The sequence below is a fragment of the Prunus mume genome, linkage group LG2 (assembly GCF_029339155.1).
Source record: "Prunus mume cultivar Tortuosa linkage group LG2, ASM2933915v1, whole genome shotgun sequence".
Taxonomy (NCBI): Eukaryota; Viridiplantae; Streptophyta; class Magnoliopsida; order Rosales; family Rosaceae; genus Prunus; species Prunus mume.
Window position 1 is genome coordinate 7,990,462 of NC_142699.1, and position 133,960 is coordinate 8,124,421.

Here is a 133,960-nt window from a genome sequence, read left to right on the forward strand (position 1 = left end):
CTGAGTTACTTGTTTTATGTGTCATCTTCAGGACATGAGTTCAAGAATGCATAAACATGAAATGGATGGGGACAGGGAGATCCATTGGTTGACTAGTTGTACCCATCTTTCCATATTTTCATTCAATTTCAATGGTAACATGTTTTGTTAGATCTCCATAGTCGGATCTGTATATGGGATTCAACCTTCCTAAGTAGCATCTCCAGGTTCACCTAAAACAAACACTTAATAGTGAGTTTGATGGGATACTGTTGGACTACTCGGCCTGCAACAGTAGTGGGCATGGCAACCGCAGACATGTGACTTTGGCCGGGATCAGTGACAGTTGATTTTACCTAAACAAATGAAAGAAAACCAAGGTCAAGAAACACAAGTTTTATTATGTAAATCTGTACATAAATTTGATTGTCAATAACCTCTATAGCTGTAGCCACAGAAATGCAATCAAAAGTTAATAATAACAACTATGCAATGTGTAGAATGACGACACACTTCAAACATAAATTAGAGGGTACCAGTACCCAACAACATCACTTGAAGAACTAAAATAAAATACCTGGGCTCTTTGCAGCATTGAGAGATACTTCTCCCAGAGAGAGCGCATCTTGTGTTACAGATAAATTTTTGGCTCAGCTCAGCAGAAGAAGTTGGAAGTGGATTTGATGTTGCTTGTGAAGGCTACGTACATAAGGTCAGAGCAATCTTAGAAGAAACCAGAAAGACTAAACAAAATCTTGTTTTAAAAAAGAAAAAGAAAATCAGCTAGTGTGGCTGATGAGCAGGAAACATTGGTTAATGAGGACCAATATGAATAGAATTTCAGTTTACCAGAAAATATCTTACTTGCAAAATGTTCCCAGTCCATAGAGACAAAGACAAACAGTTCTGCCATTCACAAACATGATCAATGAAAAGGGTTTTAATAACTGGATTTGGACAAAAATCAGTTAGTGTAGACATCGAGCAGGATCATTGGTCAATGAGGACAAATACTTAGGAAAAATAAATTTATGTCACCAGAACACATCTTACTTCCAAATTGTTTTCAAATGGTAGAGGCAAAGGAACATTTTCCTGTGGTTCACAAACATGATCAACGAAAAGAGTCTTAATGACTGGATTTGGATGAGGGTCTTTACACTGTTTATGCTGCCAATTCAAGCTGTCAAGTTAAACACACAAGTCAGTCTCCCTCCCAATTAAAAAAAAAACAGAAAGTGACTAAATCTTTTACTAAATATGAGAATAACAAGTACTCTCTCTCTCACACAAACGCGCACACACATATGTATGAACATATGCAATCACAAAATAGAAAGGAAGACCAAAACTAGAGAGGAAGCATTACCTTTGGTTAATGCTTGGATACTTCAGTTTGCCACGGAAAACTGGTTTTGCCTCAATTATTTGCCTGAGTTCTTTCATCATAGTCTTCCTCATAGACATTATATCTCCACACATAGAGAGTGCCTTATGATCCCTGTTGGATTGAACCCATACTCATGTGATGCATTTCTTTGAACAGCTCCTCATTATCTTCGGCGATAACTTTGAGATCCTTCATGAGGATATCTAACGCCTTGGCGCGACAATTGCTGTCAAGAATGAACCAAAAACATGCAGAACATGGTATTTTTTATAGAGATTGTTTATGTATAGATTATAAGAAGCTTTAAAAAAATGATGTTCTCACTTGTCAATGGCCTCAAGGAAATTTTGCTTTCTGATATGGAAATAGATCTTCGTCGAGTAGCAATTGTCATCGAATTTCATGAAACCAGAGAGGTACCTCTCTGCCTCATCCCATTTCCCACTAAGAACGGTGTCCTCAAAGTAGTTCATGTCAAAGTAAAATCCACTTTGACTCTCTCAAGCCTGTACATCAATTCCCAAAATGAATGATATTGATTCACAAACAAGAATGTCTTATTAATAAACAGAGATAAAGAAACTTACATGTGGGCAGCTTCTTGATAACCTCCCTCATCACAAAACTGTAAGATTAAGAAAACAAGATCTTTCTTGAGATTATACATCCCAAGGATTAAACTCAGAGCCAAGCAACAGATGACAATTCTTTCCTCTCTCTTTTTTTTCTCGCAAACCAAACAAAATATTGAGATTGCATCAAATCCAAAATTAAACCCAAGCAGAGGAAAGAGTAATTTAGATGTCACACATTCAAAACCATTTCCATCTATTTGTAAAAGGCTAACAAGAAACCAAGATTACGAAAAAAAAGAATTAAGAAATTAAAAATATAAAAAGCAGGGGTTTTTTCAGAAGCGCACCTCAAAGCTCAAGAACACAAGAAATTATATTACGTTTAATTAACTGATAAGTAGAGAATATAAGTACGCTGACTTATATAAACTCATGCTGGCTGTGGTACAGCATGACAATGACTTGTTGATAAGCACGTGGACTTATATAAGTACATTTTGAGGCTCAGCTTTTTCCAAGCTATTGTCCGAAAATGGTGGGTCCCGACTTTGGTGCGATTAGAAAGGTGGCCGTAGGCAATTTTACACGCGTTTGTCATGCCGGAGTGCATTATCATTTTTATGTGTTTTTTCTGTAATTTTTTTGTAATTTTCCTGTAGACTTTTTTGTTTCTGTGCATCTCCAAGAGAGTTGTCAAATCCCAAACATAAAATTTAAATTTGATGATTAATGTGGTAATTTGACATCTTACATAGCTTTACACTCCACCCGATATGTCAAATTAAATTATTATTTTATTACATTTTGGTGTTGATTTATTTTTAATTAAAAATAAATAAAATAATAAAATATTCATTTGACATCTTGCTTTTGGGATGTCAAAAATAACATCTCAACCTCCAGCATTCATTCCACATTAACTTTGACACATCGATTGGAGTGATGTGAGATGTTATTTCTAGCCATTAATGTCTATGTGATACTTTTGACACATCGGTTGGAGATGCTCTTATAAGGCAGAATATGTCACTTTAAATTCCTTTTGTCCTTTTCATTTGTTTACAAGAAATAATAATAATACACTATGGGGGAATTCCTTTTTTTTCTTGGGTATTATCTTTCATGACTACAAGCAAAATTTGCTTTCAATGTGCAAATGACCTTTTTTTATTATTATTATTTAGGCTAATGTTACCTCTCTTCTCTAGAAAGTTTTGATTTTGTCTAGGCTAGGCCCAAGAAGATAGTTGCTCTAGTTTCTTGGGCTTTGTTTCTCCATATCATATTTCAACTTTATTCAAGAGTTTTAAGGGTTTTATATATGACCCTTAGGTGAGATCCTATCTTTTAAACGTTGAATCAAATTGGTTAATCTAATCCAACAGTTAAGAGATATGACCTCACCTAAGAGCCATATATATAAGGTCCTCACTCTAGAATGACTCCAACTTTACCTTTCTAATCATGAGTGCAAATAGTGTTTTTCTTCAAAATTACAGTTTGGGCCAGACAAAACCATGTTGATCATTATTAAGTTTTTTTAGTTTCTTGGGCTTTGGCCCTTCATGTAAACCAAAAAAGAAATTTAGTTTTTTTTTCTTTTTAATAGGGAGTGCAAATAACCTTTCTCTAAAGAAATTATGAGAAATTATAGAATAGTACAGTCATACAGCCATGTAATATAGCTTTTATACGTGTTATAATGTGGGTGAACGACATGGTTGATATTTCCCCTTTTTTTAAGAATAATATTAATAAATATCTACTTATATTACAACACGTGGACAAGCTATACCATGTGACCTTACTACTTGTATTTAAATGAAATTTTCGTACATTACTAATTTAGAAGTTATGTATGGCAGGTTCATGATTTGATGGCAACGTATTCATTGTGGAACAACTCAACCATGCATGTACAAGCACAACACATACTCATGCTTTCATTTGGCAATTGCCATCCGCTATTTATCCGGCTTTTCATTGAAAACTATATACAAAATTAAACTACCATAATTCATTGAATTCTAAAGTCACAAATAGTCTGGCAAATTACAAACTAATGTACTAATTAAGACAAAAATTTATGGTCCTAGGCCTGTGTCCAAAATAAAAATCAAATGACCGACCAAACTAAATATTTAGCCTCCTAATTATATGAACCCACGTGTAACAAGCATGAAATGGCCCGGTCCACAAAGTAACACTATAAGGGGCAGAGGCTCTTGCCCTGCTGGAGAAGCTACCGGAGCTGCTGGAAGTGGTCGAGGCAGAACTGGCATAACTGCTGGAAGTGGCGGAGGAGGGAGTACTAGATCGGCAGGGCCACGGCCACCACTGGCATTGGGAATTCGATATCGAATTTTTCCACTCAGCAGTGGATTGGCCTCTAAACATCTCCTTACATCCATCATTTCCGAGGTTCTTGCCATGACGGGTTCTCCATATTCCTGAAGCCCTTCGTAGGTCCTATACATCCAATCCCAAAGCCAAATATATTAGATAATCAATTGAGATGGTACAAATAGCAGCGACCGGTTCTTATACCTGAAATTCTCCAGGTTCATGATCTCGGTCCCCCGCTCAATCAGGTTTGGATTGTAGAGGAGGAAAGTGCTGAGTTCTTCATGGAGGATGGTGTGAGCCTCATCACGGTTGTTCCTGCGTGCGCAGCAAAAGTATGTAAATAAAATTAACATTTTATATAATTATTAATTAATTAATTAAAAATAAAAGGTGAATTAGTAAGTTAATTACTCGTCTACTGCTTCCAAAAACTTGTGCCAACGAAGCACAAAAACGACGTTGGTCGAGTACATGTTGTCATGCACTGTGGTGAAGCCGTTGAAGTATTCCTCTGCCTCATCAAATGCTCCATGAATGAAGCATTCTTCAAAATAAGGCAGGCAGAAGAACAATCCAGACTCCCGCTCCAGGCTACATGTGTATAAAATAATTCATGCAATTAGTAAATTATTAGCCAAATATTGAGATCATGAATGTAGATTAAAAAAAGGAAAGACCAACCCTCAATAACAAGGGCATTGACAATCATCTAACAACAGTCTCTCACACATAGATGACTGCTGTCTATGACATTAGGCTTAAGGAAAAATAAACATGGGAAAGGAAAACTCACGTGCGAGCTGCTTCTCCAAGGTTATGGCGGTCAAGGTATTGGAGGACGGAGTAAATCGCCTCTCCATGTGAATTATTAGCAGCCATATCTTCAGTAGCCTTTGCTTTGGTTCATAAACATAAAAAGAAGTCAAGGATCAGAACATATCATTATAAAAATGAGCCAAAAAATGTAAAATGATATCATTCACAACCAAAAAAATTGTAAAATCACATCATCCACAACAACAAAAAATTAAAATCATATCATCCGCACAAAAAAAAAAGTGAAATAATCTCATCCACACCAAATTGTAACATAAAATCTACATGCAAGCTAGAATTAAAATCAAAGCGAGTAGGGTTTGTGGAGCTAATGCTCTAGTGCCGAAGCATTTTATACGACACTCGCGATAAGAACTCTACTCTCACCAACCACATTTTGAAATTAATTAAGACGAATCGGATTGGTAAATCCTCAAAAAAAGTAAAAAATCTATCTTTCTAAGGGAAGAGTGTGAATAAATTTGGTGAAAATATAGCAAATTTAGGCGGACATTGTAATAAATGGGAAGGAAATAAGAAATAGGGCCCATCTTTCTACATGAAAGAGAACAGAGTTTCTTAATTAAAACAAGAAGAAGAAAAAAGGAGAGTAGGGAATTGGCTCTCACTTCTCAAATTCTCTGAAAATGATATATGCTTCTCTTCACTCTTGAGCTGAAGCTAGGACTCTCTCACTCACTGCATGAAATGGGTTGGTGAGAGAGAAGGGCTCAATTTATAGAGGGGCTAAGGGTATCATAACCAACATATTGTTTGGGTTATGCACGTGCGGGATTATTTGGTCATTTTCCTTTTCAGACATAATCTGTGGGCTGTCCACCACCAGGCTCAGCAGGGGCGTTTGCAAAACGCGCTCTGGAAAAGTGAAAATGATGCAACACATGCGTTCTCATTTTTTTTATCATGCACTCTCCCAATATAACCGATGGATTAAAATATCAAATCCGTACGATATTATAATAGTCAAATATGTAGAACATAGTGGAGTCGTCAAATCCGTACGATATCAAATGCGTTCTCTTTTTTTTTATCATGCACTCTCCCAACAATTGGAGTCGTCACATAACCTTTTGCTTGATAAATTTATATATTATAAACTAGTTGAACTTTACTGAATAAATTAATTTAAAATATCTTAAGAAAATTCTTGCAATTGATATTTTCAAAAATATGCAACACATATTTAATGACTCGAATATATACATTTGAATATTATCGTTAGGTCTCGCGTGAAGTTCACGATCGAGAAGCGCGTGAAAGGACATAGTACAACAATAAGTCGTTTAGTTTCTAATATTAGTTCATTACAACATTTCAAAGATTCAAAATCTACAAGTATCAATAATTAATCCTTTTCGAGGTTACTAATACGTCATACAATTATTCAAGGAAACAAATAACAAGTCAGTTGAAGTTGGCAAACCAATTCAAATATGAAGTCAGCCAACTGAGCCAATAAAGAGCTTCGTTGCCTTCAATTTATTTTAACAAATTTCTAAAGCTAAAACCTACCCAAATTTACCAATATATAAATATCTTTCTTCAATTTCCTTTTGTCAAATTCATTTTTTAAATTAGATGATACTATAATGGTAGCTTATAGCCCCTACTAAAACAATTTCTTTCAACAACAAATGAATTTCAATGTATTGGAATAAACTTAACCAAGTTTCGTTCTCTTCATCAAATTCAACTTTACATGCATTCTAAGTAATTCGCCTCATCTTTGGTTACAAATTATGGATTAACGGTGAGTTCTTGTATACATAACAAATTATTTTATGCATAATATACCCACACTCAAAAAAAGGAAAAAGAAATGCATAGAGTCCATGTTAGTTGTGTGAGTCTAACCACAGTGTAACATTAACTCCTTTTTTAACTCTTTCTAAGGTGTGAATGCTGCTAATGTAAAGAATTTGAGTTGGCGAGAAGTGTGAACGTGTCATACGGCATTCTGGGGTGCTTTGGCGCGTCAGGGCCATTGGATTTAACAGTTGAAAATGCTCTTAGGTTAGATTTACCTACCATAAACGTAAAACCATGTCACCAAATTAGGTTCAAATTAGTTGTAAATTGCAAGTTGTGCCACTAAACAAATTAGGAAATATGTAAAAATTTCCCAAATTGTTTAATGAGAAATTAATTTTTCCATACCACCAAACTCATTACCATTTATGTAAAAAGTTGTATGGGAAGAAAAATGGGGGACGAACCCAACTTTATCTCGATTGCATTTGACTTGTATAAAAGGAGGAAAGGAAATTTTCCTTTTGGAAAATAGACTTTCTTTTTTAGTCTATTGTGTTAGAGAATGGATAAGACTATGGATTGGGGTATTTTATTGACACTCCCTATCTCTTGAAACCACCTACTTAAAATTTGTATCCCAAATTCAAGTTTTGCCATCTCTTACTAAAGTCGTCTCCACTTGTAATATTTCATCCAAAAGCCGAAAATCTCAACAACCCCAGCCCGGCCACCCTGAAACCCAACCATCCTCCATCACCTGCTTGAGTCACGTGTGGGTGATGCCGGCAATGTAGGTGATGAGGGATCAGTGGCTATCGATTGGCGGTTGGGGCTCAGTTCTTCTTCTTTCTTTTTCTTTTTTTTCTTTTTTCTTTTTTCTTTTCAATTTTTTAGGTTTTTTATTTTATTTTATTATTGAATGATAAAATTGAAAGTTAGGGAAATTTTTTTGAACTAAAACAATTAAAATTAAAGTCAATTGGTGGTGTACTTTCTTTCAAAAAGCAAAATAAATAAATAAAGAAGGTGTAGTGGCTAATCAATATGATATATCATATGTGAGAGCACTAATTCGAAGTAGATGCATTTTCGTTTTGAGTGAAACATAGCTAAAATCATTGTCAAATTACACTTTTATCATTCCACACATGACTTCTCTCGGAAAAAAACAAAATCATTCCACACGCAACTAGTACATAGCAAATAACTTTATACTCAACTACTAACTTTTTCATACAAACGATATTCTATTTTAATCTAATCTACATTATATGAGGAGGAGAATTCAAACTCAGGTGCAAGTGGGAAGCACATTCGCTCTATCCAATTTGGCTAAGCCCATATCTGCGACTCAATTACAAACTTAATTTCAGCAAAATAGTTATTTCAAATATTGAAATTTTACATACTAAAGTAGAACCGGATCCAAATTAACAATCACAAATGTAACTTGTTCTATTTTCTTTCTTCCACTTTCCAACTACAAAAAAGTATTTTTTGCCTTGAATATTCCTCTCCAAAATCTATTGTTTAGTTTTCTTTTTCGGATTAGATGTCAATGGTAGACTATATAATTATGGTTTTATAAGTAAAAACTCAGCTGGCTGAGCTGCTTGCTTTGGTGGGGCTAATGGTAGAAAGCCACTAGATATAGTTTGAGTTTGAAGATAAATTATAAGGAGTTTCTTTAATTAGTATGGAGAAGAAAAAAAGAAGTGATAAATTTGAATCCAGATTATTGGTGCGCGCTTGCAATATATTAACGTGGAATCAACTATGTTCTATTGGCTTTTTCTTAAGATAAATGTATGCATCTTAAGTTTTTTAATAGTTTAATTTAGTTTTATAGATTTAAATACTTTAGTTTTGTGCTGCATTGCATTAATTTATTTTTAAATTTAATTTTTTCGTTAAGTTTTTATTTATGTATAGAGATACATATCTGAGGGTAAATCTCATTACGTTCTCCCCGACTAAAGGTATCTTTTTATTTTTATGAATTAAATTCATTCATACCGTCGAGTTTTTAAGGTAAGTTTCGCCTACCTAACTTTTGAATTCTGGATCCGCCACTGATTAGAGATATGGAGAGAATATTTTCCTTTTGAATGAAACGTAGTGAAACTAATCTTAAATTTATACTTTTATCCTTTCGTATCACTAGTACATACGTGCATGTAACTTTACGTCAAACCAATTTGACGAAAATAACTTTGGACTCAATCACAAATTTAACTAAATTATAAGACTATAAAAGTATTTAAAATAAAAAATAAAAAAAAATGTAATTGGGTATTTATTTTTGGGAGTTTCACTAAAATACCCAAAATGGGGGTTAAAATTATAAAAAAACTCAAGCACTATTTAAACATATAAACACACCCAAAACCCATCATTACACACACTCAAAACTCATTTATAAACACACCCAAAAAGTTGACTTTGGGATTGATTTTGGGTGTGTTTCTATGTTTAAATAGTTCTTGGGTTTTTTTATAAATACATGTCTAGAATTGAGTTTATTTATAAATTTGTATTTATTTTTCCTCTACTTCCAACAAAAACCAAAAAAACATTTTTCACGAATACTATATGTTCTTTTGTAGGAAGAATAGTTTTTATCACTGAGCAAAAGTTCTTCAATCAATGAAATTGTACTTGGTTTGGAAATAGAAATGAAAATTAACTAAGAAGCTTCCAAAAATATCTCAAATTCCGGCACAAATAAAAACCTTATTAATTAAACCACATAAGTTCAGAAAACAAAACAAAGAAAAAAAACATTTTTTTTTTTAGAAACAAAGCGTTCATTAAACAAAGGGATTAAAAAAAAAAACATGAACCCTAAACCCTCCTATTCCTTGGACAGCAGCAGGGAAGATTCCCATTCATCCTCAAATTCCCATTTCCCTGCGGCCCTGATCCAGCTGATGCTGATGACTGAGCTGCTTGAGCTGGTGGAATCACTGGTAGAAAACCACGAAAATTGGGAGACCCCACCTGGTACCGAAGCTTCCCGGCTAGCCGCGGATTGGCCTTCAAGTATTTCTTAATATGTTCCCATGCTGCCCTTCTCTCTAGTTCTGGGTCTCCAGGCAGCCCTTCGAATGACCTACACATCAAAACTCATCATATATATACGTAAAATCGAAAATTTAATAATGTCTATACAGTGTTGCAACATGTTTACTTTGTGACATTAGGACTCTGGATCTCATATTCGGACAAACGTTTGACTGTAAGGCTGAATTTGCTAGTATATTTTGAAATGGATTCCCAATGACTATATGCAAGGAATTATCTGAAATTTATTTATTTTTTAAAATTTGAAATTCATAAGTATCTAATTATATGATCAAATTGTATTGTAAAAGAATATATTTGTACGTACGTGTGTATTAATAATTGAAATTGAGTATTTTTATACCTGAATTTTTCAAGATCAAATAGCTCAGTCATCTGAGCGATTATATTAGGATTATACCGCTCGAAATCCTTAAACTCTTCGAGAATGGACTTTGCATCATCATATCGCTTACTGCGCATAAACATAGTACATAATAAGAACATGAACACAACAATGTTTCTAAGGTTAGAAACTTAGTTAATAATGAAGATTAATTATCAGAGAGATTAGTTGATTACTTATCCATGGCCTCCAAGAACTTGTGCCACCGGATCTCGTGGATGATGCGAGTTGAGCAGTGGTCGTCGTGCACGGTTGTGAAACTGCTCACATACTCCTCCGCTTTCTGAAATGCTCCTCGGATGAAGCAGTCCTCAAAGTAGTTCAGGTTAAAGAACAATCCTGATTCCCTCTCCACCCTACATATATATAGGGTACAAATTTATATCATATGAGAGAAAAAAAAATACAAGCAAGAAAATTGAAAGGACAAAGGTAGTCGTGCTTCCACATGTCAACATTGAAGTTTTAGTTATTAACGTGTGTGTGAGATCTACATAAGTTAATGAATAACAATTAATCATCTCATGCACGTACACAATTGTTGTTCTTGACAATTAGGGGAAATTAAATTAGGAAAAGAAAACCCACATGCGTGCAGATTCATGTAAATTAGCTCTCTCGAGAAATTGTATTATGGAGAGAATATAGTCACGATGGGTACCAGCCATTTGCGAAATATTTGTGATAGGCCTGTCAAAATGAGCCAAAAATCAGTAAATCATATTAGCAAACACAAACACATATAGAAAGAAAAAAATCTGAAATATAAGATAATATTTGTCTGAGTAGCTAGAATTGAAGCAAAACAAATAGGATTTTGAGAAGGCGACATCATGGAAAACCCAAAACAGATTTGATATGCTGGAAACAATGGCTGGTCTAGAAAGGTATTGTTATTAAAAAGATGTAGCAAGAAATGGAGCTCAAATTCTATATGAAGATAGTAACTTTCTTAATCAAATGAGAAATTTACAGAAATATTGCACCCAAAAAGAATGAAAAAACAAAAGGGTAATTTGCTCTTACTTGAAAACTCCCTTCGGCCAAGATTGCTCTAACACTGCATCAAATGGCTTGGGAGAAGAAGCATCCAATTTATAGGAGAAGCAGCATCCAATTTATCATGGCCCCAACAGAGGAGGGACTATTTGGTCATTGTCATGACCTCCCGAGGGATACAGCCATGTGGGTCCCACGCCAGTGCATGACAAGGCTATTCACATTTCCATGTGGGGGCGTTACGCTCTTCCAAATAGGAAAACGTGTTATGCTATGATGGAGGCATCCTTATTGTATTTTCATGCACTCTCACTTGATAACCAATGGATTACATGTTTAATCTGATGCATATTCTAATTTTTTATAGTGGAATTATGCATTTTTTTTTGTTTTATCAATGCATATTTCGAATTTGAGATATATTACTAAACTAGTAACTCATTTTATATGTTAATTCAGCAGTAAAAAGTGGACTAAAATATTACAATATTTTTATCATCGAATGTGTAGAATGTAAGTGGGAAAAAAAAAACAATTGAAGGAATCGTGTGGCACTGTGCTTAGTGAAAAACTATTAGGCCACTGTTACTAGAGAAGATTTAAAAGACATAAGAAAATTTGCACTTGATATTTTTAAAGTGTGATGTGTACGTTTAGCTATTAAAATATTTGAAGTGAATTATTGTTGTTAGGTCTCGCGTGAAGTTCATGATTAAGAAGTGCATGAAGGAATAACAATCTATAAAAATAAAACATAAATACTTTTAAGTCTATCATTTATTGATATCAGTTCATCCAAATGATGATTTATTCAAAAGAGTTCAGAATCTATGAAAGTGAGTAATGGAATCAAGATTACTAATCACGTATTTAATAATAACAAAGTTATATAATTAAACTTTTATCACAAAACACGTGGCAATTCGGTTTGTTAATTTTTTAAGCAAACTAGTCAAGTTATGAGTAAGATAATTGGGTCAAGATTTGTTATGAATTTTAGGCCGAGTTAACCTAAAAATTATATTTAGAAAAAAATCCGATGGGCTGAGCAAAAACTCCAGGTGGATCTACTATTCTCTTAGTTCCTAAATCAATATAATTTTCTTTTTCTTTAGTTTAAATTTTGTTAGTCCTTTAATTTTTAAAAAAAATTCTTTTGTGCCTACAAGAATTACTATTTCAAAAGCAAATCAAACGAAAATATGAAACTAAAAATAATTTATCAATTTTAAATAAATAGGTATGTACCTCATTATAAAAATTGATGTAGTTTTAAAAAAAGAAGAGTAAATATGAAATATAAAATAATAGATTAGGAAAAACACAATCAATAGAGTCCATGAGAGCCTTGGTGAGTCTAACTGCAGTGGAACACTTCCTCTGCTCTTTTGGTAATTTGGTAAAACATGGTAACATTTAATTCCTGTGGTTGTGTTCAAAGAATTTGAGTTGCTGTGAGGCCATGTCATCATATATGGAAGGCCATGACAACGCAGATGGGGCCCACTTTGGCACGTGAAAGCTTTTGGCCTTTTTTTGTTTTCTGTCCTTGACACATCAGAATTTCATGTACAATCCTTTTAGGCTTGGATTACCATAAATACACAATCCTTGACTAAATTGGGTTTAAATTAGTTGCAAATTACATGCTGTGCCACTAAAACACAACATGAAGCAATATCTAGGCAATTTTAACTTACATGGTAAGAAATCCACCATCACATCCAATGGTCAAAAAGCAATAAACCATTTCCAAAATTGAAATCTGGACGTTAATTAATTGTAATTCACCTGCTAATCAAAGCCACCAAGACCAAGCGAATGTGAATATATGCAAAAGTTTATCATGGGCGGCTTGCAATATTTAATTTAATTTTTTATTTTATTAAATTTATGTGGGGTATCCTATAAAAGTTGTTCGAAGTAAAAGTTAAGCTTTATTCGGATGGAGTAATTTCAAATATAGGAATTTAGATGACATTATGAGATTAAATTGTTTGTTTATACCAAAACAAATGGATTCCAAGTACACTATATCTGGTTATTTTATTTACATCCGATATATTGTTTTGTAGTTCTTTTATAGCAAACCATTTGTTTCAAATGCCTCCGTCCAAATGGAGCCTTGTATACATTGAATTTGGAAAAATAAAAGTTATTTGCATTGAACATGTACCAAGTTGGTGGATATAATATTGTAAGGGAAGTATCACTTTAATTATTTGTAAGGTCGGATAGTCAAGATAGGATATGACAAGGACTTCGGAAGAATTTAAACATTTACTGCAGTTGAAAATGCATTTTATTAAAAGCACAACCAATTTTTTAAGAGATTAGAAGGGATTTCAGCTCATCCTCATCCTATGCCAAAGCTTAGTTCATCTGATATATATATTGTTTGAGGAACATGAGTTTATGTAATTCTTTAAGACCAAAACTTAATGTCCTAATAATCTTCTATAGAAACATGAGTTAACTTGTCAACTGATTTAGTTAAGCAATATATAGTACATTGATTGAATCTCCCTTTAATTTAGTATTTCTCTCCACGTTATATTAAGTTCAACTTATTGTAATTGTTTTCCCCCCAAAAGAGTAGAGATTCAATTGAAAAACAGGGTACAAACCCATAATACAACAGTAAGAACACAGCCCCTGAATGAGGTTCTTGTATAGAGACTAAAACAACATAGCCAACTAAGCACAAGTATTACAAGATAGTTAGAAAACAAATATACAACTTGAAACCCAACTAACAAGGAATTACAAATAAGGATGACCTAAATCCCTGCAAACACCAGTGCTTTAAGAAGATCAAGATAGAGAACAATCTCTCTAACTTCATGGGACAAGAAACACCCCAAGAGTGGAGGGCATAACTGCTTAACTTCCATTAGGACATTCTAAAGAATATCACAGCATCTCTTAATCCCCACTTGACCCCAAGCACAATAAAAGTAGATCCACCAAATCAGCAGCTCCACCTCCAACATAGAGAGATCTACACGAGATCTACCACAAAAGGAGCAGATCTAGCAAGATCTTCCAATAACCAGCCCCAAAAGACTAGGACACAAACCCTAAAGAAAAAGAGAAGAAACAAAACCTTGCAAACCAAGGATTAGACAAAACCCAACAAAAGTTGGGCGGGAAAACCTCTCCACAACATAACGGGGGGGAGAGAGGCCCGAATTATTAACCTAAGAGAGTGGTTTCAGGGGAGATCCCCTGGAACCAAAGAGATTTTCGGATCTGGAGCAGTTTTGAGTTAGGTAAAGAAGAAGAGTCTTTTTGTGTTTGTTTATCTATGTAATAGTTTGGTTCAACTGATTGTAATTCTAACTCTTTTACTTATTTTCTTCTTGTCACATGAACTAACCTTATGAAATATTTTTTAATTTAAAAAAAAAAAGAAAAAGAGAGGAATTTGGTAGTAGTAATGGTGGAGCATTCTCTTCAATCTTCACCACTACCCTCCTCTCTCTTCCTCCTCATTGAACCCTTCATTAACCACTGAGGTCGGTGAGGCTATGCGAAGTTTTGAGAGAAACAAATCTACGGCTCATCACTAATAATATTAATATTGTCTCCAACTTAACCACCTACAAAGCCCAGTAAGTGAGAGATTTTATTTAAAATGCCTTGATGCTATTAGTAATGAAACTATTCATTATATATTGTGTTTTATTTAGTCAAATTTTCGATGATGATAATCTCAAAATTAACTAAGGTACCAAAAAAAAAGTCATTTTGGTGTAAAGTATGCATAGAAAATTAAATAATTTAACAAAAATTACGAGTCGGGTGTACAAAGAAATTGGGTGTTCAAAAAAATTTATCCAGTCCAAAATAATTATAGTCTGTTTTAGAGACGTGTCACACTCAGTCCAAGCTCAAAAACATAAAACATTAAAGTGAGTGCGGGGCCAGAGTGTTTATAAAATACGAGTCACTGTCACTGTCATACGTTTGGACCACAAATTAGACTTCTTTTTTGTCCTTACGTCAGATAGAGTCATGCATGCACTGACCCAACCCACCTTTTTTCTCTGCCTACCCACCTTAGAGTGCGTGATATCTACGCACACCCCTTTGTGAAGGTGAATATATAAAAATAAATTTGTTTTTCTTTTTTATTTACTGCGTTTGGTTTCGATGCCATCACGACTGAATCTCACTTTTAAAATTTGCATTTAGTATATAAATTCATACATGGGGCAGGACCGGCTATGAGATTTTTAAGGTTTATGGCAAAAAGTTTAGGCCTTCGACAAAATTTTATTTATTTTTTGTATATAAGAAATGATTGAAGACAAAAAAAAAAGTACTAAAAAAACCATGCACTCGCCTAGAAAAGAAATTAAAAAACATACTCAATGTTGGGATCGAACCTGAGTTGGGTGTGCATTAAAAACTACCTTACCACCGCTGGAGTGAACTTAAGATAATATTGATGTGTTTATCTATATAACTAGTTACCAAAATATGACCACATAAAAAAAAATAAAAAAATTTGGGGCCTTGACTCCGAGCAGGGGCTGTATATGGGGCCATTACAAATTTATACATGACCTTTTGAGACACTACATTTTGGGTATCCAAATTTTGTTGCTGAAAATGTATTATATATTTTCTTTACCATATGAATTTCTGATATATTTCTTTAATTTATAAATAAAAGAAAAATAGGCATTATAGAAAAGAATGTCAAACCATCCTAAAATGAGATTCACATCACCTTTAATGACCTTAGGGGATTGGTGAGGGCGTCTAATACAATCCAAAAAGGCTTTAGAGTCTAAGAATTCTCTTTAGTATGATGGAATAGAAACCATCTTGCACAGTTCAAACTCATTTTCAATTTTGACTAGAAAAAGACCATTGAAAATACCACGGCAACTACACATTATAAGTCGAAGGCACAAATCATATTACTTAAGTCGAAGATATGGGAACGATCCTTGAACTGTGGGCTTCAGCTGAGTACAAATTTTTAAAAATTTGTGCTACATTTTAGAGTATCCATCTAATTTAGTGGGAATTAGCCCACCGTGTTTAGTTAAAATTGGTCCGCTCCACTCAAGTAACTTTAAATAAAAAAAGTTAGTCAACCATTCATACAAAATAGATGAGAAAAAAAGAATTTTGCTCACTCTCATGAAAATTTCTAATTTTACCCCTACGTCTCACATATATTTACAATCAATAACCTAAATAGAACATCAAGGCTACTCTAGCTACAAATAAGAAAATATCCTATTATCTATGACTAAAACCAATAGTTCAGATTTTAGAAAGTATTCAAATGATGCCACTTCGACGTTGGTAGCTTCAATGATTTATATTCTAAGTGGTTTGTATCTACAGGCACATTATAGATATTAAATACATCACTATTTTCTTTATAACTTTAAGCTATTAAAAATTAACACTCGACAAAGTTAAATATGTAAAAGAAAAAACATATTTATGCACGGGATGCACACAAGTATTTCCTCGAAAATTTCAAAAATTTTAAAAACATTCAAGTTTTAGGCATTTGAATTTTCCCCAGGCTCTTTGACCTTTTTGTAAGAATGAGTTTTGAACATTACACGAGAGAGTTGCGATCATTATCCGAAGAGAACGAATGATAATTTTTTATTACTAAAAGTGTAATCATGTGGTACGTTCAATGTATCGGTATACTATTTTATCAACGGCTGGATTTTAGTTTCTTAATTTAATAATTAAAAATGCGATACACCAATGCATTGTATGTGCCGTAGAAGGAGAAAAACAAAAAAAGGTAAAAAAGTTTTTATAGAAATTTATCTTGAAACCTTAGCTTGTAAGTAAAAGGAAGAGAGTGACCAAGACTCTCCCAAACCGGGCGCTGGATACTAAAACACCTCAACCGTCACCGTCCTCTTTTGACAAAGCTGAAACAGCTGTCAGGACTAAAGCTTTCCTGGGTGGGGCCCACAGACACTTGTCTCACATGGACAAAGCTTGCCGATCTGCTATCGTACTTATCATTGATAAGCAGAAGTACTTATACCTCGTAGGTACCGCCTCGTTGTATATAATATCTCTCTGCCCTCCCCTTCAGTCCCATTAACATTTCTCAGCAGCAGCATAGTAGCATAGGGAAGAGAGCTCTCTGAGATATATATATATATATATATATAGAGAGAGAGAGAGAGAGAGAGAGAGAGCGTGAGAGTGAGTTTCAGTCCTCTGTTTCTTCAGTGGCTCTGTTCTTCTCTGTTTTGCAGGTAATCTTCTGGGTTTTTCTTTTTTTCACTTTTACCTCTGAAAAAGAGGTCAGCTTTTGCTTCTTTATGCCTTCTATTTCATCCCACCTTCTTCTTTATGCCCTCTTGAATTTTACTGGGTTGTGGCTACTTTACTGTTTTTGATTTCTGAGAACCCTAATTTTCTCTGACATGGGTTGAAAGCTCTTGCTTTCAGCCTTCCATTTTTGCCAAACCATGAATGTTCTTGAGCCTCGATGACAAATAATTCTGGGTTGTCGTCAGGGACGATTTCTTGTATCCGATTTGTTCACAGAAAAGAGTTTTGTTTTATTAACAAAAAATATTGGTGTATTTTGTGGTTTGGTGCATCTCAGACAATTTTGATTGGTGTGAAGCCCTGTCTCTTTCAATGAAATATCAATTCCATGGAGAATTTTGACTCTTTTTGACTGTTTTTCTCAATATTTTCCAGGTGATGTGATTTTTTCTTCTTCTTGTTTTGGGTTGATAAATTGTAACATTTTCCATTAAAACAAACAGGCCCTTCTGTTGCCTGCATGTTCTTTCTTTGTATTTTGGGGAAATTCTTGCTTTTTTTTTTTGGTGTTGTTATTGGTGATATCGTCTTATTTGCAGGTTGAGGATAAGGAGAAGTAATTATAATGACGTCGTCTCTCAGTAGGGACCTCATCTTCTTGATCTTGCAGTTACTTGAAGAGGAAAAGTTCAAAGACACTCTTCATAAGTAATTACTAATCCCAACTTCCATGTCTTTATTTTGGATATGTTATGCAGCTATTATTGATTTATTTACAATTTCTGTTTTTGGAAATCCTCAATCAGGCTTGAGCAAGAATCAGGATTGTTCTTTAATCTGAAGTATTTTGAGGAATTAGTACTTGGTGGGAACTGGGATGAGGTCGAGCGGTATCTTTTGGGGTTCACTAAAGTGGATGACAACCGGTATTCGATGAAGGTCTTCTTCGAAATTCGTAAGCAGAAGTATCTCGAGGCATTAGATAAGTAAGCATTTGATTCATAAAAATTTACCCTTTTTATAAACAGCTCCATATCTTTTTTTTTCATAACGTTGTATATAGTTTAATCAAATTTTGAAACTAACCAGACAGGATAGAGCCAAAGCAGTAGATATCCTCGTGAAGGATCTGAAGGTTTTCGCGGGTTTTAATGAAGATTTGTTCAAGGAAATCACTCAGCTCCTGACATTAGACAATTTTAGGTATATGTTCTAAACCAATTTTGTGAGCTTCAAAATTGCTTGTGGACTCGTAGTGTTGTTCTCAACTGGCATTGTGAAATTGATTTGCGTTATGCAGGGAAAATGCTCAACTAGCTAGCTATAGAGATACAAAGACAGCAAGAGCAATTATGGTCATTGAACTTAAGAAGCTTATTGAGGCCAATCCTCTTTTCCGTGAAAAAATACAGTTTCCTAACTTAAGAACTTCAAGGTTGCGGATGCTCATTAACCAAAGGTAAACTAGTAATATACCATAAGAATAAAAAGAAAATTTGTGTTCCTTTCAAGTGAGTGAATTTTTTTTTTTTTCGTGTAACTTGTCTTATGGAATTTCGTTTGTGTGTGGCCAGAAAAATAAAAAGGTTCTCATATGTTAGAAGTTTTGCAATTTTTTTCTATAATGCTCTTCTATATTTTGCAAATGAACTGATTTTAGAATGAATATGGCAGCTTGAATTGGCAGCACTCCCTTTGTTCAAATCCTAGACAGAATCCTGATATAAGAACCCTATTTGTGGATCACTCTTGTAAAAATTCCAATGATTCATTCGCTCAATTAACAGCAAACAATCAGCTGATGGGTTCTGTACAAAGAGTTGATGGTTTTCTTCCTATGGGTTCTGTACAAACAGCAAACAGTCAGCTGATGGGTTCTGTAAATGGGGTACTGCCCATAGATTACTTGTTTCTTAATTTTTCTTCAGAGTGCTGCTGGAATGTTTAAACGTTAACTTATTTATGCTTATTGTTTGAATATTTCCTATCAGTCCTTCCAACCCCCACCAGCGCCAGTTCATCCTCCGTTATCCGCATGGATGTCTATTCCTTCGACTGTAAATCATCCAGCAGCTTCTGGAGGAGGTATTGGTTTTGGTAGTCTAACAAATCCAGGTAGTTTTTTAGTTTTTATTTCTGAGTAATTTTCTCTAAGGCTTTGAATCATGAATAAGCTTGTATTTTCATTTCTGATAATATTCTATTGCCTGGTCTAGCTTCATCAGTGAGGGGTCCTGGGGATTCTGATGATTTTTTCAGAACGCGATTCTCTGGGGTTTCGGACAGGGTAAGCTTACGTCCGACCACATGATGAGCACACAACTTGAATTTGGACCATATTTATTTATACCCTCTGTAGGTTATGTTGCCAGGGATTAATCCAGGTCAAAGTAGTACTACATTTAACGCAACAGAATTCCCCAAGACGGTTGCTCGGACTCTGAATCAGGGGTCAGCTCCCACAAGCATGGACTTCCATCCTGTTCAGCATACGCTGCTTCTAGGTTGGTTGAGCTTTCCTTTAAGGACATATTTGGAATATGAGATGATTATTTTTTAGAATACATGTATCTGTTTAAGCCGTAAGCTTATAAGTATTTCCTGCACCAGTTGGAACTAATGTGGGGGATATAAGCTTGTGGGAAGTTAGTTCAAGGGAGAAGTTGGTATCAAGAAATTTTCAGGTATGGGATATCGGAGCAAGTTCAATGATGCTAAAGGTATGTTCCCTTATCACAAGAGATATTAGAGAGCAAATTCACATTTTATTTCACTGGGATCATCTTAACTTAATTGATTTCTAATGAAACTCAGGCTACTCTGATCAAGGATCCATGTGTCTCAGTTAAGCGTATACTTTGGAGCCCTGATGGTTCTCTATTTGGTAAGTTTGAATATATAGGACGACAGCTTTTTTCTGAAAACAGGTTTAATATAATTGTTCTTTCAAACAGGAGTTGCATATTCTAAACATATAATGCAATTATACACTTATTTGGGTGGGAATGAGATTCGCCAGCATTTGGAGGTAGGTTCTGCTATCTTCTACCTTTTCAGAATATTTAAGTTTGCTGTTTTCTTTTCTAATAAGTTTTTCATTTTCTAGATTGATGCCCATGTTGGTAGCATTAATGATCTGGCGTTCTGTAACCCGACCAAGCAACTCTCTGTCATTACTTGTGGTGATGATAAGGCCATTAAGGTTGGTTAGAAAAGTGGTTAGATAGTTGGTCGTGGAAAACATGATATCTTATACACCAATTTTGTGATTTATAGGTGTGGGATGCATCAAATGGGTCAAAGTTGTATAGTTTTGAAGGTCATGATGCTCCGGTCCATTCTGTGTGCCCTCACAACAAGGAGAATGTCCATGTGAGGACTTCACTTCGTAATTGTTTTTGGTTGATTAGTACTCTTTCATCTGCCTTCTATGAATGATTTACTCTATGTCTTTTTCATCTGTCTCAGTTTGTCTTTTCAACATCAGTAGATGGAAAAATAAGAGCATGGTTGTATGACAATCTGGGATCTAGGGTGGATTATGATGCTCCTGGCCGCTCATGCACAACAATGGTCTACAGTGCAGATGGTAAAAGGTTGGTCCATAGCCATTCTAATGTTTTTGCTACCTATGCTTATATTTTGGGAAACATTAAAGTTCGATCTTTACATTAAACGCAATGCAGGCTCTTTTCATGTGGGACAAGCAAAGATGGAGAATCTCATGTTGTTGAATGGAATGAAAATGAAGGTGTAATAAAGAGGAATTACGTAGGATTTCAAAAACATTCTGTGGGTGTTGTTCAGTTTGATACAACCAAGAATAAGTTTTTGGCTGTTGGAGATGACTATGCAATCAAAGTTTGGGATATGGATAATGCCAATCTTTTGACTAATATTGATGCTGAAGGAGGCCTACCAGTAAGCTTCCTTTGAAATGTTCAGCATACTTCTGTTCTAAAAGTGGTGGCTCTACTTATACATTATTATTATTTTTCCATTTTAAGGCAAGTCCTTGCATTCGCTTCAACAAGGAGGGCTCTTTATTGGCTGTTTCTGCAAATGACAATAGAGTCAAAATTTTAGCTACGATGGATGGTCTCCGTCTGATGCGCACTTATGAAAGTCACTCACTTATTTCCTTGAGAAATGCATCTGAGACTGTAACAAAGGTCAGCTTATCAAATTTCTATTAATTCCCTGAATAGAAGATTCTTTTTTCTTTCCTGAAGCTGTGTGCAAGAAGCAATCTTCCAAGTATTGCAACTGCATTTAATGGTTCTGGCCAAATCATGTTTTCCTTGTGCAATTTTGTACCATGCACGAAGTTTATGCTTCATCCTGCTCCTATATGTCATAAAAGTACTTCTAGTCTAATGAATTTAGCATGCTTGACAGAATGGTAGCACCAGAAACCTGGATGATGTGAAACCAAGATTAACTGAAGAAGTCAATACAAGGATATGGAAGCTCACTGAGATCAGTGAAACTGCTCAGCTTCGGTCATTGAGGCTCTCAGCTATGATGAAATCAGACAAGGTTTGATTTCTTATCTAATATTTAGCATCAGGGACTCTCAAGTTTGTTCATTCATTTCAGAAATAAGTAGGTATTCGTTTACTGGGACATTCCTGTGTCTCATTGATTATGCACTTCTGCTTCTGCACACTTTGGCCTTTTTTTCTTCTCAAAATTTATTGTTTACTGATTTTTCCAGAAAAAAAGGAAAAAGGTTTTTGTTATCTCTGTTTCTTGTAAAAGAAAAAGTAAGTTCCTCATTTGCTTCTTCTGTTACTATTACAGATCTCAAGGCTGACATACAGTAATTCAGGTAGTGCCATTTTGGCATTGGGATCCAATGCCATCCATCTACTGTGGAGGTGGCCACGGGGTGACCATAATTCGAGTATCAAGGTACAAATTCTCAATATTTGCTCTGATCCGGTTGCAAATAGTTAAAATTGATGATTATACCACCTTCATATTCAATCTGATTTTTTTCTTCTTTAATTCAATTCTAAAATGAGGATTATGGCTGTGCAATTTTTATTGTCTAGGCGACAACCAAGGTTACCCCACAGTTAGTGCAACCGACTTCGGGCATTCTAATGACCAATGATCTTACTGGTGCTAAACCTGAATATGCACTACCCAGCTTTGCTTTGTCCAAGAATGATTCTTATGTCATGTCAACCTCTGGAGGGAAGATATCTTTGTTTAACATGATGACATTCAAGGTAAGTTTAATATATCAACATGATTCAGTTTCTTGTGTTTTTACACATGTTACCTTTAGAAATGTGTTTTTTCCCCCAAAAATTGGTTGGGGCTCTTGGCAAATTTTTTACACATCAATGTACGAGTTTATTTTCTCAACTACAGACAATGACAACTTTCATGTGTCCACCCCCTGTGGCAACAAGTCTTGCTTTCCACCCAGACGACAATAATATAATTGCTGTTGGCATGGATGATTCCACCATTCACATATACAATGCCCGTGTAGACGAGGTATGGTGGTTTCGTAGCACAGTGCACATAGAATTGCAATTGCGCTTACTCGATATATATATCTAGGTGATCACTTTGTTCCTGGTGTTAGGTTAAGAACAAGCTTAAGGGTCACTCCAAAAGAGTCACGGGTCTTGCCTTCTCCCATGTTCTGCATACACTTGTTTCTCTTGGAGCGGATGCTCAGGTTAGTATTCCATCCTCAACAAGTTGGAAATATAATCCTACATCTTTCTAAGTAGTCCCTCTCAGTGTGCTTTTCAAGTTAATATCAGAGAGAATTGCAAAACAGGCACTTTCCTACTGATGCCTAGACATTAAAAACATTAAACAAAGAGGATCATTATGAATAATTCTGATATATCATAATTTTCAATTTTGTTTTTTTTCCCCAGCTTATTGTGTGGAACTCTGATAAGTGGGAAAGGCAGAAGAACTGTTTCTTGCAAATTCCGGCTGGGAGGACACCTGCAACGATGTTTGAAACTCAGCTTCAGTATCACAAAGATCAGATACACTTCCTTGTTATACATGAGACTCAACTTGCAGTATATGAAACGTCGAAACTTGAATGTGAAAAGCAGGTAATTTCATTTCAGCACACACTTTTTTCAGTGGATCACTTAGCTCTGGAACAATTTTCTTTTGTCCCCTGAATTTTTTTTAATCACATCATGGTATTGAGAAGCACTTCACTTATCACCAACAAATAGAACAAATGACTGCTAAAACGCTTTGGCTTTCTAATAATTGACGAGAGCAGTCTCAGTATTATGATTTGCTGCACTGTGATATGTGACATGTTTTCTATTTCGTGTTTCAGTGGGTTGTAGGAGAATCTGCAGCGCCAATCTCGCATGCAGCATTCTCTTGTGATAGCCAGTTAGTGTATGCCAGCTTTCGGGATGCAACTGTGTGCGTGTTTAATGCATCAAATCTGCAAGTGCAATGCCAGATTAATCCCACTGCTTATCTTCCACCCGATTTCAGGTGATTGGTATTTTCCTTGATATCTTAAAAGAGCATAAACCATACTACAATAACAAGTTCTGCATCTCATCCCTATACTAAGTTGAACAAACTGTTACGGCTGTGAATGTCGATGGTCATTTCATTCTTAATTTCTGTTCTATTTTTCCTTTCTTCTGCTGCAGTTCTGCATCATACCCTCTAGTTGTAGCTGCACATCCACAAGAGCCAAACCAGTTTGCTGTAGGGCTAACTGATGGTGCAGTTGTGATCGTTGAACCCCTTGAATCTGAAGACAAATGGGGTGTGCCTCCACCTGTTGACAATGGGTTACAAAGTGTCTTCCATACTACATCTCCAGTCAATGCTTCCAGTTTGGATCAACCCTAGACTTGATAAGGCCTAGTTAGGACTTTTGAGACTCCATATTTTAATAAAGCCTTAGGAGTTTAATTTAGTTTTCTTCTTTTTTCTTTTCTTTTGGCCATTTCTACAGGCCTAGTTGGATCTTTTAAATTTCTGGGGCAAGTCCCATATACTTGTGATTTGTTCCCAGTAGTAATTGTCTCAGACTCTTTTGCTTTGCAATGAAATATTTAGCTTATTGCTGAAGATGGGACTGAAACCTTGGTCAAGATTTTAAATTGGGGTGGGCTTGGTTTTTCTCTATATCGACAAAATATCGATGTCGGAAAAACTTACAATGGGAGCTTAGACTTGTGGACTACAAAACTTACTTAAGAATATGGAGAAAGTATATGGAAGTTTGAATAAAATCTTGGAAAATGTTTTCTCTGATAAAAAACTCTTGAATGAAATTTTGATATCTTAAAAAAAAGGAGTCCTAATTTTCCAATTCATTTGACTGAATTTTAAATTTCAAAGCTGGTCTAAAACTGGTAAACGACAGGATACTTGCTAAGTTGAAACTCTGGGGACCTAACTTAAAATCTACGCAGAATGCAGGGCTAAAAACGTAATTAACCCAAAATACAAAGCCCAAATTTAAAACCGACAAGTCAATGAAAGCTCGCCTTAGCCTGACAGCTTTTCCTTGATAAAACAACGACAGTTCAATCATCGCTGTTAGATCGGATTTCACAAGCATGGTCTTGTTTTTTCTATAGATCTGACGGCCTAAAGTTGTTCTGTGATACTTATCTGCTGTGACTATATCTTTTGTGTTACTCCTTCCAGAACCAGGTCCTAGTGGCTACGGTAGCGTCTCTCTCCCAATTACAATATCCTCAAAACCCTAGCTTAAGCCCTCAATTTCCCAAACCCTAGATTTTCTCTCTTTAAATTCTCTCTCAATTAGGGTTTACTCTTTGTAAAAATAATATTTTTGGGAATGGAGATGCAGAGCCTCTGCTCCAACAGCCTTGTCTTGGATGGTTTTCTCTGCTCTGTAGTGCAGGCTATGGTAGCTGAGGCAGCCATTGTTGCTGCCAAGTCTATTGCTTTGTCCTTCTGGATGGTATGTGCTCTCTTACTTTATAATTAATTTTGCATCAACATGTTTTTCTAAAATGTTTTTAATATTTTTTTCCTGGTTGTAAGTTCTCAATTTTAAGTTTTTACTTGGTTTTGTTTGGTCTAGTGCATTGGGGTTTCTCTGAGTATTTGGGGTTTTGTTTTTTTTGTTATTTTGTACTTGAAGAACTTGGTTTTCTTCCATATGTGGCTTAGGCTTGTCTGGATTTTTGGGGGTTTTTTGTGCTTTTATGTTTGCGATGATTCTTTCACTCCCTAAGCTTTTCATAGTTTTTACTCTATTTAGGACTATAAGAATTTTATGAGATTTTGTTTTCAATTTTTCAGATATATCTTTCCCAAATCTTAGTTTTTTGTCATATCTTTATAAGAGCTTTGATGGTGTGGGGTTTTAATTACTGTATTTATAATTTGCTGAAAATTTTCCTGGTGATTCAAACTTGAACTGGCTTAGTACCAAAGTTATAAAAATTAAAAAAAAAACAAAAAAAAACTTGTGTTGGGCTAAAAGTTTTTTCCCCCCAAAGTGAATAGGGAGGCTATATAAACTTGAAAGAAGAGAAGAGATTGGGAAGAGGATAGGGTTTTTAAATTTAAATATGCCCTTTGTATAGAGTTTGACTTTGAATTGCCTGTGTAGCAAACCTTGTTAAATTTTGAATCATTCTTACCTGGAAATATGACAGAATATATTTTATTTTGGGGGTTGAATTATATGATGGTCTGATCGATGCATACCCCTTGATTATCTCGGATTATCTGTGATATAATTGATATGCTAAGTAACTGCTTGTTCTCATTATCACTTTTACTTTGAAATATATCCTCGAGATGAGACAGAGTGTTGTTTAGGTAGGCCCATACCAAAGAGAAGTTGAAGAATTAGGCAAATGAGAGGGTGATGTTTTTTATTGTTTTTAGTTTCATTTTTGTTGCTGGAACATTTAAGTTTGCTTCGTTTTTCATGCTGTTGTGGATTCAAATATGAAATCCTTGTTATTGGCTGGAGGCATTCTCCATCTCTTTGCTGAAAATGTAGTCATTGATTATAGTTCCAACAATTGATAAAAAGTTCCCTTTTAAGACTGAGTAAATGAAGCTTAGTGACCATTCAAGCTAAACTTTTTCTGACCTCTGTGTTTGTGTGGCCTGAGTTATCATGCAGCTACATGATTTTATACTAGTTTCACCTTGTTGCTCTTTTAGCCTCTGCCTTTAACTTTTTCTACATACTTGCTAAGCAAAATATTTAATTCTTCCTTTTATCTTCGTTCACCATGAGTTTATGGTTTTTCAGATGGGATCTATTCCCAACACAACCACTGTTTTTCCCAAAGAACCTGAGGAACTCACAGGGTTAGTGTTGTGACTTCTTTTTTCGTCAATTAATGTTGTCTTTCTTTGATGGGGAAGTCAGTGAAGCCAATTATTTTGTCTGCAGATTTCCTATCACTGAGCTTTTTGCAGTGGAAAAACCTGGTCCTGAGAACAAAGATGCAAGTGAAACTGAGGACGACGACGATGATGATGATGATGATGCTGCTGGTGGTGATGACCAGGATGATGATGGAGGTGATGCAGATGATGCCTCTGGGGAAGAGAATGAGGGTAAAGCAAATCCAGAAGACGAGCCTGAGGCCAATGGTGATGGTGTGAGTGAAGAGGATGGTGATGATGATGATGATGACGACGATGATGACGATGATGATGACGGCGATGATGGGGAGGAAGACACTGAGGACGATGAAGAGGATGAGGAAGATGAGGAGGAGGAAGAGATACCTCAGCCACCTGCTAAGAGGAGGAAATGAAGTTTTTCATTGTTTCTTTTAACTTTGCTGCCTTTTCTGGTTACCGGGAATTTGGGTTTGTAGGAGTTGAGTAATTTAGGTGGCATGTCCACATATGGTAGAAATGTTCACTGTACTTGTTCTCTAAGCTATCAAAATTCTTAGTTCTACACCTTTAATATATATCTCCCTCTCTCTTTCTCTGTGCGGATGGAAATGACAATGCCCATTTGTGGGATACTTTTAACATTTGGTTGCTAAATCACAAAGCTCCATCTGATTGATAGATGGTCAAATACGTAACATGGGATTCGGATCCTCTTCTTGGGTTTCCTCTAGTTTTTATTAAAACTCATCCAAAATCTAAAAACGTTAGTGCATTGTTCCCTTCAGTCTTCTTCTCCATTTTAACTGCAAAGAACTGGACATTTTTCTCTCAAAAGCAACTCTTCTTCCGTTTGAAAACTTGTTTTTGTCTCCTCAAATGTAGGCACAACGTCATATATGGGCATAAAAGCAGTATTTCATTTATTTATTTATTTTTGTTTTTTTTTAAATATTGGATTCAATCATTCATTAAAAAGAATCCCAAAAATATAAACGGACAAACTTAGCACCATATATACAGAAGAAGTGAGGGAGAAGGAGAAGAAGATTTCGAAGATGAGCTAACAGACTTGCGCACATCTATATATCTTAGGAAAAACTAAACAAATTTAAAGCCACTTCGTTTATGTCTTTTTTTTTCAGCAACTTTAATAATCTTCATATAAGAGTTTCTTCTCTTTGCACTTAAAATACTCTGTTCGTCCCCTTAAAAAAGAATTCTGCTTGGTTGTTCATTTTCGTTCAAATTAGGTTTATAAATAATTTTTTTATATTCCAAATCATAGGTGTGGTCATTAAAAAGTAAGGACCAGAATAGTGATTTAAGATGAAGAGGAGTGGCATAGCTTTGAGAGAGAGAGAGAGAGAGAGAGAGAGAGAGAGAGTAAAATTGTGTTTTCTGCAGCTAATGCATAGAAGAGTGAAGAGAAAATACGTAGATGGGTCACGTTTTTAGCCTTTGAATGAAACTTAACTGATGTGGCATGCTTAGAATTAAAGCCAATTAGATCATAGCAGAGAATTCGGATCACATAATACGATAGATGGATTCTCTAAACAAAAATGTTGGCCAGATTAAGTCAAATTTGGGTCGGGTGTCTGTCAATATGTTAGACAATTTCCTTTTTCTAACAAATAATATGAAGGGGCATAATCCAAAAATATTGTCATCAAACAGTCAAACTGGGAGCTTGTAAATAATGTAAATAACTGAGCATTATTATGTATTATTGCAGCATGTAAATATCTGATTTTGTTACATTAGATTAGAAACGAAAGTCCCTAGTTGAATTCAAATCTCTTTTTTCAAAAGCTTCAAACTTTTTTCTAGGCCTCCTCTCATCAACAGCCACCACCAATAACAGAGGAGCTAGGCAATAGAAGGAAAGGAGGATCCCAAGCATATGAGAATTTCACAGAAGCACCAGCATCCAAGAGATTGCCCATGATGAGGAGGCACACGTCACCTTGCTTTTTCAGGATTGCTGGATCAACAGGCTCTGTAGTCTGGAACCCTCTGCAGCTCAAAACTATGGACGTTTGAGCACATGCGCAGTTGTTGGTCACAACCACGTTCCATTCTGGCTTGCCTCCTATCTCTCTCCCACTTCTGGCTGTGCCAATGTTAATGTTGTTCAAAGTGCAAGCACAAAACCCTGCAATTTTGATGAAGGAAATATGTGAAACCTTACTATAAGAAAAACTGTCTTTATATACATTCGTTGCATGGAAGAATTTTACTACAGAGAAATTGTCTTAAATTTACGGTAACATTGTTATATACGTTGGTTGCATATGCAAGAATTTTATTATAGATGAGTTGTCTCAAATTTAAGTCATTTGAGATACACTTCGGGTGCCGAAGTAAATCAATGGATAAAAACACTACATTACTACTTTTACCTTTGCTAACGAGACTCAAAAGAAGAACCAGAACGAAGGACTTGGCAATGGCTTCCATGGTTAAGAAATATTTCAGTGATGAGATCCTTGGTGGTGGATTATGTTCTTATTTATATTCACTGGATTATGAATTCTAACAGATGACTTTGGTAACGCCATAAATCCGCTCTGAAATTACGTCTTTCAATATTTGCTTTGTTCTAATGACATAAATATGGTGGTCAACACCTTAAAGAGATACATTGTATTTTTTTTTGGGGTGTTTTGTTATGCAACCAAAAACAGAGCATGTAAGAGCATCTCCAAGGGAGATGTCAAATACCAAACATTAAATTTAAATTTGATGGCTGATGTGGCAATTTGACATCTTACACAGCTTTACACTCCACCCGATATGTCAAATTAAATTATTACTTTATTACATTTTAGTGTTGATTCATTTTTAATTAATAAGAAAAGAAAAGAAAAAATAATAAAATATTCATTTGACATCTTGCTTTTGGGATGTCAAAAATAACATCTCAATCTCCAGCCTTATTCCACATCAGCTTTGACATATCGGTTGGAGTGATGTGAGATGTTATTTTTATTAAATGTCTATGTTGCACGTTTGACACATTAGTTGGAGATGCTCATATTTATTTATTTTAGTTGACCATAATATATTTTTGTTGTCACTCCAATTTTTTTATTTTTTTATAATTCACTCTTTTATTTGCAATTTCTTTTTATAAGAAAGTAGTGCATGAAATTGTTTTTTGAGTGTCAATAATAGTTCCCTATTTATTTTTCACTAATTTTATGATAATTAATCCTTCTAAGACCTTGAATAGTAATTAATTTGGTCATTTATAACCAAGGCCGGGCATGGCCCTGGGCCTTGAACAAGGGGCCCCAAATGTTTTAATATTTGTATATTAAAAGTCAGTCATTTTATTAATTAGCTAAATGGTCTGTAACACATCAATGCTCCACATAAAAATAGATTAATATTCTAAACGTAAAACTTGTAATTCAAGTGATTAAGAGCATTTACGTGAAATTTGGTGCTCGACTTATCTTTGCCCCTGTGCTGCTTGTATCAACAAGTTGACTTGTTAACTTTATCAACCATTCACAAGCATACTGGTAAACAACAATTTATGATCAATGAGGAGATGGTATGTTTACGTATAAGTAATGGGTATGGGAGGAAATTGAATGATTTCCATTCCTGACTTCCCCTGCGTTTACTTGCAATTCATGAATGAAAAAATAAGTGGGCCCTACCTCAAAATCCGTAATCACATTCCCTCAAAACTAGGTATCAGATCAACTATGGGAGACTAATCGATGCGATTCACATTCCTGTTTTATCTTAATAACTTCCAAAAATACCCTTACCACTTTATCATAATTCTAAAATTAATTTGGATTCTGATTCATGCAAATTAGTAAACAATAACAATGGGAATCAATCACATTCCTTTGCTAATTCCATATGTTTAGTAAACAGCTTAATGAAGAATGATTCTTCCCATACCGATTTAGTAGTTCCCCGATTCCTAAATTTTTTGATTCCTTACTTTTCTCCATTACTGATACGTAAACATGCCAATCTAATTCAATAAGAAAATGAACCCAATTGGTAGAAGAAGACCCACAATTTGCCGCAAGCTCTATAAGACCAAGGTTGCTTTGAAGGAAGACCACCCATTATATGGCAATCATATTTAATGTTGATTTGTGTGACATATCAAATTTAATATTAATGTGACAATTTGCATGATTTTGAGTGATACTATTTCCACTTCATGTCCTATATTTTTATTCATATTTTCTTCCCACTTATCATGTAAATTTGAAAAACACAATCCTATCTTTCCATTTACCATTATTTCTAAAAATGCTATTTAATTATTAATTCAAGTAAATTCTCTTTGGTTTGGGTTTTCTCATAATTAAAACATACAAATATATTTCCTAAAAAAACGTAAATTAAAAATCCTAAATAAGCGCCAAGTTTAATGCCTTTCTTCCTCTTATTTGTTCTTCTTCCTTTCTCTGCAAGCGTCTACCCCCATAATATTGGGGAGTTATATTTTCTTTATGCTTTATTCTTTTGATCCCTTGTAGATTTATTTTTCTTGTGTGTTTTGTCACTGTAAAGTTTTTTTTTTTTTTTCGGTGTCCATTTAACTGTAGAATATTTTTTTTTTTCGTTGAAATTATGTCCATTTGAACTATGTTTAAATAGTGTTTGAGTTTTTTTATAAATATATGTCTAGGATTGGGTTTATTTATAAATTTGTATATTTTTTTTAGGGGCTGGGTTCGTTTAATTTGAATTTGATTATAAGTTTAAATGATGCAAAATCAAAATTCCATAATAGGTACATGTGGGAACCCAGGCGTCAATATTTGCAGGATTGAACAGTAGGGATTGCCAAGAACTGTTAATCATATGGGAAAGACATCTCTTTGTTTAATTATGGAAAAAAATTTTAAAAAATTTCTTATGAAATTAAGTTTTTATTTTAGGTTTGAAGTTTTTTCCTAAGTCCTAAGAAGTCATTTTATAAAGGGGTAAATTTGTTTATAAAATTTTGAAGATAAGGTAGGTGGGAAAAATAGGAAAGCATGTGGAAATAGCAGCACTCATGATTTATTACTCAATCAATTACAAAGATATCAATTTGAGAATCATAAAAAAAGAATGTTACTACTTCCACCTCTTATCATATTTCCCCACCCACTATGTAAATTTAAAAATACAAAATTCTATTTTTCCACCCATCATTATTCCTAAAATACCCTTTAATTATTAATTCAAGCAAATTTTATTTTTTTCTCCTTCTTTCTTCTATTCTCCCCAGGACTCTTATTTGCTTTCTCATCACCATGAAGCAAGTTGGTTCCTTCATCTTCGGAAACTCTTGAGAGGTCTTTCATTTTTTCTAGATTGAAAAGTCTCTTTTTGTTCTTTAAAATTTCAGCGTTGTGTAGTTGAGTGAGTGGCTGCTGGGTTTTTGCGTATTTTTTTTTCCATACAAACTTGAACAACTCACCCGGTAATCCACCATGAAAGCAACATGTTTGAATGGGCTTGTGATTTGTTGTGCGTGGGGTTTCCTTTAAGTAAATTTAGGTTTTAGTCATTAAAAAAAATTTCATTTTTGAAAAAACTAAAGCTTTTAAATAAAAAAAAAAAAAAACTCTCAACTTTCAAACCAAAGACATGCAAATGTAAAGAATTCCTTAAGAAATCCAAAAATAAATAAGGGCAATTTTGTCCATTTTGGCTTTTATAAAAAATATCTCTCTCCTTTGGTCTTTTCAAAGTCTCCTTTTTTTTCAAATTCTTTTTTTTTTTCCATTTTTTTTTCCTTTCAGTCTTTTGAAGTCATTTTACAAATGGGTAAAATAAATGAGAAATAGGACATGTGATGGAAATAACATCACTCTAAAAAAAACCAACTGGCTCATCCACATGGTCATGAATAATATTTTTGATATAAACCTAAAAAATGGGCCTAAATTGATCCTACAGAACACGTGGATTTTCGTCTAAAAAAACACATGGATTTGCCAAATGAATGCTTGAGCTTTTGGATTAATATTTAATTTTCTATTCTTTGTAATTATTTTGGAATCAATCTCAAAACAAAATTATGAGTTGGGAAAGAATCGTATAACCCAAATGTTCAACGGACCAACAATACGTTTTTTTTTCTTCTTCTGATCTATAAATTGACTCAAGTATGCAGAACAAAAAATCAAAGCACAAATTCTCTCTCCTCAATCAATTACAGTTGATCTCAGAGGAAACTGGCTTGAATGAGAATTGTGTGTCCCAAGCATATTTGAAACTAATCTGAGAAAATGGTATAAGAGATGAGCCATTGTTGAGGAGACACTCATTCCCTGATTTGAGCAATGTCAAAGGGTTGACTTCGTCAGTCGTTTGAAATCCATTGCAGCCTAATTTCACATTCCCTTGAAGACATGGGCATGCATTCAGAACCTTCACCTCAAATTCTGGCTTTGCTTGCACCAAAACCCCAGTTTTGTCTTGGCTAATTTGCAGGTCATTTGTAGAGCACTTTTGGCTCATGCCTGTGATAAAAATAGATTGATAAATGATAATAAGAAATTATAAACCACAAAAGTTTAAGCGTACAAATATTATAAAATATTCAGTTTGGAGCGTCAGATGTTAAACTGAGAGTGCTAAACCGAAGAAAAAATACTTCATTGTTTCTTACCTTTGCTAAGAAGGATGAGCAGGAGAATAGCTGAAAATAGGTTGAGACTGGTACTTGCCATTGCACCTAGTTGCTGCCTCTCACTTTTGCCAAATTATGTGGTCTCGAACCCTCACACACACACACACACACATATATATATATATAATAACAAAATATTAACATGGTAAGAAATATTACAATTATTTTCTACTATTAGCTTAAACCAAATCAAGACCCATAAATAAAAAAAACTCTTTTTGTGGTGGTGCATTTGAAGAGTTTCTCCATAAAAACTATGATAAGAATTTACCATAATAAGTGAGAGAATAGAATTAAGTTTCCTATACCCACTTGAGGCGCAGGCTCCTATTAAATAAAAAATAAAAAATGATTTTTAATTTGATACTCGTTTACTTTCATGCCAGAGCAAAAAATACCCTTATTTTCTAGTTTCTATACAATAAAAAATTAAAGACCTTTATTAAATGATAGTTGACCATTAAGATCCCACATTGTATTTTTATTTTTTTATTTTAAGTAAAAAGGAGGAGGGAGGCTTTCTTACACACACATACTATCAAAGTGCCATGAGGGTGACAAATAAAGACCATTTTCCGCTCAACTAGACCCGTCGGCATCCCAATTTGTACTTGAAAACCATTTTTAATCCAAGGAAATTTGATTTTCAGTTTAGTACTAATTTTTACCCATGGAGCATGTTTTTAACCCTTGTTTTCAATTTTAACATTTAACTAAAAACAGTTTTCACAATTACCTGCATTAATATGTAAGAGAAAAATAATAAAGATACAAATTAAAATGTGCATTTTAGGAAAACGCGCAGAGGAATTTCATTGCAGTTGCTGCCATTATTTGATCACAAAAAATACAAAATTCAACTACCAGAATGTTGAAGAAAAAAAAAAAATCAATTCAATGTACAAGGACTTGTAAACATCATAATGGTGCATAGACACTTTGATTAGTAATGTTTGTAATTGGAGTAAGGCGCCAAGTCCCTCTCATTTTTCCATTGATGATTAATATAAAATCATCGTACTGTTGAGGTTCTCTTAAGAAAAAAAACATCAATGCACAATCTGATTAGGATTTTTATTTTCTTTTTGGGGGTTTGTTCAGGATTGGGGTTAGGATTTTTATTTTCTTTTTGGAAAGACCTTTAAGAAACTGAAATTAAGGGCTTCTGAAAAATTGCATTAAAAGGAGAGATGATAAAAACTTCCAAAAGCATGATTAATACATGATACCATGTGTTATTGTGATTTCCACCAGATAGAGAAATTGAAATCATTATCTACATTTCTGTTTGTGGGGTTTATCCCCCCTTGTTCATGAAAAAAAAAAAATATTATCTACATTGTTCATCATTGGTTGGACAATATCATGTTAGTTAAGTTAGGAATGAGGGGTTTTCTCACATATACATACTGTTAAGATGCCATGAGAATTCGAACATGAGACCAATGATATGCAACTCAATGCCAAGCATGTAGATTGACATATATAAATTGGTTTTTTTTTAAATATATGTTATAGTGTTAAGATTGATATTCTCTTTCTGATATTGAAACAAGTTTTAAGTTTGAATACGCGAATGCAAATTAATAATCTGATACTATAACATGTTTAAAAAAGAGAATATTACTCACTTGTATCACAAAATTGAGCGCTTCTTATTCATTATAAAGGACACTAAATCATCCAAGTCCAAAATTTCAAACAATAATTTTCCTTGAAGAACAGCCAACATGAGAGTAGATTGGCTTAAAAGGAAACGAATTATCCCAAGCATAGGTGAAACTAAAATTAGCATGAGTATCAATAGGTCCGCCATTATTGACAAGACACACGTTACCAAATTTGATCAACATGGTTTAGGGTTTAGAGAGGAGGATTCAAACTCGAGTGCATAATTAGGAACATCCATTCTAGCCAACTTGGCTAAGTTCATTTCTACTAGGTGAGACCAATCTTACTTATCAACTAAATGTTATATTAATCTAAAAGAACCCACACGATTATGGTTAAACAACAATATAATGCATAAACTACACAAGACACTACCAATTATTAGGTCATGCTATGAGCAAGACCGATAAGGAATAGTGACAAATATAAAGGTGAAACTTTACCTCCTACAATGAGACTGCAAAAGAAAACCAAGCAGAGAAACCTCACAATAGTTGCCATTAGGTTGGAGACAAACACCAAAATGTTCTTTTCTTTTTCTTGTTTTTATTTTTTTCTTGCCTGACCTTGATGTTGATAGTAAGGTTACATAAATCAAACCCAATTTATAAGGGCTTGTTTTATAATAAAAAGGTGAGAAAATAAATGCATGAATATGTAATTTTCTTTTTGTCAAACCTTATATGATATAGAGGGTATATTACAGCAAATGGATACAAATGGTAAGTCATTGTATAGAAAGAAGATGTAGTCAATGCTATGGAATGATGTGGTCAACCACAATTAGATATCGACTTCACCATAAATATGTATTGTTTTTGTATTCATGTGAGTCGAATCTGAAACATTTTACAAGTAAGTGGAGACAATTACTATTAGAATCTGAGACATTTTACAAGTAAGTGGAGACAATTACTATTAGACGAAAAACCACTAAATTCCTTTTCAATTGTTTGAGTATATTGTTAGCATTCGTTTCAACTCAAATAATACTTAATAAATTTCAAATTCATAATATTCCATTGTATATAGTTATTTCTATTTTGTTTTAAATACATTATATTCTTTTAGGACATCCAATTGAGAGGAGTAATAATATACTAAACTTATACACACAATATGAATGCTAGGAGTCAAATCCAAGATCTTGCATGAGAGAGTAATTACTTCAAACCACTACACTAGTGGGTTCTTTACGAAATATATTATATTTAAGTAAGTGATATCGGACCCCAATCCTCATAACCTGGATCGTCCAGTTACACTAGTCTCTTGTTGGAAAATCAACTCCCTACATTTGAAGTTACATTATATTGTTGCCCAAATTCAGGCACTTATTTTTCATAGAAAATAAACTCAAACAAAACCATCCAAATCCAAAACTCTTCAAACAAACATCATTTTCAAGAACAACCAACTTGGGAGTGGACTGGCTTGAAGGAAAACGAATTGTCCCAAGCATAGTTGAAATTGAAATCCGTGTTAGGATAGATAGGTTGACCATTATTGACTAGACACTCGCTGCCAGATTTGCTCAAGATTGAAGAGTCAATGTCTTCCACAGTTTGAAATGCATCGCAGCTTAGCTTAACATCCAGTTGAGAACATGGGCAATCATTAGTGATTTTCACATTCCACTCTGGCTTATTTTGCACCATTTTACCGGTTTTTGACTGTGTAATTTTAAGATTTTGTTCAGTGCAAGGTTGACAGTTGCCTGCAATATATCAAGAAACACGTAAGTCAGTAAGTATAATTTGCCCCTAAAATAACTACACAAATATGGAGATGAAGCTTTACCTCCTACAATGAGACTGCAAAGGAAAACAACGCAGACTAAGTTCATGGTAGTTGCCATTGGGTTGAAGATAAACAGTAGAATGTTCTTTTTTCTCTCCGGCCCTGTTGAATGATGAAAAAGTTACAAAAATCTGACCCAATTTATAAGGAGTGGAGTGTTGTTTCACCGTGCCTATTTCCCCACCCACCACATAAATTTGAAAAAACACAATCCTCTCTTTTCATCCACTATTATTTCTAAAATACCATTCAAGCAAATTCTCTTTACTAATAATTCGTAGTTGAGAGATGGAGAGGATCAAGCAAATTCTCTTTCCTAAAATAAAAAATAAAAAAGAAGTAAATAATCTGTTTAATTTAGGTAAGGAGACACACTACCTAAAAGTCCAATCCATTTAACATAGTCTGTTTAATTTGCTTGAATTATTAAAGAGTTTTTTTATAGAAATAATGATGGGTGGAAAGATACGTTTGTGTTTTTTCAAATTTACATGGTAGGTGGGAAGATAAAATGGGTGAGAAAATAGGACAAATGGTGGAAATAACAGCACTTTAATACAATCGATGATTACAGAAATATAAGGTAAATTATTTGATTTAATGACAAATGGGCGGTAATTAGGCCACATGCATTGGTAAAATATAAATGCGGCATTGTATAGAAAGAAAGAAAACGTAAGAATACATTAATCTCACCAATGCAACATGATAAGGAGATGTTATTCACGTCTCAAAGAAATAATTATGCATTTCATCAGGTGAAATTTCCCCCTTTTGATTTCACTCTTGTTGTAGGATGTCATGCCTCCCGAACCGTATACAATATCCCAACTCCAAACCGTGAATTCTAAACTTGAAACCCCAAACCCTAGACACATGATCCCGAGCCTAAGGCCCTTTAAGCCTGAACTCCCAATCTGGGCCTAAAAACATAGACCTCAGACTTTTAGGCCCGTCGTAGACAATGGATCCCAAACCAACCCTGAAACTTAACCCTATCCCAAACTCAAATTAATGACTTTTCATTTTCGGCGGGCGTTATGTCCTATCATATAGAAAGGGGTTCATTTAGATGGGACCTTTGTTTAATAACTAACTGATTACCCATCCATCTATAACAAGCTCCTATCATTGTTAGAGCCTTTGACCAAATGAAGGGTTACCCAGGTTGTACCTAAAGGATTGGAGGAGGGAGGACCTACCTCCCCTGAAGACTACCAAACGCAATAGAGATTCACCTGCCTTGGTTGCCTATTTGATCTCAAACAGAAAAGCATCTCATAATTGATTATGAAAGTAGCTTGTAATTAGAGCTATTGAATATTCTGACGAAATGGCTGGAAAAATTGTTGCATAATTGTTTTATATTTTTGCCCAAGTTAGGAAGGAAGAGGAAAGTTTTTACGCACACTACCAAAATACCATGAGATTCGAACTTGAAACCACTTGTTTGCGAGTTAAGATCCACTTTCACCAGGCTACATCCCGTCAGCATTGTTGCTTAATTTATTGGTTTTTATATAAGAGCCGTCAAAAGCGACTAGAAAGAGACCCTTGCCGCCGTTGCTGCCACACAAAAATTTCTCCCTCCTTTAGTGGGTTTGGTGATGACGTGATGCTTCCAATATCTTCCAAATTTTGTTTTCTTTGTTTTTTTGTTCAACGAAATTTCCTTGGTACTTTTGTTTAAACACAATTTACTCACACTTTTCAAATATTTCTGTATTTTCAGACTCTCTTGATATCTTCGCCAAAATAAATATTTAATACCTTGAGTTTTGTTTAGTTGTTTTTTCTTTTATCTTTTATGCTTCATAGACTAACTAAAGTGTGACTTTATTGAAAGCGAAAATGAGTGCCTCACTCACTCACAAGCTTCCCCAGTAGTATCTTCCCATCCTTTATAGTACCTATCCACTCTCTGTCACTACCAACTTTACAAATTTACAACCAATGCCAATCCAATCCCACCATTAAAACCAAGCCTGCAGAACTTGCAAGGCCTCCTCATCACAAACCAATACAGGGACACAGAGAGAGCACAGGATTTTTTTGCTAATTTTTTTTTTCTTGGTTGCATGTGTGAAATAATGCGTTCTCTGATGATTATATCATTGCTTTGCTACTGGGTGTACATGGCAACTCACAGCCGTAAGTCATCAATCTCTGTCTCTTCACAGAGCACTGAAGGAACCCTTTTTGTCAATGGAACAGCTGCTATTGGTTTTATAGATGATGACTTTGTCTGTGCCACAATTGATTGGTGGCCTCCTCAGAAATGTGACTATGGAACTTGTAGCTGGGGCTCTGCTTCTCTTCTTAATCTTGTAAGCCAGCAGCTTCCCCAAAATTTTCTTTTTTTAATCCTCAAAATATCATCAAGGCATATTCAATCCAATAGAGGTCTTATTTTGCTTTTTTCTCTTTTTTGTTGTTGGGTTTAATCTCCTAATCTTCATATTATTGCACAACTAAATTTATGTTAAGGGGAGTTTTCATTTCAATCCATAGCTTGATTTGATGTTGTTGTTAAACCTTTCCCTTAAAGTGTCAAACCACCCAACTCTTGTAAATCCCACTTGTCAGTTTGACCCTGTAAGTTGAAGAGCATGTAGATAGCAGCTGTTCCACTGACAAAGAAAAAGATAGCATTTTGGTTACCATTTTGTCGAGAGCATGACTTGGCTCCTTAAGATTGAGGAGCTCCTCCTTAAAACCAATCGGATTTTGATGTTGGTTTAATTTCAGCGACATTGACAAAGTTTCAACAAAAAAGTAAAAAGAATATTAAAATTATCTAACATGTACGTCAAAATCATATTAGCCGTAAGTAGGAACTCCTCCTCAATTTTAAGGAGCCAAGCTTTTTCCTTGTCGACTAGTATTATTGATTATTGAAATATTCCAAAGATTCTATTCTCAACATGGAATTAAAACTTTTAATCAAGATGATGCTTATCTACATGCATCTTTTTCTAATTTCAGAAGTATATTATTTGTTTATTCTAATAGTATTTCCTTGTTTTTTTCTTTGGTTTTTGGTAGGATCTTGACAATGCCATACTTCTGAATGCTATAAAAGGTAAAGGAGTCATTTTCTTGAACTCATAACAACCACACACACACAAACGACTACACATAATCCATAACAGTCTTAACAAAGCTCTCCCCTTTATTTTATTGCAGCATTTTCACCCTTGAAAATTAGGCTGGGCGGCACCTTGCAAGACAAAGTCATATACCAGACAGAAGAAAGCCAACAACCCTCTACCTCATTTCTCAAAGATGGTTCAGAGTTGTTTGGTTTCACTCAAGGTTACTTACCAATGTCTAGATGGGACCAACTAAATATTTTCTTCAACAAAACTGGGTAAATGTTCCACTTATTATATGCCCTGATGAACGTATTATATATAAACCGTGGGCAATGTTCTCTTACGGGCTCATGTTGCCAAAAAAATGCTTATTCCGCTAGACAATCTGACAAGAGAATGTTTTCCCGTAAACCGTCATGATAATTTGCTTCTAAAACAGGGCTGTTGTGATATTTGGTTTGAATGCACTGAGAGGCAGGACAATAAACTCCCAAGGAGCTGCTGTGGGTGCTTGGAACTCAAGCAATGCTGAGTCCCTAATAAGATATACAGTCAAAAGGGGATACAGAATCCATGGTTGGGAGCTTGGTAAGAACTTGAACACATGAGAATATAAGCCATGCTTGGAAATTAAGTTAACAAAGTAGAGCTGGCTGCTTATGATCAGGAAATGAACTGAGTGGGAATGGAGTTGGAACAAGAGTTGCTGCAGGCCAATATGCATCAGACACAAAATCTCTCCAAAGCATAGTGCAAAATGTTTATGCAGGTTTTGAAGCTAAGCCACAAGTCTTGGCACCAGGAGGGTTCTTTGATGAAAATTGGTTCACAGAGTTTATTCATAAAACACCTCAATCTCTTCAAGTAGTCACCCACCACATATACAACCTTGGTCCAGGTAAATTAACTCTGAAGCCAATTACCTTGGTCTTGGTTCAAATGTTTTTAAGCAATTTCATTTCATTTGAATAACACTTGCCTTTTTTCCATGCTCATATTAATTAAAGGTAGTGCTGGAGATCTTATTCAAAAGATTCTAGACCCATCTGTTCTTGATGGTATTTCCCAGACCTTCAAAAGCCTACAAAGCCTTCTTGAGAAATCAAACACACCAGCAGTGGCATGGGTTGGTGAATCAGGAGGTGCTTACAACAGTGGCCATAATCTTGTAACAAATGCATTTGTGTTTAGCTTCTGGTAATTAAGCTTGCCATCCCAATTGTTTTCTTCTTCTATTTCTTCTATCTAAACATTTTGATCAACAGAGGTTGTGCATTTTTCCCACTAACCAAACAGGTACCTGGACCAGCTTGGAATGTCAGCATCTTATGATACCAAAACATATTGCAGACAAACATTGATTGGTGGCAATTATGGCCTCCTTGACACTAACACCTTCGTACCGAATCCGGATTACTACAGGTTAGTACATATAGATCATGAAGACCAAGAACACTCCTAATGATCTCTCTTTCAAAGAAAGAAACCAAACCCATGTCACAAATGTATGTGTTTTTTTACAGTGCTCTTCTTTGGCATCGTTTGATGGGAAATAAGGTCTTGTCTACAAGCTTCCCTGGGACAAAGAAACTACGTGCTTATGCTCATTGTTCAAAGAAGACGGTAAGTAAAAAATGGAAAAAATTTCACATGAAGTAATAAAAAGATTATGCTTAATTAGCTAATCCATTAAGCTTAATTTCATGATTAATTCATGCAGCAGGGAATCACAGTGCTCCTCATCAACCTAGACAGTAACACTAAAGTTCAAGTCCGAGTTTCGACTGAAAGTCCTGGCAGGCTCAGTTATCTGAACTTTCAAGGCCTGCGGGGTTCCAAAGGTAGCCAGAATGTGAGAGAGGAATACCACCTAACAGCTAAAGATGGGGACTTGCACAGTAAAGTAATGCTTCTAAATGGGAAAGCACTAAGTGTAGATTCATCTGGGAACATCCCAGCCTTGGAACCAATAACAGTAGGGTCATCAGATCCCATAACCGTGGCACCTTTCTCTATTGTATTTGTTCACATTCCCAGCATAATTGTGCCGGCTTGTAAGTAGGGTTTTATTGTCTAGTTGGTGGGATTTGGGGTTCATATCAAAGGCTTGTCAACCTTCTTATCTTATCCTAAAGATGGAAAGAGAAATAAATTGAAAAATTGAAAATTCAGAAGAGGCAAGCACATTAGAGTTAGAGTTTGGAAAGCCAAAATTGCATACCAGGCAACAATAAGGCCTCCTTCTTAACGGGTGAAATGCATGTATTTTTTATATCAAGATGTTACTTTCTCATCACTTTCATCAATCTATGAGTACTAAAAAGGTCTTAAAAAGTTTGTTGTAAGTCTCAAGTTTGATCCACAAGATACCGGGAGACGGTTATACTGGCACGATGATTCAAATAATGACAAATTCCCAAGTCATCACTTTTGTGTGTGCAACTATCAATTGTCGATCTGTGAGTCACACATGCATCAACTGACAGTTGTCCAGTGTAATTATGTAAACCAAAGTTTAACTTTTAGAGTGAAAGCCTAATAATAAATAAAACCGAGTGATATACATTTTTTAAAAACAAAAGGAGACAGAAAAATAAAACCGAGTGTTAACTATTTCAAGTAAAAAAATGGAGAGATGTAATATAACTTGTATAAAGTTTGGATTTGGTAGAATATATGAGAAAATAAAATAAAATATTTATGAAATGGAGGCAAAGCCTTGGAAAGCCCAAACAAAATGGCCCGCTTATTTATTTGTAGATAAAGCGCTAACAGAGTCTATCGCAGAAAACGTTCAGTGACAGAGAGAGCAAGATGAGCACTCTGCTCAAGTTCTACAGACCCTTGTTCTCGATCCCCTACTCCACTCGGACGGTTCAACTCGGAACTCACCGTTTTCATAGCTTGTTCAAGCCCAAAAGGAGAATTCGTTGCGTGAGTACTTCAAGCCACTCTCAGCCGTCGATTGGGGTAGGTGGTAAATGGGAGAGTCCAGAATTTTCGGAGCTGTGGCTGCAGAACACAATCAGCAGGAAGAAGGAGGTGTTCAGACCCAAAACTGAAGGGAAGGTGGGCATGTATGTTTGTGGAGTAACAGCCTATGACCTCAGCCATATCGGCCATGCTCGGGTCTATGTTACCTTCGATGTTCTGTACAGGTCCATCTCTCTTGTATTTGTGTGTTTTCTTCATTTGGGTTTTTGTTAATGCTGATTTGAGACTCGTTTTGAAAAATAGGCAGATATCTTAGGCATTTGGGATATCAAGTCACTTATGTTCGGAACTTCACAGATGTTGATGACAAAGTAAGTTTCTTTGCTTTGTTTAACTGTTTCCAGTTTTCACGCTTCAAACTTGGGTGATGGGTTTTCTTTTTTCTTTTAAATGATATCTTTGTTGTGTTTCATGGGATTTATTCATTCACATTGTACAACTGAATTTCCCTGCTGCTAGGGTTATCAGTAGTTTTATGCATCATGTTCTGTTGTTTATTGTATTCCCGGATTATTTCTAAGTTTGGTTGGTAGTTCTTAAGTGTATTGATACAGCTTGATGAATTTGTGTTACAAAAGTTGGATGCCAAGTACCCATTACTTTCCACATTGGCATGACAGGATACCTGAGTCTGCACTTTTCAAATTCTGTAGATAATTGCTAGAGCAAAGGAGTTGGGGGAGGATCCAATCAGTTTGAGCAGACGATACTGTGAGGAGTTCAATCGAGATATGGTCTATCTTCATTGCCTGCCTCCTTCTGTGGAACCACGAGTGTCCGATCATATGCCACAGATCCTTGATATGATAAAGCAGGTACTCTTTTCCACCCGTATTTCAAAATCTATTGAAAGTATCACGTTTAGGCTTTTAGCACCTTGTGTCCTGGCACAAAGAGTATGCAGTCTTATAGGATTGAACTGGATAGTTTGCCAAGTTTGGAGATCATAGAAGTACAACTGTTTATGTTATGATGCATATTTATTAGACACATCACAAATGCTTCTGTTCTCATGATTTACATTTAACTCTCTCTCACACCCATTTCTTGATGCGCTCCCTGAGCAGATTATTGAAAATGGATATGCCTACATCGTTGATGGGGATGTGTACTTCAGTGTCGAAAAGTTCCCAGATTATGGACGTCTATCTGGGCGAAAATTAGAAGATAATCGAGCTGGTGAGCGGGTTGCTGTTGATTCAAGGAAGAAACATCCTGCTGATTTTGCCCTGTGGAAGGTAGTGTCTGTAATAACTATCAGAAAAATGATGGCAAATTTGACATTGTATTTTCATCGATAAAGCTGCCTGGCTCTTAGCTGATTCATGTTCTTACTATAAAGCATTCTAACTTGTTTGTTTACATGCATACACAATGACATATGCAACATGTTGTATAACACGGTTGGGTGGGATGTTGATTTTATGGTAATGTTTTAATGTTTACAGACTGCAAAGGAAGGAGAACCCTTCTGGGACAGTCCATGGGGTCCTGGTAGACCTGGATGGCATATTGAGTGCAGTGCTATGAGTGCTGCTTATCTGGGTTACTCTTTTGACATACATGGTGGAGGGATGGACCTTGTGTTTCCCCACCACGAGAATGAAATTGCTCAGAGTTGTGCTGTGTGTAACCACAGTAATATAAGCTACTGGATACACAATGGTTTTGTCACTGTTGACTCAGAGAAAATGTCCAAATCCCTTGGAAACTTTTTCACAATTCGGCAGGTAAAAGGCTTCCATTCTGCTTAAAGTGGTCACATTTTTTTTTCCGTTCTTTTTCATTTTTTGGCACATGCCTTTGTCATGGGTCAGTGAGCTTTAAGAATCGAAGTCTTATCTGACTTTTCCTTTTGTTGTAAATGTTGGATCTTGCAGGTTATAGACCTTTACCATCCCCTGGCTTTGCGACTTTTCTTGTTAGGGACCCACTATCAGTCTCCAATCAACTACTCTGATGTGCAGCTTGAAAGTGCTTCAGATCGGATTTTCTACATTTATCAGGTACCATAGTATCCTACTTCTCTGCAGATGGAAGAAGCCTGTCTCTCCTGTCTCTCCCTTCCTTCCTCCCAGCCAACACCACACAGACACATGAATGTAAAGACATCACATATGCAAAATGCTGAGTGAAATACCTGAACTTGTGTGTTTTCTTTTTAGCTGGAGAAACACCTGAACTTTGTGGATCACATTTGTTAATTTTTGTCTAGTCTAATCTGCTGGGGTTCAGGTCAATCTGTCTGCTTTGGGTCATTGATGGAATATGTAGTTTTATATATGTGAATATTTTGTTTTAGATGCCAGTAGGATTTAAAAAATGTTGAGAACTTTTTAAATTGTTTATATACTTGAGGTTTTTTTCCCGGATCTAGAGATGTCTTATTATCTATTCATATATTGATTCCATTTTGCTTTTTTGATCAAATTTATTCTTGTTGCAGACGTTACATGATTGTGAAAGTGCACTAAGCCAGCATGATGTGGTTACCCTGAAAGATACCATCCCACCTGATACAGTGAACAGCATCAATAACTTCTATAATGTTTTTGTAACATCAATGTCAGATGATCTTCACACACCTGTTGTTTTGGCTGCACTATCAGACCCATTAAAAACTATTAATGATCTGCTACATACTCGTAAGGTATTGGGTCATACTCATTAAGTTTAATATGATTATAATTAACTGAACGTGGCATACAGCATTTTAGAAACTCTTTATGTTTAGGATGTGATGTAGATTTTGGTTTGCAGTACAAATACGTTTAGGATTAGTTTTGTTTACATATCAAATAAGGATTCAAAGGTTATTGAACCCAAGCATCTCTTGAGTTAGAATAAACAGAAATTTGTAAATCAATGTGTTCAACCTTTATGGAGAAAAAGTGTTGAACCTAGGAACCAAAAAAACAAAAAAGTTGCTAACATGGTAATAGTAGTTTGAGAATTCTGACTCTCTGGTTCTTCTCCCAGCTGTATAAACATGATCGTCTTTCTCACTAATGATATAAGTACTCTGGTTTTCTTTTTATTTCTCCAAATTTCTTGAGCTCTGTATTGTCTGTACTTTATAAATTTACACAGGGGAAGAAGCAAGAATTGCGGATAGAGTCGCTTGCAGCTTTTGGGAAGATACTTGGGAATGTTTTGAGCACTTTAGGATTGATGCCTGAAAGTTACTTTGAGGTATGGAAGTTGTGTCGATACTACTACTCATTTCATTATGAGTTTATGACATTTTTTTTAATAGCATTTTACTAGAAATTTACCATAAAAGTGACTACATATTCATATATTTGTATAATATACTTTGATTCCTGGACAAAAGTTGACCTCTTTTCCGAAAAGTATGGGAACCTTACATGATAAAAAAAGAATCAATCCCAATAAGCGTCATGGACACTGAAATCTGAAAACCCTTTATTCAATTATTTTTCTTGTTCAATAAGGTTTATTATAGGAGATAAAAACTTATTTATGCTGCAGATTCTGCAGCAGCTGAGGGATAAGGCCTTGAAGCGTGCAAAGTTAACAGAAGATCAAGTATTGCAAAAAATTGATGAAAGAACTGCAGCAAGGAAGAACAAGGAGTATGAAAGATCAGATATAATCAGGAAAGACTTAGCTGCTGTGGGGATTGCTCTAATGGACAGCCCAGATGGGACAACATGGAGACCAGCCGTACCTCTTGCAATTCAAGAGCAGCAGCTTTCAATAACTTAAATAGCTCCTGCTATCAGCATTGTTACAATTTTCCAGTATCATACCATATAGGATTAGGGTACTTACAATTTTCTTTCCTTAAGCGATTCTTAAAAATAGGTTTTGGTTTCCAAATGTAATGATAGAAAAAAGTAAATTCAAGTTCAGGTTTGATAACCATGAGAAGAAATTTGATTGACCATTGATGAAGTTTTGGCGGCCATGTCTGGTTCCCCAATTTTTTAGCTTGTCAATGAATGGTTTTCGGCTTTATCAACTCAGTTTACATATTTCCTTATCTGCTGATGCGTTTGAAATCAATGTTGTGAAACTTTAGATGTCTGTAAATACAATTTTGGGAATCTGGATACAGTAAATAGAGGAGCTACAAGACCAATCAGCCCAACAGTAATGCCCTCTCTTTTAACACCAGAGCAACGGCTGCACGGAAATAGAGGGTTGAAGGGAGAAGCTTTAATATTGTTGACTATGTAAAACAAATAACATATCCAATTCATCCAAAAGTATCCAAGCTATCACCCAATGCAGTGGGCGGTCTAGTCAATCCGTTAACACTTGACTAAAAATGAAAAGAAAACTTCTAGCCGATCTTCACATATAAAAGAATGATGTTGCAAATCCTTTGCAACCTTCACAGCACCTTAGTGGAGCATGGATATGGCCATCATGCTCTGAACATTGTTTTGATGCTTCGGCAAAACTTGCATGACCAGAATAATTTCTCTTCGAACAAAAGATTATATCCCCTTGATCAAGTCAAAGAACACACCTTGTCTGGAAAATTGGAAGGGTTAAATGGAAATTGTCAACACAAGTTGCATCCATCAAGTCAAACATAACCAAAAGACCTAAACCTTAAGGGAATTCTTTTCTTTTTTCATAAATATTTTTTCTTTGGGGAGCGGGGTTTAAATCAATTTAAAGTGTCTTTGCTTTCTATTTTAGTATTTTCTTTCAAGCTAGAAGACCCAAAAACATCTGTACATTTTTTTATTTTCCCGTAATCCAATTTACGAAAATGAGGTAACTTCAGTGAGCAAGACGTGGGAGGTTTTTATTTTTTTATTTTTTGATAAAAACAACACAAAGAATAGAGTAAATTTACCTTGTCTAATGCTACCACAACAAAGGCGGTTGTCATCTATATACGTGGCTTGGATACCCATCATCCATGAACCCACTGATACATCATCATGAGCATAAGTCTTCAAAGATGCACTGCATATGAAAGTAAACAGAAATGAGACCTTGATTTATTAACAGGATAATGAAATGCATAAATAAGTCTAACAAATTCATTCTCATAGCTTGATAGCTTATAACGACATTTATATCCAAATGAAAATCTGTTTATAACATTCACAACAAACCTGTTTATGTTTATATACTGAGCTAAGTTCTTGGATAGTATTATGAGTGAACTACCTGCATGACGGAAATACCTGGAAGGGAAAAAAAATTTGTGGAAATGATAACCAACTCTGAAAATATTAGCAACTAGACCAGTCCAGACATGACATGACTCTATAAAATATAGAGGCAAAACAGTATCCTGGAACATGCATTACATACAAAACACACACACGCACATACAAAAGGCCCTAGTGAGTAGCAAATCTTTGGCCATCAGATTCTTTCGATGACCATGATTAAAAACTCAAATGACCTCCCTATTTAAACTCTTTACTAGAGCGGGATTGTGTGTGTTCACAGAGTCTGTATCAAGTTATCAACACAGCATACAGCATGCAATGCCCGTTAGATGCTGTTTTATTCAGTAGATTCAATCACTTACGATTTCTGATCCCCAAATTTCCACCAGTCAGGCTCATACCAAGCCTTTCCCCTGCAAATCGAAACATTTTCAAAGTCAAAAGCTGCATCGTAGTAACCCTATCAGCCTCAAGCTCTGCAAATAAAATTGGAAAAGTACGATCAAATTGCACAGAGGTGTACGATAGTAAAGTACATACTCTTCAGAAATCACATCTCCTGACTTCATGCAACCAATATAAGCACCATCTTGAGCACGACGATGTTCAAGAAGTCCAATTAGCCCCTCTGTGTTAGGTCAGGAAAAACTGTTGTAAATGATGTACAAAAAATTTCTGATAAAATTTAGTCTTGAATGCTCTCACAAATTTATAGGAAGCGAAGCTCTACCAAGATCAAGATTGATATTGTCATCGACTTTGACATAAAACTCAGCATCCCAATTTTGAACTGCAGTACTGAAGAAGAACTTTACTTTTTTGGTCAACTCTTCTTGAGCCTCCTCATGACCTTCCTGATATAATAATAGTACATATTCAAACTCTATATTTTCCACAATCATAAAATCTTAAGTCATCCATATATAAGAGGTAACCTGCAACTACAAAAATGCTGAAATTTTGGTTTATTACAAATTATGAAGATAATACAATAAAAGCCAAATCATCAAATATCTATCACTTCGATTATGCATAAAAAAATTCAGAATTTTGAAATATATTTTAGTTATAAAAAATTCCGAAGATATTTAAATTGTTTTATGAATAACATATCATTATATTACAGTTTTTTAACTACCAAAATACGTGTAAAGCCTGGGGTAAAATATTGAACCAGATGTATTTTAATAACACTGAGATTTTATTGCTTACAAGAATCAAGAAATCCTTTGTCGACCGACTTTCCTTATCAATATTGCGATCTAAGCTATCACCCTGATTGGGACTGCAAGTTCAAAGCGAAAAAATTATGAGAAGAGTGTCTCCATAGTAACTACCACAGTTAAAACAGTTACACTAGTACTAATATTGGGATTGAAGTGCGAGAAAAAACCTCCGACCAATTACAAAGCGTATGACTACTCCTCTTTCTTCTAGTTTTCTCAAAGCATCACCTGCATACATTGAGTGTAAGTATTAAGACCGATCAACAGTTCATCTGAATTCAAGCCATGCACACATTGTAAATCTGCATACGTTTCAATCAGAAATCCCAACTGACCTTTAGGCATCCAAGACCCTCTAAACATATTTCGGTTCAAATGACTACCAAATCCAGTATAAACTCCAATAACAGCGAGCAATTGGCCAGAAGAAGACACCTTTTGTTGCAAGTGATTCTTGAGGTACCCTTGACTCTTGGCCAACGTCAGGTCCATCTCAGCTTCCACAATCCTCCTCTCCAGGTCTCTGAACAACACTACCATTAATACAAAACTAATACAAGGCACAACTCAAGTAATCTGATTCGAGGGAAACAAAAAGTAGGAGCATACTTGCATCCAAGGACCGCTAACTTGTCTTCAACTGAAAGAACCTTTGGTCTCTGACAGATGGACAGAAACATCACTAAAGTTAAATTGAATTCAAACAGGCATTATAAATTGTCACCATATGTCATTTTGGTTGTTGGGTTAACTTAGAAAATGGAAATTGAACAAGAAATTTGAGTCTTGCACATTCTTTTCTTACCTAGAAATTGCTAACTGAGCTGAATCAATGTCTTCCTAGGTCTAATGGTACAAAAATAAATAAATAAAAGTCTCAAATAAAAAGGTTTGAATGGAACCTGGCCTAAGTTCTTCTTAAGAAGATTTGCGAGTACTGTTCTGTTCTCTGCATCTTGCCACAACCTGGATGTCCCAAATAACAAGTCATCAACTTTATAATAACCATGCATTCTTAAAATGCTATCAAATCATCAAATTGCATCAGATCAAACAGAAAGCTGAGAAATTGAAACTCTACGTTTCAAATTAACCATGGCATTGGATTAAAAATTAAAGCTGAAAGTTCATTTTTGAAATATTTCGTAGGCAATTAAGAACGCACCGGCCAGCGACGTAGAGCCAAGCGACGCAAGAGAAGAAGGCCATTAGGATAGATGGCTTGGACGTCTGAAGAGGCTTCGATCTCCATCGCCTCTCTGATTTCGTCGTTGTGTGTAAGCCTTCCATCTCAATTCTGAAGCAGTAGAGAGAGAAAGAGCAGTGCAATAGAGGACACGAAATTTGTAGATGCAATTTAGTGCCTGATTCAGACCGAAATTATGAAACTAACATATTAGATTAAGCTGAAAATGGTAAGGAATCTGAAATCCAGATACTAATTGAAGACCAAAACAAAAACTTTGAATTTTCAGAGAGAGAGAGAGAGATTTAATGGAGCGGTTACTTTCTAGGCCCAACTAGTTAAAGGTCCTGGTTTTCTGTGAATATTGGGCCTCCAAATTTTATGGATTTGAAAATGTTTGCTGGTTTCCTAGGCGAGACCGAACTATATCAAATTAATTAGGGTTTAGTTCGATTAGGTTCTTTGATATAAGCAATATTGAGAAATATTGAGAATGAGGGAAATTGAATTAAGACATCAAGAGCATGATAAATGCTCTTAATCACTTGAGCTACAAACTCTTGTAAACGAAGGGCTCGACCAAACTAAACCAAGCATATTAATTTGATTTGAACGGCTCGACCAATTTTTTGCTCACACCCACCATGTAAAAACTAAAGCAAAAAAATGTAGAACTCTATATGTTTTTTTAACATACTAACGTATATCCTTTTATGGTTGATTTTTGAGAAAGGAATTCAAGTTGAAGAATGATTTTTTTTTTCCTTCTCTTGTCACCATTGATTATGGTTTGAATATGCAATCATAAATCAGAATTAAGATAACATACTAGACATCTGCCAAAAATTATTTTCATTGAATTGCAAGTCTCAATAAGCAAACAAAAACTAATACACTGTTAATCACGGCCGGCTGGTTGTCAGCATCACAACCCAATCAGATGATAGACACCTAAATCCCCAAATGTTTACATCAATGTAAAACTACATTATCAATACATAACTTTAAAAAGAAAAAAATGCATTGCTAGCATTGTAACATCAGGCTCTAAGCCAAAAAATAAAAACAAAAATTTATAAATAAATAAAGAGAGAGAGAGAGAGAGAGAGAAGTACGGCATCTCGTAATCTTTCTTAACCATAATGATACACAATCTCTCAGCTCCTGAGCAGGAAAACAGAAGTCCACCTGAAGAGGAGGTTGATACTTCTCCATTTCAGTTTTTAACTCCTCGCAGCACCAGGTAACAAGTTCGCTAGCGATGGAACCCCTTGGTTTCTCATTTCTTCTTGTGTCCGCCTCATTTCTTCAGGATCTGTCGTCAACATAAAATAATTGATTGAGTAACTCTGACAATGCGGGGATCAATAAGCATATTTAGTCAAAAGACTGGCATGAGAATGAAGGGCATGTGTAATATCAACACAAATGTGATTCTTTTGAACAAATGCACCATAGGAGGTGATAAAACCGTAAGTGATCCACATACAGATGAAAAACAACAATTCAATGGTAACAACCAAGTGTTTATAAATTTGTGTACACTAAGGAGTAAAAATTCAAAATTTACATGTCCAAGTCAGAAAAAATATGGACAGAAATAGTGTATGTATAAAAAGAGAATAGGATGCCGTCCCCATGAGTCATTTTGATGCAAGTAAATCTAAAGTAAACCAGAGTCTCAGGGCCATGGACAAACAATTTAAAACATATACCAAGCATAGATCACTTACCCATGTTCTCCACTAACTCCGGCATCAGAAACACAACTACTACCATAAATCCAACCATCAGACCCATTGGGCTCTTTACAAGAGACATTATGGAGAAGGGTTCCCTTATCTGTAATGAGATAAACATGACATGAGGTCAAAAATCCATAATGGTACAGAAATAGTGAATGTATAAAAAAGAATGTGAAAATCTAAACCAACCTCATAATACTGTTCCTCTCTCAATGGCTCTAAAACAAACTCATTTAGGCCCCTCCTATTTTCAGTCAGCGCTGCCTGAACCTTGCCCGGGTTTCTGGCACTAACATCAACTCGGACCTACGCAAGCATTGGAATATCAGATTTGTGATCATTTCATTTCAAAAAGTATAAAAGAGTTGATTTATAGATACAAGAATCTCACCGGAGAAAAGAAATAGCCTATTGCAGTCACTTCAATCAGATGAGTCCCCGCAGGCACATTATGGCTTTAAGCAAACACATTAAGGAAATATATTGTGCGCCCAGTAATTGGCATTTCATTTCATGAAGACATACTATAGTATATGCAATACATAAACATAAAGGCTGACACAAAAGATGGTATCACAAATGAACTTATCATAAGAACGGAAATAGGATACAATGAAAAAAATCCATCAGGCCTCAGAAAGGTAACACTTTGACCAGCATTTAGTATGACTTTGACATTTGATGTTTTTTGGTAAAGGCCATACCCTTTTGCCCCCATACCTGCGGAGCAAATTCATCAATAACGGGCATGAGCTATGCGGTTATATTATAGATGAGAGAGACATGATGAATGAACTAAATAGCAGAATGCAACCATTAAAGATTTTTTTTTCTTGGACTTAAAAAAATAGTGTATCGAATGAATATTAGTGATTGAAAAGTAGAGGGTAATCCGGACTAACCCACCTAGAGCAAAGCACCAAAAAAAAAATGAGCTAGTTCTCACTGATCAAATCAGGGTAAAACTCCTTAAGTCCACACATAAACTGATTAATTTAACCACACAAGCAGCCCTATTCCACAAGCCCTAATCAGATTTGACATGTATCCAGACGTCCCAACACAAAAAAGCAATTAAAGTTAAAGTATTGCACAGCTTAAACCTTCATTTTCCATTCAAATTCTCGATTTAAAGTAGTTTATCGATTGATTGACATGGAAAATTCACCATAACTGAATACAAGATTGAAACTTTGCCATTAAAAACAATCAACAAGAAGCTAATTTCACTTGAAATACATACTGTGGATCTTCACTCGACCATGGATGGTGTACCCATCAGCAGACCTGCAACAAATCATTTGAGCAGAAACATAAAAGAAATTAATTTCAAAATCGTCGATGCATCGTTTGGGTAAAGAGAAGAACTTTTCAATCTTACCCGGGAGAAATTCCGAGCGACGAAGAGATAAGCGAAAAGCAGAGCTGTATGAAAAGCACGAGAATCACCGGTTTGGATCGCCAGCACCGCGCCATAACAACAATGAAAGAGCTTCTGCGAGAGTTTCAGAGTGAGAGAGAGACTTGTTTGAGTTTTGCGCGATCTGGTGTTACGCACTTGGGTAGATTATTGTAGTAGAAGCCAAATCAGGCCCGTATCGTATTCTGATTCAATTCGGTTTTGTTTTATTTTTTATTTTAAATTACTAATTAAACGAATTTTTTTGGGCAATGATTTCCCCAATTTTATTTTATCCACTTACACTCCTTTTTTAGTTATAAAAAGAGTGTAAGTGGATAAAATATGAGAAAAATGGATGGGAAAATCACCACTCATTTTTTTTTAACTGAACGAAACGAATTGCTAAGGTTTGTTTGAGTAGGCCTATAAGCATCCTATGGTAATTTTCGAACTCAATTAATATTTTTTTGTATAAAGTAAATCCCTAGCTAAAACACTCATGATTCTAATTCTTAGTTCTAAGTTTTTATCTTTTTTGTAATTTCTAAAAAAAAATCTGAATTTATTCTAGTGGCCAGCAAGTCATCCATAAAAAATTAGCTAGCCCATCCTTTGAAAATTCCTGACTACACCAAGCTTAAAAATGTTAGCAAAAAATTTGAACTTGTATGCAGACTCTTTTCCTTGAGTTAGCAATGTTGGATTTTTTATTTTTTATTTTAATCCAAATCCTCTACTAAAAATTCAAAGACTAATTTGTATTTTTTGAGCTATACAATATGGAAGAACTATTGAATTTCTAATAGACGATTTAGATTAATTGTCAAGACATTGAGAGGAGGTGTGATAATATAAAAAATATTTTTTAGGTAAAAAGAATTGGGAGATAAAAAAAAACATTGAGAAGGTGCTTGAAATGAGATTTTTTCAACCCAAAAGGTTTATTACATACAGGGCTCACACTCAAAGCTGATGATGGTGAAAAGACAAACCTCACCCCCAGAACTGATTTACACAGAGTATGATACAACATTATATTTTCACCCTCACTTTCCTCCCACACAAACCAACCACCCATATTGAGGAGAAACTTCCCTACTGGTAAACTCAAGAACTTGACAACCGATCAGAGTGGAAAGAGAAAAATTGGCCCCATAAAAGAATCAGAATTGCCAAACTAAGCAAGTAGTAGTGTTCAATAAAATGCTATAACCCCAGTTTCTTCGAGAACCAATCTGAAAGATTTGCTATCACAAATCCTGCAAATACCTGCAACATACAACAAACGCAACGTAAAGAGTTCATAGATGCAACATGACACAAGTTTGAATGCGTATCTTGTGCATCAGACAGCATTGAATGAAAAACTTGGTAATTTAATATAGAGATCTAGACATCATTTCCTCCAAAAGTGAGTTAGAAATGCTAAAACGAAATGCCTTCTTGAACAAAGTTTTGCAAAGGTACTACTGTACTACTAACTACTAACTACTAACTACAGATGCTATATGCATAGTTATGATAATATCATACCTGAGCAGACCCAAGTATGTAAACTGCTGAATAATGACGGCCATGGATGAACATGTCAGCAACCATAGCGAGGGGTATGGTAAGCGACATGCCCAAGGTGGCCACCAGTGGAGTTGTCCACACAACACATAGCGCCCTGTAGGAAGTTTTGTATTATTAGCCAAATAGAGAAGTGGGAGTTTAAAACATGTGACAATGCAAGTGTGGGAATCCCAGATTGAAAAAAGGATTGTTTTAACTTTTAACATACCAGAAGTAGTCTGAGAGTACACTTCCAACAAAGCCATTGGCAATAACAACTTCTTCCAATTTAGCAGAGTGAGGAATCGTAAACTTGGGTTCAATGCCCAATGCTGTCAATGGCCAAACTGGAGAAATGAAAAATAAAAAGAAGAGAAAAACGAGATTATTCAGTCAAGAGGTGACAGATTGCCTTCCTTTTTAAGAACCTCAGACATATTTCCACCAAGCTAGCACTGTGCCTTGCTTGATTTCTAGATATCATATTCACAAGGAGAAAAACTGAAGCAATGCCATAAAAATAGCCTCTTACTGTACCACTTATTACAATTAGAAAAAGTGAACTCCTCTTACAGACAGGCTATGTAGAATAGCATTGATGCTTTTGCATTCCTATGTAAAGTAGAGCAAAAGAACCCAGGTGACTGGGGACATGGAAACCATTGTGTGCATAAAGAACCCTCTTCGTGAACTTTGGTAATTGATAGATGAAAGCATTAATACTCAAGCAAGCAACACTTACCAAGCCACCATAACGCTACAAGTGTAAAAAGTCCAATGTACCCAAACAACTTTTGCACATCCACCCTTTCTCCTCCCTCGCCAGCAAACTTTTTAAGGAGAACTATATCATTAACAGTAAAATAAATGTTAATACTAATGTCAAAATAATTTAGGAAAAAAGAATGCAAAATATAAATGAAAAAATATATTTCCCAACCAGTAAATAGACCATATGACATGGCTGAGAGAAGGCCAAAAAGATCTCCAACAAGAGAGCGTTTCCCATTGCTGAACAAAAATATTAACTGTCAATGCCAAAACATGCATTACATAGAGCAATTTGATGCATAATATCGGGAACAAATGATATTGGTATGTAAAGAGATATGTTATCTTCCATCAAGGAAGAGACAAATAAAATGGAAGTCAACAATAATTTGGATGTCAGCAACAGAGATGGAGTAAAAGCTTACGCAGCACTCAGTTGTGACTCATCCGTAGCCCAAGTTTTGCCCAGAGTTGTCATGGCTACACCAGCCATGCTGACAAAGACAGCCACCACTTTTGCTATATTTAAAGAATCTTCACCCAAGAATGCACCAACGAAAAGAGTAAAGAGTCCTGAAGTCGAGGATAATACTGTTGTACTTGCAACACTTGTGCGCGCAAGGGCAGCATTTGAAAAATACTACACACACACAAAAAAAAAAAAAATTTCTTGATATCCTTCACACTGATTTTATATTATCAATTCCACAAAAAATGAATAGACCTTTGCACGAAATGCATCTCATTAGACAAACACATATATATGTAAAATTTCATGTCTGCAAGGAAATTTCTGGGACACGTGCCTGGGACTCAAAAACACTTCAAATTCAATCAAAATGTATTCTTCAATAAAGTAGCTTTAGGAAGGTCCTTACCTCTGTAAAAAACCAGAGAGGGGCAATGTAAAACCCATAAGTAGCAATTTGCCTTGCAGTAACCTCTTTATCATGTTTCGGCACAGTTAAATCATCTTTGTATTTAGAAACCAAAGGTATTGCTTCTGCACAAGGTGAAAGGTCTGCATCACTGTCTTTTCTGGTCAAGGACCCAAGAATTTCCAATTCAAAGTCTTTCTGCCCTCCATTGTGTTTTAGAGGAGAACTAAATCCAGCAGAAAACTCATTCATGCTTTCTGCATTTTTACCACTTTTAGAAGAGCGACGTTTTAGTAAATTACACAACCAATCCTTAATGAATGCTATTGGGATGTAAACTACCATAAGAGAAGCTCCAAGATATGTTACTGCAAATGGCTGCTTATAGTCTGTAAATATATCCTGTAGAGACAGTATTGGTCAGCTAGAACCTCAATAAGATATAGAGCGTGGGCACCGCACACAGTATTATTAAATATATAAGTAAATACAATGCACCATATCATAATATGGAATCAAAGATTTTCTATAGCTTATGAATAAATTTTCAGGCATCTCCACACAATGATATTAAGGGAAGAAAAAAACCCTTATATCAGATCCCAATTGATTGCCAATCAAAGTCTTACATGCAGAAATATTTCGCTTGAAGTAATTAGACACAATCTTCTGCTAAAGGGTCTCAATTCCGTGTAGCTTTCAGGAAGTAGCTTGAGTTTAAGCAGTTATCAGCTCTCCCATGGTCAAGATGATTAAATAGTCACAATTGTTGACTAAAGGATTCAATTTGGCCACTATATAAACTCCAAACTCACTTCAACAAAATAGTCATCATTGGTTTACCAACTAATCATTTAAAACGCTCATTACTAAGTTTGCGATGATGCATGGTGACTCGAAAGCAATTAAACATGTAGTGTGTTCGGATTGAACTTAATACCAACCAACTAAGATGAGGCAATAACAGAAAAAGGTTAAATCTTAGCTGGTGTTTTCTTTGGTATGTCCTTCAGTCCCTTAGACACTGACAGATGAGTGTGCTTATGCAACTGAATGCTAGTTCTGTTCTGGAAAATATTATATTTACAGTGTTCCTCGAATGGGTGAAGCAGAGTGCTTTAAATAAATTCAAGCAAACATCCAAACTTCCATTATATGAATAACTTCTCTTCCTTTCTAGAAGAGTTCAAAGACAAAATAGCAAGAGCACACAGGTAGCTGACTTAATAAAGTTCATCAATTCGGTACAAATCCATATCAAACTCCAATCTTCTCATGAAGCCTAATAACCCATAACCCATCAGGCAAAAAAAAAATTACAAATCACATTCATATTTCACCCAAAACTCCAAAAATAGTTATGACACATTTAGAAAGAGAAAAATAAAGGACTCTAACCTGGGTGACTTCTGCAGAGGTAACCCAAATGACAACAACAGTAGCAATTAAGAACAACCCAGCTCTGTATCTCCAACCCATAATAGAGGAATTTCAAAGATCTGGTTGGTCCTCCTTAGATCTTTGAAATTGCCTTTGATATTTTCCCTGGTCACCGACCTTATAGCATATGAGATCTTGTGTGGGTGACAGGGTGTCCCGAATTCCAATAACTGGCGTATATTTAGGTGTGTGTGTGTGTGAGAGAGAGAGAGAGAGAGAGAGGCAGGCCCGGTTGAGGCGGGGCTGCTGGTGTGAGACAAGGGGAATCGGGTTGGCTTTCTTGCAGGAAATAAAGAAATCCTAAATTTCGGGAAGAAAGAGAAGGAGAGGGAAAGTGTTGAGACAAACAAAGAAAGAACTGAAATCGTTTTGGTTGTTATTAGTTAATCAATACCCTCTCTATTACACGTCTGTTATAAGTTTCAATTTTTATTATTACAAAATGTCTACTTCTTTTATTTATTTATTTATTTATTTTTAGAGAACCTCGACGAAACGAAAGAAACTTTATTGATAAAATGAAGAATTACAACGTGGGGAGGGACAATGTGCTTGACCCCGACTTAACATATCACATAATAGGGCATCCTGAATAAGATTAGGGGGCACCTCAAACCAAATAAAGTTGTCCACATTATGCAGACCAAAACGAGCAAGTCGATGTGCAACACCATTTGCTTCTCTAGGAGTAAATTGAAAAAGAGAGCTAGGAAATTGTTGCTGAATATGCTTTACATCTTCAACAATGGTACCAATGTTTGAATAATTATGTCCTGCTCCTGCAACCACCACAACAGAGTCCCCTTCGAAGATGGGAGATGCATTGTACAATGGAAAAGCATATTTCCCTTCACATAAATAAATAAATAAATAAAATGAGCCAACTGGTCTAACTCATCGAACTTCGGTGTGTGTGATTCTCTCCCCTTATAATTTAAACTATCGTTTATATTCAAAAGTAAAAAATGAAATCTATATTTTTTGTTGATTTAGAATTTTATGTTATTAATTTTCCATCCCTTTTTTTCTCTTTTTCTCATGTCTTGATCAATTATAAAATCCAAATCTATTTATAGGACCCTCGAAATTTTATGACATTTCCATATAAATCGCATATCCCACTCGCTTATTCGATTTCATTGAGTTGTGACGGTATGTTGATCCAAATACAAGGCATGATTAAAACTAAAAACAATAAGATATCTTCAACTAGAAGAAAAGGCAAAATTTTCGAATAGAATTAAAGTTTTTTTAATAGAAAAAGAAAAGATGCTCCTTATAAATATCAAATTATAATTATGTATCAAGTGTGTGGGATGAGAACCGTATGCGTTATAAAATAATCGTTGTTGGTAGAAAAGACAATAAGCATGCCGAAAGAAAAAAGCATTTATACAAAGAACATGACATTTCCAATGATAGTTGCAGGTAAGAGGAGAATAAAAATATAAAAATGTGTAGATAATGTCATTATTTTTAGGACAGTGATGTTCACAAATTTATCATGCATTGTTTTTTAAGTAAAGAAAATACATCAACTAAAACCGGCATGTTACTTACGTAATATAAAATCTCGTATTGGGTGTTTGAGTCTCTTCGACTACCAATTGATTTTGGATTAGATACTCTCATTTTGATAAGCGTAGCTCCTCTTGTGCATAAACAAATTTCAATTTATATATAATAGGATAATTATATGTAGATAAATTATAATATAATGACATTCTTTCATCATGCTTTTTTGGCCAGCAGAAAATTCATCTACTAAAAGCAGCATGTTATGTTTCATTTCAGAATACAAAATCTGGTATTGAGTGTTTTCATCTCTTTGTCAAATTTTTTTTTTTTTGAATAAGATAGCTTAACAATAATTTGATTAACTTTTTAAACTTGTACTAATCCTAACCCGACAGCTTACCCCTCTCTCATCACTTTTTGATAAACGTTTGTCATGGATTTATTTCACTAAATTAAATTTTGTTTTGAGTCCAAATTACAAGATTTGAGCATGCAGTATCAAGTTTATGAGAGCCACAAAGTACGGGCTAAGAGCATATTCAACGGCCTTTTCAACAACTTTGGAATACTAAAATAGGTGCGTCACATCATTAAAACCCTCTCTAACATCTTTGTCAAACTCAGTCATCAAAGCTGCAATCGTTTTTTCTATCTTTAGAACTAGTAAGTTGACCTTTGCTTTTCAAAACATCTAATTTTACTCCACAAAAATAAAACACACCTTTAAAATGTTAAAAACATGTCTTTTTCCCTATCATACAATAAATACATTGACATTTTTCACACTTTTTCATATTTTTCATTCTTTTCAATAACACTGCATTGAATTCAAGAGTCTGCTGTGGAAATGAATTCAATTTTTAAAGGCTTAATTATGTACATGTGTGCTTTCAACTTATCTCAGATTACCATGGTGGAAAACGTCTCAAAGTACCCCCAACGTGCAAAAACCGTCTCACGTTACCCTTTCCATCAGTTTTTGAAGTTCTACGATATGTTATTCATCTCCCAAAATTCCGAGCAGTAGCCCTCCTTAGTTCTCATCGCTTATTTACCTCCAAAACTCGAAATTTCTCCTAACCAACACAACTAGCAGCAAGAACAACTCGAGAGGTTGAAAAATCATACCGGATCGAAGAAAATGGTGCTCGGAATCGCCGAACGAGCAATGGAGATTTTGGGTAAAACCGCCAATTTCTTGCTTTTTCGGTGATCCGACGACGGTTGGCAGCGGTTGAGATGTGAGGTGGTAGAGGACAACGTGCTGGTTCTTTTGATATCCATGTCGCCGCTTGGGGTGGCGGAGGAGGCGATGGCACCAAAAGTGCGATGAGCGAATAAGAATAAATGGGAGGCTGCATTGCGGAATTTTGGGAGATGAACGAACGTTCAGAATTAACTTCAAAAAAAAAAGTAACGTGAGATTTTGCACATTGTACTTTGAGACGCTTTCACCACATGTAATCGATATAATGGAAAGCCATGTACATAATTAAGCCATTTTTAAATGATCAAAATACTGCTTATGAACTGTTAATTGGGCAGAGTTAACTCAAAATTCGATTAAGCACAATTAATAATAATCATCATCACTAATTTGCTTCATTAAGCTCTTCATACCAGCTAACACATTTTTGTCATCTCATAATAACCAACAATGACAAACCCTTACAATTACAAACACTACAATCCTATTTGTTAATCACTTAACTAAGAAACAGGGCACACCACACATGAAAATTAGGTGTCCCTAATCTATAACTTGGGTTAGTACTTAATACCTCATTAAGTTACACTTATACACTCAATTAAAAATGTAAACTATAAATAAACTTTAAAAATAAATAACAAAAAAACCTTAAGCTATATTAAGAAATCAAGGTTTCAAGGTGAAGAACCCCACAGCACCTCTGCAACAACAGTAGCTGCCTCTGCATCAGAAACAGAGGCCTCTCTCACTCTCTTCAGTATTTCCAATTTAAAAGCTCTTTTCTCACTCTGCTCCAATCCTTCTCCAACTTCCACTTGCACTGCAAAACTTGCCACACACCTTGAAAATGGAAATTTCTCCACACTTTCCTCCATTTTTGGCTCTCCCTCCTCCACAAAAACACTTCCATTTTCTTCCACATTGGACTGCAAACCCACCTCCAATCTCTGCAAACCCATAAGCTTCTTGATCAGATCCTCTTCAAGCATTGAACCAATCACTTCCTCTCTGCCCAAAAACGCAATTTCAAGAATGCAATTCATGGCCGCCACTTTAGTTGACAAGTCTTCAGAGCCCAGGAGGCTGATAATTCTTGGGATTTCTCCATTGATGTCATCAACCAGAGGGGTTCTGATGATTTTGACTAGTCCAGTGAGGACTTGAATCGAACAAGATGAACCCATTTGAATTAAAGCTCTAACAATCGGACCCATCAGCACCAATCCCACAAAAACATCCTTATTGAATTTAACCAGATCAAGAACAGCAAGAGCAGCTTGGTCTCGAACCCAATTCGAAAACTTTGAGTCACAAACCATAAATTCAAGAAAAGAAAATACCTTTGCTCTCAAAATTAATTGCTGATACTGTTTATCAAACCCTTGGCCCAACCTGTTCTCTAAACCCATCAAAGCCTTCACCTTTTTATCGTCTTCGACAGACTCTTCCATAGTTTTCACAAAACTTTGAACATCTTTCTGATCTACGTACGCTTGAATCTCTGCTTCCATGGCGTACCCAATTTGGGAAATTTTGTAATTGGTGATTTGGCGGTGGAGGAGGGACCGGAGGCCATAGCCCTGCAGTTTTTCGAGCTTTTCGAAAAGGGTTTTGAGGTTGCTGAGCAACTGATTGAGCTTGAAGAGACTTGGGTCTACGGAAATAACGGGGTCGGCTTTGGTTCCGAGCTCTAGAAGAGCTTCAATGGCGGTGCTTATGTCGTAATTGTTGTATATAATTGAAATGGGGTTGCTTTGTAGGTCTTTAGAAGCTTTCTTCAGAGCTTCTAGCAGTGGGAGAAGATGTTGGTTCTCTACTTGCTGCTCAGCTTCGTCCATGGTTGCTTTGCTTGTTGGGTTCGAAGTTCAGTGATTTGAAGTTGTTTGAGAAAGTGGCTCACCTACCAGTCTATTAAAGGCACGGGCTTGACGACTAACAGTTCAAACCGCATACGGCACTCGTTAAAATTAGAGTGGACGTAATGCCACCAAAACCTCATTTAGCAAATCTGAGGTACGCCACCAGTTGAATATTGCGGTGTGCCCGCTCTCTTGTAACAGAGTTTCGAACTCCCTCCGTTATATCCTAATAGTTTAGAATATCACATTTGTCAAAGAAAAGTTTTAATCTCGTTTGTTAATATGGTTAATTATGTATGATATAAAATGAACTTTTACTATCACATAAATACACATAAAAAATAAAAAATTGTGTGGTTCTTGCCTTAAAATATGTGATTCAATATCCTCAAACCTAGCGCCTAGGTGCACGTGTCAAAAAACCATATAGCGATACTATTTTGTTTTTATTTTAAAAAAAAATCCATACTCTTTAAATATATTATAAAATATATATATAATTGCGCGGCTATACTTTTTATTAAAATAATTTTTTTTTTTAAAAGACCTTCCATTAGTTTATAGATATTAATTTAATAGTTTCAACATATCTAAAGCATATATTGAACATAGATAAATTTCACAGTAAATCAATCTTAGAATTCATTTTTTTTTTGTGTGGGAATGTTTGCCTTTGTTCTACCCCATTTTCTCAAGTGTTACCAAATTCTTTTGTTGCACACAATTTTTTGTCGTAAAGAATTGCATGCTGAATTGGAATGTTCTTAGTAGATGCTTCACTTTTCAAACAACACTTTACATGAAGAATACTATCACCTCTCTTACTACTATGCCTATAAATCTTTGTTTGAAATTGTTGTTCTAGTTGGCAAAGAGATTGCAAAATAACCATCTTGCATTTTTGTTACAACAAGTAAGAAGTAATCTTAGTCTCTCACATTCCTTCATAGTTAGTAAAATATAGAACGGAAAAAATACGAATACAATACATACGTGTTTTATTTGGCAAAATTTTGGCAAATTATAGTTGAAAAGTTCGCCCACTATATAATATTTTTATTTAAAAATTTGTGAAAATTATGTGTATAATAAGTGAATTTTGTGTGTATTATCATTTTTTTAAACACTTGTATTAAACATGAAAAATAAGTAAGTACGTGTACAATATGAGTATTGTATGTTTGCCCTTTTTTTTAATGTGTATTTTACCGAGTGTTTAAGAAGTGTACAGAAAATGGATGTATTATTGAAAAATACTTATTTACATATATAATACAAGAATTAAACGTTAAAATGTAAATTCTTTATACGGGTAATAATTCTGGAAAATTTAAAAATCGGAAAGAACAATAGAGACTCAGGTAATGACCAAACAGTATTGGATAATGCACTAATTACTATTATCAAAAATCAAAAATTGACAAATAAATAAATAAATAAAAAGGATTTGAGTATATATATAATAAAATAAAAAGAGGAACTATCTAGTGCCTAGCGAATAGGAGTCCACGTGTCAAAAATAGTATAGCCGTGTGCTATACTATTTAAAATAAATAAATAAATGAATAAACGATAGTATAGTTGCGCGACTATACAATTTACTCCGCGCTATAGAAAATAAAAGAGAACCCAGCTAGAGCCTAGGGGCCCACGTGTCAAAACAAGCATAGCCAGGCGGCTATACTATTTTAAAACTAAAAAAAATAAAAAAACAGGTATGGCCGGGCGGCTATACAAATAAAATAAAATAAAAAAGAGGACCCGCCTACCGCCTACCGCCTAGCGATAAAATAGTATAGCCGTTCGGCTATACTATTTATAGGAAAGAAAAAAAGAACCCGCCTAGTAGTATAGCCGAGCGGCTATACTATTTACAGAACCTGCCTAGCGCCTAGGCTCAACGTGTCAACCAATAGTATAGCCACCCAGCGATACTGTTTTGAAAATAAAAAAACATGAATATAGCCGCAAGGATATACTATTTTAGAAACTAAATATTAATTTATTCACTTTGTTATCTTAAACACACCCAAAATCTTTACACACACTCAAAACTCATTTTAAACACACCCAAAAAATGCATTGTTGACTTTGGGGTTGATTTTGGGTGTGTTTCACACTTTTATTTTTTGAGGTGGAAAATCGTTTTATGTGTGAATAAATATGTATAGTGCTTTATTTTGTTTAGGGAAAGATGAATAATGCTAATTCAAATGAGGCCTCCTCTCATGCTCAATCTTATTTTGTGGTGTATTTATTATTATGCATAGATGATGAATATGAGTACTTTGTTTTGTTTTATTGTATTATGACATTGAAGTATTGAGATTTTCCGCGTTGCTGTGTCAACTTTTCGTGTCCGTGTTTGTGTATGTGCAACATAGCTCAAAACCATGAATTGGATCAAATATGGGCAGTAGTTGATTCAATTTCAATTCCTTGACTTTTCAATTGCTAAGTTCTACGATCCCTCACTTCATATTCCAAGTAAAGGAACATGTCATCATAGAAGAACTTCAACAATATCAAAACTTCAAATGATAAGCAAGCTACAAATAGTTTTATCAAAGAACATGATTGCAATAAGAGATCATAGATATGAACAGGTTAAGAAATTTGAAATGTAAAGTAATCTGAACTACAAGTTGCTCGTAACACTTTCTTTCAGTTTTGACAGAAAGGTGAAATCTAATAATATGTGCAAAAGAATGAAAGATTGAATTTTTGTTGTTGTCGTTTTTCCTGTAGTATTTCATGCAAAGAAATCAGAAGTTGAACTCCAGCAAGAGCAAAACAATGTAGAGGATGATCAAATCATCACGTATCGCGGACTTTATGCTGTGCAACCCACTTTAGACTCAAATAAATTCTTCCTGATTTAGCAATATCTAGGGCATAACAGTCTTGATATTCCCCTTCCATTAACACCCTGGTCAGTGTCATGATCACTCTCCCTATTCTATCCTGAAAAATGAACAAGAAAAAGAAAAGACAATGAAAATTATTTAGTATAGTTGTATCCTAAATTGTTCGTCCACTCACGTTATAACACGTGAGTTAGTAACATGCAATGTTCCGGTCACGCAGTTAAACCAGTAACAAGCATTTACCTTTCCAAAAGTGTCATGGTCCCAAACTTCCACCATTAACATTTCATGTAATGCATCCTCCACCATGAAGTCAAAAGTTTGATTCCAAACTGGATTCAAGTTGTTAGTTACAACCTGAGAAAAGCAGAAGAAAATGAGACATAGCACAACGAACACTTAGAGAGTGCAAGAAAAATTTGGAAAGTCAAAAATCTCACCCTGGTCTTGGCTTTGGCTTCAGATTTCTTCATAATAATGACAACAAAAGGGTCAGCTTTCCCCATAAAATCCACAACTGGCAAGTCTTCTGCAGATATAACTGTTATAGATAATACTCCTCTCACAAAGACCTCCTTCTTCTTCTGAGCAGCGGTTTTTCTCAACTCCGAACTGTCTGTCTCATTACTTTCATGTTTAAGAGCCTTTTCCAAAGAGGTCAACGCGAAGTCATGGTCAAATGGGTTTACAATGTTACCATCTATACCAAAAGGACAGTACAACAGCTCCAAGTGCACCTAAAGCCAACAACAATGTGCATTATAGAATAGAACACCAATTTTCTCGTATGAGAGTGATTGTAATATACAGTATCTGCTACATTGTTGACTAAATATCAAATATAGTATCGACAATGTACCATGTAATGTAGATAGTAGCCGGTACAAAAATTTCTACCCTTTTCGTATGCATACAATGCAAGTAAACTGTAAATCCTATTCTCACCTGGCCCCTGTATTTAGTATCCCTCTGGACCTCCAAATCCTTCACCAGCTTTAACCACACATCCTTCACTTTGCCAGGCTCAAGCTGGCTCAGTTTCATTTGAGCACAGCCAATGAGTTCTGCAGCCTGAAGTCCTTCATGGTCGAAAATTCTTATTGTCAAGTGTTGAGTCGTTGAATCTTCGACTACGAACTCGAAGTGCTCATTCCAGATTGGATTTAAATCGTTATCCTGTACCACATGATAAATACTTCTATTCAATTAAGTGAAGACTAAATCATATCCACTTTGAGAAAACATGAGTTTTTCTTACAATGACTTTGCTGGTTTTGGTTCTATCAGGAAGGGGACGTATGAATATCACAGCAAAAGGGTCCGATTTTCCCACCAGGTCCTTGTTTGTTAACTCCTTGGCTTCCACAAGCTTCACTTCTAATGTTCCAATAGGTTTCAACTCCAAGTCACTGTCACATAACAAAATCTTAGATGAAAGAAACTTCTAGCAGAGTAAGAAAATTTGCACTGATATATCAGTTAGGCCATATTGTTGTGATTTCTATAGTTCATTATAATTTTGTATACCTATAATCTCCAGGTATTATCGGTATAACATTGCGTACTGGCCAAGTTATACAATCTTCGATAGCATCTCGTATTGTTTCCTGAAATAGTACGACAATTCCATTAGAGGGCAGTGTGGGAAGAGTAATTCAAATTAACAGTCATGTTGAACAAGGCGTTCTATCATCTGATGAAGTTCTGCAGATATGATTTAATTACATGTGTGGCACAGAATTCAGGTTTTTGTGCAATATGCCACAATCTTTCATTACAAGAAGGTAAAGTTTGCTCAAACCTCAATAGCATCGGAAACGCCTGGGATTGATGATATGTCACCACCAGAAATTTTAAACACAAAATCCAGCTTTTTCTGCAGGCAGAGATACAAGAAATATGACATCAAAATCAAGTATGTGACATGTAAATGTAGTTATGAACAAATTTATAAATCTATAAATGTAAAATTAAGCCTCAGAAAATGTTACAAACCAATAAGATGGCAGCAACTTATCACAAACCTTTTCTCTTAAGGAATAAGAAACAGCTCCAAAACAAGGGAACTCGTCGACTAGCGGTTTGAAGATTAACCTGAAAACCCCAGTGAATCCAATATTTTTCACCTAGACGAACGGTTAGAAAAAGAAGATCTTAAAGCCTCTATTTCACTAAACAAAATTACAAGAGGATAAGCAATCAGTTGATGAGCATTTTACCTGAACAGGTAGTGCAAGACCAACTCTGGTTTTGATATCAAGCACAATATTGGGATTTCCATCCCACTGAAGCTCCAACTCCAGAGTGACTCCCCCAGCTACACTTTCACTTTCAACCATGGTAACTCCTAAAGGGCATCAACTACATGTATAAGTATCAATGCCGAAATCCAGTCAACGAATAGTATCAAGCTTGTGCTAGTTTGTAAACAATGAAGAATGAAGCCAACCTGTGAACTGTGGAGCGACAGTGCCAAGGGTCAAGGTGGAGAATTTGAGTGACGACAAGATGACTGGCCTATACTGTTCGAGTATCGGTTCCACATTGCTCTTTATCAGTTCTGATGCTGCCTAATCCATCACAATGCACCCAAAAGAAACAACAAAAAACCAGAAGATTGACTATTGAAGAGGTGAAACTAAAAGAGAGAAGAAAAAAAAAGAGAGGAGAGAACAAGCATTACTTCATTAACGTAAGGCCAAATCTTTTGAAGATGATGGTTAAGCCAATTCAACTGTAATTCATAAAGATATGCTTGTTAGATATATACACATATACATATACATAGAAAAGGGTGTGGAAGAGCTCATATACTATTTCAAGATATCAAATTTTTTTCGATGTGGGACATTTGACACTATTAAGCTTTTGGGTACTAGTAACTGTTTAATACGATATCAGAACTCTAGTTAGGAGACATCCAGTATTTTCTGTGCGCGACATTGCAATATTTTGCGCATTCCCTAGTATTGAATCTGACACAATTGCATGGTGAAACTAATATGCGCGAAACTGACCTCTACAAACCGAGCTTATATTTTTACCGTAGAGTAGCAAATTGAACTTTCTGAATGTGAGACATTTGGTGCATGTGACATAAAGCAAACCCACAAAGGGCAAAACATGAAGAAGAGAAAACAGAGAAGTTGGGGGGTTTGTGAAATAAAACTCAACTTCTGGCGCTGCGTGAAGACGACCCAAGATGGATAATACTGGCTTGGGAGAAGTTTTCTTGAATCTTGCACTGTCATCCTTGCAAACGCTGCCACTGTCTTGGCCTAAAATCACACACAATACATCAACCAAGAAACCAAAAAAATAAAAATTGAAAGAAAAGAACATGGTGCAACAAGATTTGATTTGAATTGTAATGTACCAAATCTGAACGGCATTTGGATCGGATTCTCTCTGCTCGAGCAAAAGCCACGATCAACCCGATGCCGATGGCAATGCCAATAATCATTCCAAAGAAGAACCCCATTTTGTTCAAATTCCACAAGGATTTCCAATGCCAAGAATTTTACTTGTGCTTCAGAAATTATATTTGGCCACACAGAGGAGCTCCTGAGAACAGAGACATTTGGTCCAACATGATTGGATTGGAAGTTGGTTTATGGTGGGGAAACTGTAGGGGCAGGGAGGGATTAGCTTTGTGTGAATGAATTGATAGGAGCATTAATTGAGTGATTAGTTTGATCTGAAAAGAAGGAAGTGATTGGTTTTTTATTTTTATTTGTTTACATGTAATTTTTCTCACCTTTTTATCTTTTAGGCAAAAATAAAATAAAATAAAAAATAAATGAAAAGGGAAAACTCTTCTTGCCACATGGGTGACCCCGAGGGTGTGCAAATGGTGCCACCGCACAGAGCCCCTGATTTTTGAGGGGCCCCAATTTTTTTATGTGTATAATATATGTTTGACAAATGTTATATATATACCGAGTGAGCAAATTGTTGACATAAAGACATTCCTAGTTGTGTTGGTTTGCAGGGCCTCAACTTCTATTCAGGGCACGACTTCAAAACCCGCTTGTGTTAAAGGCTTGTCTGATGTCAACTCCAACATTCAATATCCCAGCTACTTTCACAACCACAAACTGAAATAATAAATATCCAATCACAAAGAATTAGTCAGCAATTATACTCAGATATTCAATTTTGCAAAACTAATGCATCCAACTAACTCAACCAAAATAATTGCATCGAATTAATGACGTTCCTGGAATATTGATGCAAAATAAATTAGGTGTTAAAAAAATATTTAATATATGAATATGATCTTTAATGACAAAGACCCATCATCACAATCATGGTGATTATTCAAAAGTGTAACATCCTTGACCCAATTTAATCGATTTAATCCTATTTAATTATTTTGTGAAATTTCAATTTTGTCCTTGGGAGTAGGGGTATTTTGGTCATTTTAAGAAAAAAAAACATTTATTGTATGGCATTACGTAATGGTGTAAGTTTGTGTTAGCTTATGTGAAGCCCCAATTTAAGGTTTGCACAGGGCCTTCAAAATCTCAAGACAGGTTGCCACATCTTTTTCCATGAACAATTTACTAGACGCAAATTATGTGAGGCTTTTTTATTTGTATTGTGCTTATGGCGTAATTTATCAATGCAATCTCTCTAGCGTTTAGGAAAAAAAAATTATATTATGACCATACAATAGAAAATAAGATAAATATTTGTGTAAAACAGAACAAAAAATATAAAATGATAAACAGTAGGGCCATTAATGAGAACAAGAATTTGTAGAGATAATACGCTTTGCAGTATCTGATTCGATTGATTTCCTATTTTAACCACAATTTCTCAGGTGACCCAACCGTATTAACTGCCGGTTTGCCACATGCTGCCGCCATTTACAGGCTTTAGGCGCCAATTGGACAGCAATGTGGATTTGGCCCACATCACCACAAGTTGGGCTATTAATCAAGAGTAATTATCGTTAAACAAGAATTCTAGTCTTATATATGGTCCTTAGGTGAGATCTTATTTTTTAACTGTTGGATCAAATTAGTTAGACTAATTCAACAATTAAGTGATAGGATCTCACTTAAGGGCCATATAGAATGACTCTATCATTAAATTCATGGACTATCGGCCCACAAAAGCCAAAGGAATGTAAATTTGTGGCTTTTTATTTTTATTGTTTTTAATGTTAGACTATTTTGTTTTTTTAAATTGAAGTTTGGTGACTTATGTGATAATTTGAAAAGCTTTGTTTGCTACTTTTATATTTTATAACCCAGTATCAAACTCTTCAATTCAATTAATGCAATATTATAGAAAAAAAATGAAAAATATAAAAACATCTACTCCAAAAAAAGCAAATATAATAAGTTTGGTATATAAATCTTTGTTTGGGATTTGGAATATGTATCTCTTTTTCTTATTAAACGTGTCAAAGCCAAGAGCACACTTGGCATAATATGCATGCATGCACGTACGTTTATTCCATGCATACGTTATACCTGCTGCTAATATAATTGACGACATGAGTGATTGTGGGCGTGGCTTTTTGACAAATCTTATTATTCCCTTTTCATCATCTCCATATCTCGGATGTTCTAGATTTCTAATTATGTGTCCTCCTTTCCAGAAATTCATCTAAGCATCTTATTTTCTTGTTTATTCTTCGTACTAGTCTCTCTACACACGCTTCCGCGCTTAAATATTTTTTTTAATTTAAATTTATTTTAGAATTAAAAAAAGATAATGGGTAGTTGTGTTTCATAAAAATAAGATTTATTATCTATTTTTCTTTTAATTTTAATTTTTAATATAAAAAAGTATGAATTGATCATATTATCCTCATTTAATTAATAATTTTAATTCTTAATATTTGAATTAACTAAGTCATTTTTTGGTATTTTAAATATTTCACCATTTGCTTTATATATATATATATATATATATATATAGTTTCCATTGAGGATCCTCAAATAAACTTCTTTACACCTTGTATAGATTGTATTTCACTAATCCAAACCATCTATTTTGTAGATACTCATTCAAAGATCATCTCTATCACTTGAATCCGATATCATTTGACCACTCAATTGAGTTATTGAAATTTTAGTTCTTGAAGCACCGTGTTCATTGATTTTGTATTGGATGTCACGGTTTCAGATTTGTCTAATTTTGTAAGGATGATCTAGGAATGAAGACCTAAAAAATAGATGGTTTGGATCATTGGGAAAAAAATTGTATGGTATCCTAAATTCAAATAAAATTATTTATCAATATATATATATATATATATATATATATGAGCTTAGCTAAGTGGGTTAGAGCAGTTGTAATTCACACTCTACACTCGAGTTCGAATGCCTCTCCCTATTAAAGTAAAACATTGCAAGTATAAATAAATAAAAAATAAAAAAACAAAACTATTACTATGCATATTTTTTGGGTCAAAACTATGCGTAATATGTTAACACAATTAATCAGTTTTAAGTGGGTAATAATTAATTTCTACCTACAATCTGATAATTACTTTGTGCTCAAGCTGTCCAATACATCAATAATGCACATAAGTCAAGTAATATGGCCATTACATTAGTTAGAAAGTTAGAAGAGTAGACCCATCAAATCTTTACCGTTCGGTCTTGAAATAAACTATATTTGTAATAGGAAATAAGGATAAAATCTCTTCAAGATTGAGAGAAGCCTTGATGTTGAAATGAGTTTAAGAAATTATTCAATCAAGGCTGTTTTATATAATTCGTATGGTATTTTCTTCAACAATTATTCTCATTATCATACGGCTTTATCGGTCTAACATTCCATTGTTTTTTTTTTCTTCACAAGGGGCCGAAGTCAAGACGAAACAAGAAGAAAAAACTAACAGATCACAGTCCTCTCAAGGGCCCTTCCTAGCACATTGTCCAACAAGATGTTCGAAATAGAATCCGGAGCTGACTCAAAATTATGAAGCTCCAAAGATAATTCATACCTCAAATTAGTAAGGTAAGCACGTTGATCATCTGACAAGTTGCAACAAACTCAGTAAGCAGTTTACCTGCGGTTTACAAAGACTCTCATTCCAATCCTCCCAGACCATGCACGTACAAAAGAAACTTTCTGAAGCAGAGAAAGGTTCCATGCTTCTAAGTTCTACAGATTGCCTTCTTTCTTTCTTTTATTTATTTTTGTTTCTTTCAATTGTTTTTTCTTGCAACAATATAAGTGGGATGTGCCATGCTGATTCTGTGATTACTTTACTCTCTCACTTTTTAACTTTCAATTTTTTATGCACAACAACTTATTCAGGGTTCATAATATGCGGTCTTCACGGCACAGGTGAGATGCTTCAACTAATTGAAAAATATGATATTACATTTGTTTTGGTATAAAATTTAATTTTAACTTTTTTTTAATTGGTTACAGAAAAAAGATCTTGATTCTTACAGGTTTCCAATGGCATGATTTGGAAATTTAGTTTAATTGGCATTCTGTCTATTGTAAGACAATCAATGACTTCATACTTCATCCGTCTCAATCATTTCTTTGTTTTTAATCACGCATATAAATTATTGAGACGGACATCTAATAAAATACAATTACAAAATAAAATAAAAAACTTCTTAAGTCCAGCGATAAATGACACACATCTAAAAAAATTCAATTTCAAATAAAAATATTACGTTTTGTAAATCACGCTTAGAGCGTGTGAATTTAAAAAAACCTCTAATTTAAATGAACTCGTAACACCATATAAGCAATGCTCATTTCCCGTCACACAGCAAAATCCTCTCCAATGTTACTACCCACGTAATAAGTGACAAGTGTGGTTTCTAGTAGAATGATGAGTGTATCTAAAGCTTAACATTTTCCAACAAGGAAAAAAAATTAAATAAAAGTAAGTTATAGAACTTTTTAATTTTCCAGAGAAATCGCAAAGTCACCGAAAAATTCTCCGAAAACGTCTCTCTCACTCAATCTCTCTCTCTACTCCGTCATTGTCACCAATCTCCAACACATCACCATAACTGTCTCTCTCTCTCTCTCTCTCTCTCTGAAAGCTGTAATGCTATATATGAAACTGTGAGCAGAGTGCTCTGTTTCAGGCTCTGTATACAATGGCGGGAAACGACTGGGTGAACAGTTACTTGGAGGCGATCCTCGACGTAGGTCCGGGCCTCGACGACGCCAAATCGTCGCTGCTTCTCCGAGAACGCGGTCGTTTCAGTCCCACTCGCTACTTCGTCGAAGAGGTCATCACTCGCTACGATGAGACCGATCTCCACCGCTCCTGGGTTCGAGTACGTTCGATTTCTCTCACACGCCATTTTTGTTTTGAATCGGATCGATTTTCTATTTTTTTTTCTTTAAAAAATTTGTTTTCAGGCTGCCGCTACGGCCAGGAGCCCGGAGGAGAGGAACACGAGGTTGGAGAACATGTGCTGGCGGATTTGGAATTTGGCTCGCAAAAAGAAGCAGGTCTTTTTATATGCATAATATATAATTCCCTGTCTTCGTTTAATTTGTCTTCTAATGTTTTTTCATGATCAATATATTAAGCTGCTTATCATTGCCGTATTTTTCTGATTTTTAACTGAGCAAATGAAAAAAAAAAATTGAAAACTTTTCATTAAAAATGATAGAGAATTTTCAAATTTTCAGAAACTTTGGTTTGAAGTATCAAATATGGATTGCTAGTTACATTGAATCATTCTCACTCACAGTTGGGATTTTGTCTTAATACTAATTCCATTTCTTTTTATGGAATATTTGTGCTTGTTAAAACAATTTCTCTAGGCAATTACTAGGTGGAAATGATTTTTTTTTTTTGTTTTTCCGAGAGGGGTGGTTTTAGTTTTTGGCTTTAAATTGTGTTGGTGTTGTTCTGCTACTTGTTCAGCTTGAGGGAGAAGAAGCTCAGCGCATGGCGAAATGGCGTCTTGAACGTGAACGAGGCAGGAGAGAGGCAACTGAGGATATGTCAGAAGACTTATCTGAAGGAGAGAAAGGAGACACAGTGGGCGACCTTTCAGCTCATAGTGATAGCAATAGAGGAGGAAAAATGAGAAGAATCAGTTCTGTTGAAGCGATGGAGAACTGGGCTAGTCAACAAAAAGAGAAGAAATTCTACATCGTGTTAATAAGGCATGAACTGAACTTTTTTATGTAATTTAACTTGCAGATATGGAATTTATCTGGGTTTTTTTTTTCCATACAGGGAAAGACCAGTTAGTTATAATGTCTGAATAAAGTGATTTATGATATCTATGGAATGCATGGTAGTATTTGATTCTTTTTAACAAGCAGTCTTCCTGCAGCCTTCATGGCTTGATCCGTGGCGAAAACATGGAGCTTGGTCGTGATTCTGATACTGGTGGTCAGGTAACTTTAGCAAATGGAAACTGTTATTTCCACTATTAATCTCTATGTGGTTGTGCATTTAATCGATGATTATTGAATGCATTTATAAACTGAATCTTAAACTTGCATTGGAGTATAAATATTTTCATCATTATCAGGTCAAGTATGTAGTAGAACTTGCCAGGGCCTTAGGTTCAATGCCTGGAGTCTATCGGGTCGATTTGCTAACAAGACAAGTGTCAGCTCCAGATGTGGATTGGAGTTATGGGGAACCAACTGAAATGCTGAATCCAATAAACTCTGAGATTTCAAAGGACGAGCATGGGGAGAGTAGTGGAGCTTATATAATCCGCATACCATTTGGCCCAAAAGATAAATATATTCCAAAAGAAAACCTTTGGCCCCACATTCCCGAGTTTGTTGATGGTGCACTTAACCACATTATACAGATGTCCAAAGCTCTGGGAGAGCAAATTGGAGCTGGGCAACCAGTTTGGCCTGTGGCAATTCATGGACATTATGCAGATGCAGGTGACTCTGCTGCTCTTCTATCTGGTGCTTTGAATGTCCCAATGGTATTTACTGGTCACTCACTTGGACGAGATAAGCTTGAACAACTTTTGAAACAAGGACGTCAATCAAGAGAAGAAATAAATACTACATATAAAATAATGAGACGGATAGAAGCAGAGGAGCTAACTCTTGATGCCTCTGAGATTGTTATAACCAGCACTAGACAAGAGATAGAATCGCAATGGCGCTTGTATGATGGCTTTGATCCAATACTAGAACGTAAACTGAGAGCAAGAATCAAAAGGGGTGTAAGCTGTCATGGCAGGTTTATGCCTCGCATGGTTGTAAGTATTATCCATCCATAGTCCTTTATTAAGCTTTTGGCTTCCTTTTCTGCACTAAAAGGACATTGTATCCGGTGATAGAAATGTTATTCTATAACTTTCAATTCTTGTTGTGTTGCTTAGGTAATACCTCCCGGAATGGAATTTCATCATATTATTCCACATGATGGTGACGCAGATGGTGAAGGGGAAAGACATGATGATAGTTCTACTTCTCCTGACCCGCCAATTTGGTCAGAGGTTATAGCTTTTCTTTCTTCTCATATTATACTTTCGATTTTTAAGCCTGATACATTCATGTTGCTCTTTTTGTGTAATGTTGTCCATATGAAATTATGCATTGAGATATATGTTTTTTTGCTTTCTTTGCAGTAGTTATTTCGATTACATTGTTAATATTTATGATTTGGTATTGGCAGATCATGCGTTTCTTTACCAATCCACGGAAGCCTATGATACTTGCCCTTGCCAGGGCAGACCCTAAAAAGAACATTACGACCTTAGTCAAAGCATTTGGAGAGTGTCGCCCACTGAGGGAACTTGCTAACCTTGTATGTTCAAATTTTTTAACTTTACCTTTCTACCATCTATTTCATAACTCCTGAAAAATCGGCGAGTCTTCCTTTATTCATTCAAATTTTTTAAAAAGTGTTTTAAGAATGTTTTATTCAGTTACTCTCTCGTTTTCTGTCATGACAGACACTGATAATGGGAAACCGTGATGATATTGATGAAATGCCCAGCACAAATGCCTCCGTGCTTCTTTCCATTCTTAAGCTGATTGACAGATATGATCTTTATGGCCACGTGGCATATCCAAAACACCACAAGCAGTCTGATGTTCCTGACATTTATCGTCTGGCAGCAAAAACAAAGGTATTACAACTAGTTGAACCACTTGCAGTTCCTCAAAGAATATAACAGTACCAAATAACTCAACTAGTGCCTGCTGTGTGCAGTTTTCTTTTAGGTATATGCTTAGTCTGGCTCAGAGTCGTACTAAGTTCAAGTTAGAACCAAATTTGGCTAGGCATGATTTTTGAGTTGAAGTTAGACTTAACTCTTCTGCTCAAGAAATCTGAGGTTATTTAATGTTGAAATCAATCCTGACTCTGATCAACTGGTGGAGCTTTTTAATTTCCTATATAACAGAAGGAAAAGTGGCTATGCAAGCGGTTTTTGTATTTGCTCAAAATAACAGGAAAAATGGCTACCTCTCATATTACAATTTAAGAAGAGTAAAGATGGTGTTTAATGAAGAACTAAAGATCAAAAGCTCTTTTTAACTTGGCACCTGTATAATGCCTCAGAGGAAGGGGAATTCATAATGAATACCTTGGTTATAAATTATAATGAATCTTTGTTCTGTGGCGTAAATGGTACAGTAAACTTTCCAGTTTCAATACTTTTAGTTTTGACATAGAATAATATCTTTTAGGGTTATTCATTTTCACTTGGAAATCCATTTTGACGTGATATTCAGCTCTTGGACCAAGAAAAGTTATATGGCTCAAGTTAGTACATATGATGCGGGCTCTCTTTTGCAGGGTGTTTTCATCAATCCAGCTTTCATTGAGCCATTTGGACTTACTTTAATTGAGGTACATGTCTCTACCTTATCAGAGGAATGCATGTTAAATGTTAATTGTTATAAAATCCGACACAAGATCCTTTGTTGAATAGGCAGCAGCTTATGGTCTACCTATTGTTGCCACACAAAATGGGGGTCCTGTTGATATTCATCGGGTATGTCTGTCCTGGAGCACATTCCTATTCAATTGAAAGATTCTCTCATTTGCTTAGTGGAGCTGTCTTAAATGTTCAATACTATTATCAATACTGACTACTGAGTGCAAACAACTGAATTGCCACAGGTTCTTGACAATGGTCTACTAGTTGACCCCCACGATCAGCAGTCCATTGCAGATGCCCTTCTGAAGCTTGTTTCGGATAAGCAACTTTGGGCAAGATGCAGGCAGAATGGACTGAAAAACATTCACCTTTTCTCATGGCCAGAGCATTGCAAAACATACTTATCTCGCATAACCAGTTGCAAACCAAGGCAGCCACAATGGCAAAGAAGTGATGCTGAATTTGACAATTCAGATTCAGATTCACCTAGCGACTCTTTGAGGGATATACAAGATATATCTTTGAACTTGAAGCTCTCATTGGATGGTGACAAAACTGAAGGGACTGGTGCTTTTGATAATGCTTTAGAGTCTGTTGAACGTGACGCTGGAGGGAAGATTAAGGAGCAGAATACTGTTTTGACATTGTCAAAAGGTGTCTTACGGGGAAGTCCAAAGGCTGGCCTGGCAGAGAAAGAAGACAATAATTCTGGGGCTGGTAAATTTCCAGGGTTCAGGAAAAAGAAGTATGTATGTGTTATTGCTGTGGATTGTGATACAACATCAGAGTTTACTGAGATCATTGAGAAGGTTGTTGAGGCAGCAGGGAAGGACAAGGATGCAGGATCTGTAGGATTTATACTGTCAACAGCCTTGGCCATATCTGAGATACATTCTCTTTTGATCTCGGGGGGTTTGAGTCCGTCTCAGTTCGATGCTTTTATCTGTAACAGTGGCGGTGAGCTCTACTATCCATCTTCAAGCTCTGACGATAGTCCTTCTGGGCTTCCCTTTGTGGTGGATTTAGATTACCGTTCACACATTGAATATCGTTGGGGTGGAGAATGTTTGAGAAAGACATTGGTTCGTTGGGTTGCTTCTTTCAATGAAAAAAAAGGAGGGCAAACTGTTACAGAAGACAGATCAGGATCAACTAACCATTGCTATGCCTACAAAGTGAAAGATCTGGCATTGGTAATATCTCTTTCCGTTTCATTCATGAAAATCTCCTTTGAAAAAAAAGTGATATTTCCTCATCAACCCTCCATGTGCTTTCTGTGTGTCTTTGTGTCAAGGGTACCTTATTAAACTAGCTTGATATTTAGTGTTGCAAATTACATTTTACTACCTTATTACTTTCAGGTTCCTTGCTTCATAAGAACTGCTTCTTTATTTCTTGCTTTTAAATTACTTGAGATGTCTATTATGTCATGACAGATTCCCCCTGTTAAGGAACTCCGGAAACTCATGAGAATTCAGGGTCTCCGTTGCCACGTTATATATTCTCAAAATGGTACCAGGCTGAATGTTATCCCTGTTTTGGCTTCTAGATCACAAGCTCTCAGGTACGAATGCAGATACCATTTTGTTTCCCCAGTTTTTAGCCAGCAAATTATCTCTGCTGTTTATTACTTTTATATTATTAGAAATTGATTCAAACCACTGGCTCTACAGGCTATTAATTTGTTCACAACTTTCAAATTTTATTTTGTCCTCCTAATTAATTGCCCCGTATACTGAGATAAGTCTAAATATTAACTACGAAAGGAGACTCACTCTGGACTTGATAATAACAAAAAAACAGAGATTTTTGCCCAATGATGTATGAAAACAGAATGAAAGCTCATTACTTATATGCATCCCTTCGAATCCATTATATCCTATTTCTCTCCTCTGTATCTTACACTGCCTCGTCTCTCTAAGGATTAGATAGCAATTGTAGTGTCTACGTCTCTTTTGTATCGCTAATATTTGGTCTCCAGGTATCTGTATGTCCGTTGGGGCTTGAACTTGTCAACCGCTGTTGTCTTTGTGGGAGAATCTGGGGACACGGATTATGAAGGCTTGCTTGGTGGGTTACACAGAACTGTCATACTGAAGGGAGTCAGTTGCGGTGCTCGTAAGCTTCATGCCAACAGAAACTATTCTTTAGAAGACGTATTCCCAAATGACAGTCCCAATATGACTCAAAGTGAAGGATGCTCCCAAGAAAACATAAGAGCATCGCTGTCGAAACTAGGGATTCTCAAGCGGTAGAACAACCCCAGCTCATGCACTTTCAGTGATAGATTCCACATTCTCTTTAACCGGCCTTCTTGAACTGCAAATCACATGACGTCCCTCGAAAATTTCTTCTTTACAGTACTTGTATTGTTGGCATTTTTGCAACATGAGCAATTTGGATGCTCTGCTTTTTAGCGTGACCCTTCTCTGCTAGGGATCAAGCCACTTGTTTTAATTTTCTAGTTTTGTTCAACAGCAAAGGTAGTGTTGCTGTTCTCTATGGTTGTATAAGTGGAGAACTGACCTTCATTGTTGCATATTCTCATTATGTAGATGTCTCTCTTATATTTAACTATGTTTTTTGCAATCATTAAGATCTTTTCTGTTACATGTGACGATAACTCGGGTCGATGCGGTTAGCCATAGCTTTGCTCTTAAACTTACTTTTGATCCTTTTGATTCTTCTAAAACAGGCTCTATGTATAGGCTAATCTTTGTTTTACTACCTTAATTATCACTTTAATGCCAAGGCCACCCTAGACTCTGGGGCTGCAGATCCTTTTGTTTGCACCCTCGAAGGAAATCCCTTCTGATCTTGTCAATTTCATTGAGGATATGGCCAGGCTGTTTGGTTGCTCAATAGCATAATTGGGCACATCTAGGATTACTTTCTCACTCCATTAATGCTTCACATATCTAGGATTACTTTCTCACACCATTAATGTTTCACATTCCCAAAAATTGATAATAATTGTTCAAGATCTCAATCAAGGTATTTTTTTTCTTTTCTTTTTTTTCCTAAGAAAATCTCAACAAATACAACATTTTTCTTTTTCTTTTTCTTTTTCATCCTACACAGTACAATGTATGATGATGACTCACCGGAAATATAAAGGCCAACTCCAATACAAAATCCTTTTGAAATCAAACTAAGCGCCTAACAACTCCATCAACATTTATCCCAAAAAAGGAAAAAAATCATATTAATTATCCCACAAAAGAAACTAACCAAATATCCAGCTTTTTAGTCATTGCTGAAAGACTCATACTCATAGCAAAACACTCAACTTCAACTTCTCCTTCTTTTCTTTCTTTTCCTTTTCCTTTTTCCCTCTAAATAGAACAATAATTGAAAGGAGGGCAGAGTGTGCAGCTAGCCAGATTGTTTGGCCATGGCTGGCTCTGGTTGCACCCAAACTTGTTTGATATACCCTTCTCTTTTTCTCATCCTCGTCTTCTCTTTCATAAACCCCCATTTCCACTTTTTCCCATTTCCATACAAGTCCAGTGACTGCAACAACGATCTCTACAATGCCACCAGAAATAGTGCCACTCATAATGTGCCTCCTGTAAGTTACACAACTTGCATATATTGATCACATTCTTTGCGTTTGGCTCATTTTGAAAGAGAAACAAGCAAAAGAAGAGAGAGAGAGAGAGAGAGAGTAAGATCATTTCTAGGATATGGGCTTATGGTGCTTTATTGTGTCTCATGGCAACAAAAAGGGTTTAGGATATGGGCTTTTGGTGCTTTGTTGTGTCTCATGGCAACAACAACAAAAAAAAAGATTTTTTTATATTTTTTATGGGTTTTGAATTTTGTTTTTCATATGCAGATGCAAGTGAGGAAGAACGTTAACCAATTTGAGAAAATGGAAGATGGGTTGACTAGAGCAAGAGCTGCAATACGAGAAGCTGCTCGATCAAGAAGCTACACATCGTACAAAGAGGAGGCTTTTGTTCCCAGAGGATCGGTTTACATCAACCCTTATTCCTTTCATCAGTTAAGATTTTCTTATCCTATACTTCTCTTTGGTTAGACTTGGTCTTTGTTTTTTCAGACCATTTTTGGGTCAAATTCATCCGAGTAATTCTGAGTCAGTGTGTGCCAACTCGCTTACCAAGCAGTTGCTATATGATAATGTTTATTTTTCTATTCCTGAAAATGTTCCATTTAGCTAATACATTACGTCTAAATCATTTAAACCCATTAAATAGGAGAATCCCTTTTGTGGTTTTTTTTTCGTTGGTTGAAAATGAAATGACTTTAATGGAATTAATTTCCAACTTTCCCTGCAAATGAAATAATGATCCGTTTTTGTAACCAAAAAAAATAGTGACCCGGTTTTCATTTAAAATACACATATTTTAGGGCATTTTCTTTACATATGATAATCTAGGCAAGATATTGATTTAGATATCAACCAGTTTGCCCCAAAAGCTTAAGCTGTTAGAAAATGAGCTAACAATGTAATTTTGTATATTTTGTAGTTTATATATGATCTATGAGCAACGGCAAAAAGTCAGTGTCACGTTATGGGCATCCCAAGGCGCCTTGTTTAATTGTTTGGGTTTTATAGAAACATAGCATGGGTGATGTAGTGGTGCACCATAGGCATTGAGTGAATGAGTTTTGCCTCTTCTGTGCTTACGCAAACCCTTATATTCTTCATCTAGTTCTGAGAATTGTGCGCTCTAGTATTCTGATTTATGGTCTCCCATCCGCAGGCATTTAAGAATATAGTTCCCTTAACTAAGTAAGTTTCCTGATGGAGAAAACATATATACATAGCAAAAAATGGGTGCATTTGTAATATTTACGTGCATGTGACTAAGCATGCGCCCATCAACATGCAAAACTAGTAGGCTTTGGTAGCTGTAGACTCTATGGATTCAAGGGCAGGCACCAAAATGGCAATCGGCACCATTAATTTTTGCCCTGTAGTGTCTTATGTAGGTTATGCCTTTTCTAAGAAAAAGTTGACAATTACATTCTGAAATTCGCAGAAGGAATAATGAATGAACTAAAAGGACCACATTTCAAGCTCATAATGTTTATTTACTCAAACGTATAATAAATCATTATTATGAACAGGAGCCACATAGAGATGGAGAAGAGATTTCGAATTTGGACATACAAAGAAGGAGAGCCACCACTCTTCCAAGAGGGGCCAATGAACGACATTTACTCCATTGAAGGACAATTCATGGACGAGTTGAGCGGAGAGAGCCCATTTTCTGCAAAAGACCCTGATGAGGCCCTCGCATTCTTTCTTTCCGTCAGTGTCGTCAACATTGTGAGATATGTCTACAGGCCTTACACCACCTACTCTCGCGTCCGGCTTCAGAACGTTATTGAGGACTTCATTGGCATCGTATCGAAGAGATACCCTTATTGGAAGAGAAGCAACGGGGCTGACCATTTTTTGGTTTCTTGTCATGATTGGGTATGTCACTTTTTGAAAATTAATAACAACACGATAATCAATAAATCTATTTGTACCATATTTATTGATCATAACTATCATATACGTCTAAAGTGTCTCGATGAGTAAATATGATGCATGTAAAATTACTCGAATATAATTGTCACATGTTTATTCAACTAATGATTCTCCTTGATTATTTGATAACATTTTCAGGCACCGGATATTTCAGCTGGCCACCCAGAGCTTTTCAAGAACTTCATTAGAGTACTCTGCAATGCCAACTCTTCAGAAGGTTTCCGGCCAGTCCGAGACGTCTCCCTGCCCGAAATCAATATCCCTTTCGGAGACTTAGGCCCTCCCCTCCTCACCCATCCCCCTAGAAACCGTTCAATATTTGCTTTCTTCGCAGGCGGCGATCACGGGAATGTAAGAAAGCTGCTATTCAAGCATTGGAAAAACAAAGACACGGAAATCCAAGTCTATGATTACCTTCCCAAAACCCTAAACTACACACAGCTAATGGCGGAAAGCAAGTTTTGCATGTGCCCCAGTGGGTGGGAAGTTGCGAGCCCTAGAGTGGTTGAGGCCATATACGCAGGCTGTGTCCCAGTGATCATTTCTGACTCTTATGTGCTGCCATTTAGTGATGTGCTTGACTGGTCTAAGTTTTCTGTTCACGTGCCGGTGGCAAGGATACGGGAGCTGAAGGCAATTCTGCAAACAGTGTCTGTGCATGAGTATTTGAGAAAGCAAAAGAGGGTCATGCAAGTACAGCGCCATTTTGTGCTCAATAGGCCTGCCAAGCCTTTCGATTTGTTGCATATGGTGATGCACTCAGTTTGGCTCAGGAGGCTTAATGTGAGGTTGCTGAGGTGATGCCAAGATGGGGGTTTTTGTGTACAATTGTGCTTTTTGTTTTTCCCTATTGATCTTGAAGATTAATGTATAGGATATTGTAGCCAGAATTTGTGTTAATTAAGGCCTGTTTGATAACCATTTCAACTTTATTAGTTTTTAGTTTTCATTTTTTATTTTTCATTTTTCATTCTAGAGTATAAAGGAAAGAGTGAGAGTGAGGATGAGACGGGAGGATGAGAGGGAGAAGTAACAAAAGTGAAAACAAAATCTTGAAAGTGAAAACAATGTGAAATAGATTTTAGTTTTTAGTTTTAGTTTTCACTTTTGTTACTCCTCCCTCTCATCCTCTTCTCTCATCTTCCCTCTCAATCTCATCTCCACTCTCATTCTCACTTCCATTCTCCTTCTTTTTCCTCCATACTCTAGCACAAAAAATGAAAAATGAAAACCAAAAACTAAAATTGAAATGGTTATCAAACGGACACCAAGTAAATAAAATTTGTATTATTTTAGAAACAAGCTATGCTGAGATATATGTGTTAGTCAAATAGGCTTCTTTTTTCTTAGTAACCTTACATGCTAATATACTATAATTATAATCAAAATGATATCATTTTACTGTTTAATTTTTAGAGTTTAAATTAAGAAGATAAGTAAACGGCGATTTTGAATGAGGTATTTTTGGATTTAAGCACAATGTATTAATGATCTTAATTAAGTTTTGATATCAGATATGTCATCAAGTAGCTCTTTATTTAACAGTATTTCTCTTCTAAATAATAAAGGAGGCCCCAAATTCGAATCCCCTCTTGGTATGTGTGAACCGTTGATTCAATAGATCCCACTCCATCAATTATCAGTTTGGCAATTGGGATTTTCATTTTTATTTTTTCATTTGGGAAATGTAATAAATTAAAGAGAAATGAATAAGTGTACAAAATTGGGATTTTGGAGGGAAAATTAGTTATGAAGCGCTCGAAACAACCTGACGAAGTCACGTGAACCATGAGGCTTTAGCACATGATCGGCTTTCTCACGGCTCACGTCCCATACTATAAGTTAACCATAGAGGGTCAAATCGGTCATTCCACTATCTCCTCACACCGTCACACACTTTTAACTCCTCACTCACGCCTTCAAATTTTCTCAGTCTTAGAGCCATAACACAGAGAAACAGAGAGAGCGTAATCTTCCCAGGAAAACAGAATCGCAGCAACCAAACAGTCTATTTCATTTCTAGAAATTTTTACACTAAAACAGTGTTTTGAGATGGGGAGCCTGAGCTTCCATGTACAATACTCCTCGGCATCTGTGCTGCTCTCACTCTGCATTGCGTCGATCATCGCCGTTTCAATGATCTGCGGCCATCATTTCGATCGTTCGGTGAGAATCTCCGGTGCGGAACTATATCAGTATGGTCCAGTTTCGATTCCGTTGGTTGAGCTCCGAAGCAAGGTCATTGCCGCCTCCGATGATCACCTCATCAACTCCAATGCCAATCGCTCGAGTCATCTTCATCATCACCTTCACATCAACGAGCTCGTGAATCAAACTGTACTTGTAAGCTCGATCGTCAATTTCACATCAATTTTCCATCCAAGAATTCGAACCGCCATTCCATTTGAAGTTTCTATTCATTTTAGCTAGCTCTGTCTTCTTTTAGATTTTTGTTTATAAAAAATTTCCGTATATTTCTATTCTACTGTAATTTTATTTACTTTTAACCTTTTTCGTTGTTGCTGAAATTAATGATCGATTGATGCAGAAGAAAATCCCCAAACCGAAAGCGAGCAGAGAGCAAGATCTGGAACAGGGCCTCGCGCGAGCGCGAGCTTCGATTCGCCGGACAGTCCGGAGCCCAAACCGTTCGTCAACATTTGACGACGACGTTTCGTTTCCAGGTGGATCAGTTGTGTATCGTAACCCCGGCGCATTTTATCAGTAAGCCTACCTAAGCCACCTGTTTAATTGGTTTCGTTCCCGTTTTCTTTTTCCGGTCAACATTTAAGAACTGGACAAAATTGGAAAATTAAGCGTCAGATTATTAAAAGCTGTTGACTTGCATGCTTTGCTTGAAAGGCACCGTTTTGAGTGTGCACTCATTTCTGCTCTGCCGTAGCCCACACTCACACTCTCGGATACTTGATTGCTTCTGAAAAAGCGCAGTGATGAACCGGGCAAGAGGAGTATTTACTTCTGGGTGGGGCTTTCCTTTAATATTTATTATGCATGCTAATTATTTTTTAATTATTTTTGTTTTAGACATAATTAAACCAATAATCTTAGAGACACCAACTTAACCCGGTCACACGAACCGGCTCCATAAGTCGTAAGCCTCACAAAGTCGGCAGGAGTAAATATATGAAACGGGCATAACACTATTGTGTTATTTTCGGCCAATCACAATATGCCACGCGTAATAAGTTTTTTACCGGATAATTTGTGATTAGTCAGAAATAACAAAACAGTGCTTTTCCTACCACCTAAACAACTACTATTAGAAGTTGACATTTTGAAGTCTATTTACTCAAATTAAATAGTAAAATGGAGTATGTTGATTATAACATAAAGCCACTCATCGATCCAATCAAATGGGTTCACTATATTGTGCTAAGCTAATTAGACTTAGTGGCATGTCACATGTGGCGGCTTCGATTGGAAGAAGAGTGGTGGAATTCTGACTGTCTCCCATGCCCTCATCTCTGATGGTGGCTTGCGCTTGAGCTATAGTGCGGTCAAGGTCTTTCCCGTGTACTTTTGTTGTTTCTTGGCTTTTGCCTGCCCGTGTCTTTTGGGTTTCTATCTAAAGCAATTTTCGACCCAAAAAAAAATTGGCTTAGTCATTCAATAAGATTTTACTATGCATAATTACATATGCAGTATAATCAAATGTGTTAGCACTTTGATTTTTTTTTAAATAAAAAAATTGTGTTAGCACTTTATTGTGCTGATTAATCAGTAATAGTAATCTTTATTTTCGAGCCATAATTATAATGTAATCTATACATTCATTTATGATTATGCCATGATTGATGACTAGGAATGGGATTTAATTAACTCCGATGTTGCTTGCAGTCTTAATTAGGAGCTACCTTTGTATTCATTAGTACAACGTGAATTGACATATATACCCTTCTCCATTTTTCTTTCCATAATGTATGCGTCCACTGCAATTGATTTGCAGGAGCTACCTTGAAATGGAGAAGAAATTCAAGGTTTATGTGTACACAGAGGGGGACCCACCAATGGCACACGATGGGCCATGCAAGGACATATACTCCATTGAAGGGAGGTTCATGCACGAAATGGAGAATGGGGCAGCGGGCAGGAGGTTCAAGACCAAGAGCCCCAAAAGAGCTCATGTTTACTTCATGCCCTTCAGTGTGACTTGGATGGTAAAGTACCTCTACAAGCCCTTCACCTACAACCTCACCCCTTTGAGGGACTTTGTGGCCGATTACGTGAGAGTAATCTCTACGAGACACCCCTTTTGGAATAGGACTCATGGGGCAGACCACTTCATGCTTTCTTGTCATGATTGGGTCAGTTCTCTCTCTCTCTCTCTCTCTCTCTCTCTCTCTCTCTCTCTCTCTCTCTCATGACTTTGAGTTTCTGCCTTTTGATTAATTTCTTTTTGCTTCTGTTTTGGTGATCACAACTTTCTTGGCATGCTTGGATTGATAATGTTGGGTAGGTATATAGTGAGGTTCCAATTTGGGGCCTCAGGAAAGCTTTTAAAATTGGACATATATAATATCTTTGCACAAAAAGGATAACTGCTCATTCTTGGTATACCCTTCCCACCTCACATTATCACAGGTAACTTAAATATACTGAAAATAACATGTGGAATAGATATATCAATTGGTCAGGGTAAGCTTCTAAACCCTAATGTAATCGCTTTCTTGCATTTAAGTTTGAATTTCTCTTTTTGTTGATTAGAATACTTTAGTAGTTTAGACTATCAAAATTATTATTTAAAACTAAAAAAAGAATTTTTGAATACCAATTAACTCTTAAAAAGAACCCCCAGGTATTTTGTTGGTAATGTTCTAATGTCTCAAAAGTTAAAATTCCTCCCTTCTTGATTGAACAAAAACTAAAAAAATTTAATTGATAGCCAATTTGGTAGGTGACAGTTGAAAGTTTCAAAATTCAATTTTGATTTGATACGATTGAAAATCAAGTTGAACAACATTGAAGTTCAAAAGACTTGCATGTGGGGAGGGATATGAATTTCAAGACTCTGAAACTTTTAAGCAAACTATATATTTTTTTTTTCCTTCCTTTGAATTGTAATAGAATTTTCAATTATTTCAGGCTCCACATGCATCAGCTGGTAACCAATTTCTCTACAACACATCAATCCGAGTCCTCTGCAATGCCAACACCTCCGAAGGCTTCAACCCTCAAAAAGACGTTTCTCTCCCTGAAATCTACCTGTACGGCGGCAACGTCCCCTCCAAACTCATCTCACCCCCGCCACCCCAAACCCCACGTCCCTACCTGGGGTTCTTCGCCGGTGGGCTCCACGGCCCAATAAGGCCCATTCTCCTGGCCCACTGGAAAACCCGCGACGAAGACCTTCGGGTCTACGAATACCTCCCAGAAGGCGAAGACTACGCCTCCATGATGCTCAAGTCCAGGTTTTGTCTGTGCCCTAGCGGGCATGAGGTGGCGAGCCCAAGAATTGTGGAGGCCATTTATGCAGAATGTGTGCCTGTGATTTTGTCTGAGCACTACGCGCTGCCGTTTAGTGATGTGCTGAGGTGGGAGGCGTTTTCTGTTAGGGTTGAGGTCTCTGAGATTTGGAGGTTGAAGGAGGTTTTGATGGCGGTGCCAGAGGAGAAGTATAGGTGGCTTGTGGAGAATTTGAGGGTTGTGAGGAGGCATTTTGAGTTGAACCAGCCGGCTAAGAGGTTTGATGTGTTTCATATGATATTGCACTCTGTGTGGCTTAGGAGAATTAACCTTAGACTAGCCTAGATTGTTTTATTTCATTTATATATGGTGCACTTAAAAAACATTATATATTACATCTTATATTGCTGACTAGATCTCTTACATAAATTACATATTTGGAAGAAGAAGAAAAATTTGATCAACAATGCAATCAGTAAATGTGGTATAAATAGTTTTATTCATTACAATATGTATTTACGTACGTGTAATAGGTTGAAGCCAAAACTACACACACTTTAAGAACACCTGACACAAACATTGTTTCACATATATACAATTTCTACTTATTGATAAAGAAAAAAAAAAGGAAAAACAATTTGTGCTTAACATTCATGTACAAAATCATCCAAGTAATAGTCCTTAGCTTATAAGTCACTGGTAAATGGCATTTACACAATTGATCTTTAAAATTATTATTTACAACCCTAGAAATAATAGGGTTCGATATCTATATATGTACAGCCCTAGAATTAAATTGCCTATTGTCTACGTATGTACATGAATTCAAAATTAATATTTTTTAATTTTAATTTATACACGTTCATATAGTATACCACTACTTGATCTTAGCAAAATTGTTGGACAAACGCTCAAGTTGAGATTTTAGCATGTCTCCAAAATTAGAGAGAGGAGACGGCCTTTCAGGTGAGCTTGGTCTTATCCGTGTGTCATTCTTGACTTGAACGTATATTGGATTTGAACCCATTAATTCCCTTTTCATCGACTCAACAAAGTCCATGTCTACTACTTCATTTCCTGAAATGTCTCTCACATAGAAGGCGTTTATGGACTTCTCTCCTTGAGTTGCTACATCTGCTCGAACAACGACAAGCCCATTCTCTCGTAGAACCCTAGTTATATCAGAGAGTAACCCTATCCTATCATCCGCACACAGTTCTAGCCGAATCCCCTGTCAAAATATATATATATATATATATATATATAGAGAGAGAGAGAGAGAGAGAGAGAGAGAGAGAGAAACAAATTAATGTTGTTGCTTATAATTATTATTCTATTACTTATATCACATTAGTAGATCACATCTTTTATCTTGTAAAAATAGACAATACTTCACCTCAGAAACCCGACGCTCTATAGCAGCCTCTAAGCATTTTATAACTCTTTCTTTCTCGCTCTGAGTACACAAGGCATCCCCGTCGATATGTCGGATAAAATACTCCTATGAAAACAACATTAGTTAATAAAGCCCCCCATATCCAATTTAGTCACCTTGTTCATCGTTTCTCAAAATCAGACTCACTCACTTACCGCTTAAATAAAACAAGTCAGACTGTACATCTATTAATTACTAGAGAGATAATCTACTAGAAAATCAGTACCGAACGACAATGTGATCAATAAATAATAAGAGACATCGTGAGCGATCAAGAATATATGAATATGTACCTGAAAGGCATAACCGTCCTGGGCACTTGCAGAAGCATGGAAGATCACATACTGCAAGTCAGTGAGAGTGCACACAGTATCAAACATGAGCCTCCGCCGATCCTTACACTCAATACTCACCATAGAATACCCCTTTTCCTCACAGCTCTCAATCCAAACCACCGTCTTCCTCCCCTCCCCCTCAGTGTACAACCCCAACGGCGTCCTAGGCGAGCTTTGGGGGCCGTCATTGGGCCCATCAAAGTCCCTGATAGAAAGCATGAGCTGGTGCAACCTCCTCTCTACATTGGTGCTCATGGTTCCTTGATGAACATAATTATGATCTCCTGATCCCAAGAGCCCTATTGTCTTTACTTCTTGTTGGCTATTATTGGGTTCCTTCCCGCACAGGCTGAGGGCGGTGGTGGCACGGAGGACGGTGATGAGGTGGTCCTCGATGGTGGCGAGGCGGTGCGGGTTGTGGTCTGTCGATTGGTCGGAGATTTGAGCTACACAGGCGAGGCGGGCGTTATGGCTCCATGCATGGGCTTCTACTATGTTGCAATGGAGGTCAGCTAGGGCAGCGGAGATCTCGGAGAACAGACCGGGCCGGTCTGTTCCGGTCATTTCGATGGTGGTGTGGTCGGTAGGGTTTGTGGGTGAGAATAAAGTTGGGTTGTTATTTGTATAGGCCTTGGCTGAGTCCGGGGTGCCTGTGCTTGTACTTAAGGCCTGCATCATTAGGTCAGAGTTAATTAAGCGTGTTAGTGTTGACATTGTGATGATATATATGCAAAATCATTTATCAAGGCCTCTCTACAAAAGTCAATAATATTAATTAACTGAACTCATTGATCATGAAGAAACCTAATTATATATAATCACCTTCTGGATATAGTTGATGACTTTCTGGTCTGTAAGTTTGTTGCCGTGTTCATCTTTCACATGGAACACTGCAAATTCAAAGCATGCGCGCAAATTATTATTTGTCATAAAATATTGATTATTTTATTAAATAAAAGTAATTGGATTGATTGAATCATACAAATATATTTGATATATTTACCATCCATGAACCATCCTGCATCAGAAGAAATGTAACTTTTAGTGATGGTGAGGTTCACGTCTGTCAATACTTGCACCACTTCGAGGAGAAGCCCTTGCTTGTTCACGCTATCCACCTGCACCACATCATATAATATCATGACCTTCATCATACAAATATTTGGCTGGATTAATTAACTAATTTATTTATAATTAATTTACAAACCTTTACTATTGTGCAATCTTCCCACGTTTCGTTGTCAATGCATACTCTACACCTGCATATCAATTAAGCTAAATCAGAAATGCAACTCCAGCCTCCAGGGCTCATGAGACTGCCAAAGGTGAATCAAAAGCAGGGTTCAAGAGAATTGGAAATTTCGATCACTTACGTAGGGCCATATATCCTCTCTGGGAGATTATCAAATTCAGGATCAAAGTAAGGCCAACAAATTTTCTTCATGCTGCACATACCACAGAGAGAGAGAGAGAGAGAGAGAGAGAGAGAGAGAGAGAGAGAGAGAGAGAGAGGAGGTCAAAACATGAGGCAGGAATAATGAGTCAAAAGATCCCAAAAATGGATTTGAGGCTGTAAAATAAACTTAGATATATATAGCTGACCGCAAATTTTGGCAAAACAACTCAACCACATGCTTAAATGGATATGGTCAAATAATTGTTAGAGCAACTACAAACACGTTTACTACAATTAATGCAACAATTTCCGCCAAACTGAAGAGCAAAAGTGAGACAATTTCCAAACAAATTTAAAGTGAGATTATCTGATCATCATATTTGTATATCCAAGTTCCAGATATACATATATGACCAAGTAGCTAATTTGACTTGCAATGGGTTTTGGTTGTAAAATTGCATTCATTTTAAAGAAGAAGCAAAAGCTAAAATGCTCAGGTGAGGTAACAGCAGCTTACACAGGTAATGTAGTGGCTAGTAGTGGAACAAGCTTAGTGCACGACCAATTTGCCCAGCAATGCCAGAGAGAGAGAGAGAGAGAGAGAGAGAGAGAGAGGAATGGAGAGAATCTCAGTTCTCTCTCTTGACAAACAAATGAGGTTTAGCTTATGAGCAGCAAATTAATTAATCTCTCAATAAATATATATATATATATGCAAGAGAGAGAGAGAGAGAGAGAGAGAGAGAGAGAGAATTGCTGGGTTCTGGCTGGCGGTAACTATTTTGGGTGATTGTGAAATGAGGGGTGGGATTAGCTTAAATAGGTTGGCAAGTTTATTTGTTTGTGTGTGGAGAAGAGATGAGTTCGAAGACAAATCATACAAAAAGTATAATTTTCCTAGTGCGGGAGGGACACGTAGAGAAGTCAAATGAGATTTATCAGGCCACGTTTTATTTTGATTATTTCTTCTCCCACAATTTGATCATAGATAGACCTCTTTTATTTCCACATAATTTCCTACCTTCTTGGATCCCTCCCTTCTTCCCTCTTCTCGCCACGGAAACCCACCTGCAAATCACTGACACACGTCACCAAATTATGTCACAAATTTTAGTCTTCTCTCTTTCTCTCTCTCTCTCTCTCTAGATGCATGCGATGAAATAGCAAAGCTTATGGATGGAGTGTTTCTTTTGTTTAATATATATCTATTTTCACCTGTAATTTAACATAATAATATGATACAATAACGAAATTTACGGTAATGCATTTTGACATGGACCATTGACTTTCTGCGGAAAATAGTTAAGTAATATGTATCTGTATATTTGATTGTTAGTGAGGTGTCAACAAAATTATGATATGCATGAAGCAAATTACACAAATATTTTCCCATCACGTAATTAAGATGGTTGTGTCATGTCAACAACAAATCCACGCGGTTCAAATGTTCAAATTGATATTGTGCACTTTTAAAGGGGCCCGAGGCTGCATGTAAAAATTTTGTTTTCCTTTTTATCAATGTGGCAAAGTTGGCTCCATTTTCTTCTTCTTTTGTTTTTTGGGTTCCAAAGTAGTTAATTTAAGTCTGTTTCCTAACCCCCACGGTACGCTAGCAGTTTAGTCAAAGATAACGCAAATCGATCCCGTCTTGTGATAATCATTATCCGGCTGAGTCATACCCTAGCCTTCGATTTCTTTACTTTCAAGGAAGAAGGCCCCATACAGCACAGTAGTTTGTGTTCCCTGGCCTCTTCTAGGGCTAAAATGTACGTGAGGAAAGAGACAAACACAAATGACATAAAATGTGCCGCCCAGATGTTTAATCGGGGGCATTGAGTGATTGATTTCCTTTCGGGCTGAGATTGATCGAATAGTTGGTTTGCCTCGATGACAAAACAGATAAAACTGCCTCACCCTTGAAAGACCATAAATTTAAGTGGAGATAAAAGAAGTTAAGAGATAAGCTTCAAAAAATAAATTGAACACATAATTAACAAAAAATTTCAAAAAGCCTATACTTAACTTTTAAGGGAAAAAAGAAGGGGGGCAAATGAGTATTGGCATTTGCAACGGTTAGTTCTATTGGACTCCCTCATAGCCTACCTATGCCTTGCATCTTTCATCATCTTATTCCTTTTTCTTTTTCTTTTTCTTTTTTTCTATCCCACTCGGTTCCAACAGCTCAAACAGCCAAAATGCCAACAAGTAACTCAAAAAAATAGCAATTTCACCCAACTCGATTGGGCGAACAAATGCCTGCATGGGCACGGAGAGAGCTATGACCCCAGGGATCTAAGAATGGTTGAACCAGGGTCCAACAGCACCATTCACATGCCCATTGCTATGGATCCCAACACCATTTGGGATGAGTGAAGGAGGCAATCCGACGGCCATTTGGGGCGGTGTCGCAGGATATAACCCATGATTGTGTTGGAGGGCATGAGGGCTCACGAGAGGACTGCCGGCTGGACTGCTTTTACGCTGCTGCTGAAGGGTATGGATCTGCCTGAGCCCTTCTTCATGAATGCGTGACAGCGTCTCCAACTCCTTCATTGATAGAGCTTCCAAACCAGCCCCATACAGAGGAGCATGCCGGGACATTTCTTCCTGAAGTGAAGCCTCGAGGGTGTGAATATATTGCTGCAAGATATAAGGTCGCATCAATCAAACCACATTCTGATATTCTTATGGTAAATCAAAATACGAAGCTTAATTCAGTAAGCACCACAACTAGCTGCATCTGGTGATAAAACAGATCACTAGAAGACAAAGAGGAAGATAATGGTGAACATGAGAAAGAAGGGGGGGAAAAGCATTGGCTATATTGAGGCAAAAACCTGGCAGGCCTGCAATTTTGATTCCATCCCATCGATATAGGCTTCACACCGAGCAACTTGCTCTTCCTTCTCCCGTTTCTCTCCTTCCGTTTGTCCCACTGTTTGTGTCAACTGCCGTACTTCATCCTCAAGAGACTGCCGAATTTCCTCTCGGGTAACATTCTCTGTGGCATACCGTTTAAGTTCTTCGTCAAATCTTTTACGGGCAGCTTCAGCGCTCTTCAACCTTTCGGCAAGAGCATTTTTCTCCTTCACCACTTTCTGTCACATTCATCAATTGCAGTTAGAGAAAGGCATGGCTTGACACAAAAGCAAGACACAAAAATCAAACCAAAAAAAAAATTGTATCATAGAAGATTTTGTATATATAAAAAAAAGTCATTAAATAGGTATGGTCACTAACATTATTTAAACATGCAGATCCAGAGTAAATACTTTTCGAATTCATTGCCAAAACATGATCCATAAATAGCAAGAAGAACCCACTAGTGAAGGATCCAAAATCACAACTCATAACAAGATGTCAAGACGCAAAAGTTAAACCTCAAATGGCATGCATACAAAACTTGAACAGAAGTAATAAGAAAAAAAATAAGCCTAACATTAAAACCTAAAAACTGATTGCTGGTGCATCAAATGACCAGAGATGAAAACAAGAAGAAAAGACTTATGGAGAAAAATATCAATTACATAAGAACGCCAACTATGTAAAAAGGCTGAGAGGTCATCTGAGATGACACGGAAGAAAAGAAATTTATACCTTCAATTCATCACGTTTTCGGGACTTCAACTGAGAGATTTGTGACTCTGCATCATGAAGACGATCCTGAAGCACTTTCCTATCTGTAGTGAGCTTTCTGATTTCATCGTCCCGCTCGGAGCGATGCCACTCAAGCTGACTCTCAACTTCTTGTATTTGTTCGGAAAGTTCCTTCTTTTCACGAGCAAAGCGGTCAATATCAGCCTTCATTTCAGACTGCCACATCATGACATGCATCAATTCTAATATTCCCCGAAAAGAATAAACAAGATGCGATAATCCTAGCCATATCACCAATTAAGACAACAAGTACCTTAAGACGATTGATAGTAGCCTCAGATTCACTCAGTTTTTGCGATATAACAGCTTTTTCCCTAACGATATTAGCATTTTCTGCCTTCCTTTCTTCACGCATGCGAATAATTTCATCTTCACTGGCACATAACTGGTGCCAAAGAGCAGCCCGATCAACATTTGCAAGTTCAGCAACCTCCCGCATCATACTCAAAACTGGTCTAATAATTTCTTGCTCCTCAGAAGCCAAAGTCACCAATATATCTAAATCTAGGTCAACTTCACGGCTACTATCTGTTGTGCTAGTAGCTCGGTCAACAAGTCTCTTTAGCATTCGCCCTCGATAAGACTCGTCAGCATACCATTTAAATAATAATGTATACAGCATCTTCACAAATCCCTTAACACAAAGATCTCTAGAAAGGGCCAATGTCTCAGCAAGGCCAAGAACTGAAGTAAAATCGTCCCGTTGGACTCTCAGCTGTTCATTGGCTTCTCCCTCCACTACAGCATCTGGCTGCTGGAAATTATCTGCAACAAATCTAGCATCAAGATTCAATCTTTGAGCAAGGCGCCTTTCTAAAACCATGGCCACAGAATGAGCCACAATGGCACCACGAGCTACAGCTCTCTCAAATGTTTGCGAGGCTTCAACAGCAAGACAAGGGATAGATAACATCTCAATCAAGATGTAAATGTCAGAAAAATGACGACTAGCACGGAAAGCCTTCTCATCCACCAAATGAAACCGTTCAGAACTAGGTCCATGTTCACCAAACAAGAAAAGACCAGAATGCAATGTCGAGCAACTGTCGCCCATATCATCATCACAATCAATATCTCTAAGTATGGTTTCAGCAACATCTCCCCAGCTATTTACAGTTCTACTCAAAAATTCAAGAACACAAGGAGAAACATCGACACCCAAATTCTTTAGCCTAACACGAACAGATCTGACCTACAATGGTGAACAAAGAAGGTTAAATATGCTTAGAGAAAAGCACGTCAAAACTAGAGTAAAATAATATAAGGGGGTCATTTTTTTAAAAAAATTCTACTAGGAATAATATAATAAAGTACTTCCAATATTCAGAATAAGTTATATGCATACCGCTTCAGGGAGGTGTTGGCACTGGGATGCAGCTTTAAATATAAAATCTATAGTTGCAGCAAGCGGCTCATCATTTGAATCTGACAAAAACTCAAGAGATTGAGATAAAACTTGTTCCCAAACTTCACTGCCACAGTCCAGTTGACTAAGAGCACCAAAAACCTGGAAGCAAGATAAGATAACTTAAAGAAGAATAATGTAGTGAGAGACTAAGTTGTGCAAACGTGCACAGACTAGCTATACCGTTTTCCAGAAGACATATTCCAAAGATGCTTTTGTAAATAGATATTTAACTCATCCAGGAAAAGCATATTAATCTTGGGAAAACAATAAGTAAATGAATAAATGGATGGGACTTCTGAGGAAATCTTACAGGTGTCCGCAATGCAGGCTCTGCATCTGGCTTTTGAAGTCGTTCTATAAGTGCAAAAGCAGCAAGTGGATGCTCTGAGTGCTCCACCAACTTAGGCACCAAAGCAACTAGATCGGGTTGCAAATGCTTAGGAGCTTTATCCAGTACAAGAGAAATCTTCTGTGCAGACTGAGGTCTACGTCTTGGTTCAGGGCAGCCTTGTGGAACAGCTCCATCAAGAGCTCTTAGTGAGTTTACAATCAATCCTAAGAGCTCCTCAGATTGCTCTGGCCACTTGGTCTAATTTTCAATTTGTTCAAACAGTCAGTACTATCACTTAAGCAAAATATTTAAAATACTTGAGGAACAAAGTATTGTACCTTAGAACGAAGAGAAACATTCTCTGAACCCCCGGCAGATGTTTCTGGGGGAGAAATTGGATGCCCAGGATGAGGTTTTCCAGGTATACCAGTCCCATTCATGTCAGAGCTTTGAACAGCCGAAGCACTACTACTAGTTTCATCAACACTGGTATCCAATCTCTCATATACAGGACAATGCACAGATTCTGCAGCTCCATTTTCTCTATCCGATTGCAGAGAACTAGCAGCTCCACTTCCATCTGGAGACTTTAAGTTTGTATCAGACAAATCACCATTAGAACTCGCTTCTGTAGGTTGGCAACACTCAACCATAATGTCCAAAAGTAAATCAATAATAGCCTGCTGCAGAACTTTGACTCCCATTAACAAATTCATCAAACTAGGGGAAGATTCATCATTCTTTATGACTTTCATTCCATCACTGCTACCAGATAGCTTGGTTGGAAGTAGCAAGCGCTTTACTTTAGCAGGGTCATCGAGATAAACACGGAGTCCAGTCAGAAAACCAGCAATGGCGCCAGCATCCATCAGCAGCTTTTCTCGTAAAGTGACCTGTGGCTGTGAAGGATTATCTCCATATGTGAGGTGAAATCCAGCTCTAGAAAGCAGGTTTCTGAAGATATCTTCTTCATCGCCACCTATTCCTTCACTATCTTCAGAATCAATGAGCTCATCAGGATCTGTTGTTAATGCATCCTGATCGTCCTCTGAGGCGAACACCTGACAGAAAAATACACATCAATACAGGCATAGGCAAACACCATAAAATAGGGAAAGGATGAAAAAATATAACACTGGTTTTAGTCAAATTACGTTCCTCCAATAATGAGCCAAAGGACGTATAACTTAACTGCTCCAAGTAAAATTGAAATATTACAGCTCAAGGCAGAGACATGACAAGGTGAAAAACATACTTGTACCTTATCCTCAACTACATTTTGTACAAAACAATTGGAGTGAAGTAAACACACTTACATCAACCAACCCATGTAACTCTTTGAATGTATCCGAAACCACTAAGAAATCAATTAAAAATGAAAGAACCACACATAACTGCCCAGAAAATTCAAAAATCCTTATCTCAAGCTCAAGATTGGTCAGCATTCAAGAACGAAGAAACTTCAACATCAGACAGAATGCCATTTAGCATGCTAAAATAGTAAATTTTAAAAGGGACCAAGTGAATAATAATTAGCAGGCAGTGTATAAATGTAAAAGGCATGTAAACACTAACCTCTAGGTCTGAAAACTCAAACCAAGGACAGCAGTCTAATATTTCACAAACAAAAACAACAGTATCACGAACAAGAAACCCTGCATCTGCTTCCAACATATCTGACACCTTCATGAATTGCAAAACAGAATTGTTCCAAGTCTTTGTACATATAGAAGACTCCTTCCACACAGTTTTGGCAGGGTTCTTTTGATTCACAACAGCCATCCTGTATCTCACCCAGAAGTTTTTATCCAGATCACTACCAACTGACTGGTCACTCTCCAAATAAATGCATATAGTGTCAAAGGACTCATAGACACCTGCATCAAGGAAAAACAAACTGTCAGTAAGATTAAGAAATGCAAACAACTGAAACACCCTTCTAGTGAAGAAAATGTGCGACTGATGCTTACCAATTCGAAGCTCACATCCCCCAGCTTGAAAGAATTTGCTAAAGATTTTTCGGGTCTCCATTATTTCCTTAAAAGATAGGAAGTTCTCCACCTTCCACGTAAATGAACTTCTTTTCGCATTCTTATCCATCTGGGAACCAGAATTGCTTGACTCGGTATCCTGATCAGTTAAATCCTGCATAATTGACGTCTCTTTCAATATGAGGACCTCAGCAGAGAATACAACAGTGTCCTGAACAAGAAACCCTGAATCTTGATCAAATAGACTAGTAAGCGTCACAAATTCACGCCAACCCCAATCCTTTGCAGCTTTGGAGTAGCGGTTCTGAGACTCCTTTGTGACAGACTTCTCCTCTAACCTCTGGTTCACAACCGATAAACGATGACTCACAAAACAACTCCAGTCACTGGATGTGTTCCGTGAATCTGTAACTTCAAGGAACACTGAAAGGTGGCATGGTGGCTGAGACTGCCCTGATACCACAAAGAATATGAAATCTTTTCATCAGTTCACTCTCTAAAGCACAAGCTATGCAATTTTTATGTTGTCTATCATATTAAAAAATTATCTCATTCCAACATAGGGAATATCAAAAATTCCTCGGCATACACACCCCTATGAACAAAATGAGCATGCCTCAACAATGCCCAAGTAACATCAAGCACACGGAGCAGAGTTTAATCAAAAGATGCAAATCATGGTGGCCTATGCTATCTTTGATAGCATTAATACATACCAGATTTGCAGTGGCCCATGATGCCAAGTAACTACAGATGCAGCTCCAATACGTTCAAGTGGTGGGATTATACAGAAGGACATGTAAAACCATTTTCAAATAGGATGATAAAGGTACTACTAGTCCTCAAATATCTGTATGTGAATGATGTATCACATGGTTTCATAGCTTTGCAACACATTAATTCACAAAAAGAAAGAGTTATTGATGGTTACAACCAATTATCAAGAATAAAACAACAGAGAATTCTCCTGTGCAATAACGATGCATACCTCGGGGATAGACAATGAGCCGACAGTCCCGATTCCCAATCTGAAACCTCCTGCTCTTGATGCAAAGACCCGTTATCTTCCTCTTCTTTAAAAGATCCTTCAACCTTGTGAAATTTTCAATCCTCCAATTGAATTTCCCCATGTGACCATCCAACTTCCTTGCCCCACTACCACTCCTCCCTGCAATCAACCCCCCATTCTTTGAAAAGCTACTAAACTCCTTTATTACATGAAAGGACGTACTAAACACCGCGGTATCATCCACCAAAAATCCCGACTCAAGCCCAACAAAATCTGACATCTTCATATAATCATTCCACCCCAAACTTGTGTTATCCCCGCTTTTATTATCAGCAGCAAACCTCCCATACGAGTCCCTATGCATGTGATTCGACCCCGGCTTCTGGTTCAACACCGACATTCGAAACAAACACCAACAACTCCTATCAGACAACACAACCGTCTTGTCTGTGTCCTTACTCTCCAAACACATTGACAAATACTCCACACCATTCACCGAGCTCTGATACACACTAATCCTCAAATTACATTCTCCAGCAGGAAACACCGGGCTCATTATCTTCTGAGTCTTAATCATTTCCTTAAACAGACTGAAGTTATGCACTTTCCAAGTGAACTTGCCACTCAACACATCAGAAACCGGTCCGGCAACCACTGAACCGGACATCATCATCGAGCCCGCAGACGATTGCAGCTCATTGTTATTATTACTATCTCGCGTGAAATTAACAGACTCATTCAATATCAATATATCGGCGGTAATCAAAACGGAGTCGGTGTTGAACAAATAACCTAATTTCGAATCAAACACAGTAGAAGAGGGCGTGAAATCGCACCAACCGTGAGATTTCTTCTTGCTCGAGAACCGATGCCATGAATCGCGATGAATGGTCTTGGAATCATCCGTGAGGTTGACGATGGCTAGCCGGTAACTCGCAAAACAGTCCCATTTGGACGACGAGGTGCCCCGAGGATCCATGATTTGGAGGTATATGGAGATGTACCCCGGCAAAGCCTGCGAGTCACCCTTAGGGTATATTAACAACCGGCAATCGTATCCTCCCACCTCGAAGTACTTGCTCCACAGTGCCCTAGCTTTGATTCTCGGGAAATTCTGGACCGTCCATCGGCAAACAGCAGAGTACTCGCCTCGCCGATCGACGGTCACGCTCTCCTGCGCCCCGCCACCATCTCTGGACCCCACGGCGAGGTCCTCCGGCGCCGCCGCCGGTATCGACGGAAGCTTATCGGAGGCTCCCGAATTCGGCGACGACGTGGCGGGCTGTGATTGGTCCAAGGAAGGGGATACGGAGGACGACGACGACGACGACGACGATACCGCCTCAGACGACGAGCTCTGCTGATGCTGCTGCTTCATTTGGGGTTTCGTTTTTGTTCGCCTCTTCTTCTCTCTTTATCTCTATCAGTCTCTGAATGTTTTTTATTTCTCCTTCTTTTTTAAATTTTTGATCAATTTTTTTGTTTTAGGGGAAACAGAAGGAGGAGAGAGGAGGCTGTGTGGTGAGCTTTCAGAGGGTAACAAAGAAGGGAGAAGGCACTTTGGACAATAAGCGGCGCATCATAGTTTACCTGCGCCTTCCCCTTCCCTTTTTTTTCCTTTTTTGTGGTAATTTTTTTCCTAGTTTTGCGTCTCTGAGGTTTGGCGGGTCATAATCCTCTGCATCCATGTGTTATATCGTTACGTGAAAACGAGGTTTGTCGCTCTGTCTCGGCCGTTGATCTTGTGACGTAGGAGCACGTGCTATGGGACCCGCGGAGGTCGTGGCCCCAATTGGGGAGTTATGGCAGCACGTGCTGCGGGAAGATCCGCTGTGGCCTGGGCTGTTCGTCTTCTGCTGGGATAGGGCCACGTCTGCAGTACGAAAAGTTTTGGACCAATAATATTCATGGGTCGCATGATTCTAATGATTTTGCCGCTTTTTTTAGCATCGCGTTTCTTTTTTTCTTTTCTTTTTTTCTACAAATACTAGGGAGCTTTCCCTTACCGTGTAACGTTGGTGCGCCAACTAATTACTTAACAGTTTGCCCTTCTTGCTTATTTATTAGCTAAAATGTTATTTGCAAAATTAAAATTGCAGATGTAGTTTAGGTCAGAGAACAGTGCACTTTGTTTTCGTCCTCCGATATTAAATTAATTAAAATAATTTTAGATTATCGTTTCGTTTGTACTAAAATCAAGACTTACTATTAAGCTCGTCTTACATTCTTATTCTTTATTCTTTTGGTGTATTCATTGTTTGTGATAAAAAGAATAAAACTTTGGAAGGTTAAACCATAAATTTTTGGTGCGATGGTTTTTAATCTTTGATGTTAATGCATGTATAACTTCGTGATCATGGTATAAGACATAGCTTAGAACCTTTTTAATTTGGGATTATAATTTTGTATTTGAGATTTCCAAATAATCGATCAACGATCATATATATGTTTCTTAAGAATCAAATTCTTCAAAACGATATGTATCTCAATAAATAAAAATTACAAAAATAGATTGACATCCGCTTCAAACCTAATTTAATTTCAACCTTTATATAAACAATTTTCCACACATATCATATTCATTTCAGTATCTTAATATGAGCTATTTACACTAACGGAGTTTGGTGTTTTCACAAAAATCCAAGAGGTTTTGAAAATTACACGAATACCCTTTCAAGTTTCAAATTATTTTCATAAAATCCCTCTTCGTTGATTGTTTTGTCCAAAAATTGATGATTTCATTAAAAAATAATAAAAAATTAAAAAATTAACCTCAATAAATGTACGTGCAATCTAATCTCAAAGGCTAACTTTGTCATTTGGATAATTTTTTTATATAAACTCATTAATCTTTGGAAGAAAAATCAACATAAAGGGGTTTTGTAAAAATAAATTAAAAACCTTAAGAATGTTCGTGTAATTTTTGAAACCTCGAGGAATTTTGTAAAAATACCAAAAACCTCATATGGTATTAGTATAAATAAGTCAACCGTCATGGTTTCCACTCTTGATAACATGGCAATACGTAGCGAAATTGAAAAGCACACAAAATGAGAGCCTTAAAATAATAGTCAATGTGGAAACCAGTGGTTGATCAAAAATTCCATGAAAGCTTCAGAAAATGAGAGCTTGGTGATACAATAAGACCAATGATCATTTGGTTTTGTATTAATATTCTCCACTTTGTTAAAGTCTTGGGGGTCTTGCCAAACTCCAAAATATGACCTCCTTTTTATTGAAATTAAAATACTCTGTACTTACATAACCATATAAATTGTCTTCAACATTAAAACATATAATATTTCACCAAGGCGTACGAGTAGAAGTTATAAATTTCAATCTATTTTGTCGCCACCCACAACTCAAGATTCTTTTTATTTAGAGAGATTCTTCAATGCGAGGTTTCGATGTGGAATACAATAGAGCATGTGAATGTTAACAATTAGAGAAAAACTTAGTCATCACGGATTCATACTCATTTGTTGTCTCTTTTCTCATTGACTGTACACTTGCTCTGTTTGGATGAAGGAATTGCAAATTACATAGAATTTTAAAATGACGGAATTTAGATTTCCGTCATTTCAATTTATGGCAATTGAAGATTTCAATGTTTAGATTTATGTATGTTGAATTTTATAAATGACAGAAATTAAAATTTTCAATATTTGGATAGCTCATGCAAATTATAAATGATAGAAATTAAATATTTCGAAAGAACAAAAAAACTGATAACCGACATAAGATTCCTCGAAGTATGAAATAACATATCGTTTGATGAACTAAATAACTCAACTTAAACAAACAAAGCATATTAGCAAACCAAATCACTCACCACATGCAATGAACATCAACAACATACTTTTTTTTTTTTTTATCAATTGGGAGTGCCTATGGAATTAGAACTATAAGCAATCAAGACCCTGATACTTCCTTTTCACTTGGCAAAAGACCAATGACTAGAGAAATTGAAAGGGTTTTGATTAAAAAGTTGCAAATAAAAGTATAGGAATAATGATGAAATCAATGAATCATTATCATAAGACTTAATTCAGATCCCAAAGAATGAAAGAGCACCTTGGCCAAGCTGCAGCTTACGGGCAAGTTGGTGTAGCTTACAATCAACATCTAATGGCTCACACAAAGCGATAAAGCTAACAAACAGAGCTAACACAGATAAAGCAAGAAAGATGATAACACAAAGTGATAAAGCTAGCAGACAACTACAGAGCTGTACCATAAACACCAATCACACACCAATATCCATGGGCATAGAGTATTTTGTTAAAACTTCCCAAAAATTCAGCCATAGTGCCACAAAGATCACAAAACCCATTCAACACATTCATAAATTTAGTCAGAAACACCCAATTTTGATAGCCATTTAGAAACCATGGTAATCCTAAAATAAAAAAATATAAATTGAAGGAGAGAAAGGCTTGAAGAATAACCTTCAAACTTGATCCAAAGAGCCATGTAACCCAAGAAGAACTCCTTCTCCTTATTTCTCTGGCTATACTCGATTTCATAGGTTTTTTTGTTTTAATGAAAAGTTTGGTGGGTTTTTTTTTTATGTAAGTTTTGGCACACTGGAAAATATGAATTCCCACACTACGGAAATTGTGAAATGACGCATATTTTAGTGGAAATTAAACTCGGGAAATTTGATACCTCAATTTCCATGATTTTTTCACACATCATTTAATAAATTCATAGGTTTTTGGTTTTTTTTTTTTTTTTTGGTTTTAATGAAAAGTTTGGTGGGTTTTTTTTAATGTAAGTTTTAGCACACTGGAAAATATGAATTCTCGCACTACGGAAATTGTGAAATGACGCCTATTTGGTGGAAATTAAACTCGGGAATTTGATGCCTCAATTTGCATATTTTTTCCACGCGTCATATAATAAGTTCCGAGTTTAAGTTGTCAAACAAAGGAATTGTCAATTTCTCTTCTTCAATTCCCAACTTTTACCTAAATTCCGAGTTATTTTCCCTCATCCAAACGGAAGGAAATATAGAGAGAAAGAAAGAGAGTACGAGTTTGTGAGATGCAAATATCACATTATTTTCGATCTTAAAGCAACCAAAAAAAAACATTTGAATAGAGAATTTGCAGATTACACACTCTAAATCAATATCCTTTGGATTCCATTTCCAAGTACATTGTCAAACATAAAAATCTGGTGTTTATTTTATTTTATGAAAGAGTTTTAAACTATGAAAGGGTGTCAAAATGTTTATTTTATTTGTTCTACAAATCTTCTAAAAAGAAAATAGAAAAACCCTAGAGAAAACAGTATAACTGTATAATAACGTTGAGCCCACGTGTCAGCTCGCAGGGTCGATAGATTTGTGGAAGGTCCGTAATCCCCAGTGTGACTCGCACTTTTCCTTCAGCAATAGCCAACTCGGAGCCCTGACTCAGCCCCAATTCCTCTGACAGTTCATTACCCGCCTCGCCGATTCGACCCGGTAAATCGCTGTAAGATCGCCTAAGCCCTCACTCCCTCAATTTTATGTGTTTCTGCATTTAATAATGGGTTAAATGGATAGTTTTGACCATCGACTTCGATTAGTAAATTGTTTGGATTCCGAGAAAAGGTGGGAAAGTAAAAGAAAGTTAAATTGCGAACCTGTTTGGGCCTGAAATAGTGTTTAATCTGTTTGGTAGGTTAGAAAAGCAAAAGGGTTAATTTTGCGTTAACCTCTAGCGCTTTTTCTCTCTAAGTAGGCGCCAAAGGAAGCAAATTCAACGAGCTCTGGATTGTCCATTTGATTGTGGAATTGTGAATTGGTAAATCTTTGTTGTGGAATTGTGTTAAGTAGTTTGACTGTATGAAGGGTTTTAGCCTTTTACCTAGAAGATTTCTGGAAATACTTGCCTGAAAAATTAGCTCAAAGTGATGATTTTTTCACCATTTTACAATATTTGATTTTACTGTGTTTCACTGGGGTTAAAAACTAGTTACCCTTTAGTTTTTTAAGCACATTTCCTATTAAGAGGGGTGATAACATACTAAATTCACACACAGTACATAGATGATAAGACTTGAACCAATGAGCTTTCTTGGAGAGCATTTGCTTCAAACCACTACACTAGTTTTTGGAAGAAGAGGACAATTGTTGTTTTTGGATCATTGTCAAACTTTTTAAGAAAGTTTGACAAATGAATCAACATTTGTTTGAAAAGTATCTTAAATTTTTTAAAAGTTTCTGTAAAAATTCTTGTCTTCTTATGTTTGCCATTTCAGATGGAAGAAGTTTGTCTCAATAGTGAGCCAGTATTTGAGGAAGGTGATGAGTATGAGTTAGAGGGAGACTTCACTGAGCATGACAATGTAACTGGGGAAACACAAAGAAGAAAGGACCCCACAGCACCCACAGTGGGTTTGGAGTTCGATTCTTTTGATGAAGCCTATGATTTTTACAATATCTATGGCAAAGAACAGGGCTTTGGCATCAGAGTAAGCAACTCATGGTTCAGGTCAAAGAGAAAAGAGCGGTATCGAGCAAAGTTGAGTTGCAGCAGTGCAGGTTTTAAGAAAAAGAGTGAAGCCAATAATCCAAGACCAGAGACAAGAACCGGTTGTCCTGCCATGGTAGTTATCCGACTGGTGGACTCGAAAAGGTGGAGAATAGTTGAAGTAGAGCTTGAACACAACCATCAGGTGAGTCCACAAATCAAAAGGTTTTACAAGTCACATAAGAAAATGATCCTTGCTGCCAAAAGCGCGCAACCGCTGCCAGAGCCAGTGACAGAAATTCATACGATCAAGCTGTACCGAACGCCTGTTATGGATGTTGGGAGCAATGGATACTCAAATTTTACTGAAAGTGAAGGTTTGAATTCTATTGATCTCTCTAAGCACTTGGAACTTAAAGAAGGAGATGCTCATGCAGTTTACAACTACTTTTGCCGCATGAAATTGATGAACCCTAATTTCTATTATTTGATGGATCTTGATGATGACGGGCACCTGAGGAATGTGTTCTGGGCAGATGCCAGGTCCAGGGCTGCATATGGCTATTTCTGTGACACAGTTGCAATAGATACAACATGTTTGTCAAACAAGTATGAAATCCCCCTGACTTCATTTGTTGGTGTTAACCACCACGGGCAATCTGTGTTGTTAGGCTGTGGCTTCCTTGGCCATGAGTCAGTGGAAAATTTTGTTTGGATGCTCAGGGCATGGCTTAAATGCATGCTAGGGCAGCCACCGCAAGTTTTGATTACTGATCAATGCAAGCCCTTGCAAATTGCAGTGTCTGAGGTTATCCCAAATGCTCGGCATTGCTATTGTTTGTGGTATATCATGCAGAAAGTTCCGGAGAAGTTGGGAGGACTGAAGGGCTATGAAGCAATCAAGAGACAATTGCACAAATCAGTCTATAATTCATTGAAAATAGCTGAGTTTGAAACTTCTTGGGCGGAAATGATCAAGTGTCATGAACTGGGAGAGAATAGATGGCTTCAGATATTGTATGAAGATAGGCAAATGTGGGTTCCAGTTTACTTGAAAGACACATTTTTTTCAGGAATGATCCCTATCCAAGAAAACGAGAGCTTAACTGCATTTTTTGATGGTTATGTACATAAACATACGTCATTTAAGGAATTTGTCGATAAGTACGATCTAGCTCTACATAGGAAGCGCATGAAAGAGGTGGTGGCAGATCTGGAGTCAAGAAGTTCAAGCTTTGAATTGAAGACAAAATGTAATTTTGAAGTGCAGCTATGTAAGGTATATACAAAGGAGATTTTCAAGAGGTTCCAGTTGGAGGTTGAGGGGATGTACTCCTGCTTCAACACGAGGCAGGTGAGTGTGAATGGCCCTATAATAACCTACATAGTCAAAGAACGAGTTGAAGTTGAAGGAAAGGAGAAGGAAGTCAGATGCTATGAGGTTTTGTACGAAACAACACAAGTTGATATCCGATGCATCTGCAGTTTGTTCAACTACAAAGGTTACCTATGCAGGCATGCATTAAACGTTCTCAACTATAACGGCGTGGAAGAAGTCCCATCGCGCTACATTCTGCCGCGGTGGAGAAAAGACTTCAAGTGCAGGTATCTTCTACACCATGGCTCCAGTAATATTGATGTGTATAACCCAGTGTACTGGCATAATCATCTTTATAAACTTGCCCTTCCGGTTGCGGAAGAAGGGGCACAATCTGAAGAACATTATAAGACTACCTTGCAAGCATTGGAGGAGTTGTTAAACAAGTTTCATCTTGTAGAGGACACCCTAGTGTAACATAGAACAATATATATTACTTAATGTATACAAAGATCTCCTCTCTCTCTCTCTCTCTCTCTCTCTCTCAATGAATCCTTTTATCCGTCTTTCTGGCTAAGGCAATAGAATTAACTCTGTGACTAAGAAACTGTTCTTGGCATTCGTGGACAGCACATGCCAACTAATAGGTAGATGAAGTCCAGAAGCTCTTTTTGTTCACTGATTTAATTTAGATAAGGCCTGCCAACCCAGAGAAATCCAAGCATACAAGTTATCAAATAAAAGTTCTTCTGATCCGAGTGCATTTAGAACCGCAGAAGTGACAAAATTCATTATCCATGTTTCATTCTAGACTTTCTAATCTCCCTCATATTTAGCTGCTGATTTGCCTACTCAAAAATAAACATGAGACTGTACACAATAATTATGTCAGTACGGACAACATACTTTTTTTTATGGTCAATGTACGGGCAACAGACTTGAGTAAAAAGTAACAGCCGATTACTGTACAGATGTGGAAGATAGGCAAAACCAAGAAGAAGATATCACCCATGTGTACAAGTTGCAGTTTGTCGATGAACATAAATTAAGCTCTTCGGACAACTAGTCCAAATTCACAATCGAATAAAACAATTAGAAAAATGAGACCAGCCAAAAATATAAACTCATCAAGCTATGGTTTTAAGAAACATACAACCTTTTGGCCAAAAAAGAAAAACAAACATACAACCGGAACCAGTTCAAAACTCCCACGGGCTAACACACACATCTGAGCCATTTCAAATCCACATAGAAATGACACTCTGACACAACTTACAACAGTGGAAGTTTAAATAGAAGAATCCCATATACCCAGAAGAGGAGGAATATGAAGAGGAAGCACATTCCAATCTCACTTCTTTCTCACTATCACTTCAAGCAGGAGGGTAGTGCAAGGCCATGGCAAACAAAAGCCAGCACAACATAAATTATCACCAGCACAAGGAATATCAATGCAACCCTGCAAGATTCAAAGCATCTGGTAAGCGGGGGCATGCAAGTAATGCATTTGCATAATCATAATTATACGAAGGAAAATACTCTCATCCCAGACAATCTAAACAATAAACCGTGGTTTGAATACGTAGTTGAATTGACTTGACAGTCTACAAATGGAACACACCATACTGTCTGACATAAAAACATTACCATTACATAAAACGCTCTTTCCATAAAATCTGACCCAATCTGTGGTTTGAATACCTAGCTGAATTAACAGTCTAACAACGTAACATGCACAAACTTGTGGTTTGAATTTGCTGTTGAATCAACACTCTAGCAACATAACATGCACAAACTGCGGTTTGAATACATAGTTGAATTGACACTCTAGCCTAACGTATGCCACACTGTCCGACATGAAAACATTACCCATTACATAAAACGCCAATCTTACAAATCATAAGTTGAAATTTCAAAAAAATTTGTAATTTCGAAGTTACTCTTTGAGCTATTGAGATTTGAGTTCAGAAACCATACGTGAGCTTGACATTTCTCCACCACACAGTGCTTCTGAAACGCCGAGCTTGCTTTCTAAATCGGAAGGTATTCCCTTGCATATTAGCAGTTTTATCAACCAGCAATTCCAAGCGATCCCCTCTTTCTAAAACTTTGTCAATGTTCTCAATCATTACATTTCGCACCTACAAATTCAAAAAAAATGAAAAAGAAATTGAAAATACATTAAAAAACAAAATCGGATCCATAATTGAACTTAATAAATTAGTGACAAAGTTGAAACCTTTACCTGGCTCATTTCACCTTTGAGGCGATTGATCCTATCGGCATTAGGATCATTGGAGTAGTATTCCATCTGCTGGCTCAAAACCCTAGAAAACTCGTCGTTCATGCCGTATGCCTGAGCCGAATGAACAGCGCGGCCATAGGTCCTGACGAATCTCTGATGAATGTCTTCGAGGAAAGCGAAAGGTATTCTCCCTGCACAAAAAAGATCAAAAATTGAAATTTTGAGGAGGGAAAATTGGGGGAATTGGAGGGAAGGCATTGATGAAACGACAACGTACGGGCGGCGGTCTCGTCGGCCATACAGAGGACGGTGAGGCCATCGGTGCGCTTGACGTGGAAGATGTAGCGATCCTGAGAGTAGGAGACGTGGGTGTCGCTGTTGCCGGGAATTTTCTCGAGGATTTGTCTGGAGATTGTGCTCGCGTTCGTCGACGTGGCGCTGAACTCCGCCAGCACCACCGATCCCCGTGCTACCAGCGCGTACAGTATCGCCATCTTCCCACCCACCAACCACCACCAAGATCAGCTCAAATTCCCTCTCTCTCTCTCTCTCTCTCTCTCTCTCTAAACAATTACAGTGAGCTCGTGGTGGTGAAGACCGACTTTTCCGCTTTTGGTCCAGTATCACCCCAAATCAAGCCTTATTGAATCTTCGAATATGAAAGTTGAGACCGCTCTCTCTCAATCTCTGTAACTTTTTTTTTTTTGGGGGCAGAAAATGGGTGAAATTATTTTTTGTAGTGTTGGCCTATTAGATTGGTATCAAACTTGAAATACAACGAAACGAAAATTTGGCGACATGTGGAATGGGTCTTTGTCAAATACATGGCCGACATGTGGATTGGAGGTATACGATCGATGTCTACCGTTGATGCAAGTGAGTCCTACAACGCATCAACAGTTAACATCCACTTATACGAATGTTGAACAGTTGTGGCTAGCACATCTCTACATTGACTATCAATTGGAGTAAGTCCCCAAATAATTATGCATGATAACTTTTTCATATAATAAAACATAAATAATCTTAAGAATAACAAAATAATATTATTCCCGTGACATACAAGTACAAGTTGTTCCCCTCAATATGGGATTAAAGATTAATAATTTCACAGTTCAAATTTTTTAATTTATTTATCAACATTTGCTAAGTATAGTTGTCCATTCCTATATGGGCGGACTCTGTATTGAAGTGAGCCATCCAATATGGAGAAGTTTCCTTCTAGGGCGCGTCTTGAAGAATTGGATTTCATGCAACATGATGTGTACAAGAACTTTTCTATAATATGGGGCACACGATTGGATGGATGATTCCAACTTCAAATTGCCCATGCGCTATTATTAAGAAAATATTGCTCCAAATTGTTCAAACTTCAAATTATTCAAATACTAATTAAACTTTAATTATTCACACATCTAGAAAATTAAATTAAAATTTAACGGAGTTATTATTGATACTCCAGAAAAATTACTATGCACTCCTCACTTTACAAAACATAAAAAGTAAATTATAACTGAAGAGGTGTATGATGACTTTTTTAACGCGGCGATGACGATTCTCAATTCTACTTATCCACCTGTGATATATTTTCCAGAAAAGTTTAAACAGAAAAAAATAAGGGGAAGGAAGGTGCTAGCTACAACAAAAAGCAAAGAAGCTTCGGCTAGCTACAAGTACAATCCCATTTGTATATTTTGTAAAGGAAAAAAAAAAAAGTTTTAAATTTTGAAGTGTTTGGCGGCCAGCGCCGGTGGTTGAGAACTTGAGTGGCCCATATCCAAAGCACAACAAAGGCGGGTTTTGTGATGGTCCCACGTGTGTGTGTGTTCGATCTGCGATGTGCCCGCCTTAAATATCAAAAACAGAAACCCGCCAACCAACGCAAAAAGGTCTCTTTAACAGAGTACAGATATTTCTGGGATTTTGTCATTTTAAGGGTCAAATAAACCAAAATGAAACGCATGGTAATTTTTATTTGAATTGCTATATGTCCCATGTCTTTGGAAGCATAAATTCATCACTATCTTATGTAATCAAACTATAAATCAGTATAGTCAACTAAATGGATCATGTCTAATTTCTTAATGCATAGTTGCAAGGGACTTGCAGCTCGAGTGTTAATAGTTTTCTTTATTTTTGAGATCTTGTATTCGAATCTCCCCACTCACTCAATATTGTTTGCATAAAAAATTAATACACCAAAAACAAAAAATTTTGACTGCAACTGATGAGTGGCAGTGCAACCCTTATTTATTTATCTTTCCTCATGTTATGTCATATGTAAGGAGAAAGATATCAACATGGGGTCCATACGCCTGGCGTGTAAAGCCCAATTCAACTTCATTTTCGTGATTCGGCTCATATTTTCTAGGTTTCCTTACCCATCCCAAATCATAAGGAAAATTTTATTCCAGCTTGTCTCGTCCTAGTCCACATTCAAAAGCAGGTTCCAACCATGTGCACAGTGGCGAATTATTATTATTATTATTTTTACAACCTAGGCTTATATTCTCTATATAGTCAATGAGGTGAGAAGATGGAGGGGCCAAGGCCACGTAGGGGCGCCCCAAAATGTGAACCAGAGTCATGTAAGTTTCCTCCCTCCTTGATACACATCTTTGTACATAACATACCAAATACATCTTCTTCAGTGGTTGACACACGATCCCTTTTCAAAAGTTTAAAGAAGTTCATAGGTTTCGGCCCCCAAAAAAAGAAAAAGAAAAAAGTGTTCATAGGTATCTTCTGGGTAAGGCCTATATTTGATAAGATTCAGAGCTATGGAATTGTCCAAACTCCTTTGTAAGAATTGGGACCCAAAATTAACATCACTTGGCCCAGAAGATAGTAGCCTTGGGCAGGCTTGGGCCTAGCAAACAGTAGATTGGGTTATTAAAAGCCCCACCACACAATCTCTTCTCTGCTGCTATTTTTGGTGTTGTATTGTAAACTTTAAACGAGATACGGAGAGGATGATCCAACTTGGGTTCATGGAAGCTGACATACTGTCTTGATCAACTAACCTAATTTACATTGTTATTGTCTGAATATCCGATCCTTGTTAGAGAATCATGCAATTTACATGTAAATCCAACCATAATTTCAAATGTACATCAACTCTTTACCACATTGGCTGAAACTGAAATCTGGATTATTTTCTGCACAGAAAAAAGGTGGAGCTCTATTGCCTATTTTTCGAGAAAAATTCCAACAGTAGCCCCCAGCCTCCGACAATTGTATCCATTCCATGTGAACACCTAACCACATTGCCTTCAATTATTGACACAAGAAAATGAAACGACCAAAAAGCCAGATGGGCCATTTCGTCTTTGTCACAACCCGCAAGCTGGAATCCATTTACTGATGATGCATCCACTGCAATTGCTTTCAATGACTAACTTATGGTGATTTTTCTGCAGCACCCCAAAATAGGTTTTGCTATTGGCATGCAATTGTTCCTCTTTTCCTCTTTCTTTTTTTTAATATTATTATTATATTTTTTTTAATTTTTAATTTAATTTGTTTTTACCCTTTTATGGGATGTACATGCAGAGCCTCACATTATTTGTTACCAGAAAAGCTTGAACATGTAATATGTAGAAAATAATATGACTGATGTGTTTAAAAATTCCAGTGAAAACTGGCAGCAGAGGGAACAGAGATTCTGAGAAATGAACAATTATTTTATGGTAGTGGAACATAAGGGAAAAAAAAAAACAGATCATTGACTTCTCTTCCTCACAAGCGTACAAAAACTCCTGCTGTACATTATCATCCATTTTCGTTTCTCTTCCACTCAATCAGATTCTCAAACATGAACCTCACAATGTGCCTTTAAAATAGAGGCACCCTTCATCAAACCCTTAAACCACTTCAGCCATGGCTTCCAACAAGCACCTCTCTGCAACCATTCTCATCTTTTCAATCCTTTTCTACTCATCAACATTCTCTCTTGCTTGCAACACCTGCAAGCCTCAGCCCAAGCCTCCCGCACCAGCACCAGCACCCCAACCTGAAACTTGCCCAAAAGACACATTGAAGTTGGGGGTTTGTATGGATCTTCTAGGACTTGTCAACCTTCCAGTTGGGACCCCTCCTACAAGCAAGTGCTGTGCATTGCTTGAAGGCTTGGCTGATACGGAAGCTGCCATTTGTCTCTGCACTGCCATCAAGGCCAATGTGCTCGGGCTTGTCGACTTGGAAGTGCCAGTTGCATTGAGTTTGATTGTTAGTGCTTGCCAAAAATCAGTGCCCCCTGGTTTCAAATGTGAATGAGAATTACAAGCTCTTAGTACTATTTAAAATTGTGCTGCATTAGATTGTTAGGATGTGTGAGGTACAGTGTTGTTATTGTATGTTGCTAATGGTTCTACTGTTGGTTTTTTACGCCCTTTCTCTTGCCTTGCTTGTTCCAATTTCTAGAACAAGGGGATTAATTAATTAATTAATAGTCTTGTAGGGCAATGCCCAATTTGTTATAATAAGCAGACAAGCCTGTTTGCCTGTTTTCCTTTATTGTTATGTAATTGTTGTTGTTTATGTAATTTGGTGCTATGAATTATGTATTTTAGCTGTTGCTTTAAATCGCTTTGTATAAGCAGATATGGGTTTAGTCAAGTTTAGAGCGTATGCTCTCCACTCTACAGCCGAGTTCGAATACTTTTTTTTAAAAAAGTTTTAAATTTATTTTAGAATTAAAAAATAATAATGGGTAGTTGTGTTGTGTTCCATAAAAAATAGGATCTATTATCTAATTTTTCTTTTGATTTTTTTAATATGAAAAAATATAAATTTACAATATTATCCTTCTTAAATTAATTATTTTATATATAAAAAAAGATAATATGGGTAAAATATTCCATCAAAGTAGGACATATAATCTGATTTGTTTTTAATTTTAATTTTTTTAATATAAAAAATGTGAATTTACCATATTATCCTCATTTAATTAATAATTTCAATTCTCAATATTTGAATTAACTAAGGGTATTTTCTGGCATTTTGAATGTTTCACCATTCTCTGCATTTTGCTTTATATATATATATATATATATGAAAAAGTATGAATTTACAATATTATCCTTATTTAATTAATTATTTCATAAAAAAAAAGATAATATAGGTAAAATATTCCATAAAAATAGGACATATTATCTTATTTGTTTTTAATTTTAATTTTTTTAATATAAAAAATGTGAATTTACCATATTATCCTCATTTAATTAATAATTTCAATTCTTAATGTTTGAATTAACCAAGGGCATTTTCTGGCATTTTGAATGTTTCACCATTTTCTTTTGCTTTATATATATAGATATATATATATGATCTTCTATTGAGGATCCTCAAATAATTTTATTTGAGGGCGTCTTTTAAGTACCTACAATTTTTTCCAATGATCCAAACCATTGATTTTTAGGTTTTCATTCATAGATCATCCTTACAAAAAATTAGACAAATCGGAAACCGTTTCGACATTCAATTGTGTTCTACAAAATCAATGAACACGGTGCTTCAAGAAAGCACTAAAATTTCAATAACTCAATTGAATGGTCAAATGATATCAGATTCAAGTGATTTTTTGTAGAGATGATCTTTGAATGTGTCTCTACAAAATAGACGGTTTGGATTAGTGAAATACAATCCGGAGTGGGCCATACAAGGGTGTCCTCAAATAAAACTTATTTGAGGATCCTCAATGGAAGCTCTCTGTATATATATATATATATATATATATTATCGCTGGCATAAAATAGAAAAACTATTTTGTAACGTGGGATTTTTTTATATATATACATATTAATTAGTTCAATGGATGAGAATTGAAATTTTGATAAGAAAGAAATCTGAACATGAAATCTTGCCCGGATCCCAATATAAAATTGGACATTAAGTCTGGTACGATTGCATAGCAACCAATACAAGAAAATCCAATTCTGGCTATAAATGGCCCTAACTTCCATGCCTGTCAAGCTACAAAAGAACCATCATCCATTTATATCTGAAAGAAGAGCAAATATGAGAAAAGCAGACCTCAGAAGCTTTTCTTTTGAACCTTCTTTTCTGGCAAGTTTTCTTTTGGGATTTTAAAACTATTCCCTACAACCTACTCAAGAAGAAAAGGAACTTCGAAGGGTTAATCATATTCTTCATCACACATGACCAAAAAATTGGGATGTTTGAGAAAACTAACATCACAGCTGGTTTATGTATCTATACATGAAAAATACTATTCATCTCAAGTTTTCTTTTCTGATTTTTGGTATTACGTAATATCTTACGTGAGAATCCACGTGGAACGCATTCTTGAAACACTTTATGAATGTTGTGATGCACGTGGAATGTATTCTCGAAACACTTTCTAAATATCGCAAGCCACGTGTAACGCATGGTTGAACCACTTATCTTTGCATTTATGTACTACTAATCGGCGTGAATAACGAGGTCACTAATAAATTGATTAAGCAAAACAAATGCACCTTTTCCCGAAACATTTCATGAAATGAGGGATAGAGTGGATATTGCATTCAGTGTTAAAGTTTTAGATATGGCTATTTCCATGCATCTTTGTTAGCATAGTGATACTGATGGCACATAGAAATAGACTTATAGAGATCTGATATTGAAAATTCAGTCTGGAAAGTGAACATGAAAGCATCATCAAAAGTTCTTTCTCCTCCCTAAGTTAATCAATATAATTAGTTACTGATTCAACCAGCTGCTTTTGATTAAGAATGACCAAAATGGCAGTGCCAAGTGGTGGGTCCAAATTGTGTTTGGTGCTGATGTGCTAGAATGTAATTGGTAGATCATCAGAAAATACTGACATTTTGTTCTATAAATAACCTCTCAGTTCATCAATCACCTACATGCCTCCATTTTTTCCCTTTCCTTCTTCTTCAAAATCAGAATAAGCATCAGATGCTATGCTAGAATTGAGAAATCGTGTATCCCATGAATCATAAGTTGAAGTTTTCAAGTGTGTACAGATGATCCTCCTTGTGATTTTCCACAGCTTTCTTGAACGTCTGTGCCCTTTCAGGAACTATCAGATAATTTTCATGCAGTTCCAATAGCACAAAGACAGTTCAAGAAAGCTGTGAAACACCACTGGCAGGATCTGAATTGGTCATAAAAAGATTCTCATCTTCCTTCTACAGCTCTCTCTCTCTCTCTCTCTCTCTCTCTGCCCTTCAATGGTTACTACTTTGCCACTGCAATTCTGAAAGAAAATCCTCTTTCTAGCTCTATAAAATGTAAGCTTCTGTGTTAGCCCTTTCTCCTTTTACCCCTTTTCATGCAGGTGGTTTAAATTGCAAGATCTTGAAAAGTTAGTCACAGAATTATATTGCAAGCAATTAAGAAACATATGATCAGGGAATTTGTAAACATTTCTGTCTAGTTTTTCTTTTCTTTTCTTGCTGCAGCTCTGGAAACTCCAAAGTGCCTTTCCCTTTGTTTGATTCCTTCCCTTGAAGAAAATGCCACCTAAGGTAGACTAGGCACTGATCAGAGCCTCAAACTTGTCTTGTTCTTCCTAATAAATATATTATTAGGCATTGCTTGAATGTCACTAATTGCACTGACAAATAGGCTGGTTCAAGGGAAGTACCTAGAAAGGCAGGGAAGCCTAAGGTATCACCCCTGAGATTAGGCCTGGTTTTATGCTGTTATAACTCTTGTAGCTCTAGGCTTGCATGTACATGTGTTTCAGTGCGTGACCAATTGTACAGATTAATTAATTGTTTTTTCTCTGCATTATCATTTCCGATCAATACTCACAAAATCAGGATGTGAGGGTTGAAATTCATGACCATATAAGTAACAGTTAGTGCAAAATAATAATAATAATAGAAATATATAAAATAAAAATTTCCCCCATGTATAAACTGTTAGTGGAGGATTAGTTACTTAAGTAAAAATTTACCTTCGCCACGGTTGTTGTTGATTCTCCCGCACTCTTGCATGAGATAAGAGTGCCGAGAGTGAGAATAACAGTTCCCTTTATATATCGAGATGATTTCTTTTGTGAGATAAAACATGGTGAATATGTGTATACAACAAAGTTTGATGGTAATTAGTACAAGAAGCGTTTTCTTCACTTTGGTTTGTGGGTATATATAGTAAAATAGAGCCCATGATTCCTGGGTATCAATCCCAAGCACATTTCTTTCACACTGTAAGAGAATGCGTGTGATGGTTGCAGCAGCAGCAGCAGCTGAGTACTACAGAAATCGTGTGAAGTCCTTTTGCTGAAGCTCAGGAAACATGGGGTCTTGTCTTGCCTCCTCTCTATTCAGAGATTATCATGACCATGGAAGCTCACACTTGCTTTTTTATTAAAATTGGGTTGGAAATTTTTAAAAAAGCCAAAGCTTTGGGATTTGTTTTGGATCTTATTGTCAAAATCTCATTTTTGGGAACAAAGGTGAGTCAAAAGATAAAGAAAGGAGGGTCTTTTTTTGCCGTCTACAGATGGCAATAAAAGGTGAATGCACATACAAATCTTTTGGGATTTTTGGTTTGTCTCTGTGGCAAAGTTAGGTTCATTTGTATTGCTCTACTTTTTGAATTTGGTCTCTATGAAAAATGGAAAATTTTATATAGACCATTAACCTTAATCATCTCAGTCATTTACGTTACAAATGAAATTTGGTCTCTATGAAAATCCTTCACTTTACATTTTGTTACGGTATTCTACTAAATTCTTTCACATAGTCCAAAATGTCCCTGTTAACATGAATTTCTGACTCCGCCAACGTGCCCACACAACCAAAGTTGGTTCAACAAATGGTCAATGAGAAAGACTTGGCATGCTTGAGGGTACCCAATCAAGCTTCAGAGCCATTAGGTTGTTCAATTTTAGTTGCTAAGTTGATGGATAGAGCAAAGAAACAAATGTAACTTCATGGGCCTATCTATACACAAAGAAAGGGCACACCTACAAATTTTGGGCTCAAAAGAGTGAAACAAAAAACAAAAGCAACTTTCATGGGTCAAGCCCAAATGAATCAAACCAACCAAGTCAATCAAAAAGACTATTAACTTAGATAGTGGGTTGAATTGATTAAAGAACCCTAAACAATACCAAAAGAAGCATTTGGTGCCAATGCCGTGAAGGCCCAAGGGTAATAAGGGGTTTTCACTCAACGCAAAGGTCCAAAGTAGCCTTCCGCCTGCTTCTGTCCTCGCCGTGAAGCTCAATGCGCACATGAAGACAGTTAGGTGAGACTGTTTAATATTACCAAAAAGGAAATTTAAAAAATTATTTAATAAAATCAAAAAATTTAAAAAGGAAAAAAGAAAAAGAAAAAGAAAATAAGAGAGGTGCAATTGGTGGTGGCCTTTCGAATCGAATACTGACAGACTCTCTTTCTTTCCACCCAAAAAAAAAAAAAAAAAAAACAGACAGACTCTTTCCAGAAAGAGAAAAAGAAAGAGAAAGAGAGAGGGAAGACTCGCAATTCGGAATTTTTTGCTACAGAAGAAGAAGAAAGAGAACGAATCGAAGCTGCAGGTGATACGCAACGCTCGCGGCTCCGATTAGCCACGTTGCCCATTCTTCTGCTAACGTGCGCCATCGCTCTCGCAGTGACGACGAAGCGGCCAATGGAAATTGTGCGGAGGCCACCTGTTTCTCTTTCTATTTGACCGAGAGATTCTCCTTGGCCGGCTCGTCCGATCCGATCATCAAAAACCCTAGTTCCGTCTCTCTTTCCCACTTTTTGAGAGAGAGCCGGCGATGATCGATTTCAATTCTTAGAGAGAGAAAGTGAATTCTTGAGAGAGAGAGACAGTGTGTGTTGTAGAAAGATCGGAAAATGCAGAGACGGAGTCCTCCGAAGCACCGGCACGATGGGACTTCGCCGCTGCCCCTTGGGATGGATTGGAGTCCTCCTCCGCGTAAATGGGTTCGTTTGCTTTCGCTCTCTTCAATTCCGTTCATTTCAAATTTCATTTAAAGTTCCTCACTTTGAATTATATTCTCATTGGGTTTGTAAATTCGAGCCTTTCGCTTACTTGGTCTAATTTTAAGCTCATTAATTTCTAATTTAAGCTTTTAATTTTTAGTTTAATCCCGTCTTTTATACAATCGATCAGTTCATCAGTTATAGTGGTTTGATGCACCTCCTCAACTCTGTTCTCTTACAGTTTCAGCAATGCACTCACATTTCATGAAAAGTTTTTTACTTTTTAATACTAGGCATTCAATTCTTACCATTACTTTAATCACTCTTGCCCAGGGTTCCATCTAATTCCAATGGGTATGACTTCTTGGACTCTGTGTGTTTAGATTATCTACGCTTTAAATTTGAACGCTGTCTTGTTTTCTTTTTCTTAGCTGCTTTCCAATTTGGCATAAAAAATTTCTTGTTGCCCAATTTCTTCACAAGTCATGCCACTTATTAATTAAGATTACAATTTTATTTCTTCATCGAGCAATCTCGTAGCATTTAGGAATAATAACCATTAATCTTGCAAACATAAGTTGATGTGGATCCACACTTCGAACATCATGTTACCAAAAGATGAAAAAGAATTGCTTTTCTGTCATTTTATATGGTGGGTAGTTTTTTTGGGGTGTGGCGGGGTGGTGTGCTGGTTAAGCGAGCTCTTCACCAGAAAGAACAGATTTGACCTTTTCTCAACAGTTGCATTTCTGCTCTCTAGTGTGGATAATTGTTTTTCCCCTTTTGCCATTATTGCACTATTTATTGTCAATCAAAGTTGAACATAATTTCTGGGTATCTTCTAATCCAAAGGGTTCACATTCATTTTGCAGAATGGGCGGGACACAGTTTGGCCACATGATCCTCGCACAGGGTGGAGTTATTGTGTCATTATACCCTCCTGGGTTGTCCTTCCAAAATCAAGAAATTCAGATCCCGTAGTGGTATTCAAATTGAATGACTCTCCAGTGTTTATCTATGCCCAGGGTTAGATGTTGTTTTATATCATCTTTTGGGATCCGAGTACAATTAGGAAATCTATGTCCATGGTTGAACATTCTATGCTTGAAGCTTTGAATAATATGGTGGTAGCCTCGTCCACAAGTAAATTAAATATGTTTAATTTACTTCATGGTCTTTTAGGTTTCTGCAATGCATTTGGGTGGTATAGCAGTCAGTTTGGTGAACATAAAGTTGTAGGCGATCCTGTAGGTGCATTGTCATTCATCATCGACCCTAGCAAGTCTTCCTTGTATTACATTATAATGTTTTCAGACTCTATTCAAAAATAATGTTTTCAGATTATACAATGTAATCATGTGGTATAACATTTGTATGATTTTGTGACAAGCTTGATGACATTGATAACATAGATAATGAGCATAGCAGTCGAGATTAAGATTCCCATTTGGATAGATCTAACTTTTTCAGTTGAATGTGAATAAACATATATAGATATTAGTTTCTTGTAAAATAAACATTTACAATACCTGCATGCACAATGGCTATTTCAAGCTGATACTTCATATTTTAGACTTTCACATTTGTTTACAGTCTATACCAGTCTTTTGCATGTTCTATTGTAACATTTTAAGGGACAGTTCTACAGGGTTCAGGTTGGTGTACAATCACCAGAAGGTGTTACAACTACAAGTGGAGTGCTAAGAAGATTTAATGATTTTCTGAAGTTATTTAATGATGTAAGTACTGACTTCAGACTGTCATATTCGGTAAAATAGGTATTTACTTTATGGTAGTATGGTAATTCACATCATGATGGCTACTTGACTGTTCTCTGAGGACTCTTTAAGGAAATGTGTTCATGACTTTTTCTTTTTAAGTAACAAATCAAAGGGCGCTTATTATTTTCTTTGTGTGCTGTCACTTGCAGCTTAAAAAGGCATTTCCCAAGAAAAATCTCCCACCAACTCCACCCAAGGGGCTTTTGCGGATGAAGAGCCGGGAACTGTTGGAAGAGGTAGGTGAAGTTTTCTATTGCTTAATCAGTTTAACATGAGTGGCATTCAATGGAAAGCAAGAAACTCCCTCAAGTTTGTTCATATTTACACAAGGGATGATTAGTCTCAAGTCTTAACTGAGAAGTAATTTTTTTCAAGAAACAGTATTATTTGCAATCTTCAAACAATGGGCTGTGCATACACTTGTACACTTCCGAGACGCTGACTAATATTTCTAAGAAGTTTTAGTTTTGTTGCAGAGAAGGTGCTCTTTGGAGGCTTGGATGACAAAGCTGCTTTCTGATATTGATATATCAAGAAGTGTTGCAGTTGCATCCTTCCTGGAACTAGAGTCTGCAGCTAGGTCTTGTATGTGACTACCTTGTGCATTAAGTGTTGTAATGCATCTTTTTCTTGTGTTATACATGTTCAGTTTAGAGATATGGGATGTCTAATGAATCCTTTTCTCTTTCACAATTTTTCAAAATTAGAATCCTTTTGTAGATGCTAATGTATCAGTTCCTTGTCATAATATATTGCAGCATTCCAAGATGCAAGTCAAAACACTTCAGAAGTGAATTCACTTCAATCGCCTTCCAATTCTGCCTTACCTGTCATTGTTGGTAGTTCATCAATCACATCAGATTATGGAAGTGATACCGCTTATGAGACATCTGAGCTAGGAACACCTAGGCAAGCAAGGGATGACAGTTCTGAAATTGGTATTGAAGATCTTTTATTGGATGAAGATTTAACAAGCCCAATAGAAAAGCTTGTGAAGTATGGCATGACCAATATTGACGAAGGACTGTTTATGGGACAGACTATACTAGAGCAGTTGGAAGGCCTTCCTAAGCATAAAGTGCATGCAAGAAATGTCAATAATGTTATAGGGAAGGATACATATAATGGAAATGCTTCTAAAACTTCAATTCAAGCTCGTAATGGAATGGAACTTTTCTCTGCACCAGAGCATAGTAAAGTATTCGGCCATTCTCGCAAGCTCTCTAATGAAAGTGTGGGAAGTGATGTTAGTTCTCAAAGAGGTAGTGAAATGTCTAACTCTGGGGTTCCAAATTCATCTGGTGATGGTTCTTTCGATCTTGTTGGAGGTGCCGAGGTTTCAAGCATCATGGAAATTCTTGGCAACGCAGAGTTACAAACTTCAGGTGGCACTCAGGTAGTTCTCCCGTTAGATCAGCGGCATAAATTGAGCAGGGTTCTCTTGACTATGCAACGAAGACTAGTCACGGCAAAAACAGACATGGAAGATCTTATTGCTAGGTTGAATCAAGAAATAGCAGTGAAAGATTACCTCACAACAAAGGTATCTTAAATTAATCGTGCTTTTCGTGGTGTCAATTGTTTGAGTTATATTTTGCTGGGCTGTAGATGAACTTCTTGATTATATCTAAGTTGATTAGTTGTAACTTGATATTTAAAATAAAATTAAAAATTAAAAAGTTCAGTTTTATTATTAAGAGTGCTTAATAAGAGAAGTAAGCCATTATAAACAACCTGTAAGAAAATGTTCTTTTGTCATGTGCCAAGAGCACTAGGAATCCTGTCATAAATTCTTCACAACGAGTAATCTATATATTTAATAAATGTGCAGTGTCCAGTTATGAAGTATGCTTTGCTCACATACTCTCAGAAGATTAATTGGTATAATCATGCATTGTAAATCTAACTGAGTTTGGTGTATCGTGTAAGAATGATGAAGGCAATAGCTGCCGCACTTGTGAAGTTATAAATGTTGATAAAAATTATTTACAGTTGTCTGCTGATAGATTTCGTACACCATTTGATTTCACAGATGGATTTCATGGCCTAATTGATTGGGTCTCTGCAGGTCAAGGATTTGGAAGTTGAACTTGAAACTACTAGACAGAAAAGTAAAGAAAACCTGCAGCAAGCTATTTTAATTGAGAGGGAAAGGTTTACCAAAATGCAGTGGGATATGGAGGAACTCCGGCGGAAGTCGTTGGAAATGGAGTTGAAGTTGAAGTCTGAACAGGTTATAATTCCTAATGTTTGTCTTGTCCACTTCTATTATGTCTTTTGCATCTGTCACGGTTTTTTTCTTTTGTGTCGGTTTGCATCTGTCATTTGTTAATGATTTGGGATTTATACGTTGAATGGTACCAGGATAACAGGTCGTGTGCAGATGCAACAAAAGATTCCACTGTTCAGGAGAAAGACATAATGCCACAGGAGTTGGATCCTTATAAGGAGCAGCTTGAGAATTTGTCAAAGCGATATGAAGAGCTAGAGGCAAAATCTAAAGCAGATATTAAAGTTCTTGTTAAAGAAGTTAAATCCTTACGCAGTTCCCAAAAAGAACTGAAGCATGAACTCAGTAAATCGCTAAAGGAGAAATCTGAAGCTGAGGTAGTTTGTTACCCTTGCTAAAGCATTGTTAAATTCCAACTATTTCAAACTAGTTCTTGTTGGGTTATTGTTTTGAAGTGGTTCTGCTTTCTGTTTTTCTTCTTAACAATTGGCTTCCTTGCATTTTTGTTATTAACTTGCATTTCTGTTATTCTTCTAAGATAGATGTTTGCATGCAAGAATAGGACATATTATCATTTCGCATTCTAAAATGTAAATAAAAAAGTCCATTCATTTTTCATGGTTTTCCCAAGTAACTTCAATTAATTGATATGCAGCAGATGAGTCAGGGAGTAAATTATTTATGAAACTTTGATGTTTAAAGCTTTCTTTTATTTTTTTATTTTTCAGAAGCTTCTCCAACAGGAAAAACAAACAAGCAAGCTTGGAGAAACTGCTAGAGAAAGATTGTTGCATGACTGCAGGATTCTTCATAAGCAGCTTCAAGAGTGTAATATCAATTTTCCTGCAGACCCTTCAATGCTACCAGAGGCTTCAGATTTGTTGGCAACATCAGACAACCGTATTAGCCTCCTACTTTCAGAGGTAACTTTTATTTCTTTCCCAATCTCTTTTGTTTGCCACTTTTTATTTTCTGGCATCTTGTCGCATTATTCTACACTTCAATTTGGCCCGGCTTCTAAAAATCTTGAACTTAAAATTTGTTTGTTGCTAGCCTTCTTTTTAAACCATATCTCAAGTGAACTTTGCTTCAATTGATCAGGTACAACTCCTAGCTCAAGACAATGGAGCCACTACTGATGTTGGTGAAGTTGACAATTTTGTTGATGATACAAGAACAACAGACGATGAGTTGAGGAAGATGCTTGCAGACATTTTTTCTGAAAACGCTAGCTTACGGAAACAGTTGAACAGTGTCATACGTCAGGCTTGCAAAATGGACATTGCGTCTAATCAAGACGATGTCCCTCAAGACAAACTTCACTCGTGAGTAAGTAGGAAAATGTAGGGATGAATATTGTAAATTTTTGTTTTTTGTTTTTTTTGTTTTTGAAAAAAAAAAGAATAATATGAGCCCTTCATCATCTGTTGTTTCATATAGCTCTCATTACACATGACACTTTTTAAGCTTGTGGTTACACATGTACAAGTCTCACGAAAGTTTGTGCATTCTCTGCATTAGCACAATGTTGGATTCTTCTGTTTTTCAAGGGCATGAATAATAGAAAGAGATGAAGGGAAATTACTAGTGGAAAGCGGTTTACTTTTCGTATTGGCTTAGAGATTGAAAGCAATTTTGCCCTAGTCTATTATGTGCATGATTAGAGAACTGGATCCAAAAATACTTCTCAAAATTTTCAAATGCCAGTAACTTATTTTGTGCTGGTTGTTTAGGCTTAAACAGTAACTTTTCGAATTCTTCTGTTTCGGGTTAAACAGAAACTTTTCGATTTCTTCTTTCGCAATCGTAGTTTTATCAGGTAACTTGTATATCAATAATAGCAGTCAAACAAAGGAACCGTTTTCTTTGGCCGACAACAAATGTACCTTTTCAAGCCACGCCATATCTACAAAATGTACCATGCAATTTGGGGAAGAGGGAACAAAAATGTACTACAGGAGATAAGATTTTGCCTTTATTTGGTACACAAATGCTTGTGATGTCATATGTCAGTTGAGATGCATGTTTAGATTCTTTCAATGTCCTTTTGGAGCAGCTTGGTTGCTACTCGTGGTTGGCTTTATCCTCTTCAGCAAAACAAAATGGCAGAGATATATAATTTTTCATTAAAAAGGGGAAAAAAAAAGTTGCATAATGCAGAAACAAAGGTTTCCCATTTGAATAAGAATAAACCAATCTCTCAAAATAACATTTGTTCATGAATTTTGTTTGAAATGGCTAATGTTACACAGCAATCTACAAGAGATGCAGACGACGCAATGAGCTTTGTGCAGCAGAACTCAGTCACCCAAGACATTCATGGCCTCTTTTGCTCAAGTCAAGCATCATTGTTTCTGCAGTCAGCCCAAGCAGAACTAAACCAGATCTGCATGAATGAAGAAGTAAAGAATTAACTTGGAGAACTTGTAAGCAGGCCACGGATTTTACTATGGTCAGTCGTCTGAACGATTTCTGACCGTTGATGAGATGCAGGCCCCATATACATCAACAGTCAGCCGTAGACGGCAAAACACGGCTGTCAGAGTATCCCACTGACTGAACTGATATTTTTTTTTTCTTTTTTTTCCATACAATTTTATTGCCAATAAGGACAATGCAGAAAAGATATCTTTCTTTCTTTCTTTTTTTAAACTCTACATACAATTTTGAATTGCCAACTAAGGACAATGGTGCAGTACCTCAACTTAACACAAGTGCAATAATTTGACATCTAATGTCATTATTTATCTCGCGAAATTACTTGGTCCTTAATTAATTAAACATATCAACTACACAACTTGATATCTAATCAGATATAAATGCTTATCTTATAATCAAAGGACTTTCATATAAAATAATAAGTTGTTTAAAGATGAAAAGTTGAAGTGGACAGTTTAACACTTTTGCCTGCCATTTTCATATTGTTTGGATGTTTGATTGATTAATGTTTTCAAATGTCCATTTCTGCCTTTAATTATATTTTTAAGTTTATAATTTGAATTATCACAAATTAAATGGAAGTTCTTCAGTGTCAAGAGCAGCTCAACTGCATAGCACTTGAGATAAGAAAAGGAGTATGAGAGAGCATGAGTGGCTATGCACTCAATACACAATGCTTTCAAATTTGAAAATGAATAAAAAAATTCTCCTCGCACATTAAAGAATACCTCCAATTTTTGGGACAATTTATGATTTGGTCCTTACAGTTTGTCTGAAGTTCTACTTTGGAACATGTAGTTTCAATTTTCGTGATTTCGTAATTTGAAGGCAACCTACCCTCACATTGGCCAATCACATTGTAATTTCATCGAAAAATATTGGCGAAATCAAGTCATTGTCCTAAAATTGCAACAATTACTAAACTACATGCCTAAAATCGCAAAAAGCGGATCTTCGGCCAAGCTATAAGGAGCAAAATTGTAACTTAACCCCATTTTTAAGTTGATAAAGGCTCAAACTTTACCTTAACCTCAGGCAAACCAACAACGCATCCACATTCGACCACTTCAGCCCCTACACGTTCTAGAAAAACAGATTTTTTTTTTTTTTTGGGATTATGTGAGTTTCCAGTTGGGTAAAGAAGCAGTAGAAGAAAGAAAATGAAGAAGAAATATCACAGGCCTAATAGCAACCACTCACCCAAAAGTGTTATTGCTGCTGACAAGGTCCCACCTGTGGCTATTAAATCATCAATTACCAATGCACGTTCACCAGGCTGAACAGCACCAACATGCATCTCCAGGCAATCAGTCCCATACTCAAGCTCATATGCTTCTGAAATTACTTCTCCTGCATAAGCAGCATCTGAAGTGAAGACTAAAGTATATTGAATGTGAAAAATGCAAGTACGAAAAAGACACCGAGAGATAGACCCATGGTTGTATATAGCTAGTCGTAGGGAAGAAGAATTCCCGATGTGGACGCGCTGGTGGTTTAAAACGAATTCAAAGGGTTTATTCTTTTCTTAAAGAAACAGCTAGATCTGGCTAAGGTTCATTAGATCAAGATGCTAAGAAAAGTTTCATTTGTCCACCAAATAAGAAATGAATCAAGTATTTTGAGACCATGGCAAGTGCACAAGACTACAATTAATTGAATCAGTCTTGAATTTTAATAGAAATGGAGGAATAGCTTTTGTTTACATATTAAAGATGTCTTTTACTGATCTTTCAAGAAATTAGCTTGCTGCTCATTATGACCCTCGTGAAGACCTAAATGAAAGTAAGTAATTGATAAAAGCGACATTACCAGACATTGAAAGTATGGCCAAGCATATTAAATTAGCCCACTGTTTACTTCAACTGTTTTAGTAGCCTAAATCAGCCTTTCAAAGGCTCAAAGGACACTCACTTTAATTATCTACTTCAAAATTGATTAAGGTGGACTGAGTGCACCAATTAAAGAGTAATTAATCCCTTGACTTTCAAAAAATTAGCAGAGCTAAAGTAGCATACCCGGCAACTTTCTAGGTTTACGTAAAGGGACAAACTTGGCGCCAATCGCTAAGGCAATCGAAGGACCAAACATGAACCCTCTGGCTTCCACTCCTGCATTTAATCACTAGATGAGAAGTATGCAAAGCAGACCACCAAAAAAAAGGCAATTATGTTAATTAGATTTTCTAATCAAGGTCACCATCATGCTACTATTGGGTAAACTATACAACCAACTTGAGAAAATAGTGAATGATTAAGACCAATAATTGAGATAGTCCAACGACATAGACTCATTTCAAACAACCTTTTTTTCTAACAATGACACTCATGTGCCTGTTCATCTGTCATGAAGACAGCAAAAAAATGAAGAACTCCACTTGGAGTTAACCATCAACATCAATAGCTAGCTTTCTTCACTCACTTAAAGTACGGACAAGAACGTAAGTTTTCAAGAAGCACAAAGATTGATCTATGCGGACAATTGGTCCTTACCCTTCAGCTCAGGAAATTAACTATGACAATGTGGTACAGCAAATGACAGGTTTAGAAAAAACCAGACACAAACATACAGAGAGTAATAGTAAACGTGCTAGTCACACAATATTGTTGATAGGATAAGTTTGAGGTCAACAGTTTATTGATTGAAAAAAGAAATTAAGGATTTTTTTTTTCAATTGGCTAAAAAATCCTCAAAAATCAGAAACAGCGTTCCGAGCGACCAAAACTGCAGCAATGCAGGAGAAAATGCAAATAGCTTATTATTAAATGAAGTACCAAGAAAAAAAAAAATTCAATTTCATCAAAACCTTCTTTAACCGTATGGCTAAAAATTGATAGAACTGCAGAAATGGGCTTAGCCAAGTTGGCTAGAGCGGATGTACTCCCCACTATGCACCCGAATTTGAATCCCCTTCCCCATAGTTTTGATTAGATTAAGTAGAATATCGCTTGTATCAACAACAACAAAAATTGATAGCACTGAGCTAAAATAATCTGTCATAGCTCCAAAAAAACATCCCAAGGAAAAGGAACTAATCTGCTCTGTTGTGAAACTAGAGTAGTGTATTTCCTCCATGGATATAATTCTTGAGGGGGGTAAATTGGAGAAAATATTTTCAAATCAATAAAAGTGGTCATATTAAACTAAGATGGGTGATACTGTTATACCCCCAAAAAAAAAAACAAAAATTCCCATATCGAGCCCTTAAAAATCATCCATGAAATCAACAAGGATTGCAGCTTCAAAGACCAAAACATATCTCAAGACAATCGAAGTAGCAGTAAAAGCCAAACGAAAGAGGCAAAGATAAAGTACCATCCTCTGTGCAAGAAACCCATAAATAAACTAATTAAGCCCACATTTCAATATTCAAAACATTAATAAACCTTTAAAAAAAAAACTTAAAAAATGTACCGGCAACAACAGAGATGTCCATGTCTCTGTAGCGATCAACAAAAATGTCGACAGTATGCTTGAAGGCCTTGTGATCAAGCAACAATGTTGTTATGTCTTGAAACATTATTCCTGCCAACATAGTAAACAAACAACAGCCTTGCTTGATCAAACTAAACAAACAAACACTGACAGCCGAAAAATAAATATAATAATAATAAAAATAAAAATATTACCCAACAAAAAGAAGAAGAGAAAAAACAAGGAACCTGGTTTTGGAAAGTGAGGCACAACCCTGATGGCTTCAGATATGGCTTGGAGCCTTGGGTCTCCTCTGAGTCCATTTTCTGCTGCAAACATTTTTTTTCTCTGGTTTTCTCTCTCGCTCTCTTCAAACTACTTTTTTTTGGGTCGAAATTCTCTTCAAACTTCAAACACTTCAATGGCTTTATAAATCTTTAGGCTTTTGTTGCCTTGGCCCTTCTCTCTCTTTGTTTGCTCTAATCAAATGGGGTTTTGGGTTTTGGGTTTTGGAATTTTCCCTCCTAAAACTGACCTGAAAGCTCAAATCTTTCTGTGTGTTGTGTTGGGTTCTGTACGAGAGAGAGAGAGAGAGAGAGAGAGAGAGAGAGAGAGTAATTGCCTGCTAGTGGTTTTTCGTTTCTTCATTTATTATGTTGGCCAAACCACAGCACTTTGGAAGATACGTAGGTGAAGCTGATGGTGACGCGGTTTTAATGCACGTGTACTGCACGATGCTTTTTCCCATGATTTATATCAAATTTGATGATGATGCTTCTTTTCAAGTTCTTGATTGAAATTCAAGAGGTCTTAACAAGTTTTACCACATGCTTGAACAAGGAAACAAACAAGTTATGGTCAAATGTCATGTTTGCATTTATATATTTTGCCACAAATGAATGAAGAGGGTAGCACTATTTGAGTTCTTCGCAAAATTCCAACTTCTTTTAATCACATTATTAAAACGAGTGTTATTTATACTCATTTACAAACGTAAAATAAATCAAGTAAAAAGTTTGAATAACGCTTCCGTAGTTACTGTTTCAACGTATAAAAGTGGAATAAATTAAGTGAAAAACATGAACTTATATAAACTCATCAATTATTAATTCATGAGGGGATGGTAGCAAAAAATTAATAATAAAAGGTGTCACGCGCCATAATTTGAAGTAGGAAAAAGGGAGAGAGAGAGAGAGAGATAGAGAGAGGGTTCTGACTTGTGGATGTTTTTCACTGTTGAGTGTATCTAGCTACTTCACCTACGTTTTCCAAATCCGAGTAACGAAAGCTTTTATGCCCCCGATCTTTCATTTACTATTGCAACCCATAATCCAACGGCCACGATCTATCCCGTTCAACAATTAAGAAATTTTATGGGGACTAATGAGTTAGTTGGCTTTTTCATTACCAATTAATATTGAGTTTGAAATCTAAACTTGTATGTTTGCCTACTTTTGCCTACTATTGAATCTCAACATTCACACTACGTGTTCCATGTCACACCATTAAATTGTTTATGTATTGATCTTGAAATCCGTCACACAAACGCTTAGAACTCCCTTACAAAAGCAACAACAATAACAAAATGTTAAATAAATGCTTATTTTTATTTTAAACTCTTAATTTTATTAATTGGTAATAGATTGTGTTGACAAATAAAAAATTGTTAGAAAGATCGGTAAATTAAAGGGGTTTTTTTTTTATAAATAGACTCATTCGAATATGACATTTTATACAAAAAAATGTTAGAGAGTCTATTTGGAGGAAAAAAAAAAAAACTCTCTAACTAATCGCTTGTCATTTTCTAGTTGGTTATTAGAGCATCTATAGTAGAGTTGCTATACTCTGATCCTTAGACCATCTCTAGTAGAGTTGCTATATTATGATCCTTAACTATTTTGGCTAAAATAAGAGCAAAACGCAGCTCCAATAGACTTGCTATTTGGCTCTCTATTTTGCAGAACTGCCTATTTGAGTTTGGTGACTCTCTATATTTAGAGAGAATGAGAGAGAAATTGAGGGTTCTCCATTTATTCCTCCTCTTCCCTATGCCCACAACCCTCTCTCACCTCTTACTTGTCGATTTTTTAATGAACTTTTAATTTAGAGAGGAGGAGCGAAAAATAATAAAATATTAGAGATTAGCCAAAATAGAGAATATTGCAAGAGGAAACAGTTTTTAAGTAATTTGTTATAATGACTTTCTAGCTATTTCAGATAAAATTTTGAGACTCTTATTGAGATACTCTTTGTGTGTTACAACTCTTACACGTGAAAGTATAACATGATTTTTTTCTGAAGAATTCAACTTGAATGATTTGTTTTTAGAAATTGTGATGCAAGAATGGACTTGTTTGTGAAAATCAGTGCTAGGTGCCGCTGTAAAATAATACCAGCGCCCAATTCCACTGTAACTTGGCCCAATTGCCCGGCATGTACTTTTGTGAATAACGAGGTAAAGGAGCATTATCGTCATTCCACACAAATTGACGGCGAAGTATAGGCAAAGAATCCAGCCGCAGGAGATTTTACAGATTTTGGAGGTGGTCCCAAGGTGGTCCTCCCCCACCCTCTTCACTACGTGCTTGTGTGGCTCTAGCAAATCTAATTGAACTCCTGTGTACCCTACACGTGGCATGATGAAGGGGTTGTGGCACTAACTAGCTCTGCCAGCGTGCCACGTTTGGGAGATCAGTGACCCATTAGTTTGTCTCTATTATCTATTGACCATTGTTACTTTATTGTTGCAGGCCCCAGCTGTGGATACGAGTGACGCCATTGTTCCCGGCTAGTGGAAACCATGTCTCGTTTTCAACCACGCGCGTGCGAAAAGATATGTATACATTTTTATTTTTAAGGCTCTCGTTGGTGACCCATTTGAATTGAATTAAATTGAAGTCAAATTAATTATTATAAGTTTGAAACTTGTAAACCATAATATATTGGATTGTTATTTAATTTAAAAGCATCTCTAATCGATGTGTTAAACGTGTCATATAAACATTTAATAGTTAAAATCATTTCTCATATATAGGCTTACTAAACACTAGCCTCTTCACACGCGCTTCCACGTATGTGAGAGATTTTTTTAAATAATTTATTTTAGAATTAAAAAAATAATGAGTGGTTGTATTCCATAAAAATAGGACATATTATCTAATTTTGTTTTAATATTAAAAAAATATGAATTTACCATATTATTTTCATTTAATTAATAATTTCAATTCTTAATGTTTGAATTAACCAATGACATTTTTGGCATTTTAAATGTTTCACCATTCCTTGTCTTTTTCTTTATATATATATAGATGAAAATGTTTAAAAATATATATTTCACTGAAACTCAATAAGATAATTTTAAAATATTTATGCATAGTGCATCAATGATCAGATTTCGCCCTAACATGCATTAGCAATTGTGTTTAGCAAATTTAACTAAATTAGCAAGTGAGATAAATGCAGTAGAAAAGCAAGTGGGAGCACAGCACATCTAGTGAGAGTGGGCCCTACGAATTAAAATCAGCGTACAGGATCGCTGTTCATATGCACGCGAGTGGTACCATCAAAAAACATGATAACATTATCATTAAGGTCTCCTTGGATACGCACGGAGGACCACTCTACTCGCTACTCTCTTCTTCTCTCGATTCTCTCTCCACCCCCCCAAAAATCTCAAAAACTCAAACCTCACGAACAAAATCTCTTTTTTAGATTACAATCTCATCACTTCCTTCCATCTTTATGAGTGAGGTCTTCTTGTACGGTGGCTGCTTTTGGATGGCAGAGATCCACCAGCGCACTCTAGGA

At 36.3% G+C, this 133,960-nt stretch overlaps 22 protein-coding genes and 2 pseudogenes across 39 annotated transcripts; 10 read left to right on the forward strand and 14 right to left on the reverse strand.

Annotated features, from left to right (window-relative positions):
• Positions 1-4,097: 4,097 nt before the first annotated feature.
• LOC103319879 (protein TPR3-like) lies at positions 4,098-5,169 on the reverse strand. Its single transcript, XM_008221472.2, has 4 exons — positions 5,084-5,169; positions 4,702-4,881; positions 4,492-4,605; positions 4,098-4,413 (listed from the first exon to the last, which is right to left on the reverse strand). The coding sequence occupies exons 1-4, from the start codon at positions 5,167-5,169 to the stop codon at positions 4,098-4,100; spliced, it is 696 nt and encodes a 231-aa protein (XP_008219694.2).
• A 4,554-nt stretch (positions 5,170-9,723) lies between these two features.
• LOC103319729 (topless-related protein 2-like) lies at positions 9,724-11,016 on the reverse strand. Its single transcript, XM_008221316.2, has 4 exons — positions 10,937-11,016; positions 10,525-10,704; positions 10,307-10,417; positions 9,724-9,991 (listed from the first exon to the last, which is right to left on the reverse strand). The coding sequence occupies exons 1-4, from the start codon at positions 11,014-11,016 to the stop codon at positions 9,724-9,726; spliced, it is 639 nt and encodes a 212-aa protein (XP_008219538.2).
• Positions 11,017-17,436: 6,420 nt separating this feature from the next.
• LOC103319728 (topless-related protein 1-like) lies at positions 17,437-24,715 on the forward strand. 3 transcript variants are annotated; one of them, XM_089045191.1, is made up of 26 exons: positions 17,440-17,604; positions 17,961-18,058; positions 18,223-18,331; positions 18,430-18,609; positions 18,713-18,826; positions 18,924-19,082; positions 19,298-19,511; positions 19,615-19,738; positions 19,840-19,910; positions 19,983-20,127; positions 20,234-20,343; positions 20,438-20,507; positions 20,578-20,651; positions 20,730-20,825; positions 20,900-20,995; positions 21,092-21,219; positions 21,310-21,544; positions 21,631-21,795; positions 22,022-22,162; positions 22,427-22,537; positions 22,681-22,860; positions 23,006-23,134; positions 23,226-23,321; positions 23,530-23,718; positions 23,958-24,124; positions 24,289-24,715. In XM_089045191.1, the coding sequence occupies exons 3-26, from the start codon at positions 18,249-18,251 to the stop codon at positions 24,491-24,493; spliced, it is 3,282 nt and encodes a 1,093-aa protein (XP_088901317.1). In that variant the 5' UTR covers positions 17,440-17,604; positions 17,961-18,058; positions 18,223-18,248; the 3' UTR covers positions 24,494-24,715. The 3 variants fall into 3 exon arrangements, with proteins under 3 accessions (XP_008219537.2, XP_088901317.1, XP_088901318.1); XM_008221315.3 differs by lacking the exon at positions 17,961-18,058 and having other exon boundaries at positions 17,437-17,604; XM_089045192.1 differs by lacking the exon at positions 17,961-18,058 and having other exon boundaries at positions 17,442-17,604; positions 19,849-19,910.
• A 589-nt stretch (positions 24,716-25,304) lies between these two features.
• Positions 25,305-27,566, forward strand: LOC103319727 (uncharacterized). The gene is made up of 3 exons (XM_008221314.2): positions 25,305-25,580; positions 26,895-26,953; positions 27,039-27,566. Exons 1-3 carry the CDS (start codon positions 25,455-25,457, stop codon positions 27,406-27,408), a joined length of 555 nt encoding a protein of 184 aa, XP_008219536.2. The 5' UTR covers positions 25,305-25,454; the 3' UTR covers positions 27,409-27,566.
• Positions 27,567-28,836: 1,270 nt separating this feature from the next.
• Positions 28,837-29,455, reverse strand: LOC103319878 (uncharacterized). Its single transcript, XM_008221471.1, has 2 exons — positions 29,398-29,455; positions 28,837-29,150 (listed from the first exon to the last, which is right to left on the reverse strand). The coding sequence occupies exons 1-2, from the start codon at positions 29,453-29,455 to the stop codon at positions 28,837-28,839; spliced, it is 372 nt and encodes a 123-aa protein (XP_008219693.1).
• A 3,656-nt stretch (positions 29,456-33,111) lies between these two features.
• On the reverse strand, positions 33,112-33,751 carry LOC103319877 (uncharacterized protein At1g05835-like). Its single transcript, XM_008221470.2, has 2 exons — positions 33,642-33,751; positions 33,112-33,492 (listed from the first exon to the last, which is right to left on the reverse strand). The coding sequence occupies exons 1-2, from the start codon at positions 33,700-33,702 to the stop codon at positions 33,179-33,181; spliced, it is 375 nt and encodes a 124-aa protein (XP_008219692.2). The 5' UTR covers positions 33,703-33,751; the 3' UTR covers positions 33,112-33,178.
• A 2,918-nt stretch (positions 33,752-36,669) lies between these two features.
• LOC103319876 (TPD1 protein homolog 1-like) lies at positions 36,670-37,191 on the reverse strand. Its single transcript, XM_008221469.3, has 2 exons — positions 37,134-37,191; positions 36,670-37,050 (listed from the first exon to the last, which is right to left on the reverse strand). The coding sequence occupies exons 1-2, from the start codon at positions 37,189-37,191 to the stop codon at positions 36,737-36,739; spliced, it is 372 nt and encodes a 123-aa protein (XP_008219691.1). The 3' UTR covers positions 36,670-36,736.
• A 1,866-nt stretch (positions 37,192-39,057) lies between these two features.
• LOC103319726 (heparanase-like protein 3) lies at positions 39,058-42,508 on the forward strand. 2 transcript variants are annotated; one of them, XM_008221312.3, is made up of 9 exons: positions 39,058-39,460; positions 40,179-40,215; positions 40,320-40,503; positions 40,668-40,816; positions 40,896-41,126; positions 41,236-41,425; positions 41,525-41,650; positions 41,752-41,851; positions 41,949-42,508. In XM_008221312.3, the coding sequence occupies exons 1-9, from the start codon at positions 39,212-39,214 to the stop codon at positions 42,288-42,290; spliced, it is 1,608 nt and encodes a 535-aa protein (XP_008219534.2). In that variant the 5' UTR covers positions 39,058-39,211; the 3' UTR covers positions 42,291-42,508. The 2 variants fall into 2 exon arrangements, with proteins under 2 accessions (XP_008219534.2, XP_008219535.2); XM_008221313.3 differs by having other exon boundaries at positions 39,074-39,460; positions 41,952-42,508.
• A 484-nt stretch (positions 42,509-42,992) lies between these two features.
• LOC103319724 (Cysteinyl-tRNA synthetase, class Ia family protein) lies at positions 42,993-47,207 on the forward strand. Of its 2 annotated transcripts, none has more exons than XM_008221310.3 (9): positions 42,993-43,386; positions 43,470-43,533; positions 43,876-44,037; positions 44,290-44,460; positions 44,671-44,952; positions 45,103-45,228; positions 45,669-45,872; positions 46,313-46,414; positions 46,715-47,207. In XM_008221310.3, the coding sequence occupies exons 1-9, from the start codon at positions 43,043-43,045 to the stop codon at positions 46,949-46,951; spliced, it is 1,692 nt and encodes a 563-aa protein (XP_008219532.3). In that variant the 5' UTR covers positions 42,993-43,042; the 3' UTR covers positions 46,952-47,207. The 2 variants fall into 2 exon arrangements, with proteins under 2 accessions (XP_008219532.3, XP_008219531.1); XM_008221309.3 differs by having other exon boundaries at positions 43,009-43,386; positions 43,466-43,533.
• Positions 47,208-47,382: 175 nt separating this feature from the next.
• On the reverse strand, positions 47,383-51,073 carry LOC103319725 (hydroxyproline O-galactosyltransferase HPGT3-like). The gene is made up of 12 exons (XM_008221311.3): positions 50,776-51,073; positions 50,513-50,576; positions 50,220-50,269; positions 49,946-50,133; positions 49,778-49,838; positions 49,597-49,669; positions 49,115-49,238; positions 48,925-49,012; positions 48,747-48,797; positions 48,322-48,393; positions 48,057-48,169; positions 47,383-47,725 (listed from the first exon to the last, which is right to left on the reverse strand). The coding sequence occupies exons 1-12, from the start codon at positions 50,898-50,900 to the stop codon at positions 47,703-47,705; spliced, it is 1,032 nt and encodes a 343-aa protein (XP_008219533.1). The 5' UTR covers positions 50,901-51,073; the 3' UTR covers positions 47,383-47,702.
• Positions 51,074-51,631: 558 nt separating this feature from the next.
• LOC103319723 (ER membrane protein complex subunit 7 homolog) lies at positions 51,632-54,106 on the reverse strand. The gene is made up of 7 exons (XM_008221307.2): positions 53,923-54,106; positions 53,785-53,828; positions 53,153-53,261; positions 52,933-52,996; positions 52,731-52,847; positions 52,530-52,638; positions 51,632-52,111 (listed from the first exon to the last, which is right to left on the reverse strand). The coding sequence occupies exons 1-7, from the start codon at positions 54,015-54,017 to the stop codon at positions 52,020-52,022; spliced, it is 630 nt and encodes a 209-aa protein (XP_008219529.2). The 5' UTR covers positions 54,018-54,106; the 3' UTR covers positions 51,632-52,019.
• Positions 54,107-54,851: 745 nt separating this feature from the next.
• LOC103319722 (EamA-like transporter family) lies at positions 54,852-58,947 on the reverse strand. Of its 3 annotated transcripts, XM_089046599.1 has the most exons (9): positions 58,545-58,946; positions 57,489-57,548; positions 57,147-57,403; positions 56,694-56,908; positions 56,438-56,508; positions 56,240-56,341; positions 55,727-55,844; positions 55,477-55,612; positions 54,852-55,212 (listed from the first exon to the last, which is right to left on the reverse strand). In XM_089046599.1, exons 3-9 carry the CDS (start codon positions 57,396-57,398, stop codon positions 55,150-55,152), a joined length of 957 nt encoding a protein of 318 aa, XP_088902725.1. In that variant the 5' UTR covers positions 57,399-57,403; positions 57,489-57,548; positions 58,545-58,946; the 3' UTR covers positions 54,852-55,149. The 3 variants fall into 3 exon arrangements, with proteins under 3 accessions (XP_088902725.1, XP_008219528.1, XP_088902726.1); XM_008221306.3 differs by having other exon boundaries at positions 57,147-57,548; positions 58,545-58,947; XM_089046600.1 differs by lacking the exon at positions 58,545-58,946 and having other exon boundaries at positions 57,147-57,417; positions 57,489-57,535.
• Positions 58,948-61,677: 2,730 nt separating this feature from the next.
• On the reverse strand, positions 61,678-63,241 carry LOC103319721 (uncharacterized). Its single transcript, XM_008221305.2, has one exon. The coding sequence runs from the start codon at positions 63,150-63,152 to the stop codon at positions 61,989-61,991; it is 1,164 nt and encodes a 387-aa protein (XP_008219527.2). The 5' UTR covers positions 63,153-63,241; the 3' UTR covers positions 61,678-61,988.
• A 2,491-nt stretch (positions 63,242-65,732) lies between these two features.
• Positions 65,733-69,709, reverse strand: LOC103319719 (synaptotagmin-4). Of its 2 annotated transcripts, none has more exons than XM_089044317.1 (13): positions 69,417-69,709; positions 69,210-69,318; positions 68,724-68,770; positions 68,490-68,610; positions 68,260-68,387; positions 68,065-68,166; positions 67,842-67,916; positions 67,568-67,647; positions 67,299-67,449; positions 66,986-67,216; positions 66,481-66,777; positions 66,284-66,397; positions 65,733-66,137 (listed from the first exon to the last, which is right to left on the reverse strand). In XM_089044317.1, the coding sequence occupies exons 1-13, from the start codon at positions 69,519-69,521 to the stop codon at positions 65,991-65,993; spliced, it is 1,707 nt and encodes a 568-aa protein (XP_088900443.1). In that variant the 5' UTR covers positions 69,522-69,709; the 3' UTR covers positions 65,733-65,990. The 2 variants fall into 2 exon arrangements, with proteins under 2 accessions (XP_088900443.1, XP_088900444.1); XM_089044318.1 differs by having other exon boundaries at positions 68,724-68,794.
• Positions 69,710-73,989: 4,280 nt separating this feature from the next.
• LOC103319718 (putative sucrose-phosphate synthase 1) lies at positions 73,990-80,439 on the forward strand. The gene is made up of 13 exons (XM_008221302.3): positions 73,990-74,316; positions 74,402-74,494; positions 74,916-75,160; positions 75,334-75,397; positions 75,535-76,233; positions 76,357-76,473; positions 76,653-76,784; positions 76,933-77,109; positions 77,781-77,834; positions 77,917-77,979; positions 78,108-79,058; positions 79,302-79,429; positions 79,847-80,439. The coding sequence occupies exons 1-13, from the start codon at positions 74,134-74,136 to the stop codon at positions 80,118-80,120; spliced, it is 3,180 nt and encodes a 1,059-aa protein (XP_008219524.2). The 5' UTR covers positions 73,990-74,133; the 3' UTR covers positions 80,121-80,439.
• A 592-nt stretch (positions 80,440-81,031) lies between these two features.
• LOC103319875 (putative glycosyltransferase At5g11130) lies at positions 81,032-84,329 on the forward strand. Its single transcript, XM_016791995.2, has 4 exons — positions 81,032-81,436; positions 81,704-81,870; positions 82,963-83,314; positions 83,510-84,329. Exons 1-4 carry the CDS (start codon positions 81,260-81,262, stop codon positions 84,170-84,172), a joined length of 1,359 nt encoding a protein of 452 aa, XP_016647481.2. The 5' UTR covers positions 81,032-81,259; the 3' UTR covers positions 84,173-84,329.
• Positions 84,330-85,320: 991 nt separating this feature from the next.
• Positions 85,321-89,209, forward strand: LOC103319874 (Exostosin family protein). The gene is made up of 4 exons (XM_008221467.3): positions 85,321-85,714; positions 85,920-86,095; positions 87,339-87,696; positions 88,475-89,209. The coding sequence occupies exons 1-4, from the start codon at positions 85,424-85,426 to the stop codon at positions 89,138-89,140; spliced, it is 1,491 nt and encodes a 496-aa protein (XP_008219689.2). The 5' UTR covers positions 85,321-85,423; the 3' UTR covers positions 89,141-89,209.
• Positions 89,210-89,611: 402 nt separating this feature from the next.
• Positions 89,612-92,722, reverse strand: LOC103319717 (ACT-like superfamily protein). 2 transcript variants are annotated; one of them, XM_008221300.3, is made up of 8 exons: positions 92,479-92,722; positions 91,939-92,010; positions 91,773-91,824; positions 91,548-91,683; positions 91,388-91,455; positions 90,524-91,234; positions 90,192-90,296; positions 89,612-90,026 (listed from the first exon to the last, which is right to left on the reverse strand). In XM_008221300.3, exons 2-8 carry the CDS (start codon positions 92,007-92,009, stop codon positions 89,673-89,675), a joined length of 1,497 nt encoding a protein of 498 aa, XP_008219522.2. In that variant the 5' UTR covers position 92,010; positions 92,479-92,722; the 3' UTR covers positions 89,612-89,672. The 2 variants fall into 2 exon arrangements, with proteins under 2 accessions (XP_008219522.2, XP_088901716.1); XM_089045590.1 differs by lacking the exon at positions 92,479-92,722 and having other exon boundaries at positions 91,569-91,683; positions 91,939-92,018.
• Positions 92,723-93,951: 1,229 nt separating this feature from the next.
• Positions 93,952-102,000, reverse strand: LOC103319716 (TRAF-like family protein). Of its 2 annotated transcripts, XM_008221299.3 has the most exons (10): positions 100,337-101,999; positions 99,328-99,801; positions 98,933-99,234; positions 97,696-98,418; positions 97,337-97,615; positions 96,964-97,125; positions 95,872-96,810; positions 95,559-95,774; positions 94,799-95,059; positions 93,952-94,601 (listed from the first exon to the last, which is right to left on the reverse strand). In XM_008221299.3, exons 1-10 carry the CDS (start codon positions 101,733-101,735, stop codon positions 94,254-94,256), a joined length of 5,103 nt encoding a protein of 1,700 aa, XP_008219521.2. In that variant the 5' UTR covers positions 101,736-101,999; the 3' UTR covers positions 93,952-94,253. The 2 variants fall into 2 exon arrangements, with proteins under 2 accessions (XP_008219521.2, XP_008219520.2); XM_008221298.2 differs by having other exon boundaries at positions 98,933-99,801; positions 100,337-102,000.
• A 3,677-nt stretch (positions 102,001-105,677) lies between these two features.
• Positions 105,678-108,664, forward strand: LOC103319715 (protein FAR1-RELATED SEQUENCE 6 pseudogene; annotated as a pseudogene). 2 transcript variants are annotated; one of them, XR_016124419.1, is made up of 3 exons: positions 105,708-105,837; positions 106,027-106,149; positions 106,607-108,664. The product of XR_016124419.1 is annotated as a protein FAR1-RELATED SEQUENCE 6 pseudogene, transcript variant X2 (transcript). The 2 variants fall into 2 exon arrangements; XR_016124418.1 differs by lacking the exon at positions 106,027-106,149 and having other exon boundaries at positions 105,678-105,837.
• A 564-nt stretch (positions 108,665-109,228) lies between these two features.
• Positions 109,229-111,124, reverse strand: VAMP711 (vesicle-associated membrane protein 711). Its single transcript, XM_008221295.3, has 4 exons — positions 110,659-111,124; positions 110,382-110,572; positions 110,114-110,277; positions 109,229-109,595 (listed from the first exon to the last, which is right to left on the reverse strand). The coding sequence occupies exons 1-4, from the start codon at positions 110,873-110,875 to the stop codon at positions 109,505-109,507; spliced, it is 663 nt and encodes a 220-aa protein (XP_008219517.1). The 5' UTR covers positions 110,876-111,124; the 3' UTR covers positions 109,229-109,504.
• A 2,974-nt stretch (positions 111,125-114,098) lies between these two features.
• Positions 114,099-114,965, forward strand: LOC103319713 (putative lipid-binding protein AIR1 pseudogene; annotated as a pseudogene). Its single transcript, XR_016123823.1, has one exon. The product of XR_016123823.1 is annotated as a putative lipid-binding protein AIR1 pseudogene (transcript).
• Positions 114,966-119,706: 4,741 nt separating this feature from the next.
• LOC103319712 (Phox (PX) domain-containing protein) lies at positions 119,707-125,897 on the forward strand. 6 transcript variants are annotated; one of them, XM_008221290.2, is made up of 10 exons: positions 119,707-120,292; positions 121,165-121,275; positions 121,933-122,031; positions 122,223-122,309; positions 122,550-122,658; positions 122,832-123,616; positions 124,142-124,306; positions 124,438-124,680; positions 125,032-125,226; positions 125,405-125,897. In XM_008221290.2, the coding sequence occupies exons 1-10, from the start codon at positions 120,203-120,205 to the stop codon at positions 125,630-125,632; spliced, it is 2,112 nt and encodes a 703-aa protein (XP_008219512.1). In that variant the 5' UTR covers positions 119,707-120,202; the 3' UTR covers positions 125,633-125,897. The 6 variants fall into 6 exon arrangements, with proteins under 6 accessions (XP_008219512.1, XP_088901255.1, XP_088901254.1 ...); XM_089045129.1 differs by having other exon boundaries at positions 119,722-120,292; positions 122,539-122,658; XM_089045128.1 differs by lacking the exon at positions 119,707-120,292 and having other exon boundaries at positions 121,164-121,275; positions 121,941-122,031.
• A 1,537-nt stretch (positions 125,898-127,434) lies between these two features.
• LOC103319711 (adenine phosphoribosyltransferase 5) lies at positions 127,435-130,778 on the reverse strand. Its single transcript, XM_089045130.1, is given in 6 exon segments — positions 127,435-127,825; positions 127,943-128,042; positions 128,045-128,092; positions 128,758-128,850; positions 130,154-130,264; positions 130,402-130,778. Coding segments are annotated over 5 exon segments (375 nt in total). The 5' UTR covers positions 130,493-130,778; the 3' UTR covers positions 127,435-127,825; positions 127,943-128,010.
• Between the last annotated feature and the right edge of the window lie 3,182 nt (positions 130,779-133,960).

What these genes read in the sequence shown, in the direction of transcription:
- LOC103319879 (XM_008221472.2), bottom strand. Translation starts at nt 5,169, where the DNA reads ATGGCTGCTAATAATTCACATGGAGAGGCGATTTACTCCGTCCTCCAA. An exon ending in CTTGGAGAAGCAGCTCGCAC is followed by an intron (nt 4,882 to 5,083) that starts GTGAGTTTTCCT and finishes ATACACATGTAG; the next exon opens with CCTGGAGCGGGAGTCTGGAT. An exon ending in TTTTTGGAAGCAGTAGACGA is followed by an intron (nt 4,606 to 4,701) that starts GTAATTAACTTA and finishes CTGCGCACGCAG; the next exon opens with GAACAACCGTGATGAGGCTC.
- LOC103319729 (XM_008221316.2), bottom strand. Translation starts at nt 11,016, where the DNA reads ATGGCTGGTACCCATCGTGACTATATTCTCTCCATAATACAATTTCTC. An exon ending in TTCTTGGAGGCCATGGATAA is followed by an intron (nt 10,418 to 10,524) that starts GTAATCAACTAA and finishes GTTTATGCGCAG; the next exon opens with TAAGCGATATGATGATGCAA. An exon ending in TTTGATCTTGAAAAATTCAG is followed by an intron (nt 9,992 to 10,306) that starts GTATAAAAATAC and finishes TTTGATGTGTAG; the next exon opens with GTCATTCGAAGGGCTGCCTG.
- LOC103319728 (XM_008221315.3), top strand. Translation starts at nt 18,249, where the DNA reads ATGACGTCGTCTCTCAGTAGGGACCTCATCTTCTTGATCTTGCAGTTA. An exon ending in TCAGCATACGCTGCTTCTAG is followed by an intron (nt 20,128 to 20,233) that starts GTTGGTTGAGCT and finishes TTCCTGCACCAG; the next exon opens with TTGGAACTAATGTGGGGGAT. An exon ending in ATGCTGAAGGAGGCCTACCA is followed by an intron (nt 21,545 to 21,630) that starts GTAAGCTTCCTT and finishes TTCCATTTTAAG; the next exon opens with GCAAGTCCTTGCATTCGCTT.
- LOC103319727 (XM_008221314.2), top strand. Translation starts at nt 25,455, where the DNA reads ATGGAGATGCAGAGCCTCTGCTCCAACAGCCTTGTCTTGGATGGTTTT. An exon ending in TTGCTTTGTCCTTCTGGATG is followed by an intron (nt 25,581 to 26,894) that starts GTATGTGCTCTC and finishes ATGGTTTTTCAG; the next exon opens with ATGGGATCTATTCCCAACAC. An exon ending in GAACCTGAGGAACTCACAGG is followed by an intron (nt 26,954 to 27,038) that starts GTTAGTGTTGTG and finishes TTTTGTCTGCAG; the next exon opens with ATTTCCTATCACTGAGCTTT.
- LOC103319878 (XM_008221471.1), bottom strand. Translation starts at nt 29,455, where the DNA reads ATGGAAGCCATTGCCAAGTCCTTCGTTCTGGTTCTTCTTTTGAGTCTC. An exon ending in TTTGAGTCTCGTTAGCAAAG is followed by an intron (nt 29,151 to 29,397) that starts GTAAAAGTAGTA and finishes TCAAAATTGCAG; the next exon opens with GGTTTTGTGCTTGCACTTTG.
- LOC103319877 (XM_008221470.2), bottom strand. Translation starts at nt 33,702, where the DNA reads ATGGCAAGTACCAGTCTCAACCTATTTTCAGCTATTCTCCTGCTCATC. An exon ending in GCTCATCCTTCTTAGCAAAG is followed by an intron (nt 33,493 to 33,641) that starts GTAAGAAACAAT and finishes TTTTTATCACAG; the next exon opens with GCATGAGCCAAAAGTGCTCT.
- LOC103319876 (XM_008221469.3), bottom strand. Translation starts at nt 37,191, where the DNA reads ATGGCAACTACCATGAACTTAGTCTGCGTTGTTTTCCTTTGCAGTCTC. An exon ending in TTGCAGTCTCATTGTAGGAG is followed by an intron (nt 37,051 to 37,133) that starts GTAAAGCTTCAT and finishes GATATATTGCAG; the next exon opens with GCAACTGTCAACCTTGCACT.
- LOC103319726 (XM_008221312.3), top strand. Translation starts at nt 39,212, where the DNA reads ATGTGTGAAATAATGCGTTCTCTGATGATTATATCATTGCTTTGCTAC. An exon ending in ATTTTCTTCAACAAAACTGG is followed by an intron (nt 40,504 to 40,667) that starts GTAAATGTTCCA and finishes CTTCTAAAACAG; the next exon opens with GGCTGTTGTGATATTTGGTT. An exon ending in CTCATTGTTCAAAGAAGACG is followed by an intron (nt 41,852 to 41,948) that starts GTAAGTAAAAAA and finishes TAATTCATGCAG; the next exon opens with CAGGGAATCACAGTGCTCCT.
- LOC103319724 (XM_008221310.3), top strand. Translation starts at nt 43,043, where the DNA reads ATGAGCACTCTGCTCAAGTTCTACAGACCCTTGTTCTCGATCCCCTAC. An exon ending in ACTTTTTCACAATTCGGCAG is followed by an intron (nt 44,953 to 45,102) that starts GTAAAAGGCTTC and finishes TGGATCTTGCAG; the next exon opens with GTTATAGACCTTTACCATCC. An exon ending in GGATTTTCTACATTTATCAG is followed by an intron (nt 45,229 to 45,668) that starts GTACCATAGTAT and finishes TTCTTGTTGCAG; the next exon opens with ACGTTACATGATTGTGAAAG.
- LOC103319725 (XM_008221311.3), bottom strand. Translation starts at nt 50,900, where the DNA reads ATGGAAGGCTTACACACAACGACGAAATCAGAGAGGCGATGGAGATCG. An exon ending in CGCTTTGTAATTGGTCGGAG is followed by an intron (nt 49,670 to 49,777) that starts GTTTTTTCTCGC and finishes TTGAACTTGCAG; the next exon opens with TCCCAATCAGGGTGATAGCT. An exon ending in CAGTATATAAACATAAACAG is followed by an intron (nt 48,170 to 48,321) that starts GTTTGTTGTGAA and finishes TTTCATATGCAG; the next exon opens with TGCATCTTTGAAGACTTATG.
- LOC103319723 (XM_008221307.2), bottom strand. Translation starts at nt 54,017, where the DNA reads ATGGCGCGGTGCTGGCGATCCAAACCGGTGATTCTCGTGCTTTTCATA. An exon ending in CCTGATGGATTTTTTTCATT is followed by an intron (nt 52,997 to 53,152) that starts GTATCCTATTTC and finishes GTTTGCTTAAAG; the next exon opens with CCATAATGTGCCTGCGGGGA. An exon ending in TAGGCTATTTCTTTTCTCCG is followed by an intron (nt 52,848 to 52,932) that starts GTGAGATTCTTG and finishes ATGCTTGCGTAG; the next exon opens with GTCCGAGTTGATGTTAGTGC.
- LOC103319722 (XM_008221306.3), bottom strand. Translation starts at nt 58,625, where the DNA reads ATGGGTTGGAGATACAGAGCTGGGTTGTTCTTAATTGCTACTGTTGTT. An exon ending in GTCATATGGTCTATTTACTG is followed by an intron (nt 56,342 to 56,437) that starts GTTGGGAAATAT and finishes TTAATGATATAG; the next exon opens with TTCTCCTTAAAAAGTTTGCT. An exon ending in GTACTCTCAGACTACTTCTG is followed by an intron (nt 55,613 to 55,726) that starts GTATGTTAAAAG and finishes AACTTCCTACAG; the next exon opens with GGCGCTATGTGTTGTGTGGA.
- LOC103319721 (XM_008221305.2), bottom strand. Translation starts at nt 63,152, where the DNA reads ATGGACGAAGCTGAGCAGCAAGTAGAGAACCAACATCTTCTCCCACTG.
- LOC103319719 (XM_089044318.1), bottom strand. Translation starts at nt 69,521, where the DNA reads ATGGGGTTCTTCTTTGGAATGATTATTGGCATTGCCATCGGCATCGGG. An exon ending in CCAAATGCCGTTCAGATTTG is followed by an intron (nt 69,319 to 69,416) that starts GTACATTACAAT and finishes GTGTGATTTTAG; the next exon opens with GCCAAGACAGTGGCAGCGTT. An exon ending in AAGCCAAAGCCAAGACCAGG is followed by an intron (nt 66,398 to 66,480) that starts GTGAGATTTTTG and finishes TGCTTTTCTCAG; the next exon opens with GTTGTAACTAACAACTTGAA.
- LOC103319718 (XM_008221302.3), top strand. Translation starts at nt 74,134, where the DNA reads ATGGCGGGAAACGACTGGGTGAACAGTTACTTGGAGGCGATCCTCGAC. An exon ending in TTCTACATCGTGTTAATAAG is followed by an intron (nt 75,161 to 75,333) that starts GCATGAACTGAA and finishes GTCTTCCTGCAG; the next exon opens with CCTTCATGGCTTGATCCGTG. An exon ending in ACCCGCCAATTTGGTCAGAG is followed by an intron (nt 76,474 to 76,652) that starts GTTATAGCTTTT and finishes TGGTATTGGCAG; the next exon opens with ATCATGCGTTTCTTTACCAA.
- LOC103319875 (XM_016791995.2), top strand. Translation starts at nt 81,260, where the DNA reads ATGGCTGGCTCTGGTTGCACCCAAACTTGTTTGATATACCCTTCTCTT. An exon ending in AACCCTTATTCCTTTCATCA is followed by an intron (nt 81,871 to 82,962) that starts GTTAAGATTTTC and finishes TATTATGAACAG; the next exon opens with GAGCCACATAGAGATGGAGA. An exon ending in TGGTTTCTTGTCATGATTGG is followed by an intron (nt 83,315 to 83,509) that starts GTATGTCACTTT and finishes TAACATTTTCAG; the next exon opens with GCACCGGATATTTCAGCTGG.
- LOC103319874 (XM_008221467.3), top strand. Translation starts at nt 85,424, where the DNA reads ATGGGGAGCCTGAGCTTCCATGTACAATACTCCTCGGCATCTGTGCTG. An exon ending in AACCCCGGCGCATTTTATCA is followed by an intron (nt 86,096 to 87,338) that starts GTAAGCCTACCT and finishes ATTGATTTGCAG; the next exon opens with GAGCTACCTTGAAATGGAGA. An exon ending in TGCTTTCTTGTCATGATTGG is followed by an intron (nt 87,697 to 88,474) that starts GTCAGTTCTCTC and finishes CAATTATTTCAG; the next exon opens with GCTCCACATGCATCAGCTGG.
- LOC103319717 (XM_008221300.3), bottom strand. Translation starts at nt 92,009, where the DNA reads ATGAAGAAAATTTGTTGGCCTTACTTTGATCCTGAATTTGATAATCTC. An exon ending in AGGACGGTTATGCCTTTCAG is followed by an intron (nt 90,297 to 90,523) that starts GTACATATTCAT and finishes TTGTTTTCATAG; the next exon opens with GAGTATTTTATCCGACATAT. An exon ending in TAGAGCGTCGGGTTTCTGAG is followed by an intron (nt 90,027 to 90,191) that starts GTGAAGTATTGT and finishes ATATTTTGACAG; the next exon opens with GGGATTCGGCTAGAACTGTG.
- LOC103319716 (XM_008221298.2), bottom strand. Translation starts at nt 101,735, where the DNA reads ATGAAGCAGCAGCATCAGCAGAGCTCGTCGTCTGAGGCGGTATCGTCG. An exon ending in ATGTTTCTCTTCGTTCTAAG is followed by an intron (nt 97,616 to 97,695) that starts GTACAATACTTT and finishes ATTGAAAATTAG; the next exon opens with ACCAAGTGGCCAGAGCAATC. An exon ending in AGCCTGCATTGCGGACACCT is followed by an intron (nt 97,126 to 97,336) that starts GTAAGATTTCCT and finishes TCTTGCTTCCAG; the next exon opens with GTTTTTGGTGCTCTTAGTCA.
- VAMP711 (XM_008221295.3), bottom strand. Translation starts at nt 110,875, where the DNA reads ATGGCGATACTGTACGCGCTGGTAGCACGGGGATCGGTGGTGCTGGCG. An exon ending in GGCCGACGAGACCGCCGCCC is followed by an intron (nt 110,573 to 110,658) that starts GTACGTTGTCGT and finishes TTTTTTGTGCAG; the next exon opens with GGAGAATACCTTTCGCTTTC. An exon ending in TGGAGAAATGTCAAGCTCAC is followed by an intron (nt 109,596 to 110,113) that starts GTATGGTTTCTG and finishes TGAATCTTGCAG; the next exon opens with GGTTGCATTGATATTCCTTG.
- LOC103319712 (XM_008221290.2), top strand. Translation starts at nt 120,203, where the DNA reads ATGCAGAGACGGAGTCCTCCGAAGCACCGGCACGATGGGACTTCGCCG. An exon ending in GCCGGGAACTGTTGGAAGAG is followed by an intron (nt 122,310 to 122,549) that starts GTAGGTGAAGTT and finishes GTTTTGTTGCAG; the next exon opens with AGAAGGTGCTCTTTGGAGGC. An exon ending in AGAGTCTGCAGCTAGGTCTT is followed by an intron (nt 122,659 to 122,831) that starts GTATGTGACTAC and finishes AATATATTGCAG; the next exon opens with CATTCCAAGATGCAAGTCAA.